The 144,179-nt window shown below is 46.0% G+C and overlaps 1 protein-coding gene, 1 long non-coding RNA gene and 1 pseudogene across 2 annotated transcripts; 1 reads left to right on the forward strand and 2 right to left on the reverse strand.

The window, feature by feature from the left end:
- Window positions 1-2,584: 2,584 nt before the first annotated feature.
- Window positions 2,585-68,928, reverse strand: LOC137432435 (acetylcholinesterase). Its single transcript, XM_068124372.2, has 4 exons — window positions 68,787-68,928; window positions 59,983-61,549; window positions 8,101-8,264; window positions 2,585-4,190 (listed from the first exon to the last, which is right to left on the reverse strand). The coding sequence occupies exons 2-4, from the start codon at window positions 61,506-61,508 to the stop codon at window positions 4,066-4,068; spliced, it is 1,815 nt and encodes a 604-aa protein (XP_067980473.1). The 5' UTR covers window positions 61,509-61,549; window positions 68,787-68,928; the 3' UTR covers window positions 2,585-4,065.
- On the reverse strand, window positions 26,515-27,204 carry LOC144893189 (uncharacterized; annotated as a pseudogene).
- Window positions 53,385-54,900, forward strand: LOC137432436 (uncharacterized). The gene is made up of 3 exons (XR_010985498.2): window positions 53,385-53,610; window positions 54,042-54,139; window positions 54,299-54,900. It is a non-coding gene; the product is annotated as an uncharacterized LOC137432436 (long non-coding RNA).
- Window positions 68,929-144,179: the final 75,251 nt, after the last annotated feature.

Consider the following 144,179-nt stretch of genomic DNA (forward strand, 5'->3'; position numbering starts at 1 on the left):
GTTGCCCTTACCGTCACCGCCTCTGACGCGCTGCTTGACGCGGCCACACCTCGACCTCGCGCTCCTCCCTCTTTCCAGGCCTACCTCGTGGTTACCCGACTAGTTTGAGCGAGCAAAGGGCAGCTAATGCTGCTGGCAGCCAAAGCACCACACACGGAAGGATCAGCCAAAATGGGGCGCGGGATCGAGTTTGCCCATTGATGAAAATGAAGGGTGGCCGCAAAATGAAAAGGACCTAAGCTCAATTCTTTACACAACGCAGATGTCACTAGGGAATGGCCTACTCTTACACATACTATGACATAACTAATTCTAATGGGCCTACGTGTTGCTTGTGGACTAACTATGGGGGGCAAACCTTTAGCCTTTAATGATGTTATATGTACAATCTCAAAACCTCAACAATATATATATTCTGTCTTCTGTCTGTCTTTCTGTTCTGTTAGGCAGGATTCTGTGGTCTTTCTGTCTTCTACCGACTCCTCTCCGGCCTTGCACACCCAGCTCTCTCTGTGCTCTGTCCCCCAAATATTCCTACAGGTCGCACAAGATCTGCCAGCAACCCTCTGATGGTTAAACTGCCGAAATCTCGGCTCTCTGCTCACCTTCACTCTTTCATTCCTCTTTTCTCCCGCCTCTGGAACAAACTCCCTCACTCCCTTCAATCCCACTCCTCCCTCCAGGTCTTTAAAACAGCTGTTCACCACCATCTCTTATCTTCCCCCATCCAAAACCTTGATCTTTTCTACCCCCGCTAATTCACCCCAGATCCACCTTGTTTGAAATTCCAACTTCTTTCCTGGAAGTCCTGGCAGTGTCCATATGTTTTATACCTCTCCCACCGCCCCCTTCCCACGCCCCCCCCCCCCCAAAGCCCTCGCCCTCTCTCAGATCTCTCGATGTCTCCATGTCTCTCGGTCCCTGCTCTCAAATGTTGTGTTTGTGTCCTTCCCCCTCTCTCCCCATCTTGTCTACCGCTCCCTATGTTATATGTTTTATGTGTCGGTTTGTCTTTCTGTGTGATTAATGTTCGCTCTATCACGAGCCTCGACCTTGTATACAAAAAAAAAAAAAAATTGCTACGGTTCTGAGATTTGTATATACTAGGGCATGCCCGTACTATATATATATCTAAAATTATATCCCCCCCCTCTATTTACATGAAATGGTTTGGTCCATGAAATGTTTTGGTTCATTCGCAACGCCAAAGCGAACGGCGAACGCTTTACATGAAATGGTTTGGTCCATGAAATGTTTTGGACCATTCGCAACGCCAAAGCGAACGGCGAACGGCTTGCGAGTACAGTGACAATCCCCCCCCCCCCCCCCCCCTCTATTTACATGAAATGGTTTTTATTAGTTTTAAAACATAGTTTAACGCCAACATAGCGCCAACATAGTTTGCAAACGTGAAATAAATGAATACGCTCTCAAATGTGCCATCCGAGGCAGAGTGTGTTCGCCACGTTCGGCACACGCGATAGCTCGCTGCTCTCTGATTGGTTGAATCGTTTTTTGGACATAGCTCGGTAAGTAATTGTCCGATTAATATGAAACCTTGAAAAGGCACATCCTCGGGTCCCCAGCAATATACCTGGCAAGTTTAAAGTATATCGGACCCGTGGTTGTCGAGAAACAGTGGTCACAGACAAACAAACAAACAAACACACAGAGATTACTGGAATTATAGATAGATATTGCTACGGACTGGGAGCACTCGTATGAAAAGGACTGGCGTGCACACGGCAGTACCGAGAGGACTTGGTCGAGGACTTGAAGAGCGCATTGTTAGCGCCTATTGAACTATTACATATGCAGCCACGCGAGTGATTAACCGCCAGAGCCAGACCTTACCGTTCGCCCCGTAATTATCCCGTACGCGCCAACAACAAGCGGACAGCTCCTGCCGTCTCGACTATTTCATCTACTTCGCGGTGCAAGCTGGGGACCGGAGGGAGAGCTGCCCGGACGCCATCCCTGGACGTGCTGACCTGTTCATCTGCAATCCCCGTGTGAGTGTGTCTGAGTGTGAACGGGCCCGTTTGTCCAGGGAATAAGTTAAGACTGTGATTAAGGACTGCACTGTGTCTTCTTCGTCTGATTATTGTACATCGTGTAAATAAATCTTGTTATTCCTTTTCTTCCAATTCGACCGTTTCTGTGATTTCCATCATTGGGTAAGCGTGGCACGAATAAGAACAGCTTGGATTGGATCGGGGTCTAGTCATTGCTAACAGCTCGGGTCACGGGTTCGCTACCGCTCGGCGTATCCACCAACACCCGTGATTCGGGCGAGGCTTATCTCCTCGTTTCAGGACAGCCTTAGTACTTAGGTAATAGCGAATCTGGTCCTACAACCCGATTTAACGCTGCCCGGAAAGGACGTCATAGGCCTCGGGTCGCGCCTGGTCAGTCAAAGACAAGGGGACTAATCCCCCCTTGGTAAGGGGAGAAGGCTGGCACTGAGATCCGCAACAATATATATATATATATATATATATATATATATATATATATATATATACTGTGTACGTAATATCACACGAGTGGCATGGTACGACAAGGCGAGATGCAGAGCCAAGGGTTCAATTGAAATGGTTTATTGTCTTCAGTATTCTTGATCTTAAATTATTCCTTTAATAAAATGCAGCTTTAAACAACGAGAGCAGCATACATACACCGGAACAATAAACATGGTCAACGGGATTACGCAGACACACAATATACAAGACAGCAATGAAGGCTTTTAGACAACTTCTCTGTACAAGTTTGCATTCACCTTGGGCTTTGTGAAAGTCAGAAATTGGATAATCCTGCAGTATTGCACCATGTATGGTATAAATCGTTTACAGGAATAGATGGAATAGATAGATATACCACCCCTGCACAATTCCTCAGAACCACCACCACCGTGCTGTAAGTAAAAGCCGTGCAAGCCAAGTTACCGGTATAATCAATAGTGTATTTTTTAAAATATCCAGGAGCGGGTGAGGTACACAGCAATGGACGATACATCAGTCCATAGTATAAGAATTATTCCATGCAGTTATCAAATCTGCTGCTCCATGTGGCACTGCCAATAGATCTCTACGCATAGATCTCTCTGTGTCATGAATGTGCACATAAATATTTGTGGCTCTCTCTATCTCTCTCTCACCGATGGCTTCAACAACTACAACAACAACAAATGTACTCACCAGTACCCGGATTGTTGTTAAGTTTTCACAAACACCTGTAAAAAAAACCATGATGCATGTTCGGCATCTGCCCCCTGCACCTGAGGCTCTTCCAATAAATATTAAACCACTTCTACCTCCTTCACATTCGACCCCTTGAATGAATGCACCATAACGTTTCCAAGTTCCAACAGGTAAATGGCTTGGATTGAAAGGGAAATGTTTACCTCGTTGTTCTCGAGTGAATGCCTCACTTGATGATGGTTCAACAACCTCCATGAATCAATCGGGCTTCTCCGTTCTATATATTTGAGCACCTTCTCAAGGTTCGAGTCTGAACAAAATAATATCCATAAATCACTCCAAAACTCAATCTTTTTTCTTGCATAATGTCATCAAGCAACGACACAGTGACAAATGTACTCCAGAGACAAACGTCTGACAAAGACGAAGGACAATAAGCCAACAGTACTCTACAGGCATGCAGGCGTTTAAGAACCTGCCTATAGCATCATTAAATTAGTTATTAATAACCACAGAGGTTTTGACTGTAGGGTTATTTTACAGTGGAAAGCCCCAAATGGGGATTTGAGGATGTGTCAGGTAAAGTGACAATCCCACCAGGTATGTTCGGTTGTAATTTTGTAGGCGGATAAAACGGTGTGTATAACCAGCCAGCTTTGCCCCCAAAAGGACGCCGGAATCCAGCCTTGCGTACGGACAAGGCTGCTGGTTGGAATCTCAACTGAACGGCTGGCTGCTTGATGACCCTGCATCCTGGAGACATTAAATGCACTCAAACCATCAAATCCTTATACTATTTTCAGATACAAGTATCACAGCATATTCCGCAATATTGCACAATCATTGTATATACGAGTTAGCGTTATTAGAGGCCGCTGCACTCTGCTCGTTTGGAGCTGAAGATCTCAAAATGCTGCTTCCAATCCACCATGTAGTCATTCCATCGGTGAAACTCTTCCTTCCATTGCCGTTCCTCCTCATCAAGAGTAGCTGCAGAACATGTGACATGCGTGTCTTTATTATATGTGATATAAACCTGTGGCATATTCGGTAGGCATGTTGTATTTACGGTTTTTCATTTTTCATGGTAGTGATGGAAGCCATATGTAAAAAGGCAAAGTGAGAACAAGAGATGAATAGCCTTGGATGGTGGATGATTAAGACTAGCAGATCAAACTGCGATATGAAGTTTGAGGTGGATCTAATGAACCACCTTTAGAGGCCATTTTTCCCCGCAGAGCAGGGGTTGGCCTTTTTCGGGCACCGTGGTCCCCTTTTTTGAAGCAATGTTTTATGGCCGGATGCCCTTCCTGCCGCCATCCCTGTTAGTCGCCTCTTGCGACACACAGGAAATTACCAGTGAACTGGTACTCAATTTACCGACCTCGGAAGGATGACAGGCTGAGTCAACCTCATCAGGCTGACATCAGGCTGATGACAGGCTGAAGTGGACCTAATGCAGGCATTATAATCATTTTATTTAAAAAACCAACCCACACAAGCCCCACGCGCCCTGAGCCCTGAGCCCGTCAGTTAACCATTTCCCTCCGATAATGACCCCTCTGTGTGAAACAAACCTGAAGTCAAAACCAAAGCTCACTCTATCTGGCCCAATCTAAGCCATGAAAAATCTGCACCATGGCAACAGCTAGCATCCGGTTAGGACTGGACCATTCTAATGGCTCGCATCAAGTGAAGACTGGAGCATAGCAACCAGTTAGGGTTAGGCAGGATAGGAGGATACCAACACTGTAGCACCCAGTTACGACTCAACTATGCCAAAGGCTAGCACCAGGTTAGGACTAGACCATGACAATGGCGGATATCCGGTGAGGATAATGCTGCTGGGAATTATGTCGCCTGACTGATATTGCACTACCAATCGCCCATCTGTAGTGCCTCCCACCCCCAGTGCACCATTATAAGTAGAACTCCAAATGTCTACCTTCCACCCATCCATAACTTACCAAAACCCAATCTTGACTGGGGTCTAGCCCACAACAATGGGCTATCCCTCGGTTAGCACAATACCGCAGGATCAGTGTCATGGTGCTTATCACCCTGTTGGCCGACAACAAGTGGTAGGTGTAAGACAGCATGACCTGAAAGTACTGCTCGACAATAGTCTGATGTCCCCTTGAGAATAGCCAACCCAGCCACACCCCAAGAGCCAAGAGTCGTAGTAATCTGCCGCAGGCTCCCCACAACTGACACAACCTGCTCCCCTCTCTTCTGTGCAGCACAAATCACCATAGCCCTCCTCCCATACCAGAACACGCCATACTCGCACATGGTCGGAGAGCCGCGCCACAGAGACCATGAAGACCAGAACATTACAAGATCCAATAAAAGTGGATTATGCTTCAACTTTTTATGACGAAAGGTAAAATATAATAATTCAGGAGATGATGCAGAGCTGTCAAAATGGTTATAATATCAAGAAGGATCATAATGAGGCAAAGGGGTAAACCATGTGTGTCATAAATATGGAATTTGAGTTCCATACCATTAAATTCTGGAGACATTAATTTCCCTACTGATTCAATGGCACATTCTTGCAAAGAATATTGTTGGATCCTTAAAGCCTGATTGCAGAAAGTGTTGCCAGTTAACCTTCACCAATAAAGGTTAACATGCTCCATGATGCAGTGCCCCCTGCTAGCATGCCACCATAAGGCAATTTTAGTCAAACAATTTTGCAAGACATCAGTTCCAGATGAGGAAGTTCAGAGGTGATCATATATATCATGCCAATGACGACAGATATACCAATCTGCCAGTCAGATATCCAATGCAGTAACTGCTTTCTGTTAACTCCTTTAATATCTCAAACTACAACTTTCACTCATGATTCCACTTCAAAGGAGGAATGTGTATCTACTCCAACATCAACACACCTGCTGTACGCCTTTTGGACATCGACTCTCCAAACCTTGATGTCATCTGGCTTAAGATTTGTCTCCCAAACATCATTATTTTTCTCTGTTTCACTTACTGCTCTCTCAATTCTACAAACTTTCCTTGACTATCTTAATTCCTGCCATGAGGCCATGCCATCCGAACACACTCAAGCAGAATTCCTCTATTTAGGAGACCTCAATGTACACCACAGGGAATGGTTGAAATCTCCTCACACAGATGTTGGGGGAGTTGAAGCTCTTACATTTTCCATTCTCAATGATTTGGAACTAATTATCACCCACCCTACCCATATCTCAGATCACCATGACCACTCTTCCAATACTTTGGATTTCTTCTTCACCTCCAATCCGTTGCATTACAGCTACATAATTTCACCTCCAATTGGTTCTTCTGATCACAATCTTGTGAACATCACTTTACTTACCACCACTCCTCCTCTGACTGCTCCTACTAACGCCAGTATTGACATTTCAATAGCGCAGACTGGACTGGTTTACGAAACATATTTTCTGATTTTCCCTGGAAAGACTATACTGCCTCTCCTTGGCCGATGCCTCTATCTCTGCTGAACGTATAGCTGAAGTTATTGTTGCATGAATGGAGGATTATATCCCCTTCTCTTTCAAGTCTATTAATCTACCAACTCTTGGTTCAATATTTCCTACTCTGCGGCCATTCGTGCAAGAGATGCGGCATATGAGACATGGAAAAAAACTCTTCTTCTAATGGCTAGCATCAAGTGGAGATGAGCAATTGTCTTACTGGAGCTGGTCCGACTCGCATTCAGCTTTCATATCTGCCAGAAATCATTGCAAACATGTTATTCGTGAGGTCAAGCATTCCTTTCCTTCAAAAATTCCTTTATCACAATGGTGAAGACTCATCTAAACCAAAATACTTATCCGGATCTTCTCCAAAATCTAGTCATTTCGTTCTTGTCACACACCGAAACTCTCCACCAAATTTCATCCGAATCCGTCCACAACCTTTTTAGATATCCTGTTCACAGACAAACAGACAGACAGACAAGTAAACAGACGTAGACAGGGTTGAATACATAACCTCAAACCACCTTGGGTGGCAGAGGTAATAAAGCAGAAATTATTTGACGTCATGAATTAATGGGACCGAAGATTCGATACTATTTCGTGAACCCAGGCTGACAGATGAAAGATTCGTTTACTGCCCACAAAATAATCGTTATTTATAACCAGAGATGTGCAAACCAATGAAGTCGTTCACATGGTTCTATGTGAATTACACTTCACATCTCACTCAGATGTGCAGTGTAGCAAACAATGGCTGCGTCTGTTAGAGGTAGTCATGAATGTTAATATGCAACTCAATTTGTTTGCTAGATCAAAAACCTCATAAAGTTGATGTAGTTTGGTGTTCACCCTACAAAGGAAAGCAGGTAACATATGATGTCACTTGGCACAGATATGACTCTTTCTATCTCTCCCTCCATAAAATCTTGATATTGACCAATGCTGAAGAAAACAAAAGTGAAAATCCAACATTTGGCTGAAGTGACTTCCAGTTCTGGGTTCTGCCCATTGTCAGACACCAGCTTCTCTGCTATGAAAAGCTGTTTTCTAAAGAATCTGTGGATAGAGCTGTTCCAGAATTGTCTTATTTGAGTTTTTATTAATTGTTAGTGTTAAGTTGTTGATGTGGTGTATTTGCACATCTTGTTGAGTGCCTCTGTGTGCACTTTTGTACTGAGTTTGTGTGCCTTTGTCCAGGCTCTCATGGACCTCATTCGGGTCTGTTGCCTTGCTCGGGCATATCCTTCACTTCCTCGTTTTCTTTTCATTCCCTCCCATGCTTGTTGCACTGCTGCCAAACTGCCGATGTGTTGATTTTTTCACTCTGTTGCCTTGCTCTTCCATGAGCCTCGACTTCATAGAAAACACAAAGTGATGCATACACTATGATCTGAGTGATGTAATGAAGCGAGGTAGGAATCTTTACTAACCTGTACTTTTAACAAGTTTGGGCATGAAGTCGTTCCAGAAAACACATTGCTGGGTACGATGACCCTGTAGGAGTTGTGATGCTCTTGAACTCAGGTTACGGATATGCGGGTGCTCCCTGCTGTACAGTGGCCATGGCTCATGCTTCCCTCTGCTTCCCGGCTTCCTGTTCACGAAGAAGCAGAAACGAATGTTGGAATCTTTGAATTAATTCAGATGGACATCAATCAAAACGTAAACTTGTGAATGTAAGTATGCATCATTTTCAAAAATAAAGAGAGGTTCTATGTCTAAAGACCCATAATGTATTAAAAGATCATTTCATTGAGATGCTGAGTGCTATGAAAAGGAATGACAGAAATTATTTGAGCAGCTCACCATCTTCATATGTCCCATTCCAGGTAGCCAATGACACCAGCCTCGATATAGCTAACTATTAGGAGAACTGGCAAGGTGTTTAGTCAGATTCGGTTCAGCATCGTTGGTTATCTGGGATTAGTATGAGGTTGACAGTTCTAGAAGTATGTAAAAAGATGTAACACTGTTAACTATAAGTCTTTCATGAACAGGCTTGTCAGACCTCACGTTTGACTGGAGCTGGTTAAAGCAAAAACTTGAAATTTGCTCAGGATACTGGCAATAACTTTCCTATTCATTGGGAACGACACTGTATAATCTTTCACATCTACCAGCAATCAATGCAGGCAGATGGATCACCAGTTTAACATGCGATTGGCAGTCTAACGTTGTCACAGACATGTGGAGGAGAACCTCCTTCGTGTTTCCCAACACAAATATAAACATTTACCCTGGTGCCTGCGTAGCACCAGGGTGAGCGTTTATAGTCGTGTCGAGAAATAAAGCTAGACTGACTATACAGCTCAAAAGAGAATGCACCTCCTAAAAGCTATTCTGTCGGCCCAGAAAAACGAGTCAAACAATACATGTCTCAAAATTGTAACAGAAAATAAATTCACAGGGTAGTCTCAAAGTAATATAAAAAAACAAGAACACATTTGTAGATCAAATTTGTGCAGCCTCTTTCTAATGGTAGACTCGTGCACTTTGACATTAACAGTGGCAAGAGCTACCTGTAGGTCCCATGATGACATTCTGGGGTTCTTAGAGAATTATTTCAGCATCTTGCGGTCTGCTCTCGGGCTGAACTTGCTGGGGCGGCCTGGCCTGGACAAGTTGGCAGTTGTTTGGAATCTTCTCCACTTGTAGATGATCTTCCGGACAGTCGAATGATTGATTTCAAATTGTTTGGAGATCTTTTTAAATCCCTTCCCAGACTCGTAGGCATCTCTAACCTTCTTTCTGAAGGCCTCAGAGAGCTCTTTTGATCTAGGCATGGTGACGCTGCACACTTCAACAACACAGAGCAAACCAAACTAAATGTCTGAGGTTTAAATAAGACAGGTTCCTCCAAGATCCTCTCTAACGATGTTCTAATCATTTGCACCTGAGCTGGTCCACCTGATTCTAATTTTAGGTATTTGAAGTAGTGATAAATGTAGGGGTGTACTTACTTTTTCCACATGCGAAATTTGCATTTATGTTTATTTAAATTATACAATGGACTACAAAATGTAAATGTTTCATGATATTTGTTATATTATATCACCTTTATCTATCAATATTGTTGAAATGAAGATCAAATATCTCGCGCTCGGTCTCGCGAGATCTCGGAGACGGTGGGAGGGATTTTCGAAGCTCCACACGGTCTCCACGTTTTTCGAAGTTAAGTCTGTTCACAATTGTATTTTGTCGAAACTGTATTTATCTTTCGGTGTGTGAAGTTATTGTGTGCAACTTTGGTTGTTTCTCGGTGTTTATCTTTCATAAATTGATCGTCTGTTTGCCGTGTCACGAGCAAGGCCTTTGCCGCGCCGCGAACGATTTGAAATCGAAGTTAAGTGATTGTTCCCATTTGTATTTTCGTTAAAACTGTATTTATTTATGGTGTTGTACGTATATTGTGTCCCGACGAAGATTTTTCGGTGCAAATCTCTCATACCTGTATTGAAAATCGTGTTAATTCGTGTCGTGTCTTGAGGCCTTGTACAGTGTGCACTGTACAACCTTGAGGCTTTGTTTTTCTCTCAGCGGTCCGTCGTTTGTGATCCAATAACTTTCGTTCTCTGTATTCCCAGTCTTTTCACCCATAGCCTACTTCCTTGTGTAAATCTCAACTCAAAAAAAAAAAAAACCAAAAAAAAAAACACATTTCCTTCTCTGTTCTCATTCGTTTATTCATTCTTATTCGTTCGTTCGTTCTTCGACCACGTGTTTCTCCCCCATTTCCCCAGATAGTTTTCACTCATTAACCTTCAATGTTTACACTTTCCCCTCAAGTTATGTATTCCGCCATATTTTATAACACCTTTTTCTTCTTCTTCTTTAAAAGGCTGCTTTCGACTTGCTCACCAAATCAATTCATCCCAAAAAAAATATCCATCTCCTATAGTGCCTTTTTTCTACATTCCCTAAACTCTCCTGCACTCCATCCTCCATCCAGCGTCCTTAAACGTATTTTTAACTCGAAGGTCACAAGAAACTCATTTTGCAATAAATGTTCGTTTCCCATAAATCGTACACTTTCAAAAATCCAATCTCACCCCTCCCCTCCAAATCTTCCCCATAACCCCTCCCCTCCAAATCTTCCCCATCACCCCTCCCCTCCAAATCTTCCCCATCACCCATCCCTTTCAAATCTCCCCCCTTGCCCCCTCCCTCCTAAACTACCCCCTCACCCCTCCCCGCCAAGACGCCCCCTCGCCCCTCCCCTCCTAGACTCCTGCCTCACCCCTCCCCTCCAAATCTCCCCCATATCCCATCCCTTTCAAATCCCTCCCCTTGTCCCTTCCCTCCCAAACTCCCCCCTCACCCCTCCCCCCTCCCCTTCAAATCTCCCCACCCTCATTGCTTCTCAATTTCCCCCCTCTCACTCCCCCTCCTCAAAGCGTCCTCCCCGCTTCTTCCCCCTTCAAACTCTCACCTCCATCTCCCCCAACCTTCTGCCTCGCTCTTCCCCCTCCTCAAATAACACCTCATTGTGGCTCACCCAATCACCATCAAACCTTTTGTCTGCCCCATCCTTCCCTTTCTCCGAGCTATTCTGAAATCTCTGACACACCTTCAACAGCTCTCCCTACCTCTTCCACCTCTTCCACATCTTACCCTACCCCTCCTCCCCCCTGTTCTGTATCTGATGCTCCCCCTTCCTCTTCATTAACGGTATGGACCTCAAACATCCGGGGCCTTCGTTCAAACATAACTGATCTCTCCATACAGGTTGCTTCTGTCAAACCAGACGTGATCTGCTTAACAGAAACTTTCCTCCTTTATGATGTCTCTGATTCCATAGTATCTCTCCCGGGCTACTCCCTCCTCCGGTATGATAGACCTGAGCCTCGTCCTGGAGGCGGGGTTGCTATCTTTATCAAAAACTCTCTTCCTCACTCGCCCTGCACTGCACTCTCTCCACCTCACCCCCAGGAATACCTCTGGCTACGGCTTCCCCTTCGCTCCCACCTCTTGTTCATATGTGTGTTGTACCGTCCACCAAACAGTGATGACTCCATCTACATCTCGCTGTCTGATGATATGGACCAACTTCTATCTACTCATCCCAACTCTCTCTTCCTCATATGTGGTGATTTCAACTGTCATCATGCCAGTTGGCTGGGTGTGGGTACCTCTCTCACCAGCCATGGCTCCTCAGCAAAGGACTTCTGCGACTCACTGGGACTGACACAATCTGTCAATTTCCCGACCCGGATCTCAGTCAACGGAACATCTTCTCTTCTGGACTTGGTTATGACTAACTTCCCTGAAAATGTCTGCTGCTCTTCTTCTGCTCCGATCGGATCATCTGATCATGTCCTTGTTAAAGTGGACATCTCTCTGACCATCCTCAGGGAGCCTACTCAGCGTCGACGAGTCTGGCATTTCACTCAGGCCAACTGGCACGGTCTTCAAGCAGCCATCAATCATCTGGACTGGTCTCCCATCTCTACCACCTCTGACATCAACTCATCCTGGGAATTCTTCCAAAGTAAATTGCTCTCTCTCATGCACAGATTTATCCCATCTCGTCTTCAGTTGTCATACCCTTCCTCCCGTCCATGGTACACGGAATCTTGTGGTGAGGCTGTTGCCCAGAAACAACTTGCCTTCGTCTCCTGGAAAGCAAATCCAACGGAAGGAAATCTCATTTCCTTTCACAAAGCCCGAAACAAGTGTGTGTCCACCCTCAGGAGAGCCAGGAAACAATATCTCTCCATTCTCAAGACCGAACTCTCTTATCTGTCTCCCTCTTCCAAATCCTGGTGGCGTCTGGTCAAATCCGTTTCTGGTGTTTGTTCCCCCTCCATCCCCTCCCTTACCTCAAATGGCTACACAGCTGACTCCGCACGTGAAAAAGCTGAATGCCTCAACTCTGTGTTTGCCTCTAAATCTTGTGTCCCAAACCCATCCCTCTCTGTACCCACCATACCCAGTCGTACCCTGCTGCTCCTGGACTCCGTGTCCTTTCCTCCTGACAAGGTGGAAAAGTTTCTGTCAACCCTCGTCTCTGATTCTGCAACTGGACCCGATGGCATCAGCCCACGGGTCCTAAAATCCTGCTCTGCTGCTCTATCTCACCCTCTCTCTGTTCTCTTCACCCTCTCTTTTGCTCAAGGTCAACTGCCATCTGCTTGGAAATCAGCCAACATCACCGCTTTGCACAAAAAAGGTGCAAAAACAGATCCTAGCAACTACAGACCAATCAGCCTTCTCCCAATTATCAGCAAAGTCATGGAATCCATCATTGCTTCGGATATGAAATCTTTCCTCTTCTCCAATGGCTTGATCTCTGATCATCAATTTGGTTTCAGACCAGGTCACTCTACTCTGGACATGCTGCTTCTGCTGTCTCAACAATGGATGGAGGTCCTCAATGCCAAACAGGAAATTAGAGCTGTCTCCCTCGACATATCACGTGCCTTCGACACGGTCTGGCACCCCGCTCTGCTCACCAAACTCTCCTCCTTTGGTATCCATGGAAATCTCCACGCATGGCTGGCGGACTTCCTCTCTAGTCGTCGTCAACGTGTGGCCCTGAATGGGTTTCTCTCATCTCCTCTTCCTGTTCAGGCTGGAGTTCCCCAAGGCAGTGTTCTGGGCCCCGTGCTTTTTCTGGTCTTCATCAATGATCTCTCTGACTCTCTCGAAAATCCTCTCTATCTCTTTGCTGATGACTCCACTCTCTGCCGCTCCATTCCTCTTCCCTCAGATCGGCAGTCTGCTGCCTCCTCACTCTCTGAAGACCTGGACAAAATCACAGACTGGTCAAACAAGTGGAACATGTCTTTCAATCCTGACAAATCTCACACTCTTACTATGTCTCTCCGAAAAGATCGACTGGACAACCCTCCCATCTACTTTCTCAACAATCCTCTCCAAGAAGTTCTGTCGCTCAAGATTTTGGGTCTCACTATCTGCCATGATCTTTCTTGGGAAAACCACATTTCCAAGCTGGCCTCCAAAGCCAGTCGCCGACTGGGCATCCTCCGTCGTGCGAAGTCCTTCCTCGGCACACCTGAGCTCCTCACCACATACAAGGCTTTCATCCGCAGCTCAATGGAATACTGTTCTCCCCTATGGGCCGGTGCTCCTGCCTCACACCTAGCTCGGCTTCACGCTGTTGAAACCAAAGCTTTCAGAATTATTGGAATCTCCCGCGATGAAGCTATCTCTGAGGGCCTTTCACTCACTCACCGCAGGCAGGTAGGTGGTCTTTCTGTCTTCTACCGACTCCTCTCCGGCCTTGCACCCCCAGCTCTCTCTGTGCTCTGTCCCCCAAATATTCCTACAGGTCGCACAAGATCTGCCAGCAACCCTCTGATGGTTAAACTGCCGAAATCTCGGCTCTCTGCTCACCTTCACTCTTTCATTCCTCTTTTCTCCCGCCTCTGGAACAAACTCCCTCACTCCCTTCAATCCCACTCCTCCCTCCAGGTCTTTAAAACAGCTGTTCACCACCATCTCTTATCTTCCCCCATCCAAAACCTTGATCTTTTCTACCCCCGCTAATTCACCCCAGATCCACCTTGTTTGAAATTCCAACTTCTTTCCTGGAAGTCCTGGCAGTGTCCATATGTTTTATACCTCTCCCACCGCCCCCTTCCCATGCCCCCCCCCCCCCCCAAAGCCCTCGCCCTCTCTCAGATCTCTCCATGTCTCTCGGTCCCTGCTCTCAAATGTTGTGTTTGTGTCCTTCCCCCTCTCTCCCCATCTTGTCTACCGCTCCCGATGTTACAGGAGGGGTGATTAATGTTCGCTCTTTCACGAGCCTCGATCTTGTATACAAAAAATAAAAATAAAAATAAAAATAAAAATAGCTGTATGTTGAAATATGTTGAAAAAGTCAAAACTTTACATGGGGTGTACTTACTTTTTCACGTGACTGTATAAATATATTATTATCTATATTATAATAGCTGTAGATGATTCTGTCTGTCTGTTGGGCGTCTGTCCGGGGTGTGGCTTACTCGGTTTGCAGAGTAGCTCCACCCATTCTGGGAGAGACTTCGCTTCATATAAACAAATATCCACCATTTTATTAACTCGCATAGCTTTGAGGCCTGTTTTGTAGGCCCGTGGTGTCTCGCTCTCTCTCCCAGTTTTATTTCAAATCAAATTCGATATATCATTTCATTTTTCACAGTCGCTAACATAGTTTTAGACTCGGTTGAAAAAAAACGGGAAGAAAATCCGATGAAAGTTGCCGCTTATAGAACGAAATGAATTCTCAAAGGCCTGTAACTTCAAGGCCATTGAGTCTCTCTCACGCCTTTATCTCCAATCTAACTCACCATATGATTTCATTTTTATCGATGGTTTTGGACTCGGTGTCAGCAATAATTGAGAACATTCCACACACGCGGGAAAATGCAGAGGTATATTTTTTAAAATCGCGTCATGATGTATCATACACCGCCCAACATGACACCGACGGCAACGTGTCGACATATATTAAAAATTCGCTTTTGCTTTTCCGTTAAGATATATTACTTTTTCGTTTGATGACAGTCGTCATAAAAACGTCAACAATGATGCCGACATATATTTCTTCATTTTTATTTCATTCAACATTATTATCCGAAAGTAAAATATGTTTCAGGAAATTACCGAGAGATACTTCTTCGTTTTTTAAAATTAGTTATGTGCGCAAACACTTTAAATAGGTTTATTTGAAATCTTTAATTTTCCACAATATAATTTACTTGCCATTTATCATTTGATGATTACGAGACACTTCCTCTTGAGGATCGTGACAATTCATGCGCTGCGTGGAAACTTCTATTTCCAAAATGAATGAGACGATCGATGAAGAACGCAGACTTGAACAGGATGTAGCAAGAAAACGAATGAGACGGGCGAACGAGTCCATCGACGAACGTCAATGCAAACTTGCAGGGTCACCCGTGGGGATCCCACGGGCATGGATGTGTGTGACATTTCGACATATTGAGCTAGATGCTGCACATTCATTTTTACAAAATGGTTACTGGCAAGTCATCAGATCCAGAAATGGTGTAATGAACACAATTTATTTACGCGCAAGCACGAAAGCAAGACGGGCCGATTTCCGATTCCGACGGGCGAGACGGGCCGATTTGGAGCAAGAAAAAGAACGAGACGGGAGAAAAACGAGAGAAACGAGACGGGGAAAGCCGATTGGAGAGGCGAGTGAGGAGCGATTGGAGAGGCGAGTGAGGAGCGATTGGAGAGGAGAGTGAGGATTGATTGGAGGGGAGTGTGAGGTGCGATTGGAGAGGAGTGTGAGGCGCGATTGGAGAGGAGTGTGAGGCACGATTGGAGAGGAGAGTGAGGATTGATTGGAGGGGAGTGTGAGGCGCGATTGGAGAGGAGTGTGAGGTGCGATTGGAGAGGAGTGTGAGGCGCGATTGGAGAGGAGTGTGAGGAACGATTGGAGAGGAGTGTGAGCGGCGATTGGAGAGGAGTGTGAGGCGCGATTGGAGAGGAGTGTGAGGCGCGATTGGATAGGAGTGTGAGGCGCGATTGGAGAGGAGTGTGAGGGGAGATTTGGAGAGGAGTGTGAGGATCGATTGGAGAGGAGTGTGAGGAGTGATTGGAGGGGAGTGTGAGGCGCGATTGGAGAGGAGTGTGAGGCGCAATTGGAGAGGAGTGTGAGGCGCGATTGGAGAGGAGTGTGAGGCGCGATTGGAGATGAGTGTGAGGCGCGATTGGAGAGGAGTGTGGGGCGTGATTGGAGATGAGTGTGAGGCGCGATTGGAGGCGTGTGAGGCACGATTGGAGAGGAGTGTGAGGCGCATTTGGAGAGGAGTGTGAGGCGCGATTGGAGAGGAGTGTGAGGCGCGATTGGAGAGGCGTGTGAGGGATTGGAGAGGAGTGTGAGGGATTGGAGAGGTGAGGGATTGGAGAGGAGAGGAATGTGAGGGATTAGAGAGGAGAGGAGTGCTAGGTGGAGAGAGGAGAGTGTCAGGTGGAGAGAGGGGAGTGTCAGGTGGAGAGGAGTGAGGGGTCACATATTATGTGAAATAAATAAATTGTGTTCATTACACCATTTCTGGATCTGATGACTTGCCAGTAACCATTTTGTAAAAATGAATGTGCAGCATCTAACTCAATATGTCGAAATGTCACACACATCCATGCCCGTGGGATTCCCACGGGTGACCCCGCTAGTATATATATACTTTACCAAAAAAGCACACTGACCCTGTGACATGACACTGACCTCATGTGCATAAATTATTCCAACAAATCACCTCCAAACTGGGAGCCATCCGTGTGGTACTCAAGTGTTTGCAGACTGAGATTAAAGCTCTATGCTCACAAATAGATGAAGGCAGATATGTCGATCTTGATTTCGCCCTTGTTGTGGGCTCATCAGGACAACATATACTGCTGACCGTTTGTTTGTGACCAAACCAAGCCCCTAATAAACACAGATCGAACCCCCTTGACTAACTTGGGAATGCATTGGGGGCAAATATGGAACATTAGGCAGAGGACAGCAAACGTACACCATTTTGTATTTATGGATAGTGCATTGAAAAATGTCACAATTCTATCTATGATATAATCCCTTCCCTTCCTTATAACTAGAACAGCACTCGGTAGAGCACATACCTCCACCAGGCTGAACAGTTTACGTTTTGTATCACATTGATAGGCCAGATCTGCATCCAGACCTGAATAAAAAAAAATATTCGGCTTGTTCTTATCACCTACCCAACTCATCCACCAAGTTTTCTCATAACCCATCCACAACGTTTTGAAATATCGTGGTATATATCGTTTTTGGTTCTATCTCTCAATTGTGAGGAATCACTAAAAATATTATTGTATCCGGGTCTGTATTTTCACCAAAATCTAATCGATTCTTCCTGGTCATACACCCAACCTGTCCACCAAGTTTCGTCCAACTCTGTCCATAACATTTTGAGATATCCTGCTCAAAGACAAACAGACAGACAAACAAACAGTGGTCCACCCTCAGTGGTGAAGGTAATAATCTACATTGCTTTCCACTACCAACTGCAGAATTTTTGGTTATTCTCATGATTCACAAGTGCCTTTTCTTGTCATGTCAACAACCATGAATATGGTGGTGTTAATAAAATTGTTAAAGAACCATTATTTTAAGAAATAAAGCTTCCATTGTGAAGTGCTTAAGAAAGGAATAACATGTAAACTGAATCGGTTTATATTTTTATCTTTTTTGCTCTGCTAATGTTGTGCCAGCTTGAATACCAGACATCCAGGGGTCATGCCAGCTTGCAGCGCCACCGTGCGGCTCCATTCTAGTAGCACGTAACGTTTATCAAAGGTGAGGCGCTGCTGATCGGCACTAGAGATCACTCGGTGTTACTCACTACACTCTGTTCATAAGGTGGTTCTCACTTTCCTGGGAGTCACACTATTTGTGAAAACGTATTGTAGAACTCATATCAATGGTTACAGTTCAAAAAAAAAAGTGTTCTGACTGTTACACAGTGACTGTATTAAACAGTGTGACAAACTCCGAAATAAAGCAACAAATTATGCACCATGATGACAGGTGTATTGGTAGAGACAATGGTAGAGATTGAAATTTGCCTGTTTGACCTTCTTATCTGAGCACACAGCACCTGATGCTGAGATCCCAGATTGAAGTACCGAATAATATGTTAATTTTTCCATTGTCAATTCATGACCTTGTAATTCACAAGTACTTCCTGGTCCTAATGTCTTCGTACTAAATGTGAAACACGAACAAGCTCCTCCACAAGATCACAAAAATGTTCATGTTCCTGACCTTAATAACTAGTGATTGTGATGTATTAAACTTCATCGATCATCATGCTGCGGTTAAGGAATATTTCCCTAACGTTTCACGGAGGAGCGTGCTTATGGCAAAGACAAAATGAAACAGGTTCCTATGCATACAATAGCCTGACTACGGTGTTGGTGCTATTGTGGGTGTTGAGCATGGTTTAACCAAGTGTGCAATCACACAAGAGAAAGCAGTGCCATGTATTGTATCAATCAAACTGAGACAATTGAGGCCAAATGGCATTCCTGTGGATCAGCGCATTGGGACCAAGTGTGTGCTTGCCAGTGTTTATCCATGTTACTTATTTTATCATTACAAGAGTGTTGATGCATGTTGGCCTCCTTCCTGTGATGTGACAGGAAGTAGTCCATTGGGAGAACAGAATACCACTGTTGTCAAATGTGAATATTCGTAGGATGACCTGATTGGGGCAGTAGTACACGTGCTTCCCTTAGGGGCTGGGGTGGTATGTACTAGTGTGATCAAAGCACAAAACATGAATAGAACAGAGAAGAGAGGAGGTAAAAGAAGACAGGGTTTGGAGAAGAAGGTGAGAAAAGGAAAATAAAACGAAAAATATGTTAACAGGGAAAGGAAGTGATGTGAGGAATAGATAGTGGATCCCCATAGCCGAAATATGCACAACTATTGTGCATTTTGCGATATAAAATAATATGAATGATCGCTTTAAGGCCATTTTCCCCGCTAGAGCAGGGGTTAACCTTGCAGGCCCCATGACAATCATGGTTCCCTGTTTGAGGCAATGTTTTTATGGCCGGATGCCCTTCCTGGCGCCAACCCTTAGTCGCCTCTTACGATGCGCAGGGATACGGTGTACCTATTCTAAACCGGGGTACACACCGGGAGACACCGATATGTGATATGTGATAAAAGCACCAGATTTGGCACAGAGATAGACTAATATATTATGAACAAATGTGGATATTGGGGCATCGCAGGTTTGGCTTCTGACGGCTGTGGCAACCATCTTACGAAATGGCCGCCAGTGGTTGCAATGACCACAGACCAGCTGGGGATGGACCAAGACTGCCAACTGTCTGTTCAAGCTGCACGGGACCAAACTACCAAATTGCAGCCCAGACCTGCTACGAGCTCGTGTCCTGAAAATGCAAGGAGGATTTTGTGAAGTGCTGCAAGTACATAAAGGTTACACTTCAATGCACAGCGCTGTGTATGTGTGTGAGAGAGCGAGTGGTCACATAATTGACATCCGGGCCTCGAGTGAGACCTAATTAAAACCATGACTGTGACAATGGTGAGGCCTAATGTGCTTAACAGAATTAACTGTGATATATATATATATATTGAGGAATGCACTCAATATTCAATGCCATAGTGACATTGGTTAACTGATCTATCGAATGATGCTTTTAAGGATCTTGTACTTTTGTTCTGTGCCAACCATTCCACAGTAACATATATATTTTCTGGTAGATGAACATGATAGATAGCTCCACCTGGATTTGGAGTTTCCGCTCAAGATTTAGGCCGACACTTCAACATGGGTGAATAGAAATGTAAACACAAAATTCATTTTCCTTTGCTTTGATAATTTTCATACACCTCATCTGAGTATGCTCTTCATGGTAATCAGAACAGGTCAGTTGACTGGCTTGCTGGTCTTACAAAGTTATTAATTTTAAAAAAAGACGTAAAATGTCATAGCCCCCTTGGTTTTAGTAAATTTGCTGTTACAGTTACAGTTAGAGGTACATCGTTAAAGGCCACCATTACCCATTATGCCATCTTTGGTCTAATTACAAAACAAAATCTTCCGCATAAGTATACTCTCATGTATTGTCTTTGTGCTAAGTGTGAACAAAATCAGCCCATGTATGTCCGAGAAATGTTTGGAGACACGTTTAAGTAACAAAATGGCCGCCAGTCGGCCATCTTGGATATGATCTCGAAAAAAATGAAATACATATGTAAACCATCATTCATTATCTGTGTGCCAACTTTGAACAAGATCGGTAAATGCATGTCCGAGAAATGATTGAGGATGTGCTCAATATTGGGTTATTTTTGCAACTAAAATTGCCGCCAGGCCAGCCATCTTTGATCACATCCCGAAACAAATGGAATTGCATATGTACAATTCCTTCAGAAAGTATTAACACCCCTTGATTTTTTTCACATTTTGTTATATTACAGCCTGAATTTAAAATAGATTAAAATGAGATTTCTTGTCACTGATCCACACATGATATCCTTTTAGTCAGGGAATATTGCAAAAATCTGGGAACAAATTCCTTACCAAGAAATTTCTTCACCAATGTGTTTGTAAGGGTGTCCACGAACACATTTCAAAAAGTTTAAATTCAAGTCCCCTAGGGGAACCCGTGACAGGGGTCAACAGGGGTCAATTACCTTTTTTAAGATCAAATTTTTCTTATATTTACATTCTGGGTCACAGTATCCGACAGGAAGCATCAAAATTATTCAAAGTAGGCTCATTTTAAAGCTAAGAACATATCTGACATGGTGATACCGAAAACAAATCAATATGTTAAAAAGTTTACACAATTTTGAGCAAAACATAATAATTTTTTGTCATTTTTTGGGTAAAAATTAACTTTTCTGGTCTACAATTCGTCTTCTAGGTAGATACCCCTTCGTTTCATTTTTCTGAAAGTTTCCAGCAAACTGCCCAAGCTTTGCAGCCTTAATGTATTATAAGTAAAACATTCTGGTATTTATAAAATTGAAACTATGAAAGGTCACTGACCTTTATTGTTTTCCCTTATTGTAACATAAATTGTAATAACCGTTACAGGTATGTTTCTTTTGTTACCCTAATTTTTTAACCCTAGCTTTTTCCTTTGTAGGACAGTACAGGCTAGCAGTATTACTACATGGTCGATGTCATCAAGATCTTCATTAAAACTGAACGACTTGCAGACCACGACGGGCACCTGTCCTGCATTGTTACCAGGATGCTGGACACCTTTTCAGCTGCGGGGCATCATCAATACGCCAAGGGCGCACGGCTGTATTGTCAGCTGATGAAGCAACTCGAAACTTCGCCTCGATACAAGGAGACCTTCGAAAATTTCACTGCTCACGGGAATCACGTTGTCCGTTACTCTTGCCATGATTGGTCTGGCACCTGGTGTGACATCTGTATCGAGCAGAAACTGATGAAGGGGGCCAAGTCAGAAGGTGGTTTGAGCAGAGGGAGGATGAGGAATAGTGATTCTGGCCACATGTGCTGGGTACAAACCCTCAACCACTTCTCCGATGTCAACCAGCGCATGGAGGAAGGTGCCAAGAAACATGGTCCACTCCACAAAGACCTTGCCAAAACTCGGATGAAGCGAGACGCTGAAGCGATTGGACTTGCCCTGAAGTGGTTGGAGGAGAACAATCCCTTCGACCATGATCGAGACAAGCATTTGCTTGTATCCTTCTCAACAGGATTCACGAGCACTGCAGATGACACAGTCAATGCTGAGAGAGCGGCTGAAGTAGGGAGGGAGATGCAGATAAAGCTGGACGGAAAGTCAGTGACATCGACCATGCAGGTGAAGTTCAAGGTACAGGCCCTGTCATCGCTCAGAAAGATTCCCAAGGTCAATGAGAAGAAGATTCACCTAAACTCACTCAAGTTGTTCAACCGATTGATAATTTTCGCCCAACGGCATATGACAGTCGAGACAAGCTTAAAGTATGAGCTGACTCCCTTCCCCTTGTCCTTGTTCAGCAACAAAGATCAGAAAATGAACAAGGCGAACAAGGCAGGCTTTTCCAAGACTAGCCTGAAGGAGTTGACCGATCCGCTTGACCTCACTGACCAAGCCTGCTCCAGTCTGGTGGTTGATGGCGGATGGCTTCTCTACATGGTGAAGTGGGAACAAGGTCAGACTTGGCAGGAGATTGCCGACAGTTACCTGAGCTACGTGCAGTGTCTCGACCGTCGGTCTCAGAAGATCACTGTTGTCTTTGATGGCTATAACAGCTCGCCAAAAGATCACGACCACATCCGGCGTACCAAGAACTCCTGCTGTGATCTACAGATTCGACCGGATATGATACATTTGACACCAAAGGCAAAGTTCATGGACAACACTCATAACAAGAGTGAGCTCATCCATCTCCTCTCTTCAACATTCCGGAAATGTCAGATCACCGTGGAGCAGTGTGACAATGATGCTGACACTTCGATTGTGAGAGCGGCACTGGCTGCTGCTACAGATGACTCTGTTGAGGTCAGTAAAATTTTGTGTAGGTATTTTACTTACATCAACTACGATTACTTTTGATTTGTTTCTGTGTTGATAAAACAAAACAAAAAAACCTTGACATTGGCACATATAAAACTAATTAACTGAGTTAAATAAAAAAAGAAGAGGCAATGTTATTTTTTTTTAAATTTGGCAAATGCAAATGTTGTGCTGCACTTGGCATCAGTAAACACATGATCGTCATTTTTGTAACGTCAATTGTATTTTGATGTGCCACATTGTTATGAAAGTGCATTTATCCTCAGAAAAGAAGAGTAGCATAGTTAAATAACTTTTCAATTGTTAAGTTCACCGTGTTTGCAAAATTCAAGACGCTTTGCTCATATCTTATTCTATTTTCAGGTGCGGGCGGAAGACGCGGACGTGCTGATAATGCTGGTACACCATAGCTCAAGCACCAACCATCCACTCTTCTTAACCACATCGAAGGGCTCTTACGATGTCAGGAGGATCCGAGAAGCTCTCTCTGAAAGACAGAGGCGGTCCCTGCTCTTTACTCACGCCTTCACCGGTTGTGATACGGTTTCTGCAATCGGGGGCCACGGGAAAACGCCTCTATTTGACAGGTTTTGTGCAGGGGACATTGATGAACATATGGACATCTTCCTTGATGTACGGGCTACTAAGGACGTGGTGATCGGGGCAGGTATTGCGATTTTCCAGCACATTTACCATGAACCAGGTACTACTTTGGGTGCAATTCGATACAACATGTTCTCGCGGAAGGCGGCGGCCGGGCTGATCAAACCAGAGACTCTACCTCCAACGGAGGGTGCAGCTGCACAGCATTCTCTCCGTGCCTATCTCCAAACCCGGGACTGGATGCTGCTGCAGAGCATGTCTTTGGACCCCGGTGACTATGGATGGACGGTAGGGGTTCGTGGTTATGAGCCAGTTCCAACAGTAGACCCCATGGCTCCTGAGGAGCTGCTCCGGTTCACGACCTGCAATTGTGCTGGAGATTGCAGCAACCGGCGGTGCAACTGCAAGAAGAATGGTGTCAAGTGTATCTCAGCATGCGGAAGTTGTACAGGCATTACATGTATGAACTGTATCCCTGATGATGTAGAGTCTGGAGAAGACTCAGACCTCGACTACTGAGGTATTTGACATTGTGGAGCAGTATCGATTTAAACCCTTACACGAAAGCGGACAAACCGATGGTAAACCGATTCCGGATTCCCAGTAACGGTTATTACAATTTATGTTACAATAAGGGAAAACAATAAAGGTCAGTGACCTTTCATAGTTTCAATTTTATAAATACCAGAATGTTTTACTTATGATACATTAAGGCTGCATATCTTGGGCAGTTTGCTGGAAACTTTCAGAAAAATGAAACGAAGGGGTATCTACCTAGAAGACGAATTGTAGACCAGAAAAGTTAATTTTTACCCAAAAAATGACAAAAAATTATTTCTTTTTGCTCAAAATTGTGTAAACTTTTAAACATATTGATTTGTTTTAGGTATCACCATGTCAGATATGTTCTTAGCTTTAAAATGAGCCTACTTTGAATAATGTTGATGCTTCCTGTCAGATACTGTGACCCAGAATGTAAATATAAGAAAAATTTGATCTTAAAAAAGGTAATTGACCCCTGTTGACCCCTGTCACGGGTTCCCCTAGGGGACTTGAATTTAAACTTTTTGAAATGTGTTAGTGGACACCCTTACAAACACATTGGTGAAGAAATTTCTTGGTAAGGAATTTGTTCCCAGATTTCCCAGATTTCTGATAATATTCCCTGACTATTTATGTCAAAGTGGATTTTTTTTATGTTGACAAAAAAAAAAAAAAATGAAATACAGAAATATATAATTTACATAAGTATTCAACCACCTGAGTCAATACTATGTAGAAGCGCCTTTGGCAGCTATTACAGCTTCGAGTCTTCTTCGGGATGTCTGTATCAGCTTTGCACATCTGGATTTGGGGCATTTCTCCCACTCTTCCTTGCAGATTTGCTGAAGCTCTGTCAAATTGGATGAGCGTCAGTGAACAGCAATCTTCAAGTCTTTCAACAGATTATCAATGAGATTCAAAGTCTGGGCTTTGGCTGGGCCACTCGAGGACTTTCACATTCTTGTTCTGAAAATATTCCAGTGTTGATTTGGCTGTATGCTTGGGGTGATTGTACTGTTGGAACGTAAATCTTTGCCACAGTCTCAGGTCTTTTGCACTGTGAATCAAGTTCTCCTCAAGTATTTGCATGTACAGTCACGTGAAAAAGTAAGTACACCCCATGTAAAGTTTTGACTTTTTCAACATATTTCAACATACAGCTATTTGATCTTCATTTCAACAATATTGATAGATAAAGGTGATATAATATAACAAATATCATGAAACATTTACATTTTGTAGTCGATTGTATAATTTAAATAAACATAAATGCAAATTTCGCATGTGGAAAAAGTAAGTACACCCCGACATTTATCACTACTTCAAATACCTGAAATTAGAATCAGGTGCACCAGCTCAGGTGCAAATGATTAGAACATCGTTAGAGAGGATCTTGGAGGAACCTGTCTTATTTAAACCTCAGACATTTAGTTTGGTTTGCTCTTTGTTGTTGAAGTGTGCGGCGTCACCATGCCTAAATCAAAAGAGCTCTCTGAGGCCTTCAGAAAGAAGGTTATAGATGCCTACGAGTCTGGGAAGGGATTTAAAAAGACCTCCAAACAATTTGAAATCACTCATTCGACTGTCCGGAAGATAATCTACAAGTGGAGAAGATTCCAAACAACTGCCAACTTGTTCAGGCCAGGCCGCCCCAGCAAGTTCAGCCCGAAAGCAGGCCGCAAGATGCTGAAAGAAATCACTAAGAACCCCATAATGTCATCACGGGACCTACAGGTAGCTCTTGCCACTGTTGATGTCAAAGTGCATGAGTCTACCATTAGAAAGAGGCTGCACAAATTTGATCTACATGGGAGGTGCGCCAGGAGGAAACCTTTGCTGTCCAGAAAGAACATCAGGGCAAGACGAAAGTTTGCCAATGAACACCAAGGCAAAGACTAGTACTTCTGGAGCAATGTGCTCTGGACAGATGAGTCAAAGGTAGAGCTATTTGGCCACAGTACCAGAAGACATGTTTGGCGAAAACCAAAGACAGCATTTGACCACAAGAACCTGATACCAACTGTAAAACATGGTGGTGGAAATATGGTTTGGGGCAGCTTTGCTGCATCAGGGCCTGGGCAGCTCACCATCATAGAATCCACTATGAATTCTTCATTGTACCAGAGGGTGCTTGAGGATAATGTGAGGCCATCTGTCGGAAAGTTGAAGCTCAACCGAAGGTGGACCTTGCAACATGACAATGACCCTAAACATACCAGTAAATCCACCAAGGAATGGCTAAAAAGAAAGAAATGGAGGGTTCTGGAATGGCCAAGTCAAAGCCCGGATCTAAATCCCATCGAGATGTTGTGGGGGGATTTGAAACGAGCTGTGCATGCAAGAAACCCCTCAAACATCGCACAGCTGAAAGAATTCTGCATGGAGGAGTGGGCAAAAAATTCTCCCAGTCGATGTCAGAGACTGGTAGACAGTTATAAGAAATGCCTAATTGAGGTTGTTTCCGCCTAAGGGTGTACCTATTAGAAGCAACCTATTAGAGCCAAGGGTGTACTTACTTTTTCCACATGCGAAATTTGCAATTATGTTTATTTGAATTATACAATGGACTGCAAATTGTAAATGTTTCATATTTGTTATATTATATCACCTTTATCTATCAATATTGTTGAAATGAAGATCAAATAGCTGTATGTTGAAATATGTTGAAAAAGTCAAAACTTTACATGGGTTGTACTTACTTTTTCACGTGACTGTATTTGGCTCCATTCGTTGTTCCCCCTATCCTTACAAGTCTCCCAAGCCCTGCCGCTGAAAATCATCCCCATAGCGTGATGCTGCCACCACCATGCTTCACGGTAGGGATGGTGTTAGATGGTTGATGAGCTGTGCTCAGTTTCAACCAGATGTATCACTTTGCATTCAGTCCAAAGAGTTCAATTTTCGTCTCATCAGACCACTAAATCTTTTCCCTCATGTTCTCAGTCTTTCACGTGCCTTTTTGCAAACTGCAGGCATGCAATCATGTGCCTTTTTCTCAGGAGTGGCTTCCGACTGGCCACTCGCCCATAAAGCCTAGATTTGTGAGGTCCTGCAGAAACGATTGTCCTTCTGGTAGGTTCTCCCATTTCAGCCGAGGACCTCTGTATTTCCGTTAGAGTGGTCATTGGGTACTTGGTCACCTGCCTGACCAAGGTCCTTCTTGCCCAGTTGCTCAGTTTGATCAGATGGCCAGCTCTAGGAAGAGTCTGCGTACTTCCATATTCTTTCCTTTTCCTAATGATGGAGCTTACTGTGCTCTTGGGAACTTTCAACAATCTAGAAATTGTTTTATACCTTTCCCCATATCTATGCCTCCTCACAATTCTATCTTGGAGTTCCACAGACAGTTTCTTGAACTTCATGGTTGAGTTTCTCCTCTGACATGCATTGCCAACTGCAGAAACCTTATATAGAAGGTGTGTTTCTTTCTAAATCATGTCCAATCAATTGACAGGTGGAGTCGATCAAGTTGTAGAGACATCTCAAGGATGATCAAAGGAAATTGGACGCACCTGGCTCAATTGGGAGTGTCATTGCAAAGGGGTGGAATACTTATTGACTCAAAACATTTCAGCTTTTCACTTTAAATTATGTTATAAAATCCAGGCTGTAATCTATCTATAATTCCAGTAATCTCTGTGTGTGTGTGTGTGTGTATGTCTGTGTGTGTGTTTGTTTGTCTGTGACCGCTGTTTCTCGACAACCACGGGTCCGATATACTTGCAACTTGCCAGGTATATTGCTGGGGACCCGAGGATGTGCCTTTTCAAGGTTTGAAATTAATCGGACAAGTAGTTACCGAGCTATGTCCAAAAAACGATTCAACCAATCAGAGAGCAGCGAGCTATCACGTGTGCCGAACGTGGCGAACAGACTCTGCCTCGGACGGCACATTTGAGAGCGTATTCATTTATTTCACGTTGGCAAACTATGTTGGCGTTAAACTATGTTTTAAAACTAATTAAAACTAATTTGCGATTCATCGTAACTGCGATTTGCGACCTTCCGGACAGTGAAGACTTCACTTCCGGCAGCCAATCACAGAACGAGCCGAGCCGAGCGCGTGCGCCATTACGGTTCGTAATTCGATTTCTTCCGGAGAAAATAATAATTTCTCGATTTCTTATGCGCATTATTTCTCCCAATTCAGTCAGAGCGAAGGGCGGAAGCGAAGAGCGTTGTTTTTTTTGTTTACGGGCGTACGGGCGTACGGGCGGGGTAGAGCGTACGGGTAGCGTTTTTTTTTTTTTTTGGCAAGGAACGGGCACCCACGTACGGGCATGCCCTAGTCTATCTATAATTCCAGTAATCTCTGTGTGTCTGTGTGTGTGTATGCGACCGCTGTTTCTCGACAACCACGGGTCCGATATACTTGAAACTTGCCAGGTATATTGCTGGGGACCCGAGGATGTGCCTTTTCAAGGTTTCATATTAATCGGAGAAGTAGTTACCGAGCTATGGCGATTTCTTTACCAAACTCCGCAAGCCGTTCGCTTTGGACCAAACCATTTCATGTAAATAGAGGGGGGGGGGGGGATTGTCACCGTACTCGCAAGCCGTTCGCTTTGGACCAAACCATTTCATGTAAATAGAGGGGGGGGATTGTCACCGTACTCGCAAGCCGTCCGCTTTGGCTTTGCGAATGGACCAAACCATTTCATGTAAATAGAGGGGGGGGATATAATTTTGTACGGGCATGCCCTAGTACAACAAAATGTGAAAAGGTCAATGGGTATAAATACAGACTTGGCATTTAATATGGATTTTTTTTTTCGTGAGGGTGAACTTACTTTTCAATATGTCTTAGAACCAAAAGTTCATTGGAATTATGTTGAAATTATTCTAGATTTTGTTAATGTGACCTTTAAAAGAAACAAAAACCACATTTGACATTTCAAAACAAATAAATTGATCCTTGAAAGTGATGTGAACTGATATCGAACTCAATTCATGGACAGTACTGTGTTAAACTTCTGTACGTTTTCCAGAAGTATCTCTTTATTTTGCACATTAGCCAAATTTTTTTTTAACAAAAACAAAGGTTAAATTACGACTGGGATTACAGACAGTAAAATTACAGTTCAGTACTTTGTGTAACCCCCACGAGCATTCAGGAGAGCACGTACACGTCGAGGCATGCTGTTCACGAGATTTGCCAAGGTTTGGACAGGAATCGCTTGCCATGCAGTGACAATAGCCTGCTGCAATTCACGCACAGAGGTCGGCTGCTGTTCAAAGTGGTCGATTTGACGCGTTAATTCTGCCCACAAGTTCTCTATCGGATTCATATCCGGAGACATGGCAGGCCACTCCATATGCTCTACACCATGGTCAGCAAGAAAGTGTTGGATCATGCGAGCACGATGAGGCCGTGCATTGTCATCTTGGAAGACAAAGTTTCCTCGAAAGGCTGCACGAGCAAATGGAAGCAATGTTTCTTCCAGAATGGCCCTGGACTTGAACTGGTTGAGGTTTCCATTCAGAACAACCAGGTCAGTTTTGCCCCCTGCATGAAAAGCAGCCCAAACGGTCACCCCACCACCTCAAGCTTGGACTCTTGGCACTATACAATCGTTGTTGTAGGCTTCATGCACTTGTCTGCGCACTCGGACGCGGCCATCTTGACGATAGACCAGAAATCTAGACTAGTCACTGAAGATCACGTGATTCCAGTGTCCTGGCTGCCATTGACGGTGCTCTCTGGCCCACTGCATTCAGCGCTGGCGGTGTTGTCTGGTCAGGCGTGGCTTTCTTAGGGGACGCCTGGCACGATAGCCTGCTTGACCCAGTCGTTGGTTGACTAGCCTTCTGGATACAGGCACATTTGTCAGTTGCTGCCAGTCAGCCCTAAGCCGATTAGCTGACTTGGTACGGCCATTGCGGACTAACCGGTGCAGCTGGCGATCATCCCTCCTTGTGGTTCTGCGGGGACGTCCTGGCCTCGGTATTGGAGTAGGGACAAATCTCTGAGCATTTCGTTTCAGGATCTTTGACACCTGACCTTAAGTGATGCCATACTGCTGAGCAATAGCACGCTGTTTCATGCCGTAATTTCGTAAAGCCACCACTCCATGACAAACAGCATTGTCGAGTTGACGGACCATATCCAGAGGAAGCGACAATAACTTTTGGAGACGTGCAGCAGTTGTTTTCCACTAATACAGAATGCAACAACCCTTGTATACCTGACTGTGAAGCCAATCATCAAATGCACCTGTCCGTACATTTTGCCACGCCACCTGTGATATAATCCTGTTGTTGACTTCTTGCTGCGACAGACAATCAGTGACATGGTTCTTTTAACAAATAAATCACCAAAGTGTAAAAGAAACTCACCAGATTGATATACTGAGTTAAGAAAGTAAACCCAAGTCAAGAAAAAAATATATATTCCATATTAAATGCCAAGTCTGTACTTTCTGAAGGCAATGTATATCATCATGTATTGTCTTTGTGACAAGTATGAACAAAATTGCTCCATACGTATCTGAAATATGGTTGCGAACGGATGCCCTGACGCGTGGGTGCACAGACTGGACGGGCTAAAAATGTTATTTAATCACAGAAAAAGATATTTCTGCACCACCGTGTCACCAAAATATCTATTTCAAAACCCCATATAGTGCAATGGCTGAGTGGGTCAGAGGAGATTAAATATCAATCTCCTCTGACCCATCATTGGCTAATAGCCCCAATTAAACCATCTACTTCTTCTGAATAAAGCAGTTCGTCATAGTTCCCATATTCGCTTGGCAGCCATTTTGTAAGATGGCTGCCAAGGTCATCAGGGGCAAAATCTGCAATGCCACAATATCCAGATCTGATCCATACATATTATCTGAGCCAAGTTTTGGGCTTTTATCGCAAAATGCACAATGGGTTTGCGGTGGTGCTCCACAAAGAGGAGGGAAGATCAAAATTCTGCATTCTTGCATACTTAATATTTGAATGAACCATTACAGCATTGAGGGCATGTTTGGATGATAATGTATACACCATTGTCATATAAAGGCTCTTTATTTTTCCTGCACAAACAATGTACAGTCAACCCTCATTAATCTGGAATACTTTGTTCCCAGCACCCAATGTCGGATTAGCGAGATTGTCAGATAAACGATTTTGCAGATTGGAGGGATAAAATGAATGTGGAAATCGGTTTCTGGATGTTTTGGTCTGGATAGCTGAGATTTCCCGATTAAACGGGGTCGGATTGACAATAAAAGGTCCACATCAACCTATCGAACCCTTATTTTGTCACATGAAAAAAAGACGCTCCTGACCTTTATAACAACAAAGGGACAGTTAGTCCATTGGACAAAATTTACATTGGTCGTCATGGCCTTGTAGCATACCTCCCTGCCATACTGCTTGAGCATTAGCTTGCCTTGCATCATTCCTGGTGGAACATTTGGTCATCTTTCCACTTTGGTTTAGGTGGGAAGCATGGGGATTTACGACAGCGCACCATCGATTTCACTCTAGTTTTTAACTGTTTTTGTCATGGATTTTCACCGGATGCGATGTGAGCCCACATAACATTCCTACATTAGGGAGGCACTGCTGTGTGACTCGGACAATAACTAAACAAGCACAAGTGTACCTGGTCATCAGTCATCACACATGTGAGAAAATACTGGAACACAGCCACACATTCTGAGCATATCATATTTGAAAAGGAATTTTAATCTTTTTTCTGCACAGCATTACACTACAACCTAGATGGTATTCGTATAATACTTACCCTGCGCAGTCAACTTGTTGCGAGCCAACTCTTCTGTTTTTTTAACATTTTTTTCTTTGATCCAATATGGCTGCCACACCACGTGAGCGATGACATCATAAATTTATATTCTCTAATATAATTGTTGCATAGATCACGCTCAATACATTCAAACTGATCAGACTAAGCGTTGTCCCTGAAGAATTATGACGTTGTAGCGGTTACCGCTGGATGCACACAATCGCCTTGCACCGGCCAGAACACGGCCAGACGCACCTCTCCCGGGCATGCCCGGACTCACTGTTCCCGGGCACGCCCGAACCTCCCGGGCACGCCCGGTCTCGTCTTTCCCGGGCATGCCCGCTCTCGCCTTTCCAGGGCTCGCCCAGAGCGTCCGGGCATGCCCGCTATCGCCTTTCCAGGGCTCGCCCAGAGCGTCCGGGCATGCCCGCTATCGCCTTTCCAGGGCTGGCCCAGAGCGTCCGGGCATGCCCGCTATCGCCTTTCCAGGGCTCGCCCAGAGCGTCCGGGCATGCCCGCTCTCGCCTTTCCAGTGCTCGTCCAGAGCGCCCGGGCACGCCCAGCCTCGACTTGCCAGGCCGCAGCCAAACACGCCCGGGCAGGTCCAGACTCGCCTTTCCAAGGCTCGCCCTTGACACCCGGGCATGCCCGGTATAGCTTTTGCCGGGCAAACTTCCCGACATAAATGTGTATATATATATTGCTGCCCGATAGACGGGCTTTTGTCAGAATACCTGAGCTGTTTTGTTTCAATAAAGCAACTCGGACGAATTCCGTCTTTGGTCGCGTCAATTCTTTCGACTCGCGTTGGAGCGCAGCTCCTTCAACGTCATAATTATGGCACCAATGACCATCGTTAACAACACCTATTCCCCATATGGAGTTATTTACAATGAGCCATGCTTCAATTTTTTTCCATGCAACATTTTTCGGTTTTTCCAAGATGGCGCCTGTACCACATGACATATGATGTCATGATTATCATTGAAATATTCTAAAGGAGGAGGTGCTCTTATGGTAAAAACTTCCTGAATTTCCAGACCAACCGTTGCTGAAATTTTTAAAATAATGATCGGATGGATAAGTGTTGTATTTGTCGAATTATGACGTCATAACGAAGGCACCGATGACATCATCATTAACATATCTTATTCCCCATGGGGAGTCGTTGATAATGAGCCAGGTCTCAATTAATTCCATGGAGTAGTTTCAGAGATATAGAGGTGCGATGTTTTTCCAAGATGGCGCCTGTACCACGTGACCTATTACGTCATAATAATCATTAAAACATTCTAAAGGGGGAGGCCCTCCTAACGTGAAAACGTACGTACGTGAATGCTTAACCCCGCTTTTCGCTTCGCAAGCGCAGGGTAATAACGATTCAAATAATGAGCATGAAAACGTTTGATGAAATAAATCCTGAATTCATGAATTATTTAATATGTGATGTGTACACGAAGCTTGAAAAATATTCTCATGTAATAAGTATCCTTTATGAAACAGCTAAAGATTGACAACTAATATAACCAGCTGTGCCTAAACAAATTAATTGTCAAAATAAATTTTGATTTCATTTTCCTAATGAAGCAATTTTCTATCTCATTATTCTTTAACTTGGCAGACATACCCAATTGTAATTTTTCTCATCTCTGGTAATGTGAAAAGAACAGACATCTTAAAATAAAAAAGTTTTACATTGGTATGAAAATAAAGCTTCTTAATTACCTGTTGCAAATAGGTTACCTTGTAAGATAGTATATGGGAGTTTATGAGAGTTTGCTTCTGTATCCATCTTGTCCAACCTTCTGTCTTCTTCTAACTTTCATTCTTCCCCACACCTATTTATTAGTCCAGATCTTCCTCGATTTTGTCCCTCAACCCCACTATTGGTGTGATTCCCCCTCTTTGTACTGTTTATTACCTCCACCACTGAAGGTGTACAGAAGTTTTTTTTTCACCCCAATTTGTTTGTTACTTGCGTAATTGAAGATTCGCAAGTGTATTGGTTGGTCTGGTCTGTTATTCTGTTTGTCGGTTAATTGCCTGCAGATCACTCCAATCTTCAAAAAACTTAACCAACTGGAAGAGGTAGTCACAAGCTGGAAGCCTATTGTTTTTGAAGTCAAAGGTCATGGTCACGTTAATCGTAAATTTTCAACCGATTCATCACACACACGCACACACACACACACACAAACACACATGCACATGCACACACACAAACACACACTGTATAAGTGTATATAAAAACGAAAAAGATGGGTAGATGGTGAATCCTCGTTAAGGTGAACCCTCGGTCGACCTGCGTGATGCTTTCAAATCAAACTTAATACAGTATATAGTCTTCACAAACTACTCCAAAGTGATAAAGCTAAAAAAGGCAGATAAAATGTGCATAAGTTAGATTAACAGAGAAAATCAAATGCATTGTCAATTGCATAACTATTCAAACCGTTTGCCTAATTAATCCTAAATCACTTCAGGAGCAAATTATTTGTCTGAAACGTTACAAAATAAATGTAAGATGGTTCACCTGGATGTAATCTGTGGGTTAACTTAGAAATGAAGCTCACCCACTTATTGAAGGAGTTCAAAGGTGCAACTGACTTAATAAACCAACAAGGGAAACATGAAAACCAAGTAGCTTTACAATTAAGTCAGACATAAAGTGGTGGAGAAGCACCATTCAGGAGGGGGTTATAACAAGATTTCAAACTCACTCCTTATCCCTTTGAGTCGGTGAAATCCATCATTAAGAACTGGAAGACGTACCACACCACCCAGACTCTATCCAGATTAGGTCGCCCATTCAAACTCAGCAGCCAGGCAAGCAGGAAACTGGTTTGGGATGTCACTGTAAATCCAACAATGACGTTGAAAGATCGGTGAGGCTCTATGTCTGAGGGATAAAGCTGGCCTTGATGGACAGGTGGCAAAAAATAAACCATTACTGAAAAAGACTCATCTAAAAGCTCGCATGGAGTTTGTGTAAAATCATCTTAATGATACTGCAGGCATGTGGAAAAATGTTTTGTGGTCAGATAAGACCAAAATTGAACTTTTTGATCTAAATTCAAAGCGTTATGTCTGGCGCAAGCCTAACACTATACATCACCCAGTCAACACAATCCCTATTGTCAAGCATGGTGGTGGCAGCATCATGTTATGGGGCTTCTTTTCATCAGCAGGGACTGGCAAGCGTGTCAGGATAGAAGGGAGAATGGACAGTGCAGAGTACATGAGAATCTTTGATGAAAACCTGCTTGGGTCAGCCATGAATCTGAAACTGGGAAGGAGATTCTCATTTCAGCAGGACAATGATCCGAAGTACAAAGCTAAAGCCATACTGGAGTGGCTAAATAAGAATAAAATAGATGTTCTTGACTGGTCCAGTCAAAGTTTTGACTTGAACCCAATTGAACATTTATGGCAAGACTTGAAGATTGCAGTCCATCAACAATTCCCATCAAACTTAACAGAACTAGAGCAATTTTCACATGAAGAATCGGCAAAGATTTCACCATCTCACAAAGACCGCCTTTGTTGTCCCCCGTCGCACAGAGTAGCGAAAGGGGGACTATGGCTTTCCCCTCCGTTCGTGTGTCTGTGCGTGCGTGCGTGCGTGTGTGCGTGTGGGCGTGCGTGTTTGCGTGCGGGCGTGCGTGCGTAAGCGAAGGACCGCATTCGAATTTGGTGTGTGGGTGCAACCCACGTCAAAATCCAAGATGGCCGCCGCCATGTATGTCTGATGCCATGTATGTCTTAACCTTGTGAGATGAATATCTTGAAAAATAAGCAAAGTACCAACTTCTAATCTGGTGTGTGGGTGTATCTAGGCACAAGCAAGAACGCTGTTTAAAATTGGGTCGCCACGTCAAAATCCAATATGGCCGCCGCCATGTATGTCTGAACCTTGTGAGATGAATATCTTGAAAAATAAGCGATGTACCAACTTCTAATTTTGTGTGTGGGTGAACCTCGGCATAAGGAAGAACGCTATTGAAAATTGGGTCGCCACGTCAAAATCCAAGATGGCCGCCACCATATATATATCTGAACATTGTGAGCGGAATATCTTGAAAAATAAGCGAAGTACCAACTTCTAATCTGGTGTGTGGGTGTATCTAGGCATAAGGAAGAACGCTATTGAAAATTGGGTCGCCACGTCAAAATCCAAGATGGCCGCCTCCATGTATGTCTGAACCTTGTGAGCGAAATATCATATCATCGCATGTTTTCTGCGTCTTCCACTTTGTCAACTCACATCACTTCCCCGACGGGGGACCTAGGCGTAACGCTTGTTGTTATTATATACTGTTCGGATTTTTAGTTTCAGGTAATATTGTTGTTAAGATTTTTGTGTGATATGGAGATGACTTTAGGAAAAGGTAAAAATAACAAGCGTTACGCCTCGGTCCCCTGTCGGTGAAGTGATGTGAGTTGACAAAGTGGAAGATGCAGAAAACATGCTATGATATGATATTTTGCTCACAAGGTTCAGACATACATTGAGGCGGCCATCTTGGATTTTGACGTGGCGACCCAATTTTCAATAGCGTTCTTCCTTATGCCTAGATACACCCACAGACCAGATTAGAAGTTGGTACTTCGCTTATTTTTCACCGAGTACATTTCACCGAGTACCGAGTACCGAGTACATCTAAAGGTGGTTTTTTGTTACTTCGCTTATTTTTCAATATATTCCGCTCACAAGGTTCAGACATACATGGCGGTGGCCATCTTGGATTTTGACGTGGCGACCCAATTTTCAATGCGGTTCTTCCTTGTGCCTAGATACACCCAAACACCAGATTAGAAGTTAGTACTTTGCTTATTTTCCAAGATATTTCACTCACAAGGTTCAGACATATATATGGTGGCGGCCATCTTGGAGTTTGACGTGGCGACCCAATTTACAATTGCGGTCTTCCTTATGCCGAGATACACCCACACACCAAATTAGAAGTTGGTACTTCGCTTATATTTCAAGATATTCATCTCACAAGGTTCAGACATACATGGCGGTGGCCATCTTGGATTTTGACGTGAGGACCCAATTTTAAACAGCGTTCTTCCTTGTGCCTAGATACACCCACACACCAGATTAGAAGTTGGTACTCCGCTTATTTTTCAAGATATTCATCTCACAAGGTTCAGACATACGTGGCGGCGGCCATCTTGGATTTTGACGTGGCGACCCAATGTTCAATAGCGTTCTTCCTTATGCCTAGATACACCCACACACCAGATTAGAAGTTGGTACTTCGCTTATTTTTCAAGATATTCATCTCACAAGGTTCAGACATACATGGCATCAGACATACATGGCGGCGGCCATCTTGGATTTTGACGTGGGTTGCACCCACACACCAAATTTGAATGCGGTCCTTCGCTTACGCACGCACGCCCGCACGCACGCATGCAAACACGCACACCCGCACGCACGGACGGACGGACACACGGACGGAGGGGAAAACCATAGTCCCCCTTTCGCTCCGCTGTGCGACGGGGGACAAATATTTGTGAAGGAGAATGGAAGACGTGGCAAAGAGGCCGGAAGAGGAGAGAGGAGGAGCTTGGCAGAGGAGGAGACGGCCATGAGAGAGATACAGCCGTGAATCGCATCAAGGCTGTGAGTGGACTTTTTTGATATTGGTCGCGAATGAGTTGAGGCTTCCCGTGAAAGGGATTGCCCGCGACATCGTCCTATATCGTGATTGCAATTAAACCTGCGTCTCAGGTTTTATCACCAAGTGTGAGTTATTGTTGGGGGGAGCAAGAGCCTCCATTACAGGCTGATACGCCATTTTGTCCTCGAAGAGACTGTCCGCTTGGTGCATCTTGTTTTGTCGTTGGGATTTCCATATCGACCTCATCATGCTGATTGCCGTTGGTGTACATATCGGCTCAATTCCCATATCGACCTCTCACCTCGTAACTCCTTCTCCACCGTCATGACGATACCTGCCAGTTCTCGTCGTTCTGCACAGCTTCAACCAGCGTGGGGATCCGTGCACGGACTTTGGGGAATGTTACATTCCACTCATGTTTGGCGTATTGCGAGTTTATTGCTTTGAGAGCATTGGGGAATGATGGTACCATCATATGTATTGTTCATTTGATGCAAGTGATATTTTCATTGTATTTTCTTTAAGAGGGTTATTATAGTGTATGTGAGAGTTCTTAATACAATTACTTGTTCTGTTATACAATTGCATTGGTGTGGTTTTACTATGGTTTATTAGAACACTCAAAATAACAAATCTTTCTGCCGTGTTCCCACTCGAGACTCTGAGGTGCACCGTAACCGGGGTTTGGGGAGGTAATACGTAACACCATCGACAATTCCCATCAAACTTAGCAGAACTAGAGCCATTTTCATATGAAGAATAGGCATAGATTTCACCATCTCACTGTGCAAAGCTGGTAAAGACCTACCCAGAAATACTCATAGCTGTCATTGCTACAAAAGGTGCTTCCACCAAGTACTGACCTCAGTGTGTGAATACTTTTGCAACCAGTGAATTTTAATTTGTACATGCTTTTTGCAGTTATGAATCTAAAAAAATTACATTTGAAAAAATTGTTTCTACATAATTCGTAATTCATCTCAATGTGGCATTATTGGTAGGGGGTGAATACTTTTGCAGGCCACTGTATATCTATTAATTACATACTGTTTGAGTTGGACCATGAGTACGCCTATTAATAACGTATTATTGCATTTGACCATAACTACATCGATTAATTGCGGACTATTGGAACGTACCTTTTAGACATTTAGACATTTATACCCCTTAGACCAGTGGTTCTCAACAGGGACCTGCAAAGGTCAACGATAAATGACCATGGGCCGCCAATTGGGAACCAGTAATTAATGATCTTTACTGTCTATACTTCAGCACATCATACATCTATATAATAAAGCAGGAGTGTCTGTCTGTCCCTGAACTACTTCCTCAGTCTTGGTGCTAGCACCACCAAACTTTCTGTGGACCTTTTGGGGTCTCAGTGGATGTCCTAAGCTCGGTGGAAGGCTTCATAAATTTCTCAATACAATTATCATTTTGAGTTCTCACGAGTATGAAGCTGCTCTCCCTCTCTCCACATGTAAACACATTCAGGGGTGTGCAGATTTTGGGGTCCCCACATACACGTTTCCTAAAGTGGGTGGGAGTTTTCAAAAATATCTCAAAACATTTTTTTTTGAGATATTGGCCTCCCAACCGTGCTATGCACGGGTACCTCACTTGTCACCCACCTTTGATTACACTTAAAGTGCCTGATGGAATAACTTGAAAAACTTGTCGTTGTACTCATTGCCGGTAAAAGAAAAACACTGCCCATTGCACTGCCACACCATGTGCCATCATGGCGCCTAAGATCAGATGAAACATTAGGCTTGGTCAGAGGCTTGGAGCGGGTTCTTCGCTAGTGTATAAAAATATGTACTGTACATGGAAAATGTAACTAGAACCGCACGTCGTACATTCACAAACATACACCGTATGAAGGGGAACTGTTCCCGATTGCTACATAGGTTCTAGTACTCATGAGTATCCATGAACAATCCAGCCGTGGAGTTCCTGAACAAATTCAGAAACTAAAATTTAATTACTACTCTAAACATGGTTTGTTTCGGGACATATTACAAAAGGATTGTTGAGTAAGTGATGTCACTTGAAGTTGACAAAGCTGAAGGTTCCATCTCGATCACATAAAAATTGTGGTCAGCAGATGACCGCCCCCCCCCCCCCCCCACCCCTCCCAACATGTAGTCAATGTGGTCAACAGATGCTCAGAGTGCACCTGAGAGCATCTAATAACCAAAATCTTCCAAGCCCCTTGATTGCGTGCCGGACCCTATGCCTTGATGGCTTCGCGCTCACAGCATCTAGGTGAGTATGCACCCTGTTCCCTTCATTTCTGGACTCCCTTCCTCCCGCCCCTTTCAAAAAATTATGGATCTGCCCTGGAGTGGATGACATATGTACACATGCTCCATTATATATAGATTCGTCAGATGTCGCTAGTGAGTGAGTGGCAGCAATTTTTGTTTTTCTGGCATTATTCCACGGGCCGGTAGCTTTCCTGCTGCAGACAGGCAGTGGTCCCCGGACCAGTGGTTAATAATCTGTGACCTTTTGATGATTTATACTGTTACGGTCCGTGGATTAGGATGTTATTTTTACCGAGCGGAGGTATAACCGCGGCCGAACTGTTCTTCCCCGATTCACCTGATTTACCCAAACGTTGGCCGTATCGCGCCACAGCTACTCAATCTGGAAAACTCTAAAGCGACCGAATGCAAAGAGGAAGAAGGCGTACAGAAGAGTAACTGGATTTATTACTATTTACACACATAAGCAAAAAGAGCAGTCACGATTATTTACAGGGGACATGAGACGCAGGTGACAGTGAAAATTACTAGCTTATACAGACTTAGTTACTACCCAAGACAGAACAAACAGACGACTCACACGGGGAATTGCAGAGTGGATTGGCTGGAAGGAGGTGTGTGGCTGGAGGGGGAGGACGGCACGGAGCTGGCTGGAGCTTGGTCCCGCACGGGACGTCGGGCTGGACCTCGACGGCCGCTGATGCCACCGATCCTGGTGCGCGGGATCACGGGTCGGATCACGGGTCGGATCACGGGTCGGATCACGGTTGGAGCCGACGCGCTGGTGGGGGGGTCTGGCGTGACGGGTTCTCTCCTCTCTCCTTCTTGGTCCAACCACTCTTTCTCCACCGACAACTCAACGCAACCACTCAACGCAACCACTGACCACCCCTGACGACCAACTCAGCTCTTGTCATGGACCTCTCTTTTCAGACTCATCTCCTTGTCTCAGTAAAAGCGCATCTCTCTTGGGGGCATCTCTCATGGGTTATATATAGCCCCACCCTTGAACCTTTGCGAACCTCCCCGATCGCTCTTCCTCCGCCCTCTCAAACCAAACCCCTCGTGCTCGGTTGGTTGTTCGGGGCTGGCTCACTCCTCCCCTCTATGACGAGGTGGAGACACGCCTTTCTTCCCCAACCCTGCCTCGTGGCCAATGGTGGTTGAAGAAAACCGCCCAAAATGCAGTTGGCCATTGAAATGAAATGAAAGGGGATCTACTCTTATTTCACTTGGTGCAATGGAGTATTTAAATTAATGGGAGACACAGCCTTACCCTAAGACACATAATAAGATATAAGCTACTGAACAAGGGTTTTATCGGGTCCTGCAATGTGGTGTTTATGGAATAACTACCGAGACGCCCTTTTTATCTTTACACTACGGAGGTATTTACAAGGAATCATTACATTTTACAGAGGGTGATATTTACAACAATTTACTATACAATAAAAAAAAAACAACCATTCTCATATCCACAACAATACCCTTTGGAACTTTTAAGACATTTTATACACCCTTAGACCCTATAGACTTTTACACCCTTTAGACTGCTTTGAGCCCTTCAGCCTTTAGACTCATTTAGACCTCTTAAGACTCCTTAGACTCTAGAAAACCTTTACACATTTTAGACCCATAAGACTACTGAGACCTTAGACCTGTAACTACTGTCGGAACATACCCTTTAGACCCCATTGAACACTTTAGATCCTTAAGACCCCAAATACTTTGTAGACCCTATAGACCCCATTAGACCCTTTAGAACCCTAATACCCTGTTAGACAGTTTATAACTAGGTATAGACCATGTTACACCCGTTAGACACCCAAGAACCTATATTGACTCAATTAGATGCTTTAGACCTATCGCTACTGTTGGAACACACCCTTTAGACCTTTGAACCACTGAGATCCCTTGACCCTTTAAGACCCTTTTAGACTCATTAAGACATTTACACTAGGCCTGGGCGATAATGGAAAAACCTGTATCACGATAATGGACCTTATTATCACGATTATCGCGATAATATCATGATAACATACAAAAGAAGAAAGACATAAAATGTCATAGCCCCCGCCGTGGATTTAGTAAATTGGTGTAAAGAGTTAAAGGCCATCGTTCAGCCATCTTTGATCGAATTATAAAATACAATCTTCTGCAGATGGGCAGAGGAGGTCGTGCACACGTGCACTGAGAGGGAGTCCGGCAGCCAACAGAGGGCAATGAACACATGCTCAATGAACAAAGTCCAAAGCGAAGAGAAGTCCAACAAAACGTGTTCAGCCACAAGGTCCAGTGTGAAAAAGTAATGCAGGCACGTGCTAGGTCCACAATGCAGGCCGAAGAGTAGGGCACACGAGCTCAGTGAACCCAGCAGAGAGACAGGCCCAGAGTCGACAAAGAGACAGGCCCAGAGTGGAGCAATCTTGCAGACATGTGGTGAGTGCACAAGAGACAGGCCCATAGTAGACTAATGCAGGTGTAGAGGCCTGCGAGAGGGAGACGAGCAAAGAGCAAAATGTCCACGTACTCAGTGGGCCGAGAGAGAGAGCGGCCAGAGAACAAAGTGTCCACGTGCTGAGTCGGCCGAGAGAGAGCGACCAGAGACCAAATCAATGTCTTGAAAAAAATCCCTTTGTTCACCCTCGCTGAGGGTGGAGGGAGGGGGGGGGATCTTGGAGGTCTCCTGGCTCCTGATTGGTGGAGCCTGTTACTCTGCCACACAAGCTCCCCCAAAATGATTCAGGACCTGATTGGTGGGTTTCTGAACCTGGACACCATGGTGTGCCTTGGAGCCTGGTGCATTGCCTGGTAAATTATCCCTTACTAGTGAGCTACCCGTGCTATGCACGGGTGGGAGGCCAGAAGCAAACAGACAATGCAGAAACGGCGAATACTAAAGCATGAAACCAATAAATTCCACATTACTGTAGCACCTTCAGTCACACGTCGTACAAGGACAGCAAGTTCGTGATGGACTTCCATGAAAAACGTACCCGTTCGCAAACAAACAGGTACGTCACGTATAGAAACATCGATCGTGGGTCCGTGGCGAATCTGCATCTGGCGATCCGCGAATTTCACGTTTAGAAAGTAGAAACCATCATGGCATTTTGTTATTCACTTGAACTCGATATCTCTTTTTTCATTCCAAACAGCATAACTCCAATCACAAATTAAATAGCATTAATATAAAAAATAAACTTTTAACAACATTCGTGACATAAACAAATATTTAAATCCTGATGTGAAGTTCCGTACGGTTGGGTGAATACAATTGAATGAATGAATGAATGATCGTTTTAAGGCCATTTTTCCCCGCTGGAGTGGGGGTTGGCCTTGCAGGCCCCATGACAATCATGGTTCCCTGTTTGAGGCAATGTTTTTATGGCCGGATGCCCTTCCTGACGCCAACCCTTAGTCGCCTCTTACGATGCACAGGGATACAGTGTACCTATTCTAAATCTGGGTACACACCGGGATCATTCATCCCAGCTAGCTGGTACTCAATTTGCCGACCTCAGAGGATGACAGGCTGAGTCAACCGCCCTGGTATTAATTCAGCGATCGACCGGGATTCGAACTCAGGATCCTAGGATCCCAAGCCAGCGCCCTAACCGCTAAGCCAACACCAGGCTTGGGTGAATACAATTACGAATTCAAAATCGTAATTGTATTCACTCAATTCCAATCATCAATTGATACTTTAACAAAACGATTAACACGATTAACGTTTAACGATTTAACATTACGATTGAATGACGGTTGTATTGGGATATTATCAAACCCGAGCATTGTCGTCATCTGTCCGCTTCCGTATTCGCGACAGGTTCATAATTCTCATCAAAATCTAAACAGTGTTTGTAGAATTTCAATAAAAGCCACATCACTGTTCGTATCAGTAAATATTATTCCATCGTGTATAGAAAAACTGGAAAATTGGAAAAATTGGAAAAACAATATAGCCTATTTTACTCCAGGCGGTCCCAAGATTACCCACCCAAAATATTGTTGCGAATGGATCAGCCGTTTTTTCGGTACCTTCAAACGGACGGACGGACAGACATTTGGTGAATTATCGTACGATGAGAGGAAGACCTGTCATTCCCTTTCCCCAACGCATAAAGACATAATAAACCGAAATAAGGGAAAAGGACGGAGATAATGGTCTGCTATGAAATAACTATTCGAAGGGACCTGTATGGTGGTTGCCATTACTTTTTAGTGGTTTCCCAAAACAGAAACACTATTCACAACTAGCACTACTCTGCATTAATGAGGCCAAAAATACATTCAAGCTTGTTAATATAGATAATGGAGACCCAGGAAGGAGCAAAACAACAGGTGATTTAAAGGATTACAAAAATACATGAGGTTTACAAAAAATGGCAGATTGAAGGTCAGAATAGAAGACAATGAGAGATGGTGGTGAGCTCAAACTTTGAAGTACAATGGAAAAAGATAGTCACGTGAAAAAGTAAGTACACCCCATGTAAAGTTTTGACTTTTTCAACATATTTCAACATACAGCTATTTGATCTTCATTTCAACAATATTGATAGATAAAGGTGATATAATATAACAAATATCATGAAACATTTACATTTTGTTGTCCATTGTATAACTTAAATAAACATAAATGCAAATTTTGCATGTGGAAAAAGTAAGTACAACCTTGGCTCTAATAGGTGGTATTGCCCCCTTTGGCAGAAACAACCTCAAGTAGGCGTTTCTTAGAACTGTCTACCAGTCTCTGACATCGACTGGGAGAAATTTTTTCCCACTCCTCCATGCAGAATTCTTTCAGTTGTGCGATGTTTGAGGGGTTTCTTGCATGCACAGCTCGTTTCAAATCCCCCCACAACATCTCGATGGGATTTAGATCCGGGCTTTGACTTGGCCATTCCAGAACCCTCCATTTCTTTCTTTTCAGCCATTCCTTGGTGGATTTACTGGTATGTTTAGGGTCATTGTCATGATGCAAGGGCGACCTTTGGTTGAGCTTCAACTTTCCGACAGATGGCCTCACATTATCCTCAAGCACCCTCTGGTACAATGAAGAATTCATAGTGGATTCTATGATGGTGAGCTGCCCAGGCCCTGATGCAGCAAAGCTGCCCCAAACCATAATATTTCCACCACCATGCTTTACAGTTGGTATCAGGTTCTTGTGGTCAAATGCTGTCTTTGGTTTTCGCCAAACATGTCTTCTGGTACTGTGGCCAAATAGCTCTACCTTTGACTCATCTGTCCAGAGCACATTGTTCCAGAAGTGCTGGTCTTTGCCTAGGTGTTCACTGGCAAACTTTAGTCTTGCCCTGATGTTCTTTCTGGACAGCAAAGGTTTCCTCCTGGCACACCTCCAATGCAGATCAAATTTGTGCAGCCTCTTTCTCATGGTAGACTTGTGCACTTTGACATCAACAGTGGCAAGAGGTATCTGTAGATCCCATGATGACATTCTGGGGTTCTTAGAGACTTATTTCAGCATCTTCCGTTCTGCTCTCAGGCTGAACTTGCTGGGGCGGCCTGGCCTGAACAAGTTGGCAGTTGTTTGGAATCTTCTCCACTTGTAGATGACCTTCCGGACAGTCGAATGATTGATTTCAAATTGTTTGGAGATATTTTTAAATCCCTTCCCAGACTCGTAGGCATCTATAACCTTCTTTCTGAAGGCCTCAGATAGCTCTTTTGATCTAGGCATGGTGACGCCGCACACTTCAACAACAAAGAGCAAACCAAACTAAATTCTGAGGTTTAAATAAGACAGGTTCCTCCAAGATCCTCTCTAACGATGTTCTAATCATTTGCACCTGAGCTGGTGCACCTGAGTCTAATTTTAGGTATTTGAAGTAGTGATAAATGTAGGGGTGTACTTACTTTTTCCACATGCAAAATTTGCATTTATGTTTATTTAAATTATACAATGGACTACAAAATGTAAATGTTTCATGATATTTGTTATATTATATCACCTTTATCTATCAATATTGTTGAAATGAAGATCAAATCGCTGTATGCTGAAATATGTTGAAAAAGTCAAAACTTTACATGGGGTGTGCTTACTTTTTCACGTGACTGTATGTGATTAGACAGAAATAGGAAGGCAATTTTTTTGGGTGGGAGAAAAGAGGGTCAAAATGTAGGTCCTGCCCATTGGAAAGGCTATATGACAATCAAGGCATTTGTTCGAGGCAGGAGGCTATAAGTGAAGAGAGTGCATTAGGAGATGAGATGCTTATACAGCTATAGCAAATTGAGAGGCTACTGACCTGATTAAGCCTCTTGAATTGTGATGCCAATGATTTTCAGTGCTTTGTACTCTACAGTATCTAGAATTGACGTGAAAAACCAGGCATTGGCCGACAAACATCGTGCAATGCTCAATTGTCATGCATATGGATGCTCTATAGGCTGCAAGGAGGTCTGGGGCATTGAATAACTTGACCTGATAGAATGCCTAGTCTGGAGCAACTGTCTTTGGTGGTCAATTTGAATATGTGGTCTGCCCTGAAGAGATTGTGGTTGATGATGAGACCTAAAAGTTCAAAAGACCTAACCTCTTCTAGTCGTTGAGGATGAAAATAGAGAGGTGGGTTCGTTTGACAATCCTTCCGGAGCGATATGGTGAGACCGTGAGATTTTCCAGGATTGAAAGACGTGGTCCATTCATCAAACCAGCATCTAATCAATTCCAGATCAGCAGAAAGCAACGCAGCTGCCAACTGCTTATCAGTGGGTTGGGGGGTACTGTACTACGTAGTGTCGAGCCATCTGAAAAAAATCATTTTGATGCAAAAACAGAATTTTAACATTTAACTTTACCATGGCCATAATTTTGTGTTGTGATTGGTATTTCTTTCATTTCATAGCATTTTATCAGTGTGTTTCAAAGAAGACATTTCAGTAGTAGATCTTACAAGAAATCATCTGTACATTGACAACTAAAGTATATTGTAATCAAAGACGTATTTGTAGTTTATGGTTATGTTTTAACCTTTACATATTGTATTGTTCTTAAAGCTTTTTAAATAGTGGCTTTATTAGTGTTCCCACAGGAGTCCAGAGTTCATGATATTGAGATGTCAGATTCATGCACACATTCATTAATTTGTTAAATATAAGCCTGGTGTTGGCTTAATGGTTAAGAAGGCTGGCTTAAAATCTTAGGGTCTTGAGTTTGAACCAGTCTTGTGCCGTTGAAATAACACCAGGTGGGTTGACTCAGCCCATCACCCTTCTGGGGTCAGCAAAATGAGTTCCAGCTTACTGGTAACAAGGGCATCAGCGGCGATTTATTTTGCCATTTCTATTTTGCCATTGCCTTCACAGCAGTAGTTATGGCAGGACTTTGGAATTTGTTCATGGTGACGGCAATAGCTCGCCTACTCCTAGCGAAGGACATCGTGGGATCTTTAACGCCCGCCAACTAATACCAGCAGACGGGAGGCCCAGTTTAACGTCCATCCGAGGGACGGCACACACATTGATGAATCACACTGCCTGATAAACATCAGGATGATAGGTTGTAGCTGGTTCAGGATTCAAATCTAGGCTAACAAGTGTGCAAACCTCTAAGTCTAGGCCAACCTGCCAGCCCTGAAGTCTTACTTTGAAAAAGTTTTGGTTTTGTTTTTTATGAAAAGAAGAAGAACATTTCTATTCGCACTCCCTTGAAAAGTAGCCTTCTTGCATGGAAGGGAGAAAGGGAGAAGGAAATGCTAATGCACTGATCAGTTACACAAATGGCAATATAACGTGCTTTAAGCAGACCAGGTATTCATTATAAGAGGTTTGATTGAGCGATTTCCAAGAAAGACAATTCAAAGCATCCACTCAAGTAGGATGGCAGAGACTCCTGGTACAGGAAAAAACTAGAAAAAAACTGAACATGTAGTCCATGCATTACAAAAACACGTTGGCCATTTTATCGTAAATTTGCTGATCTGAATGCGAAGGTACCGTCATCTTTATCAAAGATTCCCTGCGAGTGGCATGTGGTGGAATGCAGACAGCCCATGAGACATGATGATTCTGCCATTCAAAAAGCAGCTGACACCTCTTCATTTCTTGACAGGTTCATTTTTTTCATTTTTCTCCTTGCTTGTTACGTCCATTTGTGGCCTATGTTGTCCCCTCACTCTTCCATAAGCATAGATTGTGTTTGCAAAAAAAACAAAAACGATTTCTTTCTTCCTTTAAGGGTGTAGTACTGGTGAAAAATTGAGAAAACTACATAGGTACCTTTGAGAGGCCTTTACACAAAAACAAAGTCAAGTTAATATCTAATTTTCAGTTTTTCTTGAAAGATATAATCTTGGCTTTAACTCAGACCAGTTTCAACGCTTCTTTGTCATATTACATGCATATACAACAACAACAACATGCATTTTAAAGGCCATTTTCCCTGCTAGAGCGGGGGTTAGCCTTGCGGTCCCCATGACAATCTTCTCCATTTTGCCCGATTTTCTGTATCTCTCCTTGTTAACCCCCTTGCCCACATTTCTTCTTCCACCATCTTTAGCCAAGTCTTTCTCGGTCTTCCCCGTCTTCTACTTCCTTCTACATTCATTTCCATCACTCTTCTCAACCAGTCACTTTCATCCTTCCTCAACACATGACCAAACCATCTCAACCTGTTCCTCTTCACAGCATCAATCACAGGCTCTATTCCCATCATCTTTCGCAATTCATCATTTGTCTTCCTCTCTCTCAACGATACTCCGCACATCCGTTGAACCATTCGCATTTCCACCCTTTCCAACCTTCGTTGCTGCTCTACGTTCATTACCCATGTCTCGCTCCCATAAATCATAACACTTCTCACACATGCAGCATACACCTTTCCCTTCAGCTTCAACGACACTCCCCTCATCATCAGCACGCCACTCAATTCCCGAAACTTCTTCCATGCACATCTCACTCGAGCAACCTTTGCCGAGTCTGATCCACCTTCTCCATTCAGCATGTCTCCGAGGTAGCAAAATGTTTTCACACCTTCCAGCTTCACGCCGTCTCCAAGATCCAACTCAACATTTCCTCCATCTGCAGCTCCCTCTGTGCACACCTTACATTTGAATGTAGCTGCCACACTGGTTAATGACCCTCTCAGACCATTACATTTTTGATGAACCCACTCAGCGCACATTGTACACTGAATGGAGTTCACTCCGACACCCTTCCTACACACAGCACAGGGCCACTTCCCAGTTCTTTCGACCTCAGCACATGCTTTACCACTTGCCATCACCTTCGTCTTTCCGATATTCACCTTCAGACCTTTTGTCTCCATACATTCCCTCCACGTGTTCATCTTTTCCTTCAGTCCATCCATACTTTCCGCAATCAACACCAGATCATCTGCATACAACAACTCCCATGGTAAACCCTCCTTTACGTTCTGAGCCAGCACCTCCATCACAGCTACAAATAGTAGTGGACTTAGTACCGACCCCTGATGCACTCCCACCTTCACCTCAAACTCACCACTGTTCCCGTCCTTCGTCCTTACAGCTGTGCGCGCTCTTTTGTACATTGCCATCACTACTCTGATCAACCATTCCTCCACTCCTAACTTCCTCAATGCCCATGTCAATACTTTGCGTGGAACCCGATCGGATGCTTTCTCCAGATCAACAAACCCAAGAAACAACTTCTTCCTCTTCTCCATGTACTTCTCCTGCAACTGCCTCACAATGAAAAGCACGTCTGTCGTTCCTCTTCCTGGCATAAATCCAAACTGCATTTCGTCGATCTTCACTTTCTTCCTTATCCTCCTCTCCAACACCCTTTCCAATACCTTCATTCCATGCTCCAATAACTTTATCGCTCGGTACGAGCCACACTCCAGAGGGTCACCTTTCCCCTTGTATAGAGGGACGAGGGTACTCAGTTCCCAATCCACTGGAATGCGGCCTTCTTTCACCACCAGATTACAGATCTCTGTCATTCTCTTCACACCCCAACTTCCTGCTGCCTTCAACATATCTCCCACAACTCCCGTCGGCCCTCCCGCTTTTCTACCCTTCATTGCTTTTATCGCTTCCTCAACTTCCTTCTCAGTTATCTTCTCTGCCGGTCCTAAAACTGGGTTACTCTCTATGTTGCCATCCCATTCATTCTCTGTATTCAACAGCATTTCCATATATCTTTTCCATCTTCCTTTAATTCCATCTGGGTCGACAACGATTTGTCCCACTTCATCCTTCAAGCAACTCACCCCCATCACATCACACCTCTCTTTCGCTATCTGCTTTGCAATCCTGAATACTGCTTTCTGACCCTCTTCCGAATCCAAGCGTTCTCCGAACATTTTCCTACATGCCTCCTGCGCCTTTGCTACCTCTTTCTTTGCAGCCTTCCTGGCTGCCTTATAACTTTCATGCTCTGCTGTTTCTGCTCCCGTACCCTTCGCCTTCTGCCACTCCTTGAACTTCTTCCTCTTCTCGTCAATCCTCTTTCCAACTTCATCATCCCACCACCATGTTTCCGAGTGCCTCGGTGGTCCTTTTGTCCATCCACATACCTCACCAACGGCTCCCAACAGACCAGCTTTCATTGACATCCAACCACTTTCAAGCTCAACCACATCATCCTCAACCCTACTCAGCCTCTCTTTTAATGCCTCCCTTACTGTCACCTCTTTCAACCTCCACACCTTCATTCTCGGTTGGTACTTCACCCGCCGAGCTCTCCTCGCACCTTTCACCCTTACGTCGCAGACAACCAAGTGGTGCTGTGAAACAGCCTCCTCCCCCAGGATCACCTTTGTGTCTCGGAGGTGCCCCCTATCTCACCTACGCACCATCAGGTAGTCAACGGTTGTCGTCGACCCACCTGACGTGTATGTAACAAGCTTATTATCCTCTTTCTGGAACTGAGTATTACAAATCAGCAAATCAGCTCCATCAGCAAACTCCAAAATCCTTTCACCTTCTCCATTTCTCACACCATATCCGTAACCCCCATGAACTCCGTCAAAACCATCCATACTCCTTCCCACATGTCCATTTAGGTCTCCTCCTACCACAACAACTTCCTCATCTTTCACGTTTTCCATCAGCTTCTCTATCGCACACCAGAACTTGTCCTTCTCTTCATCGCTTCGACCAACCTGCGGAGCATATCCCGAGATGACGTTCACCAAGAGCTTTCCAATCATCATTTTCACCATCTTCAACCTATCACTCACTCTAGTCACACTCACCACACTGTCTACAAACTCCTCAGAAAACAGGACACCAACACCATTCACGCCCTCCAGGCACCCTTGCCACACAAACTTGTATTTTTGTCCCTGCCTACCCTTCACCATTCTCACACCACTTCCCTTCCATCTCGTCTCTTGCTCACAACATATGTCCACTCTTCTTCTGACCAATACTTCCACCACTTCTCCTGATCTCCCTGTCATTGTCCCTACATTCCATGTGCCAAACCTCAGAAACCGATCTCCACTTCGGGCTGTACCCTACCCACATATAGTTGTAATTGTCATGGTTCTCTTTTTGAGGCAGTGTTTTTTTTTTATGGCCGGATGCCCTTCCTGACGCCAACCCTCTTAGTCGCCTCTTACGACACGCAGGGATACGGCGTACCTATTCTTATCCAGGGTACACACTGGGACCTAAAATAACTAAAGACTAAGGACTAAAAGAAAGCTAAAAACCGAAAGCCAGCTTTCGTGGCGCCACATTTCCAAATGGTGTGGGTTTGCTGAGCTGAATCAATATGGAGAAAGCCTTGGAATAAAATCAAGAAAAATCTGGAGCCATTTAGAGCCTAATTTAATTGGAAATTTTAACCATCTTAGCAGGCCATGGAATAAAGCATGAAAATATTTGACTTCCATCATGGATGCCATCTTTCTCTGATGTCTAAATGGCCAGAATTGTGGCCATTGAAATTATTATTATTTTTAAACAGTAGCATACTCTGTTGCTAGCAGATGGGACATATATAAACGAGAGTCCCAGTTTAACGACCATCCGATGGACGACACAGACATTAATGAATCACACTACCCAAGTACCCGTGAAACACCAGGATGACAGTTTATAGCTGGGTCGGGATTCAAATGCAGGTTACACTGGTGAAGGGCGAGTGTGCGTACCTCTAGGCCGTCCTGTCAGTCCTTGTCCGTGATTTATCCTTTTTAAATGCTGAGTGTCATGAAAGGAGGCAGCACATACCATTTGATACGAATTAGCCAGGATTTGAACCACTGACCTATCAGACTCAGAGCAGACGATCTAACCATTAGGCCACAGAATGTTGTTATTTAAATTATACAAGATAAAGAAAGAGCATCATAAATACCATTCAATTGTCATTTGGGGAATAAGAAATTTTTTTTTAATGCAGAGCCAAAGAAGGTTGTCCATTGTAAATAGCATGCAGCAAGTAATGTCAATTTATTTTTATGGAAATCGACTAACATTCACATTATTACACCATTCACATTGAATTCAGGAGAAAAGTACAAGACATAAAGCCAGAGACTACATTTTCTCTCTGTCAACAGACTTTCAGAAAAACGCCAGTGAGCAAAGATGATGAATTTAAGTCATTCTAAATGTGTGTTCTTGACACTTATATGTCTGAATATTAGTGCTAGTCAAGTTATTTTATTCGTTTTGAGTTATTCATGTAAATTTGATTTGTAAGAGATGCCAAAATATTTTGGTGTTCAACTCTGAGCAAACTGCTATCAAAGGGGACATACCGTACACAAGCTCCCAGAGGACACTGATCCATAAAAGGTAATGGTGTAGTTTGTTTAAGCAAAACTAGTAGCAGTACCATTTTTATTACCCTACGACAGCAGGAACCCATTAGAATAAAGCATGACACACACCCACAAACACACACCGCCGCTGCTTCTTTCAGTAATAGATGAGCAAACTTCATAACAACAATACTAGTGTCTTGAGTGACATATTCATAGCATTTCATTCAAACTGCTATTGACATAGTCTGGTGCTTCCATTGAAGAGAATATTGAAAGACAGATTAGTGCCAACCCTGAAATCCAGCATTCCTACCAAGCCCATGCCACTAGAAATGAAGAAAGGAATACTACGTGTCACAAGTCAGTTAGCCAAAGGCAGTGACTGTTTGACGGCTAGTTTGTCAGGTAACATCGACTAATTTGAAATACAGGTATCCCCTGCTTAATGAAGGGGGTTACATACCTTGATACCCCTTTGTTATGTGAACCTCAGTTAAGTGATGAATAGTCCTAAATCAAACCATTCGTTTTGGCTAACCTTCACTATGCTAACCTTCGTTAAGCGTACCTGCATATCAATGGGTTAGCATGATAGATTTTGAGGTTTGCACACTCGCCTTAAATCAATTTATCCTCGGTTTGAATTGATTTGATTTCATTGATTTATCAATGTGTGTGCCGCTGCTCGGATGGACATTAACCTGGGTGTCCTATAGCATGATACCCGGAGGATGTTAAGATATCCCGTTTGTTGTCATCTCCATATGCGGGTTTCAGAAGGTGGAAGGGAGCCCTCCCAGGTCTCAAAGTACCCACTTCCGTGTGTGGGTGTGTGTGTGTGTTTGTGTGTTTGTGTGTGTGTGTGTGTGTGTGTGTGTGTGTGTGTGTGTGTGTGTGTGTAAGTTGTTGTTGGCTGCTATCTCCACACGTGGGTGGGTTTCAGGAGATGGAATGGAGACTAACCAGGTCTCAAAGTATCCACCTCCGTTGTGTGTGTGTGTGTGTGTGTGTGTGTATCTAATATGTAACAAGCGTTACGCCTAGGTCCCCCATTGGTGAAGTGATGCGAGTCGACAAAGTGGAAGACGCAAGGCGGCCATCTTGGATTTTGACGTGGTGACCCAATTTTCAATAGCGTTCTCCCTTATGCCTAGATACACCCACACACAAGATTAGAAGTTGGTACTTTGCTTATTTTTCAAGATATTCCGCTCACAAGGTTCAGACCATAGATATATATATATAGATTGGCAGTGGGTCACGACAGGGCGAGATTTCCGGCCGCCATCTTGCCACAGGAAAGCTTTCAAGTTGCCATCTGTGGAATGCACTCGCGTCATCGTCATTTGCAAGTTATTGTTGATTAAATTGACTACAACTGGCGAACAAAGTATCAGGTTAGTGTCGTACATTGGATTAAAACACATTCAGTTGCCAGACTCTGATAATGTTGTAACTTTGGTGATATTTAACGCATCGTCTGCCTGTCTACACTAACACTGGTTCATCGTAGAATGTTAATTCTCTTAAATGTTCTGTCCATGAGGTACATGTACCTCCAAAATGCAGCTCTCATAAATCATTGAATAAAGATAGGAGATCCTGGGGCACATTTGGGACTATCCATGACTCATGAGGAAACTTGGCCATGTTCAGGAATTCTCATGGGGTTAGAATTCTCGACCGAGATCTTCAACACCAAGGGGTTGACTTATCCTGTATTCAATATTATTGCCAAGCAGTCAAAGGTAGGCCTATTATATTTATATAAGCATTATAAATATAAGCATTAACTTTTACATTGTGCTTGTTCTTTCTTCAAATATAGGAGGGAGTAGCCTAGGCTACAGTTAAGATGCCCAGGCAGTGTGCACATGCAAGATGCCGAAATATACAGAGGAAGGGGAATGGTCTGACATTTCATCTGTAAGTTGAATACCACAATATCTCTTCTAAATATATGACATGTATATCTCTTATTTGTGTTTACAGGGTAGTAGACCTAATAAAATCTGCAGGTTTGAGGTCTGCTTTCCATGCAGCTCAATCAGATTGAATTTAAACAATTAGCTATCTTATTTTCAGCTTCCCCACCAGTGAAGGGCATGAAGAAAGAAGAAGGAAATGGTGTATTCAGATGAAACGGGTAGAGGGGTGGAAGCCAAAGCCCTGGGATGTCGTGTGCAGCCAACACTTTTTACCTGTGGACTTCGATCTTACAGGCCAAACCAAAAGACTACGTCATGATGCAGTCCCATCAAAGTTTGACTTACCAGAGCACTTGCAAAAAGTATGTTTGTGTTGTTTGTGATCTTTTCTAAACGAACTAAAACCTTCATACTTTAATATTTGGACAGTGTGTAAAATGTGTGGGAACTATATGTAATAGTACGCGGCGGCGGACTCTTTTTTGACTAACTTTAAGACAGATAAAGTAACTGCATGTTTTATTCTGTGGTATACTTTACATTGACAATATGTGGCTGATGAAGCTTCAGATATGTGATATGTGATATGTGATAAGCTGATGAATATGTGAAGGAAATGACAGCTTCAGAAGAACTCTTTGATATGGGCAATCATATCATTGAAACCCAATATGGCATAGATAATCACCTGTACGACCTGATAGGTATTCTCACCAATGCTTATTATGACCTGAGGCAGCACCACATTGCAAAGACCTACAATGTTAGGCGAAAGGGGATGTCAATAAGACACGAGTCAACCAAGCTGGTGCTGTTCAAAGGCCAGTGATTGACAGGCATACCCAGTGTACAGTTACTGTACACACACTCAGTGTACATATGTACATGTGTGATATCACTAACCCGTGTATTTGTGTTTTATTAAAATGTTGTTAACGTGTGATGTGGTTTTATTTCTTAGCTCTGTGTATATCCATGAATATATTACATGTAACAATATTTGATTCTTTTTATTAAAATTGCGCAATGATAGTGGCATCTTTAATTCAAACAAATATTTCTCCGTTAATATTTGCACAGGAAACCAACAAATGCTTGGCAGAGATTTGGCCACAGCTGCTGGTATTTAGTGTGGGTGTCTGCGTAAGTTTTCTGTTCATATCCCTTCAACTTTGCTTGGGAGAGCAGTTTTCGTTGGTGTTGCGAAGATTGCACCGTCGTTAACTAGTGTGATGTGCTGGTCTGCTGTTGCTGTGAGGCAGAGTTCAAACCGCAAGGAAAGTGTGGTGCATATAATGTAAGCCTATATATTTATTGCTATTTTCAACGCAAAAGTGGACAAGTACAAATGTTAAAGAAAGCAGTTAAATTCAATGATGACAGATCCACATTGTGCTTGTGAGTGACAACCTTCAACTCCTGCAAATAGCAAGTCAAACAATGAACGCCTTGACACTGTTACAATAATTAATATGTGAACATATTGTTCTCACACTGGGGCAAATAGTCCCAGACCCCTCGCTCAGTATAAGGTACTGTATTGTACAATATGATGAATTAATCCTTGTCCATGTATTTAAATGGTCTGTTTATTAATCCCAAAATGGCTTCAGCTGCGGCTTTGGAGCATTGCAGTCTGGGTTTGAGATCATTATATTAATCCGTACACCAAGATTCATTTTCTGGTGATGTTTCGCTCAATTCTTTATCTACCATGTTGTCGATATGTTTGTTGCCAGGACCAATATGCATGACTTTGCATTTATCCTTGTTGAATGGTCAACAAATCGCTGAACAAACAACAGGCCATATCCACAGGCTGATATAGAGTACCATCGCGAATCCTGAAACAAGAGCTGTCAGTGCCAGTCACGTCTTCCTTTTCCTCTCTTGAGCCCGTTACAAGAGTCTCCAAACATCTTCTGACTTCCCACTCCTTTCAAAATATAATTACAGCAAAGGCCTAAAGCACATTGTGATATTTGAAGCCTGGCCGACGTCAGACTTCATTAAGACGTGGCACCTACCGCTGGCTACCAGCAGCGCAGATTGATGACAACGCCCAGTTATCCTGTGGCAAGATGGCGGACGCAAATCTCGCTCGGCCGCTTGCGCTTGGCCGGCAACTGCCAATCTATATATATATATCTATGGTTCAGACATACATGGCGGCGGCCATCTTGGATTTTGACGTGGCGACCCAATTTTCAATAGCGTTCTCCCTTGTGCCTAGATACACCCACACACCAGATTAGAAGTTAGCAGTTCGTTTATTTTTCAAGATATTTTGCTCACAAGGTTCAGACATATATATATGGTGGCGGCCATCTTGGATTTTGACGTGGCGACCCAATTTTCAATAGCGTTCTTACTTATGCCTAGATACACCCACACACCAGATTAGAAGTTGGTACTTCGCTTATTTTTCAAGCTATTCTGCTCACAAGGTTCAGACATGCATGGCGTCAGACATACATGGCGGCGGCCATCTTGGACTTTGACGTGGGTTGCACCCACACACCAAATTAGAATTCGGTCCTTCGCTTACGCATGCACGCACGCACGTACGCACGCACGCACGCCCGGACGGACGAACACACGGACGGAGGGGAAAACCATCGTTCCCCTTTCGCTCCGCGGTGCGAAGGGGGACAAAAATAAATAAAGAAATATACTACTAACCCCATCCCCACCTTTAAGGCTAGTGGTATCCCACTTTCTAAACTAGTGCTTTACCCTAGGGCTGATGCTCCTGTGCCACAGTCCTTTATATCCCCATTGCCCCAATATCAATACACTCCAATGCAATACCAATACAATATCAACAAGAAAAAGAGCAATCAAAGATTGCAAACCCTCGCCAAGATGTATTTTCAGTGGTTTTTAAGGCTTTTGTGTTAAAACAAATATGGCGGCCGAACCGCGTGACCGATTACGTCATCATTTTTTTTTCTCCACCAGTTTATGCCTACATGACGCTCAAGAAATTTCATCTTGATAGGATGAAGTTTTGTACTTGTCGAATTATGATGTCATAATGGAGGCACCTAGGACATCATCATTAACATATTTTATTCCCCATGGAGAGTTCTTTACAATGAGCCATGCCTCAATTTTTTCTATTCAGCGCTTTCGGAGATATGGAGGTGCAAAGTTTTTCGGTTTTTCCAAGATAGCGGCCGAACCACGTGACCTATGACGTTATACTTATCATTAAAACATTCTACAGGTGGAGATGCACCTGTGGTGAAAATATCCTGTCGATCGGACCAACGGTTGCAGAGAAAATCAAATTTATTCTGTGCGGAAAGACAAACAAACAGACAAACAAACAGACAGACAGACAAACAGACAAACAAACAGACTCAAATGCAATACCCTCTCCTCTGGCGAGGGTAATAAACCAATACCAATAAATACCAATACCAATAGCAATAAAATAAACCAAATAGAAAAACAATACAATACCAATAGAAATACAATAATATACAGTCCCGGTATCCCCATTGTGTGTTTTGTGAAGAGTAGGCAAGTCATCACTGATACCCTGATCAAATTACAAATTATTACTCAAATCAGCAATTGTTGAACATCATGTCTGACCAATTGGTTCGTAGACCTGGCCCAAAAATATAGCCTGGACATTGGACAACCCCACAAGAAGGTGTGAATAATTGGGGCAATTATAGATCTACTGTTGTACAAATAGTAAACTATATATACTCATCGTGAGGGTTGTCAGTAATGCAGCTATTTAGGTAGTTCGTCATATGACATAATTCTTTCTGGAAGGAAAAACAACATTTTAAATTAAATTGCATTAGAGAAGCTAATCAGTTTATATGATCAACAACTTTGAATAAATGCCTCCTACCATGCAAACAGGCATTTTAATGGAAGTAATACAGCAGTACAAATGGGTATTGTGAAAACTAATCTCAAAAAAACAAAAACAAATCAATAGCTAGAACGGCACTCAGTAGAGCCCATACCTCCGCCAGGCTGAACAGTTGACGTCTTGTATCCATCCCACTGACAAGCCAGATCTGGATTCGGACCTGAACCAGAATCGAATCGGCTTATTCTTGTCACCTAACCATCTCGTCCACCTAGTTTTGTTACAACTCCTCCGCAACGTTTTGAAATATCATGCTATATATCGCTTTTAGCCCTATCTCTCAATGGCGAAGAATCACTTAAAAAATTAAAAGTTATTGCCAAAAAACACCAAAATCGAATCAATTCTTCCTTGTCCACCAAGTTTCGTCTGAGTCCTATATATATCATGTGTTTCCACAAACTTTTGAGATATTGTCCTATATGTCATTTTTGGCCTTATCTCTCAATGGTGAAGAATCACTAAAAATTATATTATCCGTTTCCGGATCTTCACCAAAATCTAATCATTTTGTCCTTGTCACATACCCAACCTCTCCACCAAATGTTGTCAGAATCAGTCCACAACCTTTTGAGATATCCTGTTCACAGACAGACAGACGAGGTAAAAACATAACCTCCATCCACCAAAGGTGGTGAACGTAATAACATTTTTATGGGATATTGCCTGTCACAAAGCCAGAAGGCCACTCAAGGTGGGGGCTACACAAAGAAAACAAAAGCAGAACAATCAGCCCCTTGGATTGAAACAAGACAAATGCAAAAAGTCGTCTCTTCACAGAACAAAAATGGCTGGGACGGGGTTATCTAGTCTGCTTCGAGACAACAGTCCCTCTACCCCCATTTAAAATAAATTTACAATAATAAAATATCACTGTATAAGGTGGTTCGTGTGCGGCCACGTGGCAGCTGGCTGCATCATTTTTCTGTGGCGTGTGCCTCTCTATAACCAGTGATGCAATGCCGCCTCTCTATAACCAGTTATCTGCTACTCATTTTGCCAAACTCGGAAGGATGACAGGCTGAGTCAACCTACCTGGTGTTAATTCAACGGATTTTCAAACTCATGACCTTAGGAACCCCAAGCCCTCCGCCCTAACCATTATGCCAACACAAGGTGATACTGTATAAGGTGATAACATGATCAGTCTGTATTGTAAGTTCTGATAACCTCTGTCTATGGATTCACGTTAAAGTACAATGTCTCTTCAAGTCCTTTTTCGACAATGAACATGTATAGAAGCTCAACTATGTATAGAACTTAGACTGGAAGACAGACCATCAACAAAATTCCAAATTTCTAAAGCTGCTGAAATCACTAACATTTTAAAAAGGCCTTGTAAATTGATTGCATGAAAATAACTGCTTTATATTAATTCATTTAGTGATACAGCAGGAAAAAATCCTTAATTTTCGTTGTGTGTGGGTATGGGGTGGGGCGGGGATCGGGGGTGTAACGCGAGGAAATACAAATTGCCTTTTCGGAAGGCCAAGTAGATTAATCTAGAAATCTATAAATCTCATCCCTGAAACACATTTTACAAGACAAAATAAAAGAAGCACTGCATCAAAATGCATATCGCAAGAGATGGCTAGACGTTGGTATAGACAGCAGCAAACGAAAGTGCAACAGTATTGAGAGAGGAAGGAAAAACTCAGGGTCATTGTTTCACAGACTTTTGTTTCTCAGAGGTTTGTTACTGCCATGGCTATGCATTGTGGGATAATTATAACTGGGGGTTTCATTGCGAGTTTTGGTGTGCTGTCCCAATACTTTTGGTAATACAATGAACAGTATATATTTGAGATGTACAATTCAAAACAAACTTTATACCGATAACACATTACCTCATACAATCCTAAGTGCCCTCAACCAAAACCACAGGAAATGGGACACATTCCGATGTAAAACAGATAATAAAGAACTCTCTCTCTCTCTCTCACCCTGTCTTGGCAAACGTCGCCCAGCTGTGCACGAGCTCCCGGCTAAATGCACGTTCTTCGCTTGTATAACGGAGACTCCGGTTGAGTGGAAGGCCGAAAACGAACTCGATCTCATAGCCATGGATAACGCCCATCCATTGTGGCCAGGGTAAGTTCGAAGCGCGCTGGTTGAAGAAGTAAAAGTAAACATTGTTGCCAAATTCGGCATACCTTGTAGCCATCTCTACCACCGGACATATTACGTTGTAGTCTCCAACAATGTCCTCGATGGCATCCCGATTTTTCAGAGCGTCATTCTGAGCCAGCCAGTCGGTGTACTGTAACACGATTGCATCCACGCTAACCTCGTTTCCTTGTGGCACAATCATGGGAATATTCTCCAGGAAATCTTCCCTGCTAATGAGGCTCTCATGGTCTTTGCTGAAACCAGGAGCTCCATAAATCAAGAAGAACGAACCCTCATTACGATTTACTCCTAACAAGAGATCCGTTTTCTTGAATATTCCCTGTTGTAGGAGAACAATTGGAGAATCAATGATGAAATGTCCATCAACTACAGGCACAAATGGGAATCTAAAGATGCTTGGTTCAATGACAACATCTCCTTCCTTGCTGACAATCTCTTGAGGTGGTCTGGCGTATAGACAGTTCAGTAGCTCGTTATCGTCATCTGTTGGGCACCCCAGTGCCTGGGCCAAGGCCTCGGCCCGTCGTCGTGCCTCTGTATCTTCCACTGTTGCCCATGGAGCATTGAGTGTCCCACTCTGAAGGATGGCACGCTGAAAAAACTGCTGGCTGTGTCGTGATAGCAGGTGTGATGCCACTGAAGCACCTCCCGCACTTTCACCAAAGAGTGTCACACTTTGGGGATTACCCCCAAACCTGTGAATGTTTCCATGCACCCAGCGGAGAGCCAGCTGTTGATCGAACAGACCAGCATTTCCAGGCACCGGACTACCTGGCAAAGAAAGAAATCCGAGTGCACCGACACGGTAGTTCATGGACACAACAATGACACCCTCTGCTTGAGCTAAGTACCTCCCGTCATACACATTCAGTGAGGATGTGCCATATGCAAATCCTCCCCCAAAGATCCACACCATGACGGTGGCATTCTGTGGCCGAGGAGACGGTACCCAGATGTTTAAGAAGAGGCAGTCCTCGCTCTGTGGTGTGTTGGCATTCCACATCTCAGTGCCCCAGAATCCTGGGAATGCTCTGTCCTCAAATTGGTAACACGAGTTAGGGAACTGTGTAGCATGAAGAAGCCCTTTCCATGGCTGTCGCGGTTCAGGCTTCTTAAAACGTCGTTCTCTGATGGGAGCTTCACCATAGGGAATTCCAAGGAATGCTGTTACTGAGCCCAAGGGTGCCTCAACTCGCTTGCCCAAAACTTGGCCATCCTTCGTCCATACAATAACCTCTGGGTCTTCAGCCATGATTTTCAAGACAAGAGAAACCAAGAGCCATAGCAGAGATACCATCCACATGTTCCCGTCTCCGTTTCCGATGGCGCGATCATGCATGTCTTAATGTATCCTGCATCTATTTCTCTCACCTTTAATGCCTGCAAAAAAGCACAACGTAATGACATCATTCCAAAGCAACATGTTAGCATGTTAAAGCCATATATATTCATGAGATATGATCTATATCAATAACATAAAATATCAATAACAATACCATCAAAGTCAAATATTAAATTTATTTTCCAAAAAAACATTTTCCTGAAACACAAAATTATGTGGCTAAATGCAAGTTAAACCACAAGGTGGTTGAAAAGTTTGAATTACTAATGAAGAACTAGTCCTTATGGACAGGTTATTCCCACTGGAAATAAAGACGGGTTAATTCCCCCAGAATTACCGCTGGGTTTATAAGCAAGAATTGGCCTATTTAAATATGACTTGTAATATTCCCTTCGACCGAGAGCGGCGCAATATGATAATATTTACATCGAGAGACATAGGATGCTCCCACCACCCTGAAACCCTCAGACTACAAGTATTTATTTTTAGCACCTAAAACCTTCCCACCAAACCGCCTCTTCCTAGCCCCTACTCCCCGAGTACAACCGACAGTGCCGGTCTTCAACTCATTTCAACTCTGGTGGTTCAGGAGAGCATTGAGTATAAAAAAAGAAACACACAAACAAAAAGACATTTTTTGAATGTTAGTACGGTTACTTTAAAAGAAGAAAGAGTTTTTCGCAGAACACTCAAATGTTCCTGGTGTTGGTGGCTAGCGGCCCTGGTGTTGGCCCTGGTGTTGGGCTCGCGGCTAGGGTGCCGGCTTAGGATCCTAGGATCCTGGGTTCGAATCCCGGTCGATCGCTGAATTAACGCCAGGGGGGTTGACTCAGCCTGTCATCCTTCCGAGGTCGGCTAATTGAGTACCAGTTCACTGGTAATTCCCTGTTTGTCGTTAAAGGCGGCAAAAAGGGTTGGCGTCAGGAAGGGCATCCGGCCGTAACACACTGCTTCAAAAAGGGGACCAAAAAACAACAACAACCACGGTTCCCGAAAAGGGCCAACCCCCGCTTCGCGGGGAAAAATGGCCACTAAATGTGGTTATTATTTTTTATTACTCAAATGTTCCACCAGGGAGATAAGGGAAGATACGGAGAGGGAAAGAGAAAGAGAGTGAGATGAGTGAGGGGATGAGATTGAGGGAATGAGGCTGAGGGAAAGTGAGTGAGGGAATGAGAGTAAAGGAAAGAGAGTAAAGGAAAGAGAGTGAAAGAAAGTGAAGGAATGATTTTTTTTATACAGGTGATGAAACTCAAGAAAGAGAAAACAAAATAACTGAGGGGAAAGGTTCAGCAGACACAGATTATGGCAAAAGGAAAACAGGAGGAGAAGAAGTAGAAAAATGGATTACCATAGCAACATGGTCTTTGCAGGCTCCATTGAGCTCAAATGTACAAAAACAAGATGAAAATGTTTATTTTTCCACTGCGAAAGGTAAAAAGGTGCATTGACGTTTCAGGCTTTTCCATTTGTCGAATGTCGAAAGGATGTACAAATATGAGAGAGGCCATGATGTGGCAGTGGGCAACAGACTTGAAATTATGGGGAGGAGCACAAAATAAACAGCCTCAGCAAGACAGCTCCATAGCCAAGAGAGGAGGGGAATGAATGGAAATGAGTCTTAAGTTTAGTTTGAGGAGGGGAACAAGAAAATAACTTCTGATAGGATGTGTGTGACCTGGAGCGACCAGGTTTCGGCAAAGAGGCGAGAGGGCATAAATGGAAAGACCAGAATTGGAACGGTTAAATACTGTAAGACCATAAACCTGGCTGCAGTGAACAAGAAGCATACCCTGAGAATAACCTTTCTGTCAAAAGATGCTCATGATACACAGGAGTTACCACTGCCTGAATATGGGGAGGTGATAAGATGGAAAGAAGGAGCAGTCCCAGTCCACAGGTGCATACTGAGACACTTTGGAATAAGGCCTTGCACAAACTTCCCAGCAATGCTGTGACTGAGCCCAAGGGTGCCTCAATTCACTTGCCCAAAACCTGACCATCCTGCGTCCCGTCCATACAATAACATCTGAGTTTTCTGCAATGATTCTCAAGCAAGAATAAACAAGAGCCATAGCAGATATACCAATAACATGTTCCTGTCTCCGTTTTTCCTATGGCACGATCGTGCATGTTTTAATGCATTATACGTCTATCTCACCTTTATTGCCTGGAAAAAAGCACAACTTAATGACATAATTCCAAAGCACCATTTTAGTGTTTCATTTCCATATATATCCAAGAGATATGATATACAGGCATATCAATCCCAGGCAAAAAGAGCGTACCTTTACTTTAGTTATTCTCTGCCACCAAAGGTGGATGGGGGTTATGTTTTCACCCTTGTCTGTCTGTCTGTCTGTCTGTCTGTGAGTAGAATATCTCAAAATGTTGTGAATGGATTCGGACGAAATTTGGTGGATAGGTTGAGTTATGTGACAAGGACAAATTGATTCAATTTTGGTGAAGACCCAGAACCGGTTCTGGATGCTATCAGTATATTTTTATATTTTTTGTTTTTTAAAACCAGAACCAGTTTTTACCTCCACCACCAAAGGTGGATGGAGGTTATGTTTTCACCCCTGTCTGTTTGTCTGTCCGTTTGTTTGTGAACAAGATATCTCCAAAAGTTGAGTACAGAAATCCAACGGAAAGCAAATCTGGAAATCTGGAAAATCTGGAAAGATCATCTGGAAAAAGCATCTGGAAAGCAAATCCAACGGAAGGAAATCTCATTTCCTTTCACAAAGCCCGAAACAAGTGTGTGTCCACCCTCAGGAGAGCCAGGAAACAATATCTCTCCGTTCTCAAGCCCGAACTCTCTTTTCTGTCTCCCTCTTCCAAATCCTGGTGGCGTCTGGTCAAATCTGTTCCTGGTGTTTGTTCTCCCTCCATCCCCTCCCTTACCTCAAACAGCTACACAGCTGACTGCGCACGTGAAAAAGCTGAATGTCTCAACTCTGTGTTTGCCTCTAAATCTTGTGTCCCAAACCCATCCCTCTCTGTACCCACCGTACCCAGTCGTACCCAGGTGCTCCTGGACTCTGTGTCCTTTCCTCCTGACAAGGTGGAAAAGTTTCTGTCAACCCTCGACTCTGATTCTGCAACTGGACCTGACGGCATCAGCCCACGGGTCCTAAAATCCTGTTCTTCTGCTCTTTCACTCCCTCTCTCTGTTCCCTTCACCCTCTCTTTTGCTCAAGGTCATCTGCCATCTGCCATCTGCTTGGAAATCAGCCAACATCACCGCTTTGCACATAAAATGTGCAAAAACAGATCCTAGCAACTACAGACCAATCAGCCTTCTCCCAATTATCAGCAATGTCATGGAATCCATCATTGCTTCGGATATGAAATCTTTCCTCTTCTCCAATGGCTTGATCTCTGATCATCAATTTGGTTTCAGACCAGGTCACTCTACTCTGAACATGCTGCTTCTGCTGTCTCAACAATGGATGGAGGTCCTCAATGCCAAACAGGAAATTAGAGCTGTCTCCCTCGACATATCACGTGCCTTCGATACGGTCTGGCACCCCGCTCTGCTCACCAAACTCTCCTCCTTTGGTATCCATGGAAATCTCCACGCATGGCTGGCGGACTTCTTCTCTAGTCGTAGTCAACGTGTGGCCCTGAATGGGTTTCTCTCATCTCCTCTTCCTGTTCAGGCTGGAGTTCCCCAAGGCAGTGTTCTGGGCCCTGTGCTTTTTCTGTTCTTCATCAATGATCTCTCAGACTCTCTTGAAAATCCTCTCTATCGCTTTGCTGATGACTCCACTCTCTGCCGCTCTATTCCTCATCCCTCAAATCGGCAGTCTGCAGCCTCCTCACTCTCTGCAGACCTGGACAAAATCACAGACTGGGCAAACAAGTGGAACATGTCTTTCAATCCTGACAAATCTCACACTCTTACGATGTCTCTCCGAAAAGACCGACTGGACAACCCTCCCATCCACTTTCTGAATAGTCCTCTCCAAGAAGTTCTGTCACTCAAGCTTTTGGGTCTCACTATCTGCCATGATCTTTCCTGGGAAAACCACATTTCAAATCTGGCCTCCAAAGCCAGTCGCCGACTGGGCATCCTCCGTCGTGCGAAGTCCTTCCTTGGCACACGTGAGCTCCTCACCACATACAAGGCTTTCATCCGCAGCTCAATGGAATACTGCTCTCCCCTCTGGGCTGGTGCTCCTGCCTCAGACCTAGCTCGTCTTCACTCTGTTGAAACCAAAGCGTTCAGAATCATTGGAATCTCCCGTGATGAAGCTACCTCCGAGGGCCTTTCACTTACTCACCGCAGGCAGGTTGGTGGTCTTTCTGTCTTCTACCGACTCCTCTCCGGCCTTGCTCCTCCAGCTCTCTCTGGGCTCTGTCCCCCAAATATTCATACAGGTCGCACAAGATCTGCCTGCAACCCTCTTATGGTTAAACTGCGAAAATCAAGACTCTCTGCTCATCTTTACTCCTTCATTCCTCTTTTCTCCCGCCTCTGGAACAAACTCCCTCACTCTCTTCAATCCCACTCCTCCCTCCAGGTCTTTAAAATCACCACCATCTCTTATCTTCCCCCATCCAACACCTTGATCTTTTCTACCCCCGCTAATTTCACCCCAAATCCACTTTTTTGAAATACCAACTTCTTTCCTGGAAGTCCTTGGTGTCCTTGTATTTTATACTTCTCGCCCCCCCAAGCCCTCTCCCTCCCACACATTCCTGATGTCCCTGCTCTCAAATGTTGTGTTTGTGTGCTTCCCCTTCTCTCCCCATCTTGTCTCCCGCTCCCTTTTTTATATACTTTGTTTGTTTGTCTGTTTGATTTGTTTGTGTGATAAATGTTAGCTTTCACGAGCCTCGATTATGTATTTTTTTTTTTTTTTTTTAAACCGATTCGGACGAAATTTGGCAAGAGGTAGTGTATGTGACAAGGACGAAATGATGAGATTTTGGTGAAGATCCGGATTCGGATCCGGCTAGTAGAATTTTTAAAGTGATTCTTCACCATTGGAAGATAGAGCCAAAAACGATAAATAGCACAATATCTCAAAAGGTTATGGAACGGATTTGGACGAAACTTGTTGGACAGGTTGAGTGTGTGACAAGGACGAATCGATTCAATTTTGGTGACGATCCTAATCCGGATCCGGCTAGTAGAATTTTTGAAGTGATTCTTCACCATTGGGAGAATGAATGAATGAATGATCGTTTTAAGGCCATTTTTCCCCACTAGAGCATGAGCCTTGCGGGCCCCATGGCAATCCTGGTTCCCTGTTTGAGGCAATGTTTTAATGGCCGGATGCCTTTCCTGACGCCAACCCTTGGTCACGCTCTTACGATGCGCAGGGATACGGCGTACCTATTCTAAATCGGGGTATACACCGGGATCATTCATCCCAGCAAGCTGGTACTCAATTTGCCGACCTCGGAAGGATGACAGGCTGAGTCAACCCCCCTGGTGTTAATTCAGCGATCGACCGGGATCAGGATCCTAGGATCCCAAGCCGCACCCTAACCGCTATGGAGATAGGGCCAAAAACTATACAAAGCAGATCTCAAAAAGTTGTGGACAGATGATTTTGATTAAATTTGATTCTGTATTGCGATTTTCTGGTCTACTCTGGGATACAAAACGTAAACTGTTCACCGGCGGAGGTATGCTCTCTACTGAGTGCTGTTCTCGTTTAACAAGTGATTCTTCACCATTGAGAGATGGGGCAAAAAATTATACATATCACGATATCGCAAAAAGATACGGACGGATTCGGAATGAAACTTGGTGGAAAGGTTGGGTGTTTAACAAGCACGAATTGATTCGATTTTGATGAAGATCTGAATCCAAATCCAGACATGAGAATTTTAAAATTGTTATAAGTGATTCTTCACCATTGAGAGATTTGGCAAAACCGATAAATAGCACGATATCTCAAAAAGTTGTAGATTAATTATGACAAAACTCGGTGGATGAATTGGTTTGATGACAAGAACAAGCCGATTAGATTTTGGTTCAGGTGCAGATCGAGATCCGGCCAATCAGTGGGATACAAAACATGAACCGTTCAGCCTGGCGGAGGTACGTGCTCTACCGGGTGCTGTTCTAGTTTGAACTAAAGTTGTAAAAACTAAACTTGTTGGCAGAATGAGTACTATAGCTTACTGGTAACAGAGTACTCGCAGTGGCCCAACTTTCTAGTAATCTGGTACTCATTTTGCTGACCTCAGAAGGATGACAGGCTGAGTGAACCCACCTGGTGTTGTTTAGCGGCACGACAGGGGCTCAAACTCAAGACCCTAAGATCTTAAGGCAGCCACCTTAACCGTTAGGCCAAAACCAGGCTCATGTGCAACAGTTGCACAGATTTTACCGAACTAAAGCTTTCATCTTGGGCAGTGCATGTTCCAAATAATGTCCTCATCGCCCAAGTGTAAACGGCTGAGAAAGGCGAGGCTTCTCTGCTCAGGATTAACCAAAAGGACAACACCTGGGGGGTAAGCGAAAGAAAAGACACACGCGAAGACAATCGAATCAAGGAGATCGACGTGACAGATAGACAGCTGCGTGCTCGATTGCATCCCGCGGGTACAGCTAATCCTAATCGATCAAGCTCGCCCAACGTAGGACGAATGTGAAGGAAAATAACGGGGCACGTTTGGGTGACGTTCAGGAAACGAAACGCGCTCAAAAAGCACAACAAACATGGTGGAAATGGTCCATTCGCACCTTTTTAAATTTTTTTCCTCAGTTCAGTACCGCGTGACGGAGAGTGCCCGGGCCGCGCAAAAACGGAGAACATTCCAGGTCATTAGCGATCTTCGTTGAGGAAAATAAATATATAAAAATAAAGTAACGCAACTCACTGACAGTGACACTCGGGGTATCCAATGATCGCGCTATAAAACTAAAAGGTACGCAGGTGGCTTTATTCGCCCATTTCGAGTGCCTCGAAAATTCCCTTCGGCATCCGAAGCCTGAACGATAAAGCCGGTCGTGGGTTTTCCGAATCGCAATGATTTAAAAGGAAATAAAAATTTCATATCGTGAGGTAATTGTCGAAACGAATGCAAGAACGCGGATTCCAGGATTTCCGTGCATCCTCGGCGGGAAGCGCGGGAGGGTCATCCCCGGGATCGTCCCTCAAGGAAATCTGCGACTTATCACGCGTTTCCCGAGGCAAAACGCCAGAAAATGGCAGCTTGGAGGAAATCTCCACATTGCGACCGAGCAAAGGCGGTAATCTGAGATGAATTTACAAAGGGTTATCTGCGGGAGCTGAAGCGACAACTCACCTCAGGCTCCGCGACGCTCGGGAACTCTCCCGGAATGCTCCCTCCCTCGCACGCCGCGCTCTGCACTCCGGGCGGAAATGCGGGCTTGTTATGTTAGCTCTATGCCGGGCTGGCGGGTGGATAAGGGAGAGGGAGGGGAGAGGTTGTGGGGCTCGAATGGAGAGCGATTCTCGCGAGACTTAACCACAGAGGGGATGATTGAACGAAGCGAATTCTCGCGAGAGTTCTAAGAGGACTGGCAGCGCGATGGGAATCTGGTGAACACAATATGATGTGCGCGAGAGTTCTTTTAGTGTTTAAAATCCATGTCGATGAAACCTCCGAACTTTCACACCCAGATTCTCATAATGTACACAATTAATGATAGAAATGAGGCAAGTTATGTACACCTCTGAAAAAAAAGTACCCATTCAATTCACCTCACACTTTATATATCTTTTTGTTTAATATATATATGCCTGTTGTTGTTGTTGGTGTTGTATTTTTGTATCTATATAATTAAATACTGTATTATACTGTATATCTATCTATAATTCCAGTAATCTCTGTGTGTGTGTGTGTGTATGTCTGTGTGTTTGTCTGTGACCGCTGTTTCTCGACAACCACGGGTCCGATATACTTTAAACTTGCCAGGTATATTGCTGGGGACCCGAGGATGTGCCTTTTCAAGGTTTCATATTAATCGGAGAAGTAGTTACCGAGCTATGTCCAAAAAACGATTCAACCAATCAGAGAGCAGCGAGCTATCACGTGTGCCGAACGTGGCGAACAGACTCTGCCTCGGACGGCACATTTGAGAGCGTATTCATTTATTTCACGTTGGCAAACTATGTTGCCGCTATGTTGGCGTTAAACTATGTTTTAAAACTAATTAAAACTAATTTGCGATTCTTTCGCTTTCCTGCGCGTTTGTGCATGCTATGGCGATTTCTTTACCAAACTCCGCAAGCCGTTCGCTTTGGACCAAACCATTTCATGTAAATAGAGGGGGGGGATTGTCACCGTACTCGCAAGCCGTTCGCTTTGGACCAAACCATTTCATGTAAATAGAGGGGGGGGATATAATTTTAGATATATATATAGTACGGGCATGCCCTAGTCTATCTATAATTCCAGTAATCTGTGTGTGTGTGTGTGTGTGTGTGTGTGTGTGTGTGTGTGTGTGTGTGTGTGTGTGTGTGTGTGTGTATGTGTGTATGTCTGTGTGTTTGTCTGTGACCGCTGTTTCTCGACAACCACGGGTCCGATATACTTGAAACTTGCCAGGTATATTGCTGGGGACCCGAGGATGTGCCTTTTCAAGGTTTCATATTAATCGGACAAGTAGTTACCGAGCTATGTCCAAAAAACGATTCAACCAATCAGAGAGCAGCGAGTTATCACGTGTGCCGAACGTGGCGAACAGACTCTGCCTCGGACGGCACATTTGAGAGCGTATTCATTTATTTCACGTTGGCAAACTATGTTGCCGCTATGTTGGCGTTAAACTATGTTTTAAAACTAATTAAAACTAATTTGCGATTCTTTCGCTTTCCTGCGCGTTTGTGCACGCTATGGCGATTTCTTTACCAAACTCCGCAAGCCGTTCGCTTTGGACCAAACCATTTCATGTAAATAGAGGGGGGGGATTGTCACCGTACTCGCAAGCCGTTCGCTTTGGACCAAACCATTTCATGTAAATAGAGGGGGGGGATATAATTTTAGATATAGATATAGTACGGGCATGCCCTAGTTAAATTAAATTTGAATACTGTATATATATATATATATATATATATATATATATATATATATATATATAAAATATTGAAATACTGAAACAATTAAATACTGTATATATATATATATATATATATATATATATATATATATATATATATATATATATGTATGTATGTATGTATGTATACATATATATATATATGTATGTATATACAGACTTGGCATTTAATATGGAATATTTTTTTTGTGGGGGTGAACTTACTTTTCAAGATGTCTTAGAACCAAAAGTTCATTGGAATTATGTTGAAATTAATCTAGATTTTGTTAATGTGACCTTTAAAAGAAACAAACACCCACATTTGACATTTCGAAACAAATAAATTGATCCTTGAAAGTGATGTAAACTGATATCGAACTCAATTCATGGACAGTACTGTGTTAAACATCTGTACGTTTTCCAGAAGTATCTCTATATTTTGCACATTAGCCAATTTTTTTTTTAACAAAAACAAAAGTTAAATTACGACTGGGATTACGGACAGTAAAATTACAGTTCAGTACTTCGTGTAACCCCCACGAGCATTCAGGAGAGCACGTACACGTTGAGGCATGCTGTTCACGAGATTTGCCAAGGTTTGGACAGGAATCGCTTGCCATGCAGTGACAATAGCCTGCTGCAATTCACGCACAGAGGTGGGCTGCTGGTCCAAGTGGTCGATTTGACACGTTAATTCTGCCCACAAGTTCTCTATCGGATTCATATCCGGGGACATGGCAGGCCACTCCATATGCTCTACACCACGGTCAGCAAGAAAGTGTTGGATCATGCGAGCAAGGTGAGGCCGTGCATTGTCATCCTGGAAGACAAAGTTTCCTCGAAAGGCTGCACGAGCAAATGGAAGCAATGTTTCTTCCAGAATGGCCCTGTGCTTGAACTGGTTCAGGTTTCCATTCAGAACAACCAGGTCAGTTTTGCCCCCTGCATGAAAAGCAGCCCAAACGGTCACCCCACCACCTCCAGCTTGGACTCTTGGCACTATACAATCTTTGTTGTAGGCTTGATGCACTTGTCTGCGCACTCGGACGTGGCCATCTTGAAGATAGACCAGAAATCTAGACTCGTCACTGAAGATCACGTGATTCCAGTGTCCTGGCTGCCATTGACGGTGCTCTCTGGCCCACTGCAATCAGCGCTGGCGGTGTTGTTTGGTCAGGCGTGGCTTTCTCAGGGGACGCCTGGCACGATAGCTTGCTTGAACCAGTCGTTGGTTGACTAGTCTTCTGGATACAGGCACATTTGTCAGTTGCTGCCACTCAGCCCTAAGCCGATTAGCTGACTTGGTACGGCCATTGCGGACTAACCGGTGCAGCTGGCGATCATCCCTCCTTGTGGTTCTGCGGGGACGTCCTGGCCTCAGTATTGGAGTAGGGACACCTCTCTGAGCATTTCGTTTCAGGATCTTTGACACCTGACCTTGAGTGATGCCATACTGCCGAGCAATAGCACGCTGTTTCATGCCGTAATTTCGTAAAGCCACCACTCCATGACAAACAGCATTGTCGAGTTGACGGACCATCTCCAGAGGAAGCGGCAATAACTTTTGGAGACGTGCAGCAGTTGTTTTCCACTAATACAGAACGCAACAACCCTTGTATACCCGACTGTGAAGCCAATCATCAAATGCACCTGTCCGTACATTTTGCCACGCCACCTGTGATATAATCCTGTTGTTAACTTCTTGCTGCGACAGACAATCAGTGACATGGTTCTTTTAACAAATAAATCACCAAAGTGTAAAAGAAACTCACCAGATTGATATACTGAGTTAAGAAAGTAAACCCAAGTCAAGAAAAAAAAAAGATTCCATATTAAATGCCAAGTCTGTATATATGACTATATATATATGACTATATTATATATATGACTATATTATATATATGACTATATATGACTATATATATGACTATATATATATATATGACGATATATATGACTACATATATATATATATGACTTTGTGACACAAAGGATTTTCCTATCACACGAACCCGGGTTACACTCCCCTAAAATAGATTAATTAATTATGTAAAATGATTAAAAACCACGGGGCATATAAACATGCCTATATATAAACAGATTAAATCTGTTATTTTTAAATATATATATATATATATAATATATATATATATCTATATATATGTATATATATATATATATATATATATATATATATATAGATAGATATAATATATAAACTAGACACACGTCACCTGTGCGGCCGTATTGCAACCTGCGCGCGAAATCCTCGCGCGTTTCGTGATCATTTGCGTCAGTCTTAACTGTTGCGTGTTCTCAGAGCCAATATAACAAGTATCCATGTTGTGGAATATGCTATTCATTGTGATTTTCTCAGCCTTTAAATTGTTTTTGGATGTTTGCTGTGGTGCCGTTCATAGAATAATGACGTAACCCTGATTAAGGCGTTGTTCGTCTTTAATTCCTCTTTTGGGGTCAATGTGTCACTTCAGATTATATGTGTCATGTACACAAATAGGCACAGAGAGTCCTATATGTGCACCTATATGTGCATCTATACTATAATGTGTCTGAATCATAACTGAAGATTTGAAATTCATTTCTGGAACTTCATTGGTGACGATGTCTGAGTGCGTCTCTTCGTGTGTGTGTGTGTGTGTGTGTGTTTTTGTTTGTGTGTGTTTGCGTGTGTGTGTGTGTGTGTGTGTGTGTGTGTGTGTGTGTGTGTGTATATATTTGTGTGTGTGTGTGTGTGTGTATGTGTTTTTGTTTGTGTGTGTGTGTGTGTGTGTGTATATATATTTGTGTGTGTGTGTGTGTGTGTGTATTTGTTTGTGTGTGTGTGTGTGTATGTGTGTGTTGTGTGTGTTGTGTGTTGATAGTAAAGTATGTGTATGCAGCATATTTTATACGTTCATTAATTCAGCAAAGAGCTCTCCCATGAACGCGGCAGTCTCGCCTCTGGATTCCACATGCGTTGTTTCCTCGACGGCTGTCGCTCGACTGGACAGGCAAACGGAATAACATTTGAATACATTTGGGGTGCTGGAAAATCTATGGACAGCTACACGATGAGATTGAGCCTTTACACCATAACGCCCGGATGGATGGATGGATGGAAGGAAGGATTCAATCCATGATGGTATTAATGCAGTGGAGTCTCTATATCAAAATTGCTCACGTCTATTGGATTGCTCCGTTTGACCTATTACTATTACTATTAGTGCTCCCATCTACACTATTGGCTTTCTGTAATATTTAAGTATATATATACCCTTTGATTGCATCAACAATCTTTTGAAAAATCGAGCACACACATCTCGCTTATATATATAAATATATCGCAATATATATATATATATATCTGTGCAGCGTCTGTCCTGTCCTGTTGTCTTGTGTTGTCTTGTCACTGAACTACTTTCTCAAACTTTTGAGAAATCGTACCAAACTTCTGGTATGCACATATCTCTCCCGTCGGTACGTCCTAAGGGTATTTTGTTTGAAAATTTTTCCAATTTAATATATATTGGGCATTGTGGCATTGTGGGCATTGTGGGCATTGTGGGCCCACATTGTGTGGCCACATTGTATGGCCACATTGTATGGCCACATTGTGTGGCATTGTGTGGCATTTAATATACGAGGACGTGCCCGTACGTGGCGTACCCGTAACCGTACCGTACCCGGAACCGTACCCGTACCGTACCCGTACCATACCCGTACCCGTGACGTGCCCGTAATGAATATGTACAAAATATAAATATGTATGTACTACAATCGATCGTACCTTACAACAATCAACACAGATTGCAACGTCAAATAAATGAATACGCTCTCAAATGTGCCGTCCGAGGCAGCGTCTGCTCGCCACGTTCAGCGTCACTATGACTATCCGTAAGTCCGGAAGTGACGTCCTCATTTGACTGTCCGGAAGGTCGCATATCGCAGTTACGATGAATCGCAAATTAGTTTTAATTAGTTTTAAAACATAGTTTAACGCCAACATAGTTTGCCAACGTGAAATAAATGAATACGCTCTCAAATGTGCCGTCCGAGGCAGAGTCTGTTCGCCACGTTCGGCACACGTGATAGCTCGCTGCTCTCTGATTGGTTGAATCGTTTTTTGGACATAGCTCGGTAACTACTTGTCCGATTAATATGAAACCTTGAAAAGGCACATCCTCAGGTCCCCAGCAATATACCTGGCAAGTTTCAAGTATATCGGACCCGTGGTCGTCGAGAAACAGCGGTCACAGACAAACACACAGACATACACACATACATACACACACACACACACACACACACACACACACACACACACACACACACACAGAGATTACTGGAATTATAGATAGATATTGGGCATTGTGGTGTTGGTCCTGGGTTCCTGGGTTCGAATCTCGGTCGATCGCCGAATTAATGCCAGGGGGGTTGACTCAGCCTGTCATCCTTCCGAGGTCGGCTAATTGAGTACCAGTTCACTGGTAATTCCCTGTTTGTCGTTGAAGGCGGCAAAAAGGGTTGGCGTCAGGAAGGGCATCCGGCCGTAAAACATTGCTTCAAAAAGGGGACCAAAAAACAACAACTACCACGGTCCCCGAAAAGGCCAACCCCTGCTTTGCAGGGAAAAATGGCCTCTAAACGGTGGTTTATTGTGGTGTTGGTGTTGGTGTTGGGCGAGCCTGGTGTTGGGCGAGCGGCTAGGGTGCCGGCTTAGGATCCTAGGATCCTGGGTTCGAATCCCGGTCGATCGCTGAATTAACGCCAGGGGGGTTGACTCAGCCTGTCATCCTTCCGAGGTCGGCTAATTGAGTACCAGTTCACTGGTAATTCCCTGTTTGTCGTTAAAGGCGGCAAAAAGGGTTGGCGTCAGGAAGGGCATCCGGCCGTAAAACATTGCTTCAAAAAGGGGACCAAAAAACAACAACAACCACGGTTCCTGAAAAAGGCCAACCCCCGCTTTGCGGGGAAAAAATGGCCTCTAAAGGTGGTTTATTGTGGGCTAATTTCAGAGCCTTCACCAATATCAGATCTTAAATCCGAAGGGGCCCTTCCCCAAGCTGTGTCATAGACTATCTGGTCTAGGGCAGCCACCTCCCTATGCCGTGGCTGGTGGTCAAAAGCCGCATAATCAAAGGGAAGACTAAAATAGCCCTCACAGGTATTTTGTTTGAAAAAATTTCCAATTTATTTATTTTCTTTTCTTTTGGAATTTTTTGGGGAATTTTTTTTTTTCAACTTCAATTGTTTATAAAATGTGATATCACGTATATTACAAATACATTTGTGCAAAATAATTGTTTGAATTATGATTGGTTTCAACCATGACAAAACGGCAACTCGGGTACAGTCATTTATCTATACTAGGGCATGCCCGTACTATATATATATCTAAAATTATATCCCCCCCCTCTATTTACATGAAATGGTTTGGTCCATTCGCAAAGCCAAAGCGAACGGCTTGCGAGTACGGTGACAATCCCCCCCCCCTCTATTTACATGAAATGGTTTGGTCCATTCGCAAAGCCAAAGCGAACGGCTTGCGAGTACGGTGACAATCCCCCCCCCCCCCTCTATTTACATGAAATGGTTTGGTCCAAAGCGAACGGCTTGCGGAGTTTGGTAAAGAAATCGCCATAGCTCGGTAACTACTTCTCCGATTAATATGAAACCTTGAAAAGGCACATCCTCGGGTCCCCAGCAATATACCTGGCAAGTTTCAAGTATATCGGACCCGTGGTTGTCGAGAAACAGCGGTCACAGACAAACAAACAAACACACAGACACACAGACACACAGAGATTACTGGAATTATAGATAGATATCGACACATCTGGGCAGTGTCTGTGTTGACACTTAACGACTCCCTCAAACTTTTGTTTCCGTGGTTGTGAAGTGTTTTTAATAACGTTGTGATGGTTTTGAATCACGTGGTGGTGAGGTATTTTGAATTATGTGGTGGTGAGGTGTTTTGAATTATGTGGTGGTGAGGTGTTTTTAAATGACATGGTGGTGAGGTGTTTTTAAATCACATGGTGGTGAGGTGTTTTGATTTACGTGGTGGTGAGGTGTTTTTAAATCACATGGTGGTGACATGTTTTTAAATCACATGGTGGTGACGTGTTTTTAAATCACATGGTAGTGACGTGTTTTTAAATCACATGGTGGTGATGTGTTTTGAGTTACGTGGTGGTGACGTGTTTTTAATTATGTGGTGGTGAGGTGTTTTGAATTACGTGGTGGTGAGGTGTTTTGAATTACTTGGTGGTGAGGTGTTTTTAAATGACGTGGTGGTGAGGTGTTTTTATTAACTGTTTTATGGCTGTGAGGTGATTTTTTAACTTGTTTTATGGCTGTGAGGTGTTTTATTGCGTGTTTTATGGCTGTGAGGTGTTTTAAATTACTTGGTGGTGAGGTTTTGAATTACTTGGTGGTGAGGTGTTTTGAATTACTTGGTGGTGAGGTGTTTTGAATTACTTGGTGGTGAGGTGTTTTGAATTACTTGGTGGTGAGGTGTTTTGAATTACTTGGTGGTGAGGTGTTTTGAATTACTTGGTGGTGAGGTGTTTTGAATTACTTGGTGGTGAGGTGTTTTGAATTACTTGGTGGTGAGGTGTTTTAAATTACTTGGTGGTGAGGTGTTTTGAATTACTTGGTGGTATGGTGTTTTAAATTACTTGGTGGTGAGGTGTTTTCAATTTCGTGGTGGTGAGGTGTTTTTATTACGTGTTTTATGGCTTTGAGGTGTTTTAAATTACTTGGTGGTGAGGTGTTTTCAATTACTTGGTGGTGAGGTGTTTTAAATTACTTGGTGGTGAGGTGTTTTTAATTTCGTGGTGGTGAGGTGTTTTATTACGTGTGATTTATGGCTGTGAGGTGTTTTGAATTACTTGGTGGTGAGGTGTTTTTAATTACTTGGTGGTGAGGTGTTTTGAATTACTTGGTGGTGAGGTGTAATCGTCCAAAATTTCCAGTCTGCACCTACCCCTCCCCTATGTATGTGCTGAGGGGTTCTTTCTTGAAACAAACACATTCAACCTAAATCTTCAACCTAAATTGCCTATAAAAATGTAATATCACAAACACAACAAATAAATTTGTGCAACATAATTGTTTGTATTATGATTGGTGTAAATCATGACAACACAGCAACTCAGGTACAGTTTTTGGTTTTCCGCCGCCCTGCCTACCCTTACACCAAGGGGAGATTAAGCCCCTTGTTCTTTCTGGGCCGGCGTAACCGAGACTTGAAACGCCCCTTCCGTGCAAACGCAAGGTAGGGTTTCGGGACAAGTCTCGCACGTACATAAATACCTGCGCCGCCGCAGAAGCGGGGAATCAAGCCTCGCACGAGCCACGTGTAATTTGGGTACACCGAGCGGATTGCGTACCACGTGGTCCGTGCAGTTACCGTTAGTATTGGAACCCGATTTGAGCGGTTCTACTCGTACCACGCTTAGTCAATGATGGAAAACACGAGACGGTCGAATAAAGGAAGAACACTAATTAATTATTATTTACACTTATATGTACAAGTCGGTAGAAAGCAGACACAGAGCAGAACTTAATCAGTCTTATATTAACCCGACCCGACGTCGAGCCCGACCACACTCACAAAGGGGAAATGTAGGTGGGATGGTGTTCACGCGCGGCCTTGGTCGTCCAGGAACGGCTTCACCCAGAGTGGCTCTCCACGGTCACAGCACGTCCCGCGATGAAGGCAAGCAGGCGATGGAAAGGATCCTCGTAGCGCGTCTCTCGAAACAAAGGGGCAGATGAGGCAGGTGGTCTTGCACAGCGCGTTGAGTTACCGGCGCGCTATCACTCACGTAACCCAATAGAGGATCAGCCTCAAGCTCAACTGAGCGTCACTTTGGTACGAGCGCTTATACTTAGTTCACGCGCGTCTTTTCTCCAAACTCGTAACTCTCATCAATACTCAGTCAAGCGCCTCCCTTCGCAGAACTGCAAGCTCACCTCTCCACAGAAGGACTCCTCGTGGGGGCTTCGCGCAACGGGTTTTATTGCCACGCCCTGAGCCCTCTCGAACGTTCCAACCACGCCCTGTGACGCATTGCCGCAGCCACTCCCTTTGAGCCCTGAGTGGCGGCTCGCGCTTACCGTCAGCTTCTCTGCCGGCCTCATTCGGTCCCTGCTCGATTTGCCAGGCCTGCCTCGTGTTAATTCACGCCAAAAAGCTAAAGGCAGCACAAGGAGGCATAAGGCAATGGAGGCGGCATAAGGCATTGAAACAATGAAAGGACCTACTCTCATTATTCTACTCAACGCAAAACTAACACAGGAAAAAGACTATGCTCACAAATACTAAGAAATAACTGAACTATCGCGAGGCTACATGTTGTAGTGTGACTAAACTATGAGGGGGAAATTTAACCTTTATTGTGCAAACTCAAATCCGCAACACTACCCCTCTCCCTCGTCAGACTCGTCCCCGAGTCGAACCCAACAAAAATGGAACGACCGGTTTTGAGAATGATCTGGAAAATTACTTTGACTTTTACATGTGACATATAGATGTGGTTCCCTCTAACATTTACTCTAACCCGTGGGTGCGACAGTTTTAAAACACTAAATATGTCCCTCCTATTGCATTGAGTAGCTACTCCAACAGAATCACGCCCACAACCAACCGAATCCGGAATCCGTCAAACCAAACACATAGCCGGTGGGCAGCATTCCCATACACAAGCACAGAAAACCCATTCCCATCCACAGCTCTACGACCCAGGACCTGTCCCCTCTGAAAAGAAGATTGGAGGGGAGAGAAAGCACAGCAAGAACACAAAAACACACTCACAAATTCATTACACTTGCTGCTTGCTTCCCGCATCCTGCCTCCTGCCTCCTCCGTGTGCATATATCAAACCAGCTAGCCCTCGGACCGGCACACAGGCCACTCCTGCTCTTCAGGGCTAACCAAACTTACAAATCTTCTCGTCCCCAGCACATCACAACAAAAATGCACAACAAAATGCTTGCATTTCTTTCTCTGCCAGGCAGGGCCAACCCCATGCGGTCCGACTGCGCGACATTAACGCCACTCAAAACAAGTGGTCCGAAGATGCAAGGCGATGCCGCAGCAATGCGCCACACATCAGAGGTGCAATGCCACAAAACTTGCGGTCCATAAGTGTATAATGTGCAGCAAAGTGTCCATGGCAGCAAAGTGCCGCAAAGGTGCAGCAAAGCTACAACACAAGGATATGGCAGCAAATGCTGCGCAGCTCGGCCGCACAGATGCAGCAAGGTGCAACAGGAATGCTGCACAGGTCGATGGCGCCACACAGCTCCACCTCCAAAATGGTCCTGGAGCGGGGGGAGAGACAAAGCACGACCAGCAAAGCGGAAAGGGCGCAAAGGCACACAGCAAACACAAGGTAATGCAGCACAAGGGGCGCAGAAGAGCGAGCAGAGCAGGCTCATCCCTAACCGTCCGTACACCCCATCGTCGGCTTACACTACCCTAGCCCTTCCTTGTATTTACAATTCGTCTCTACGTCTTGTCTCCCATATCCCCCTCTATTCCAAATTCGTCTCCCAATCCCTCCCAGGAAGGAAGGAATGGAACAAACACAATGTCTCATTACGTCATGATGCGTCTCACTTACTCAATCAGTGTCACAGCGTCCTGGTGTGGAGCTTCGTCCTCCTCGGTGCATGGCTGTGGATGGCGCGAAGGAATTTCTCTCATCCCAACTACACTACTGATATTACTTTTAAACTACCTGGGGTCATACCCTGCCAATCGGCCTCTTTAAGCTATGTGGTTCTAAAAACCGAATTCCCATTGCCCACTCTGTGATGCCATCCGAATTTGGGTCTCAATCCCCAATTTTTCTGTCTGTGCCCTTGCACAATTTAGGGGCTGGGTCCTGTGGCTCCACTAGTAGGTCCAACTACCTGCGCACCTCCGCCACTGAAGTCACCACCCGAGCTTACCTGCTCCTGCGACTACCTAAACTGGGGAAGGCCCCTCCTGGCACTTTACCCCCTGATGCCCACCTTGGCATTGGGCAACCCGTGTCCTTCCCTTGGATCCTCGGGCCCCACTGAACAACTCACAACTACCCTAACTGGCTCCCAGAGCCTATCTGCGGCCTCACCTGGCCGACAAACTACCAGTGGCGGAGTGCCCCAATAACCATATGCACCAATTAAACCACACGCCCAGCCATTCCACAGTCTCACGCACCCTCCAAAGCACTACCTTGCCACTACCTGCACCACAGGTGTCAATATCCAAACAATTTACCTAAGCCCTCTACCTGACTATACACTACCCACCCCAGGCGTCCGTGAATGGGTTCCATCTCCCCCCCCATTCACTCCTCCGCACCATGCATTCCACACCTTTTATTCCACACCAAGCATTCCACACCACATATTTGCACACCATTTATCTCACACACCTTTCGTCTCGCACACCTTTTATCTCGCACACCTCTTTCCATACACCTCAACACAATTCCTTTTGTCTCATCACAATTCCTCACACACACAGCATCATCTAGCTAACTGGTTTTCCCCTAAAACTCGTGCTTCCCCGTCATCCCTTTTAAACTATGCACTCCCTTCGTCATTATCATCCATCTAATCTAACTACGTCCCCACTATAGTTCAGATGTCACTACTTAAATCTTGTCTCTAAGGTCTTCTAAATCCCTAACATTATCCTAGCCCTCCCTCGGCTAGCTTCGGTGCCCCATGGAGGTAACCATCGCTGGCCCCTCCATGTGCCTGTCACTGCCATCCCCCTAATATAATGCTCATGGGCCCTGGTGTGAGGAATGGTAACACTACCATTCCTCCACGTAGGGTACACTCCTTTCACAGTCCGCTGCACTATGAGCCTCTTCAAGTGGATATACGTCGTCACAGCTCGGCTTCGAAAGGCCGAGTGATCCATTCGGGTGGTTTGTCTCCTGTAGGTTGGGTCCGTCCGGCATTTTCGATTCAGGGGAGGAGGCATGGATGGGCCGAGGCCCGAGGTGCAGGGGCCCATCTCTGCGTGGGGCCTCATGTTCCCATGCACGATGGCCCAACCGACCACGATCAGAGCACCGCACCCGCGAGGGTGCGCGGCTCCGAAATCTCCTACCTCCCCCTTGACCCTTGCCGATTGCCTTTGCCGCCACGGTGCGGCACCAACCATACAGGGTGGGGGCCGGCACGGGTCGTGCACGGCGGTCCTTGTGAAACCGCCGCAGCATCGATCCCCGCCGGTCCCCGCTGCACACAACTCACCGAGGGCTCACATCGGCTATCCGTCGCGCTAAATGCTACCCCGGTCGGTGTCGATGCTTGAGCCGCGTTCTCACCACTCGCAACCCACTCCGCACTCGCACACCCAGGCATCCCTGCGCCTCCCATACATTCTGTTACACACTCTCCTTCCACATCCTCTGGTGTGCATTCTCCCTTGCACACCGTACTCGCACCTGCACACCTATGAGGAGAATAGAACCATGTTCCACACCTTGAGTTCCTGGGATAACAAGATTTAATGATGAACCAATATCACAGCGCTGTGGAGGGTGTAAGAGTCATACCATTCACAATTGAACAGCATGGCCACATACACTCCTAGAAAATTGGCAACCCAGAGTTTCTTTATATACACAAAATTATACAAAAAATCTCCGCTGAAAAATGAGCACGGACAAAGGAAAACTGGCTCGACATCTCCCACCGAAACCCTATCTTCTTTGGCATGAGCAAAGGGAAAGATGCGGGAGAAAGAGCACCGTGACATTCTCAAAACTTATCTTCCATGCTGGCTTTTGGTCAAGGACAGACAGACGCGTTTTCACGAGGGGGTCTAACAGAGCAAGCGGTTTCACTATCTTCTACATTTTTTGGCACAGTTGGACAATAAAACATAGTTCAAAACAAGAGGGAACATAGTAAGCTTAATCCTTTTCACAAAGCAACCACTATTAAATACAAACCACAATTACATGAGGCACAACCAATGGCATGATCTCGACACCTAGGCGCACTCACACCTTTCACAAACTCCGTTACACACTCTTCCCGCACACAGTCTGTAACACCCACGGGTGTGCACTCTCCTGTTGCACACCAAATCATCGCACACTTTTTCTCCCCACACTTGGGTGTGCACTCCTTCGCACACTCTGTAACACACTCTCCCATTACCGCATACTCTGGCACACACTTTTCTCTCTCGCATCCGTGCTCCGGTGCACACTTTTCTCTCACACGTGCACCAGTCGCCCTCGTACACTGCACAATGGACCTTCCATGACCGCCCGGGTTTCGTTTCTTTCCCAAGCGCACCAAAAACCCATTCGCGCCAAACACCTTCGCGCCATTAATTCTACTCACCTTGGGGACCTCCTTTCCCGCCAGCACCTGCAAACGTTCCATTTGGTTAGCAAGCCCGACATCACGATGCAAATACAAACTTTGGGCGGGTTCCATTTTTACCTCCCGTGATATAATTTCTGTTTCTTCTGTCTCTTCGGCCCCAATTATTTCTTTAATTTCAATTATTTCTTCGACGACCGCCGGCGCGCATGAAATTTTTTCCAATTCGACGATCATCAGTTGCTCTACACTCCGTGTTGCTATTTCATTATCCCCGGTCAACTTGGCTGTGCCTCGCTCAAGCTCGCTCCCCACGCGTTCCTCACATCTCGTCACCTCGTCGCGTACCAAGGCGACCTCCTCGCTCAACCTGCGCCCAATGTCCTCCCCCAATTTTTCAATATCACACCTGGATTCCTCCTTCATTTTTTTTAATGTCTCCCCTCGGGTGTCCATTTTTTCATTTATTTTATTTATGTCATTGTTTTGGGCGTCCATTTTCGCATTCAGTTCGCCCTTCATTTCTTTCATTTGACCACCCATTTTTTTCATGTCCCGGGTGGATTTGTCACTTTGGGCGTCCATTTTTGCATTCATCTCCTTCATTTGGGTCAGGAATAGCTGCATGTACCTTGGCATCGCGGGCTCGGCTCTCGCCGCCACGTGCGAAGCGTTGCCATTTTCTTCGCCAGCTACCGCCCCCTCATCAATTTCCTCCTCTTCTACCAACTCTTCCTGTGGGTCCTGGGTCATGAATTTCTCCTCTTCATCTACCCCCACCGGCATTCGACCGCCTTGGCTAGCCATGGTACGAATACAACTTTGGCTTTTATACTAAATTTCGTCCGCTCGTAATTTTCGAGTATGTGAAGCGCACTCCCGGTCCAATCCCACTCCTGACACCAATTGTTATGGTTTTCCGCCGCCCTGCCTACCCTTACCAAGGGGAGATTAAGCCCCTTGTTCTTTCAGGGCCGGCGTAACCGAGACTTGAAACGCCCCTTCCAGGCAAACGCAAGGTAGGGTTTCGGGACAAGTCTCGCATGTACCTAAATACCTGCGCCGCCGCGGAAGCGGGGAATCAAGCCTCGCACGAGCCACGTGTAATTTGGGTACACCAAGCGGATTGCATACCACGTGGTCTGTGCAGTTACCGTTAGTATTGGAACCCGATTCGAGCGGTTCTACTCGTACCACGCTTAGTCAATGATGGAAAACACGAGATGGTCGAATAAAGGAAGAACAATATTTAATTATTATTTACACTTATATGTACAAGTCGGTAGAAAGCAGACACAGAGCAGAACTTAATCAGTCTTATATTAACCCAGACACAGGCCCGATCACACTCACAAAGGGGAAATGCAGGTGGGATGGTGTTCACGCGCTGCCTTGGTTGTCCAGGAACGGCTTCGCCCGGCGTGCCTCTCCACGGTCACAGCACGTCCCACGATAAAGGCAAGCAGGTGATGGAAAGGATCCACGTAGCGCATCTCTCGAACAAAGGGGCAGATGACGCAGGCGGTCTTCCACAGCGCGTTGAGTTACCGGCGCGCTATCACTCGCGTAACCCAATAGAGGCTCGGCCTCAAGCTCAACTGAGCGTCACTTTGATACGTGCGCTTATACTTAGTTCATGCACGTCTTTTCTCCGAACTCGTAACTCTCATCAATACTCAGTCAAGCGCCTCCCTTCGCAGAACTGCAAGCTCACCTCTCCACAGAAGGACTCCTCGTGGGGGCTTCGCGCAACGGGTTTTATTACCACGCCCTGAGCCCTCTCGAACGTTCCAACTACGCCCCGTGACGCATTTCCGCAGCCACTCCCTTTGAGCCCTGATTGGCGGCTCGCGCTTACCGTCAGCTTCTCTGCCGCCCTCATTCGGTCCCTGCTCGATTTGCCAGGCCTGCCTCGTGTTAATTCGCGCCAAAAAGCCAAAGGCAGCACATGGATGCGTAAGGCAATGGAGGCGGCATAAGGCAATGAAACAATGAAAGGACCTACTCTCATTATTCTACTCAACGCAAAACTAACACAGGAAAAGGACTATGCTCACAAATACTAAGAAATAACTGAACTATCGTGAGGCTACATGTTGTCGTGTGACTAAACTATGAGGGGGAAATTTAACCTTTATTGTACAAACTCAAAACCGCAACAATATATATATATATATATATATATATATATATATGTGTGTATGTATGTATGTATGTATGTATATATATATATATATATATATATATATATATATATATAATATTGTTACGGTTTTGTGCGAAGCCCGTTCCCTTACCAAGGGGAGATTAAGCCCCGTGTTCTCCTTGGGTCTTCGAAACCGCGAGACTGAGTCGCCACTTCCGGTCAGACGTGGAACAGGGTTTCGGGACAATTTTTGCACGTACCTAAGTACCCACGCCACCGCGGAAGCGGGGATCAAGTCTCACACGAACCACGCGTAATGGAGTACACCCGAGCGGATGGCGTACCATGTGGTCCGTGCAGTTACCTTGCTATTGGAACCCGATCAGAGCGATATAATTCATACCATGCTAAGTCAATGATGGAAAACACGAGACGGTCGAATCAAAGGAATAGCAGGTTTAATTATTATGTACAATGATTGGTACAAGAAGCAGAGACACAGGGCAGTCTTAAACTGTCTTACATAACCCAGACAATGGGCCCATTCACACTCACAGGGGGATGAAGGAAGAATTGTTCATGCGCTGAACGTGTGGGCTTTGGTCGTCCAGGAACAGCTCAAAACCAGACAGGCAGGCAGGCGGGAGAATCTCCTGCGAAAAGAGAAAAGACAAAAAAAAAAGTTGGAAAAAAAAGTTGAAAAAAGTTGGAAAAAAAGTTGGAAAAATGAGAAAAAAGTTGGAATCTCCCGTGATGAAGCTACCTCCGAGGGCCTTTCACTTACTCACCGCAGGCAGGTTGGTGGTCTTCTGTTTTCTACTGACTCCTCTCCGGCCTTGCTCCTCCAGCTCTCTCTGGGCTCTGTCCCCCAAATATTCCTACAGGTCGCACAAGATCTGCCTGCAACCCTCTTATTGTTAAACTGCCAAAATAAAGACTCTCTGCTCACCTTCTGAGCAGAGACTTCATTCCTGCCTTCATTCCTCTTTTATCCCGCCTCTGGAACAAATTCCCTCACTCTCTTCAATCCCACTCCTCCCTCCAGGTCTTTAAAACAGCTGTTCACCACCATCTCTTATCTTCCCCCATCCAAAACCTTGATCGTTTCTACCCCCGTTAATTTCACCCAAAATCCACTTTTTTGAAATACCAACTTCTTTCCTGGAAGTCCTTGGTGTACTGTGTTTATACTTCTCCCACCCCCCACCCCCCCTTCCCACGCCGCCTTCCCCCAATCCCTCTCCCTCCCACACATTCCCAATGTCCCTGCTCTCAAATGTTGTGTTTATGTGCTTCCCCTTCGCTCCCCATCTTGTCTACCGCTCCCCTTTTTATATACTTTGTTTGTTTGTCTCTTTGATTTCTTTTTGTGATAAATCTTAGCTCTTTCACGAGCCTCGATTATGTATACAAAAAAAAAAAAAAAATATCCTCGCGGCGCATATCTCGAACAAAGGCAGGCAGGCAGGAAAATATATGCGCGCGTCTGTGGTCCGGCACGACTGTCTTTCACAGCGCGATTAATACAACTGCGCCCTTTCACTTTCGTAACTCAACGGAGGAGCTGGCTCATGGGCTTGTCTCATAGGTCGTCTGCCTCCCTTCTCATAACTTGACGCTCCGAACCGGCTCTCATAACTGAGGTGGGGGCTTCGGGCACAGGGTTATATTGGCCCCGCCCTAGCCCGCATCGAATGTTCCAAACCACGCCTTTTGCCGCAGTGGTAAGCCACTCCCCTCGAGCCCTGATTGGCGGCTCGTGCTTACCGGTCACTCCCACTCCTCCTTTCCCACCTTCCTTCGGCCTTGATCGACTTGTTTCGGCCAGCCTCGTGGTATTTCGCGCCAATTCCAAAAGCATCGAGGCAGCATAAGCATCGTAAAGGACCTAACTCTCATTATTCTACTCAACGCAAAACTAAACACAGGAAAGGTCTATGCTTACATTTACTATGAAATAACTGAGCTTAAACGAGGCTACATGTTGTAGTGTAAATAAACTATGAGGGGAAATTAACCTTTTATTGTAAAAACACAAAACCGCAACAATATGCATACTAGCGAGGTACACGGGTGGAGAGCCGAAAGCAAACAAACAATGAGGAAACGATGAATGCTAAATCATGGAACCAATAAATTCTACATTTCTGTGGAACATTCAGTCACATGTCAGACATGGACAGCAGGTTCGAGAAAGACTTCGGTAAAAAAAAAACAGCGAATGGGAAGCCATGGAACCAATAAATCCCACATTCCTGTGCCACCTGTAGTCGAACATCAAGCATGGTGGACAGCAGGTTCGTGAAGGACTTCCACCAAAAATGTACCTGTTTGAATGGTTCTATACCCAGAAGTGGCGAATCTGCATATGGCAATCCGCGAATGTCATGCTTAGAAAGTAGAAATCCTCACGTCATTTCGTCATTCATTTGAACTCAATATCTCCATTTTCATTCCAAAAAGCATAACTCCAATTACAAATTAAATAGCATTAATATAAAAAATAAACTTTTACCAACACTCGTGACATAAACAAATATTTAATTCCGTGCTGATGTTATATCCGGATGTGGAGTAGTTCCGTACGGTTGGAAATTCAAAATCACAATAATTGTATTCACTCAAATCCAAACGTCATTCCAATCATAAATTGATACTTTAACAAAATACTGTGTTAAATGATGATTGTATTGAGATATTGTAGCGGCTACCGCTGGGTTTTCACAATCGCCTTGCACCTATCAAGGACGCGGAGCGATCACCGTGCCAGGCTCGTCCAGGACGCCCGGGCAGGCCCGCGCTCAACTTGCCAGGCCTCGGTCGGGACGCCCGGGCATGCCCGGGCATGCCCGGGCAGGCTCGCCCTCAACTTGCCAGGCCGCAGCCAGGACGCTGGGCCACGCCCCCTCTCGCCTTTCCTGGGCAAACGCTCCGGGATAATATGTATATATATTGCTGCCCGATAAACGGGCTTTTCAGAGTGCCTGAGTGTTTGGTTTGATTAAAGCAACTCGGATGAATTCCAGCTTTTTGTCGCGTCCATTCTTCCGATCGACGTGGGAGCCCCGGCTCCTTCATTGGTGACCTACCGACATGGACACGGCAGTCGCCCTTAAACTGCCTACCTTCTGGGAGGCTCACGCGGCGGTTTGGTTCGCACAGGCGGATTCCCTGTTCGCCCTGCGAGGCATCACGGCCGACGACACCTGCTTCCACCATGTGGTAGCAGCGCTCAGTTCGGCCACCGAGGCCCATGCCCTGAGCCTCCTCGAGAGCCCGCCAGCCGCTGACAAATACGGCGCGATTAAGAAGCTTCTCCTCGACGCTTTCGCCCTCCCATCGGCGGAACGCGCACGGCGCCTGCTCGACCTGCCCGAGCTCGGCGACACGCGCCCTTCCGAGCGAATGGACTACATGCTTTCACTGCTCGGCGAGCACTCTCCGGCATTCCTGTTCCGGGAGCTGTTCCTCCGTCAGCTGCCTAACCCGGTACGCCTCGCCCTGGCAAGCACGACGATCACAGATCCCCGGGCCCTTGCCAGAGAAGCCGACAAGATCTCCGCCGCAGGACAGCGCATCGCAGCGGCGACATGGGACCCACCGCCGTCCGACGCAACACCCATGGCGCCCGAGCACCCGGCACGGTCGACGACCGAACTGCCGACGCAATTGGCGGCCGCTACACCGAGCCGACCACCTCCAGCACGACGACCGGAGCCTCCACCTGACCAAGCGTGGTGTTACTATCATGCCAGGTTCGGACAGAAGGCCCGGACATGCCGACCCCCGTGCACCTTCGGCAGGCCGGGAAACGGCCGGGCCGGCGTTCATTACCAGCCATGAGCGCCGGCCACACGGGCAACTTACTGTTCATCACGGATAAAGCGTCCGGACGGCGCTTCCTGTGCGACACCGGCGCCCAACTGAGCATCATACCCGCCTCTGACCAGGACAGGCAATCCGCGGTTTGTGGCCCCTCCATGGTTGCGGCCAACGGATCGACCATCCTCACCTTCGGCCCGCGCAACGTCACCCTCTGCTTCGGCGGCCAACGCTTTGCTTGGACGTTTGTAACCGCAAACGTGCCCATGGCTCTGCTAGGTGCCGACTTCCTCTGCGCACACGGACTGCTGGTGGACGTCCAACGGCGTCGTTTAATCAACGCCGAAACCTTCAGCTCCCTGGTATGCACATTGAACAGCTCCGCGCCGACCGAGCTGGCATGCGCCGTCCCGGCGGCGAACGAGTTTGCTCGCCTGCTCACGGAGTTCCCGGCCCTCACGCGGCCGACGTTTTCGGCCGTCGCAGTACGGCATGGGATCGAGCACCACATACCAACCACGGGCCCGCCGGTCTACGCCAGGGCCCGCCGCCTCGACCCAGCCAAGCTCGCCGTGGCGAAGGCCGAATTCGACGCGTTGGAGCACCTCGGCATCGTGCGGCGCTCCGATAGCGCGTGGGCCTCGCCACTGCACATCGTGCCAAAGCCGGGGGGTGGATGGCGCCCGTGCGGCGACTACCGCCGTCTCAATGACGCTACCACCCCCGACAGGTACCCGATCCCGCATATCCAAGACTTCTCCGCCCGTCTGGCGGGACGGGTCATTTTTTCGAAAATTGATCTCATACGGGGATATCACCAGGTACCTGTCAGGGCAGCCGACGTCCCTAAAACGGCAGTCATCACGCCGTTCGGCTTATTCGAATTCTTGCGGATGCCGTTTGGTCTCAAGAACGCGGCTCAGGCGTTCCAGCGCTTGATGGACGGCGTGCTGCGTGACCTGCCGTTCCTTTTCGTTTACCTGGACGACATCCTCGTCGCCAGCACGTCCCGGGCCGAGCACCTCCTCCACCTCCGAACACTGTTCGGGCGCCTCAGCGAGCACGGCCTCATCGTCAACCCGGCCAAATGCCACTTCGGCACGACGGCCGTTGATTTTTTGGGCCACCACATCACCAAGAACGGGGCCGTGCCGCTGCCAACCAAGGTCGAGGCCATCACCACGTTCCCGCGTCCCCGCACCATAAAGGCCCTGCAGGAATTCCTGGGAATGGTGAATTTTTATCACCGCTTCGTGCCCCGCGCTGCTCAACTCATGCGGCCCCTCTACGAAGCCCTCCGGGGCAAGCCGGCCAAGCACGACATCGCCTGGTCCGCAGCAATGGATGCGGCCTTCCAAAGCTCAAAGCGGGCCCTCGCCGACGCAACACTGCTCGCTCACCCGGTGCTCAACGCTCCCATCGCTATGAATGCCAAATGCCAAAAATGAGCTATGAATGCCAAAATGGACTGCGTTGAGGTTTGGCGGCACATGTAAAAATTGAATCAACTCACAATGACTGAGGGTGTAGGTTCGCAGTGCTCCTTCATAGCTGCCACAAGCTCGGCGTGTGTTAAATCCATCGTGGTCCTGGGCATGGCGAGATTCTTCAGAATAGTAAACGTCTCGCTGCCGCATACCGACATCAGGATTGCTTTCTTCCTGGCATCATCCTCAATGCCGTTAGCTTGGTAGTAATACTGTAGTGTAGACGCTCAATGTACGCCTCCCAGCTTCGTTTGCGCGGGTTGAACTCGTCAATCCGGCCGTAGGACATGGTGCTCAAGTAGCATATGCTATGAAATAACGAGTTGGTAGGCCAACAGCTAACTGCAATAGCTCAGCTTTCTTTGCACGTGCTCACCAGAATCGCATCCTCATCGCCATGTAATGTATCAGGCTGGGAAGACAGTTTGAGTGCACCATCGGTCGTTTATTGCGCAGCCGGGAAAACCACAAGCCCCCAGGCCCAGCGTAGGCCCAGCTTCCTCTGCCAAGCCGTATGCCCCGCCTCCTTTATATCCGCCTTCCGGTTTAATCCCATGCAATACATAACAGTATCAACTATCAAACGTTAGAGTCATCCACTGTGGAATTAGAGGAGAAAAGATAACCAAAAAGAGTTGCTTTATCAGTCGGAGAGACAGTGATAGTTTCATCGGACTGGAAAAGTGAAGGAAAGGTACGGTAGAGAGAAAGAAGTTGTTGGAGATACTTTTAGCTAAGGCCCAGAAATATATATATTAGTGGAAGATGAGAGGTTGGCACATTTATTTTGGATAAAGGAATGCTTGGCCTCACGAATAACATGTTTGCCATGATTTCTAGCAGATATGAAAGCTGAATGTGAGTCGGAGGAAGAAGAGTTTTTCCATGTCCCATATGCCGCATTTCTTGCACGAATGGCTGCAGAGCAGGAATTATTGAACAAAGAGTTGGTAGATTGAGACTTATAAGAGAAGAGGATATAAGCCTCCATTCCTGCAACAATAACTTCAGCTATACGTTCAGCAGAGATAGAGGCATCGGCCAAGGAGAGGCAGTATTGTAGCGGCTGCCGCTGAGTTTTCACAATCGCCTTGCACCTATCAAGGACGCGGAGCGATCACCATGCCGGGCTCGTCCAGGACGCCCGGGCAGGCCCGCGCTCAACTTGCCAGGCCTCGGTCGGGACGCCCGGGCAGGCTCGCCCTCAACTTGCCAGGCCGCAGCCAGGACGCTGGGCCACGCCCCCTGGCGCCGGGCCTGGGCAAACCCCCTGGCGGAATAGATATATATTGCTGAGAGATAAACGGTTTTTCAGAGTGCCTGAGTGTTTGATTTCAATAAAGCAACTCAGATGAATTCCAGCTTTTTGTCGCGTCCATTCTTCTGATCGACGTGGGAGCCCCAGCTCCTTCATTGGTGACCTATCGACATGGACACGGCAGTCGCCCTTAAACTGCCTACCTTCTGGGAGGCTCACGCGGCGGTTTGGTTCGCACAGGCGGAGTCCCTGTTCGCCCTGCGAAGCATAACGGCCGACGACACCCGCTTCCACCATGTGGTAGCTGCGCTCGGGTCGGTTACTGCGGCCCGCGCCCTGAGCCTCCTCGAAAGCCCGCCAGCCGCTGACAAATACGGCGCGATTAAGAAGCTGCTCCTCGATGCTTTCGCCCTCCCATCGGCGGAACGCGCACGGCGCCTGCTCGATCTGCCTGAGCTCGGCGACACGCGCCCTTCCGAGCGCATGGACTACATGCTTTCACTGCTCGGCGAGCACTCTCCGGCATTCCTGTTCCGGGAGCTGTTCTTCCGTCAGCTGCCTAACCCGGTACGCCTCGCCCTGGCAAGCACGACGATCACAGATCCCCGGGCCCTTGCCAGAGAAGCCGACAAGATCTCCGCCGCAGGACAGCGCATCGTAGCGGCGACATGGGACCCACCGCCGTCCGACGCAACACCCAGGGCGCCCGAGCACCCGGCACGGTCGACGGCCGAACTGCCGACGCCATTGGCGGCCGCTCTACCGAGCCGACCACCTCCGGCACGACGACCGAGGCCTCCACCTGACCAAGCGTGGTGTTACTATCATGCCAGGTTCGGACAGAAGGCCCGGACATGCCGACCCCCGTGCACCTTCGGCAGGCCGGGAAACGGCCGGGCCGGCGTTCATTACCAGCCATGAGCGCCGGCCACACGGGCAACTTACTGTTCATCACGGATACAGCGTCCGGACGGCGCTTCCTGTGCGACACCGGCGCCCAACTGAGCGTCATACCCGCCTCTGACCAGGACAGGCAATCCGCGGTTTGCGGCCCCTCCTTAGTTGCGGCCAACGGATCGACTATCCGCACCTTCGGCCCGCGCAACGTCACCCTCTGCTTCGGCGGCCAACGCTTTGCTTGGACGTTTGTAACCGCCAACGTGCCCGTGGCTCTGCTAGGCGCCGACTTCCTCTGCGCACACGGACTGCTGGTGGACGTCCAACGGCGTCGTTTAATCAACGCTGAAACCTTCAGCTCCCTGGTATGCACATTGAGCAGCTCCGCGCCGACCGAGCTGGCATGCACCGTCCCGGCGGCGAACGAGTTTGCTCGCCTGCTCACGGAGTTCCCGGCCCTCACGCGGCCGACGTTTTCGGCCGTCGCAGTACGGCATGGGATCGAGCACCACATACCAACCACGGGCCCGCCGGTCTACGCCAGGGCCCGCCGCCTCGACCCAGCCAAGCTCGCCGTAGCGAAGGCTGAATTCGACGCATTGGAGCACCTCGGCATCGTGCGGCGCTCCGATAGCGCGTGGGCCTCGCCACTGCACATCGTGCCAAAGCCGGGGGGTGGATGGCGCCCGTGTGGCGACTACCGCCGTCTGAATGACGCTACCACCCCCGACAGGTACCCGATCCCGCATATCCAAGACTTCTCCGCCCGTCTGGCGGGACGGGTCATTTTTTCAAAAATTGACCTCATACGGGGATATCACCAGGTACCTGTCAGGGCGGCCGACATCCCTAAAACGGCAGTCATCACGCCGTTCGGCTTATTCGAATTCTTGCGGATGCCGTTTGGTCTCAAGAACGCGGCTCAGGCGTTCCAGCGCTTGATGGACGGCGTGCTGCGTGACCTGCCGTTCCTTTTCGTTTACCTGGACGACATCCTCGTCGCCAGCACGTCCCGGGCCGAGCACCTCCTCCACCTCCGAACACTGTTCGAGCGCCTCAGCGAGCACGGTCTCATCGTCAACCCGGCCAAATGCCACTTCGGCACGACGGCCGTTGATTTTTTGGGCCATCACATCACCAAGAACGGGGCCGTGCCGCTGCCAACCAAGGTCGAGGCCATCACCACGTTCCCGCGTCCCCGCACCATAAAGGCCCTGCAGGAATTCCTGGGAATGGTGAATTTTTATCACCGCTTCGTGCCCCGCGCTGCTCAGCTCATGTGGCCCCACTACGAAGCCCTCCGGGGCAAGCCGGCCAAGCACGACATCGCCTGGTCCGCAGCAATGGACGCGGCCTTCCAAGGCTCAAAGCGGGCCCTCGCCGACGCAACACTGCTCGCTCACCCGGTGCTCAACGCTCCCATCGCCCTCACCACGGATGCCTCCGACTACGCGGTGGGCGCCGTACATGAGCAATGGGTGAACGGGGTTTGGCAGCCACTCGCTTTTTTCAGCCGGCAGCTCCGGCCGAACGAGCTCAAATACAGCACGTTTGACCGGGAGCTCCTCGGTCTACACCTGGCCGTCCGCCATTTCCGCCACCTCCTGGAGGGCCGTCCTTTCACGGCGTTCGTCGACCACAAGCCGTTGGTTTACGCCATGGCCAAGGTCACGGAGCCATGGTCGGCCCGCCAACAGCGCCACCTCTCCGCCGTGTCGGAGTTTACCACGGACATCCGGCACGTCGCCGGCAAAAACAACGCCGTGGCCGACTGTCTTTCCCGGGCCAGCGCGAACGCGGTCCACCTGGGCGTGGATTTTGCACTTATGGCGGCGGACCAAACCACCGACACCACGGTGCAAGCCCTCCGGGCGGCGGACACGGGCCTCCGCCTGGCCGACATCCCCTGCGCGGACACTGTCCTGCTCTGCGACGTCTCCCAAGGCCAGCCTCGCCCCATCGTGCCCGTCGCCTGGCAACGCCGCATCTTCGCCTCCCTCCACGGCCTTTCCCACCCGGGCCGGAAAGCTTCCCAGAAGCTGGTGTCGGCGCGTTTCGTCTGGCACGGCCTTCGTCGGGACGTCCGCGATTGGACCAGCGCCTGCACAGCCTGCCAACGGGCCAAGGTCCACCGACACACCCAGGCCCCGCTGGCACCTTTCACCGTGCCCGAACGACGTTTCGACCACGTCAACGTGGATCTGGTGGGCCCCCTCCACCCGTCACGGGGGTTCACACACCTGCTCACCATGGTGGACAGGACCACCAGGTGGCCGGAGGCCGTGCCCCTCGTCTCCACCACCACCGCCGACGTGGCGCAGGCTTTCATCGCCTCCTGGGTCGCCCGCTTCGGCGCACCGGCGGACATCTCGTCAGACCGCGGTCCACAGTTCACCTCCGAGCTGTGGGGCGCGGTCGCCCGCAACCTGGGGGTCAAGCTCCACCGTACTACGGCCTACCACCCCCAAGCAAACGGGTTGTGCGAGCGATTCCACCGCTCCATGAAGGCCGCGCTCATGGCCGGCCTTCAAGACGTCGGGTGGGCCGACCGGCTGCCGTGGGTCCTTTTGGGCCTTCGCACGGCCCCCAAGGAAGACCTCCAGGCATCCACCGCCGAGCTTGTCTATGGCCAGGTGCTACGCGTCCCGGGCGAATTTGTGCCCGACGCTACCAGTCCCTGGTCCGCAGCTCACCAGCGCTCGGACCTCCAGGAGGCCGCCCGACGGTTTGCCCCCGTGCCAACATCCCGCCACGGTGACCCCCAGTCCTACGTCCCCCCAGCACTCCGCACAGCGGAGTATGTTTTTGTGCGTCACGACGCACATCGGTGGCCACTCCAGCCGCCGTACGACGGGCCCTTCCGGGTGCTGCGACGGGACGACAAGTCGTTCGTCATCTACATCGGCGGCAGGTCGGACCGGATTGCTGTGGACCGCCTCAAGCCGGCACACGTGGACGTCGACCACCCACCACGGGTGGCCCTTCCGCCGCGGCGAGGCCGCCCCCCGTCCACGGTGCCCCCCACTCGACCGCCCACCACCTCACCGGACCCCCTCCCACGACCCGCCAGGGGTCGCTTCGGCCGGGTCGTCAGGACCCCCCTCAAATTGACCCTGCCGGTGCAAGTCGATTCTGGGGGGACGTGTGTAGCGGCTGCCGCTGAGTTTTCACAATCGCCTTGCACCTATCAAGGACGCGGAGCGATCACCATGCCGGGCTCGTCCAGGACGCCCGGGCAGGCCCGCGCTCAACTTGCCAGGCCTCGGTCGGGACGCCCGGGCAGGCTCGCCCTCAACTTGCCAGGCCGCAGCCAGGACGCTGGGCCACGCCCCCTGGCGCCGGGCCTGGGCAAACCCCCTGGCGGAATAGATATATATTGCTGAGAGATAAACGGTTTTTCAGAGTGCCTGAGTGTTTGATTTCAATAAAGCAACTCAGATGAATTCCAGCTTTTTGTCGCGTCCATTCTTCTGATCGACGTGGGAGCCCCAGCTCCTTCAGTATAGTCTTTCCAGGGAAAATCAGAAAATATGTTTCGTAAACCAATCCAGTCTGCGCTATTGTAATGTCAATACTGCGCCAGTATTGGTTGTTGTTGGTTTAGTACATAGGACGTGACGTCGTCTGGCATACTCGGTTGTGCCTTTTTGTCGCATTGATGATCTTCTTCCTCTTTGCTCTCTGATTTCCTTGAGGTTGATGTGTTTTGCGTGAGCTCCCAATAAAGTTCGATCTATTCACAGAAACCGCGTGCTGTGTGTGTTCCGATGGAGTGAGAACACGATAAGGTCTATCTTAGCTAACTGGCGTGGTGGCAGCGATTTCGACCCTACGTTCCAGCCTTTCAGCCGACGAAACGTGCTGCAGCCGAAGGCCCTCGTGATGCCTCTTCTTCACAATCTGGGACGGACCACCCGGGCTCTTACGACCTGAGAAATACAGCCGTCGACACGGTTTCTGTGAGTAACGTTTGTATCTATACTTACAACGATGGCAAACTCACATCGGGCTCCCAAACAATGGTGCCTTACTAAATCAGAGACGATTAATTATTTTGAAAACTGGAAACAAAATCTCCATTACACGTTATCGCTGGACCCGAGTTTCGCCCCGTTTCTTGTGACTGGCTGACAATGGCTCACGAAAACAAGGACAACACCTCTTCGGGGCTTCACCGACGATGGTGAAGATATTGTTCAAGCATCAAGGCAATCGTCGCACAGCTCATAGTCAGGCTCACTATGTAGTATGTTTTTTTTCATTCAAAAATTTTGGAGATTAGCAAAACTATACATTTTTGGAATATTCAGAGCATGAGGAATCCAAAAATTAATGTTGGCATTTGCGTAGACACCTTTGCGAAAATGACACTCAGGACAGTGATGAAGATCTGTAAAAGCATATTCCTGAACGGTATAGACCTAGTAGATCCTGTCTATAGGACTTATAGTTCAATCTGATACTAACAAGGCTGCTTTCTTGCTTTATAAACCCATACCTATAACTTCAAAGGACCTGCAATATCATGTATTATGTAATGCAGTTATATCACAAATATAAAGACAATGGTTTTCAATTACCTTTGTTTGTTGCTTTTCTATAACCCTGAGCACTATTTTGAGGCCTTTATTGGATTCCTTGACCCAGAAAACATAGGATTAGCATATTTAATTAAGTTTCTAGGTTGACTAGAAGTCAAGATAGCGCAAAATATGTATTTTATGGCGGCCATTTTGAAAATCCAAAATCTGTGTCTGTGCAAATGCCAACATTTATTTTCGGATTCTCCATGCTCTGATGATTCCATAAATGTACAGGTTTGCTAATCTCCCAAAATTTTGAATGAAATTATATTTGTTAACATAGTGAACCTGACTATCAGCTAAAAGTCAACGCATTGGAGATGATGCTTGGTCAAATAGCCAATTAGTGCCCAGTCATTGCACGCAACACAATCGTCCGTGATTCTATGTCCTTAGATCATATATGGCAAGTCATCCACCTGCATTTCGGTTTTCAGTCGTCCGGCGCATATTTCGGTTTTCAGTTGTCCGGCGCACATTTCCTAGATTTGTCTGATATCCGTTTAGAACCAGAAGAATGCACAGGAGACCTGTATCAGCGCTTGGCAGCTTTTATCGACGACAATCTGTTACGCCATGACGGAGGTATCTCGCACCATGTTGAAGTTCCTGCAGATGACGAGGAGCTAACTCCATCCCTCGAAAATGTCGTCGTCCTCAGCTGGCTTCAACTATTCCACCTGAAGCTACTGAAAATAGTCAAACAACGTTATGGTACTGAACTACGTTATCGTACATTGGCTTCCATTAAACCGGAAATCTCGCTGGCCCTACCATCCTCGTTAGATGAAATACGGTCCGGTGAAGATACAACAGTCATGTGGGCCCGTCTTTCTAAAAGTCAAAAGAGACCTGTCTTTCCACCTATAACATCTACTCCTAAATCAAGATACAAACCTTCTCAGCGCTCCCAAAGATCCTGCCCATCATGTCACCAAGCCGGGCGTTCGGACTGCCATTTTCTCAGCGACTGCAGCTACCTCCCTGAACAAGATCGTAAATATATGGCCAAGGCGAGGCAGATATCCAACATCTTGGACCCCTCTGATGATTATGAGGAAGTGGCAGACCCCACCATCGACTCTCCAGATGACTCTGACAAGTCCTCCACCCATGCTAATAGAATTCAAGTACGCCAGTCACCTTACTTGGACACATTTTACCATCACCACACTATCTGTGCCATAATTGACAGTGGAGCCACTGGAAACATGATGAGCCTACCGACTGCCAAACGTCTCGGTCTACCCATGAGAAAGAGTTCTCAGTCAGATCACCAGGCTGATGGCTCCTCTCCACTCACAGTGCTTGGTGAAGTCAGTTTTATCATGACCCGTGACGACCGACAGTTTACCTTCAAAGGCCTTGTTGTTGAAAACCTGGACGTTGATGTCCTGGCAGGAACACCTTTCATGGAGCTGAATGACATTTCTGTTCGCCCGACTAAACGCTGCATCTTCCTCAATGATAGGTCCATATACCGATATGGTTCATCTGATTTCTCGCCCACTCACCATGCAGTCCGTCGTGCCCATTTGTTACGTGCCCCTCCACGAAGTACAACTGTATGGCCTGGCGAGTACATTGAGCTAAACCTCCCTGACAATTTGTCTGATTCTACATATGCCCTTGAACCTCGCAGTGACTATCGGGCTCATCATCCTTCAACCAAAATATGGCCTTCCCCAAGTCTCATATCGAGCGTATCTGGCAAGATCCGCATTGCCAACTTGACCGGTGATCCTCAAATTGTTCTATCACATGAACACTTTTGTCAAATCCACCCCATCTTCATGCCTTCAAGCCTCACCTCACCGAGACTTGTACTCCCCCCCACCCCCCACGAAGATTCAACCCAAACCAAAAAAAACTGCCCCAAGCCTTTACTCTGCAAGTGTCACACTCGACCCGGACAATTCCCTCCCCCTTAATATTAGACGTAAATTTCAGACCCTTCTCCAAGAGTATGATGATGTCTTTGACCCCAGGCCCAAAGGGTACAATGGTGCATCTGGTCCAATCAAATCGGTAGTTAACATGGGTCCTGTCCCTCCCCCTCAACGTAAGGGTCGCCTACCTTTATATTCTCACAGCAACCTTGCAAAACTACAATGCAAGTTTGATGAACTAGAAGATATGGGTGTCTTTGTCAAACCAGAAGATGCAGGAGTCAACGTCGAGTACCTAAACCCATCTTTCTTGGTGAAAAAGTCCAGTGGCGGGTTCTGACTGGTCACGGCATTTGCCGATGTTGGCCGGTATAGCAAACCCCAGCCTTCCTTGATGCCCAACGTTGATTCCACTCTTCGACAAATCGGGAGATGGAAGCACATTATCACTACTGACTTGACTAATGCCTTTTATCAAATCCCACTATCTAAAGAGTCAATGAAGTACTGCAGTGTTGCGACTCAATTTCGTGGTGTTGGAGTCTATGCCCGATCCGCCATGGGTATGCCTGGCTCTGAAACAGCACTAGAAGAACTAACTTGTCGTATACTTGGAGACCTAGTGGAGGAGGGTGTTGTGGCCAAACTCGCCGATGATCTCTCTTACGGTGGAGCAAGCATAGACGAACTGTTAGTCAACTGGAAACGACTGCTTGACGCACTTCAAGCCAACCACTTAAATCTGTCAGCATCCAAGACTGTCATTGGCCCATCTTCCATCACTATCCTAGGGTGGGTGTGGCATCAAGGCACTATAACAGCCAGCCCCCATCGCATCTCCACATTATCTATGTGTGCCCACCCGAAAAGGTCTCTGGCCTTCAATCCTTTATTGGCGCTTGCAAAGTCCTAGCTCGCGTTATCTCTGGCTGTCCGAGCTTACTCTCGCCATTAGACGATGCGGTGGCTGGCCACCTATCCCAAGAGAAAATCGCTTGGACCTCCGACCTCATTGAAGCATTCCACTCTGCCCAAAAAGCCCTTTCTTCAAACAGAACCATTATCCTTCCACGCCCTGAAGACCAATTGTGGACTATCACTGTTGGGTCAGTGAAGAAAAATGGCATAGGAGCTACAATGTATGTTACTCGCAATGGGACCCAATGACTTGCGGGTTTTTTTTAGTGCCAAGTTGCGAGGGCACCAGGTCATCTGGCTTCCCTGCGAAATTGAAGCACTCTCAATCGCTATGGCTACTAAACACTTTGGACCATTCCTCATTCAATCCAATCATAAAGCTTGCATTCTAACCGATAGTAAGCCATGTGTACAAGCCTTTGAAAAGCTATGCCGAGGAGAATTTTCGGCTAATCCCCGCATTTCAACCTTTCTGTCGACGGTCAGTCAGTTCCAGGCTTCAATCCGTCATCCCGCGGGCTCTGCTAATGTACCCTCAGATTTTGCCAGCCACAATGCCCTTGATTGTGACAATCCCCATTGCCAAATTTGCTCATTTGTAGAGCGGACAGAAAACTGTGTTGTACATCATTCCTCCATCCAAGACATCATCACCGGTTACTCCAAATTACCGTTTACAAACCGTTCTGCCTGGCTAGCCCTACAGTCTGAGTGCGCAGATTTACGCAGAACACATGCCCATCTCAAACAAGGTACCTGACCATTGAAAAAGCTGACCAATATTAAAGACGTGAAAAGGTACTTGAATTCAGTCACTATTTCAAAAGACGGGTTATTGGTTGTCCGATATCACGACCCATTCCAACCTTCCCGTGAACGCATTGTTATTCCTCACCTGGTCCTGGACGGCCTTGTCACGGCTCTCCACATCAAGCTTGATCACCCATCTTGCCACCAACTTAAGCAAGTGATGCATCGCCACTTCTTTGCCCTTGACATGGATAGGTCCATCAACCATGTAACTACCAGTTGCCACCACTGTGCTTCCCTGCTAAAAATCATTCCGCGTGCCATTCCTCAATCATCCGATGATCCTCCCGATACAGTTGGTGTGACCTTTACAGCAGATGTCCTAAAGCGTGGGCGTCAACTGATCTTGGTCTTGCGTGAGTGCATCACTTCCTACACCCGTTCCTCTCTCATTTATGCCGAACGCCATGACACCCTACGTGACGGCCTGCTAGAACTCATCAGTGAACTTCATCCGATGGAGGGGCCACCTGCTGTCATCCGGACTGATCAAGCCTCTGCATTCAAGACTCTCACTAAAGACAAGCTCTTGCAAGATCACCGCGTCTCCCTCGAGCTTGGTCGCGTCAAAAACCCCAACAAAAACCCTGTCGCTGAGAAAGCCATTCAGGAATTAGAAGCTGAATTATTACACCAAGACCCGTTAGGAGGTCCAGTGTCGCCTCATCAGCTTTCCATGGCTACTACCCGATTAAACTCACATATCAGATCTCGCGGTATGTCTGCATGGGAAATGTGGACGCAACGTGACCAATTCACTAACCACCAGATTCCAATCTTGGACCAGAACCTTATCCGAGAGCAGCACGCCCAACGCTCCAGGAACCATACTTATAGTGAGAAATCCAAGTCCCCATCAAAAAAACGCTCTGCTACTCCAACAGTTCATGTTGGAGACCTGGTGTACTTACACTCAGATGGATCTAAGTATCGAGCACGGGATCGTTACCTGGTTGTGTCTGTGGATGGGAACTGGTGCGACATCCGCAAGTTTGCTGGCTCTCAACAACGCCGCTCGTCGTATCGGGTACTACAATCGGAATGTTACATGGTGCCCACGTGAACAACACATACCATCCCGCATCCGCACAGAGGTTCCTGTGATGATTCTCTCGGTGATGAAGACGACTCGGATGGGCCACCTATTGCTCCCCCCGATCCACCTCACATACCCTCCATTCTCTCGACTCCAGCTGAACGTGTTCTGCCCCCAAGTCCTCCTCCTGCGGTTCTACCCTCTATGCTTGACCATCCCTGTGATTCCCAGGTCCAACGACGTGGTGTTGACAGCACGGAAACCGCGTCACCTCCTATCAGGAGGTCAGGACGTCTACGTTCACGCCCCAAACACTTGGATGACTACGTTCTTGATGGATGAGTGGTTGCATATGTGTCAATGGGGCAGTATAAACCCTAGGCAACTGAGGACAGCCAATCCAGTGATGGCGCTTTTCCTCTTAACCTGACATCGGTCGACTGTCTTCAGGCACATGTGCAAATACTGTTGTGGTTTTCAGTTTTGTGACGTCCTGGCAATGCAGTATTTAATGGTTTGACTGATTTTGCTGGTGTGTATTCCCATTATTGTACATTTCATCTGCATCTTGATATATCACATGTGCATGCTGACTTGTACTAGGTAACAAGAAATATTAGTTTGTAAATTAACGTGTTTTTTTCAAGGAAAGAAAGTGGCCACGCCAGTATTGGTTGTTGTTGGTTTAGTGCATAGGACGTGACGTCGTCTGGCGCCATCCCGCGCATGCTCGGTCATGCCTTTTTGTCCCAATGATGATCTTCTTCCTCTTCGCTCTCTGATTTCCTTGAGCTTGATGTGTTTTGCGTGACCTCCCAATAAAGCTCGATCTATTCACAGAAACGGCGTGCTGTGTGTGATCCGATGGAGTGAGAACAGGATGAGGTCTATCTCAGCTAACTATCGCTGTCGTTAGTAGGTGCAGTCAGAGGAGAAGGAGTTGTGGTAAGTAAAGTGATGTTCACAAGATTGTGATCAGAAGAACCAATTGGAGGTGAAATTGTGTAGCTGTAATGCAACGGATTGCAGGTGAAGAACAAATCATAAGTATTGGAAGAGTGGTCATGATGATCTGGGATATGGGTACTATTGGGTATGGTGGGTGATAATTAGTTCCAAATCATTGAAAATGGAAAATGTAAGAGCTTTAACTCCGCCAACATCTGTGTGGGAAGATTTCAACCACTCCCTGTGGTGGACATTGAAGTCTCCTAAATAAGGAATCTTTCATATCTAATTGGACGTTCTGAGGATATGAGAGGAAAGAGAAGTAAAGAAGAGGGAATGTAAAGGTGAGGAGTGAAAATGAGTAAGAAAAGTTTATGATGAAAAGTGTATGATGTTTGTTTGTAAGAAAGAGAGACTAAAGCTAGCCCGGTGGTGATAGTATGAGTGAGACAGAAAGAAAGTTCAGCAATCCTGACATGGAGAGTGTAAGATGGTTCCAGGCACCACTTTAATGCTCCTAAGTTAGAACGGCAGTACTACCCTGAGCGGTTGTTTTCTACAACCGACTACCTAAAAAAAACCTCTCCGTCTCCCTCCCCTGCCCCAGCCCTCTCCCTTCCACAGATCTCTCGATGTCCATGTTCTCTACTGTCGTTGTGCTTGTGTGCTTCCCTCTCCCCCCCCCCCCCCCCCCCTCTTGTCTCCCGCTCCCTTTATGATATGTTTTTTTTTTCGTGTTTAAGTGTTAGGTCATAAACGAGCCTCGACTTCTGCATACAAAAAACAAACCGGATGGGTGTTTTCTTAGGAGACACCATCTCTGTACTGGATGGCCGTTGGCTCTCAAAGGGAGCTCATCCGACTTGTTGTCGGCAACTAAACCGGCTTCCTCACCTGGGCTCGCCTGGGTGAGGAGCGTGTGTGACACACCCAGCAAGATAAAAAAACAAGACTTGTTCAAGGTGGAGGAACTCCTCATGATACCGCAACCCAACTTTCCCTCCAGTCTTCTTGCATTGCTTTCCACTGGGTGCAGGGAAAATTGGGTGAAGTTCCATCAAAAGGTACGTGGCCATTATAGTCAGTGGGGTGACTGCTGAACTCATAAACAAATGTGACGCTGTCGGATTGCTCCTATCGACCTGACCAGTCATGATGCAAAAAGGGATGATGTCGCAGATTCAAGGCTCATGGGCAATGTATAGGAACGTAAACGAGACCTTCGGACGAGTGGAATGAGTATCTAACAGACTGATGCAAATTGAGTCCAAACCAATCGAGGTTCGATGTCGTGGGTCAATCTCAGCCCTCAGTGGTTTGTCATCTCAAACTACAGCGACCACCAATTATCTCAAACCCTTGAGGAGCTCGGATTTGTGACGCGAATAGAATGTGTGCATTGTTGAATGAAAATAAATAAATGAATGTAGCTGTAAGGAAAGAGTGTCAAACGGTAGTCGCATTATACATAAATATACCTGCTGATCTGCCGAGGTGATCTATTAGCATAATTTATGTGCATGACGTCAGCATCATGTCAGAGGGTCGGTGTTCTTCTTGTTTGATTTTTTTTATATACCTGGCTACAAATATCCTGGCTGGTGATCAACAATCTGCTCCGGTGGCAGGCTACACTTGTTGCCAGCAGGTTGTGCAGCTAGCGCTGCGATGGCACTCAACTTGTGCCCTGCAGCCTCCTCAAGTTTAGGGTTCGATGTGGTTTATTAATGAGCCTAACATGGCTCATTCATGGGATCAGGACATGTCGTCCTGATGAGCCTACAACAAGGGTGAAATCTAGATCAACATCTCTGCCTTCATCTATTCGTGACCAGAGGCTTTAAATCTCAGTCTGCAAAGGCTTGAGTGCCACACGGATGCCTCCTAATTTGGAGGTAAAGTGTTGCCATCATTTATGTGTATGACGTCAGCATCATGTCATGGTGTCACTATTCTTCTTGGTTGATATATATATATATATATATATATATACATACATACATATCAACACACAAGCTAGGTCACCTGATCAAGATTGCGCTACTTAGATATTAGTAAATAATCAAGAGGATTGATATTTAAGCTGCAGCAAAAGTTAACCCAAAAGTCCACCACGGCAATGATGGGTCAAATGGCCTCAATTCCTAGTTTGAGGTCAGATTCTTCTTTTTAAGATGTACAAACACATATATACATACATACATACATACATACATACATACATACATAGAATTGCCTTGTGGGGTGGGGTTGGGGGGTCAAATGGCCTCAATTCCTAGTTTGAGGTCAGATTCTTCATTTTAAGATGTACAAACACATATATACATACATACATAATACATATACATACATACATACATACATACATACATACATACATACATACATAGAATTGCCTTGTGGGTTGGGGGTTGGGGGTTGGGCCCCTTGACGTTGCCCTGGGTACCCCCAGCAAGTATGCAAATGTTGGTGGAGATTGGTCAAGGGGTGTGGAATTATATACGAATACACAATTATATACATATATATACACACACATACATAACATCACAATGTTTGAGACGCTCTTTGACGGTAAACATTGAACGTATTTGGACGGTGCATCGAATCTGAGTCTCAGAGCACGTTACCTTAAAGCGACATGGACACGCGATGGTGTACTGGCTGTGCCTTTCCAAGAAAAGGAAACTATGCCCAGCCGGCAAGTTTGCAAAGCCATGTGTTATCGGCTCGAGAGAGTACGGAGATAGGTGCAAGCAGGGGGTGGGTGGAGTGTCCGGGTGGAGCGGCAGCGTGGCGTATCGGGGAGGAGGGAAAGTGGTCGAGAATAGACGTGGTGACCAACACGGAAATAGCCTCAAAGCGTTTTTAGGAGCTAGTCCTTACGAGCACATGACGATCACTCCTAAATTTGAGCTTGGGTAGGGGAAAGCGCGCGAGTGTCGCATAGCAACGCGGTGTTGGCACGAGACGCGAGGGTCCCGAGGGCGGAGCCTGATGGGCACGAGGCACTCCGAACGAAGTTGTCAGCTCCGTGCGTACAACCAAGGGCTTTTTCTAGTCGCTCAGGAAACAGCAGTCAGCGAAGCCAAACAGAACCTTCATCTATTTATTACGTACAATGCGGAATTTGAACTCTCTCCCTCCAGCCTCCACATATGCTTCAACAACATGGCTTGTCCCACCTTTTACTTCTATATCTCCCCAAACCTCCCCTTCTTTCACCACTATACTCCCATATCATACTTCTTCAACCTCTTTTGTCCCTTCTCTCCTTCCTCAACCGCCATTTTCTTTTCTACATCCCTCAACGTCCTTACTCTCTGTAGTCTATCATCCTCACTTCTCTCTTCTATAATATTTTATCATCTTTCAACCCCCTTGCTTTCTTCTATAATACGTTGTCAACCTTTTTTCTCTCTTTCTCTTTCTCTTTCTCTTTCTCTTTCTCTTTCTCTTTCTCTTTCTCTTTCTCTCTCTCTCTCTCTCTCTCTCTCTCTCTCTCTCTCTCTCTCTCTCTCTCTCTCTCTCTCTCTCTCTCTCTCTCTCTCTCTCTCTCTCTCTCTCTCTCTCTCATCCTTTTTTCCTCAATACTGTATTTTCATGTTCTCATTTCAGCACGTACGTAATAAATAGATGGCCACGAAAGGGTGTATTTATAAAGAAATGACAGAAAATGAGAACGTCACTCTGTAGAGCGCATACCTCCACCAGGCTGAACGGTTTACGTTTTCTACCCACTGATGGGCCGGATCTGGATTCGAACCTGAACCAAAATCGAATCGGCCGGTTCTTGTCACTACCCAACTCATCCACCAATTTTGTCATAACCCATTCACAACTTTTTGAAATGCATATCATGCCATACATCTTTACCAAGTTCTAATCAATTCGGCCTCGACGAGTCATTTAATGACAAAAAATGGGTCAACCCGCCACAAATTGCAAAATAATTCATTTTACCACCATATCTCTCAGAAATGTCCCAAGAAGGGTATCTAAAAAGTGCTCGTAAATCCAAGTGGTGGAAAGGTGCCTAATTTGCATAAATCCAAGTTGGCCACCAAAATATTTGGATTCCACCCTTTTGATCCCATATTGTCTTCTAATGAATCATTTTACATTCTTTCAAGATGCTACGTAGTGTCAAATATAAACAAGAGAAAAAGACAATGTCAACCTCCTCTCTTGTGCTGTACATAGTTAAAGGCCACCTGTCGGCCATCTTTGCTTGATTACAAAACGAAAACTTCTGCATATGTACACTCTCATGTATTGTCTTTGTGCCAGGTTTGAACAAAATCAGTCCATGCATGTCGAGAAATGGTTGGGGACACTTTTAGTTTAGAAAATGGCTGTCAGGGGGCCATCTTGGACCTGGTCTCGATAGAAAATGACATGCATATGTAAGCCATCATTCATTATCTGTGTGCCAAGTTTGAATAAGATCAGTAAATGAATGTCCGATAAACGGTTGAGGGCGTGTTCAATATCGGGTTTTTTTTTACAACTAAGATGGCCGCCAGTCTACCAGTCGGCCATCTTTGATCAGATCGCAAAATAATGTGAGGTGCAAGTGTATGCCATCTTGTACGGTGCTTGTGCCACTTGTGCCACGGACAGACGGACCAGACCCAATCCATAAGCCCCTGTTTCGGACTAAATCCAATGAGGACTAATAATATACAAAGAACTTTCAGTGCAAATACAGTTATTTTATTAGCAAAAAAATCAAAATGGCTGCCAAAATATGTCGATTTTATCAATTTATTGTTACATTTTACTTTTAACTTTGAATGCTTGACTATATTTTCATAATTGCAAACAAATATTGTATTGCCCTGTCAGCCCGGTGGTTAACACCGCTGCGTGACGAATAGCCGTAACAGTCCTTAATTCTGAGGCGTGTAGCTGAAACACTCAGCATTCAAAATGGCGTCAGCTGTGACACCAGTCACAATATTGTGCAGTGTTGGATTCTCATGGAAGGGACTTCTTGGGATTAGGAAGGCAAGGAGCTCCTGTGTATGTACCACAGCCCTCTCCTGCCTTGCCTCTGACGCATCTTTGTGTTGCTCACCCGTAACTCATCAGGAATCTCACTGACGTCAGCTAGTGTCCTCGTGTTACCTGTAGTGCCATCCGTAGCCCACCTGTAGTTTTAATGTTCCTCATCAATACCTGCTCCATAACCAATTCATGTGACAACCCTGCCCAGTATCTATCAGATATTCTGACCACATGCAGGCCATTTTGAAAGTGTCGATGCACTTCTGGATGTTGTTCCTGTTTGCTATTCATGTTCTGCAAATATAGGTGAACAGATTTGCTATAATTATTGTGGTCTGCAGCTGCCAGATACTGTATGGCAACATTTCATGCATCACCTTTAGATGCAGCTTCCGGTTGCCAGTACGTTCTGCTTTGATGAATGTTTGTAAAATGGTCACCATTTCCACATACTGCCGCCATGACTTGGCTATGAGTTGGTTCTCCATGGCATCTTTACCTCCCAATAGTTTCTGGTTTATGTCTTGCAGGACCTGAGATATCTGTACACTCTCTAATGTGATGGACCAAGCCATTAAGTCATCATGGAGTGTTTCTGCAGTAATGAGGACTTCAGGAATTGGTGGGCATTTGCCTTTTCAATAGTAGTTTGGTCAGATTCTGATGATGTAGATTCATCAGTTACTGATTAATTACAATAAAATCAGGCAAAACTTTGTATTTTGGCAATCATTTTTAGTTTATGGAAATTCTAGGATACATGTTAAGACTTGGTATTTCTAATCTATTCCAAGTAATACAGAACATGTACTAATTCCATCTAATATATTCCATGTACTAATTCCTGGTACTTCCATGTACTTTAAACATTGAAAATAGCTGAAATAGTTGAAACACTCAGCATTCACAATGGCATCAGCCGTGACACCAGTCACAATATCCTCATTGACGTCAGCTGGTGTCCTCGTCAGGCATCTGGCAGAAAATACAAGTAAAACTACGTAATGGCAAAGATTGTGGTGGCCATCTTGGATTTATGCAAAGTAGGGACTGTTCCACCATTTGGATATTGTTTTTCTGCCAGTTTCCTGTCTTTTCCTGAGATCAATTGTGATAAAATAAAGTATTTTTCAATTTGTGGTGGGTCATTCGATATATTGACTACACTAACCTTGTCACACACCAAACCTGTCCATCAAATTTCATCCAAACCTGTCAACAAACTTTTGGGATATCGTGCTCACAGACAGATAAACAAACAGGCAGGGATGAAAACAGAACCTCCGTCCACCTTTGGTGTCAGAGGTAATAACAAGAGCAGGAATTGCTTTGCAATAAATGTCCCCTACCTAGTTTTAATTCAATATCAGTAACACATGCCTTCATTTGGGCGGTGTATAATGCTGCAATTGGTGCCGAACATAATAAAAATAACCCTATGTACATACATGGAGTAAAAACATGTGTACGGCTTATATAATACATCGTGATTATATACTTGGAATTATTCCAATTGCACTGGGCCAATGGGCCATGGACTACACCCAGACCTAATAGTCAGGTCCACTATGTTTTTTCGTTCAAAAATTTTGGAGACTAGCAAAACTATACATTTTTGGAATATTCAGAGCATGAGGAATCCAAAAATTAATGTTGGCATTTGCGTAGACACCTTTGCGAAAATGACACTCAGGACAGTGATGAAGATCTGTAAAAGCAAATTCCTGAACGATATAGACCTAGTAGATCCTGTGTATAGGACTTGTAGTTCAATCTGATACTAACAAGGCTGCTTTCTTGCTTTATAAACCCATACCTATAACTTCAAAGGACTTGCAATATCATGTATTATGTAATACAGTTATATTAAAGCGCGGCGTTACGCGCGCTGCTTGTGAGCAAGGAGGAAGCGGACAAGCGGTAACATATAAACGTCTTTATTGTAAGACTACACTGTAACACTGAACTCTTCCGGGCTGGTCGCCCGGTGTATATCCTGAGGCCACGCCTACCCCTCGGGCGTGGCCACCGCCCACTTGGTGCGTGGAATGATGTCACCACGCCAGTGGGCTTTTGTGTCCGCCACACGCGCCCCCCCAGAATTCCCGTGCACCTGGAGGGCCAGTTTGCGGGGCAGACGAATGACCCGGCCGAAGCGCCCCCTGGCGATCGGCGGCGTCCGGGGTGCAGGGATACCAGGTGGGATGCCCCTGGCTGCCCCTGGGATGGGTGCAGGACCGGGGGGCGCCGTGGCGGCGGGGCTGGGCGGTGCCGGGGGTCCGCCCGCAGGAGGGCTGCCCCGACGTGGGGGTCGGGCCACTGGCGGTGGATGGTCCACATCGAGGTGGGCCGGCTTGAGGCGGTCTACCGAAACGCGGTCAGGAGTACCGCCGATGTCCAGGGTGAAGTGCTTCGCCCCGGTCTCCAGCACGCGGAAAGGCCCGTCATACGGGGGCCGCAGTGGTGTCCGATGGGCATCGTGGCGGACGAAGACGTACTCCGCCGTGCGAAGCTCCGGGGCGACGTGCGTCGGTGGGTGCCCGTGGCATGCCGTTGGCACCGGGGCGAACCTCTGGGCGGTCTCTTGCAGAGCGGAGCGCTGCTGTGCCGTGGACCATGGTGCCGTGGAGTCGGGGAGGAACTCGCCCGGCACCCGCAGCGGTTGCCCGAAGACCAACTCCGCCGCGGATGCGCGCAGGTCCTCCTTGGGCGCCGTCCGGAGGCCCAGCAGGACCCAGGGGAGCCTGTCGACCCAGCCGCCGTCGCGGAGGGTGGCCCGGAGCGCGGCCTTCAATGAGCGGTGAAATCGCTCACACAGGCCGTTAGCCTGGGGGTGGTAGGCCGTGGTTCGGTGCAGCCGGACCCCGAGCCCCTGCGCAACCGCCCCCCAGAGCTCCGAGGTGAACTGGGGGCCGCGGTCGGATGAGATGTCTGAGGGGGCGCCGAACCGGGCGACCCAGGTGGCGATGAAAGCCTGCGCGACATCGGCCGCCGTTGTCGACGCCAAGGGCACGGCCTCCGGCCACCGGGTGGTGCGGTCCACCATGGTGAGGACATGGGTGAAACCCCGCGAGGGGGGCAGAGGTCCCACCAGGTCCACGTGGACGTGGTCAAACCGGCATTCCGGCACCGTGAACGGGGCCAACGGGGCCTGGGTGTGCCGGTGCACCTTGGCGCGCTGGCACGCGAGGCATGTCCTGGCCCAGCCGCGGACGGCCTTCCGGAGGCCATGCCAGACGAACTTGTCGGCGATCAGCCTGTGGGAGGCCCTCACGCCCGGGTGGGACAGGCCGTGGATGGCGTCAAACACCTGGCGCTGCCAGCCCGCGGGCACAATGGGGCGAGGACGCCCGAGGGAGACGTCGCACCTGAGGGCCGCGCCCGCGCCGTCGAACGGCACCTCGGTGACGCGGAGGCCCGTGACGGCGGTCCGCAAGGCCTGGACGTCGGGGTCAGCGGCCTGGTCCGCTGCCATCCGGGCATAGTCGATGCCGAGGTGGACTGCGTGGGCGACGGTCCGGGAAAGGCAATCCGCCACCGGGTTGTCCTTCCCCGCGATGTGCTGGATGTCCGTCGTGTACTCGGACACGGCCGAGAGGTGACGCTGCTGCCGGGCCGACCACGGCTCGGTGACCTTGCCCATCGCGAAGATCAGCGGCTTGTGGTCGACGAAGGCAGTGAACGCCCGGCCCTCGAGCAGATGGCGGAAGTGCCTGACCGCCAAGTGAAGTCCGAGCAACTCGCGGTCGAAGGTACTGTAACGGCGTTCGGGCGGGCGAAGCTGCCGGCTAAAGAACGCCAGCGGTTGCCAAGCTCCACGCACCCATTGCTCGTGCACCGCGCCCACCGCGTAGTCCGAGGCATCGGTGGTGAGGGCGATCGGGGCATCGGGCGCCGGGTGCGCGAGCATGGTGGCATTAGCCAAGGCGAGCTTCGCGCCCGTGAACGCCGTGTCCATCTGCTCGGTCCAGGTAACGTCGCCTTTGCCCGGCTTACCTCGGAGAGCTTCGTGCAGGGGGCGCAGGAGCTGGGCGATACGGGGCAGGAACCGATGGTAAAAGTTCACCATGCCCAGGAACTCCTGCAGCCCTCTGATCGTGCGGGGGCGCGGAAACCCCTTCACCGCCTCCACCTTGGCCGGCAGGGGGACGGCTCCGTGCCTGGTGACACGGTGCCCCAGAAAATCGATTGTGGCGGCGCCGAACTGGCACTTTGCGGGGTTCACAATCAGGCCATGCTGGCCCAGGCGTTCGAAGAGCGTGCGGAGGTGGCGTAGGTGCTCTTCGCGGGACGCGCTGGCGACGAGGATATCGTCCAGGTAGACGTAGACAAAATCCAAGTCGCGCAGGACGCTGTCCATCAGTCGCTGGAACGCCTGAGCCGCATTCTTCAGACCGAAGGGCATGCGCAGGAACTCGAAGAGTCCGAATGGCGTGATGACCGCCGTCTTCGGGACGTCCTCCGGCCTGACGGGGACCTGATGGTAGCCGCGTATGAGGTCCACCTTCGAGAAGAAGGACCTGCCCGCCAAACGGGCGGAAAAGTCCTGAATGTGGGGGACGGGGTAGCGGTCGGGAGTCGTGGCGTCATTGAGACGGCGATAGTCCCCGCACGGTCGCCATCCCCCGCCGGGCTTCGGCACGATGTGCAGCGGCGACGCCCAAGCGCTCTCTGAGCGCCGAACGATGCCGAGTCGCTCCAGGGTAGCGAACACCGCTTTTGCCACCGCCAGCTTCGTCGGCTCGAGGCGGCGTGCCCGGGCGTAGACCGGTGGCCCGACGGTGGGGATGTGATGGGCCACCCCGTGCTTGACGGCCCCCGCCGAGAAGGTGGGCCGCGTGAGGGCCGGGAAGCCGGCGAGGAGGCGGGTGAATGCGTCCGCTGCCGGAAGCGTACAGACCAACGTGGCCGGAACCGAATCGTTCGGCAAGCCGCTTGGCAAGCCGCTCGTTGAGCTGGGCAACGCACATGCGAGCGAGCTGAACGTCTCGGCCTGGACAAGCCGTCTGCGCTTGACGTCGACCAGGAGCCCATTAGCGCACAGGAAGTCCGCGCCAAGCAGTGCCATGGGCACGTCGGCGGTGACGAACGTCCATCGGAAAACCTGCCCTCCAAACCGCAGAGAGAGGCAGCGTTTTCCGTATGTACGGATGGGCGTCCCGTTCGCGGCAAGCAGCGCGGGGCCCCCACCCGCGGCGTGCTTGTCTGATGTGCCGGCGGGAATGACACTCACCTGTGCTCCCGTGTCGCACAGGTAACGGCGCCCGGAGAAGGTGTCCGTTATGAACAGCAGGCTGCTCGAACGGCCGGCGCTCATCGCCACAATTGAGCGCCGGCCCGGGCGTTTCCCGACCCGTTGAAGGAGCACGGCGGATGACACCGCCGAGCTTCGTGGCCGAACTTGGCGTGGAACCAGCACCAGGTGGTGGAGCTGGAGGAGCGCGGCTGGCTCCGCCAGGCCGGTGGAGTCGACGGGTTTCCCCGCGGTGGCGGTTTTCGCCGCGGCGGTGGGCGGGGCGTGGCGGCGTTCACGAGGTGCGTATCAGCATGCTGCTGAACCTCCGCGTGCTGTAGAAGATGATGCTGTGGAACAGCAGCGTCGAAGGCCGTGACGGCCACGCCAACGCTCGCCCGCGTGTCCGAAGCGGCGAAGTACTTGTCCGCCTCGGCCGCCAATGCTCGGGGTTCCGTTAGCCCGGTCCCGGCGAACGCGAGGCGAACCTGCGCTGGAAGTTGGCGACGGAAAAGCGCCCGGAATAGCGAGCCGGGGGCTTCGTCGCCCAACAGTGACAGCATATGGTCCATTCGGACCGACGGGCGCGTCTCACCGAGCTCGGGGAGATCCAGGAGGCGGTCGGCCCGTGCGTGGTCCGTGAGGCTGAACGTGGCTAGGAGTAGCCGCTTGAGTGCCTCGTACTTGTGGCCGTCCGGTGGGTGGCGAAGGACGGACACAACTCGAGCGGCCGTGCCGGGCCCGAGGGAGGCGACGACGTGGCAGTAGCGCGTGTCATCGCCGGTGAGGTGCCGAAGCTGAAATTGGGCTTCGGCCTGGACGAACCAGACTTCGGCCTGAGCCTCCCAAAATTCCGGAAGTTTGACGAAGTCGGCCCTGGCGATGGCGTCGCGTGTGGAAGGATCGCTCCGGCAGATCCAACGTCGAGGGTCACCAGTAAAGCACGGCGTTACGCGCGCTGCTTGTGAGCAAGGAGGAAGCGGACAAGCGGTAACATATAAACGTCTTTATTGTAAGACTACACTGTAACACTGAACTCTTCCGGGCTGGTCGCCCGGTGTATATCCTGGGGCCACGCCTACCCCTCGGGCGTGGCCACCGCCCACTTGGTGCGTGGAATGATGTCACCACGCCAGTGGGCTTTTGTGTCCGCCACAATATCACAAATATAAAGACAATGGTTTTCAATTACCTTTGTTTGTTGCTTTTCTATAATCCTGAGCACTATTTTGAGGCCTTAATTGGATTCCTTGACCTAGAAAACATAGGATTAGCATATTTAATTAAGTTTCTAGGTTTACTAGAAGCCGAGATAGCGCAAAATATGTATTTCATGGCGGCCATTTTGAAAATCCAAAATCTGTGTCTGTGCAAATGCCAACATTGATTTTCGGATTCTCCATGCTCTGATGATTCCAAAAATGTACAGGTTTGCTAATCTCCCAAAATTTTGAACAAAATTATATTTGTTAACATAGTGAACCTGACTATAAGGCCTGAGGCCTGCTGATCTGTGTTGCTTAATTTGAGGTGGAGTCAGGCCAGCTGTCCAGCCAATGGGTGTAAAGCAGTGGGGTTGAGTCAGGGCAGCTGTCCAGCCAATGGGTATAAAGCAGTGGGGTTGAGTCAGGGCAGCTGAAAACTGGCCCATGTATAACATGATATTTTCTAAGTTCAAAAAGGGCAAAACTCCATGGAAAATGTGCGAAGGCCCTGAAACTTAAACTTCTTGTGTGACCTATTATAATAAAGCCATGTACCAACTTTCAGTTGTATATGTTAAATGGTATGGAAAAAAGTGCAGAAAACCACAGGTAGGACAGACGTTGGACAGCCAGATGGAGAGCAAACCTACAGTCCTCCTCTCCCCTAAAACTCACACACACACACACACACACACACACACACACACACACACACACACATACTCATACACACACACACACACACACACACACACACACACACGCACACACACACACACACACACACACACGCACACACACATCCACACATACTCATACATACACACTCTCGTACACACACACTCTCATACACACTCTCGTACACACACACTCTCATACACACTCTCGTACACACACACTCACACATGCACACACACTCACACATGCACACACACTCACATATACACACATTCACACACGCACACACATACTCGCACACACAAACACACACACACACACACACAAACTCACACACGCTCGCACACACACGCACACATGCACACCCACATTTACACACAAATAATAACACGCGCACACACACATAACACACACACACACACGCACACACACTCACACGCACGCGCGCACACACACTCGCACGCACACACACAACACATGCACACACACATACACACACACACACACACACAACATAAACGCACACCCTACACGCCCCCAACTCTGCTCACTCTCAGAGCCGATGCCACTTTTAGAAACCCGCGCGTCTGGTCTCGGAAAATCGATTTATAAACCTACGGGAAGCATTGTGATCCACAGGCGTGACCTCTGCAGGGTGTAGATGCCACCTGCACCATATGCGTCACTAACCAGCTGTTATGTTATGACCATGATGATTGGGCAACACAAGCAAATGGCATTGTGTTACTGTTTATCTATGTCCATAGTTACATAGTAAAAGGTTGAATTAGAATTGCCTCCACATTTGACACCGCTTTAAATGTCTAAAGGGCTGCTGGGATGTCCTAGAGGTATGCACATTCTCCTGTAAGCTGTCCAGATTTGGGTGCAAACCTCCACCCAGTTATAAATGGTCGTCCTGGTGTTTCACAGGCAGGTTGATTCATCAATGTCATCCTCAGATAGAAGTGTGCCCTGATTTAGCTTTTTTGTGTATTCCTGGGTATCTTGCCTCCAATTCCTCAACACTATCTTATCCGATTCGCTATTTCTATTTCCTCTCCTCGCTTGAAAAAATCAGAACAAACTGACAAAAACAGATATTTATATTTCATTCCGTGACGTTTCTCATTTCTATTGAAGTTCTTTCTGGTCCTGGCTGGGCATTCCCTCGCCCACTTCCACCCCCCCCCCGTCTTTTTTCCAAAATGAATCTATATTAAATATAAACGCTTCTTCTTCTTAAAAAAAAACACTTTAAGAATGCATTTGAACCCTTATATCTCTTCCACAAATGCCACATAAATTCGTATTCTCCACCACGATATATGATTCTTCGTCCTCAAAAGGATCATTTTTCTGAGGCGTTTGGCTGCTCTGCACCTTCGGTAGACGAAGTAAAATTATGTAATAATATAATAATTAAATAAAATTCGTTGTCTGTCTGTATGTTGGCAATTTTTTCAAAGACCGCTAGCCCATATTTGCCTATGCACTATATGGTGGGTTTCACAGCCCTTGAAAAGGCCTTAGCACATAGAGGCCTCAGCCTTTAGGCCTTCAGCCCTCGAGTAAGGTCCATGCTCAAACACAGCCTGGGTTTTTTTTTTCCTAGTGGACCGTTTTCCCTTGACAGATTTCTCCCCCACCTCTGAACTACCGAGTCTTTATGCGCAAGTTCCGTAGCCTCAACTTTGGCGACCGAGAGTGATCAGTGGTGGTAAGAACAGAGATTTTTACTGGTGCGAACAATCGGAGATTTTTAACCATGAAGATATTTGGCGACGGGAACTGTTTATTTTTAAGTCTCGCTTTTTGGTGAATGGTGATGAGTACTTATGTCGAACTTGGACGGAAAGCTGTTAATTGCGTACGCAATTTTTATTATAACGGTCTCCGTGTTCACGCTCTGACCCTCCCCGTCTTGTGCGGCTGTTCCTACTAAGGTGATTATGAGTGATCTCTTTCCTTCGATCTTCATACCTTATTTTTGTCCCCCGTCGCACAGCGTAGCGAAAGGGGGACTATGGCTTTCCCCTCCGTCCGTGTGTCCGTGCATGCGTGTGTGCGTGCGTGTTTGCGTGCGTGCGTGCGGGCGTGCGTGCGTGCGTAAGCGAAGGGCCGCATTCGAATTTGGTGTGTGGGTGCAACCCACGTCAAAATCCAATATGGCCGCCGCCATGTATGTCTGATGCCATGTATGTCTTAACCTTGTGAGATGAATATCTTGAAACATAAGCGAAGTACCAACTTCTAATCTGGTGTGTGGGTGTATCTAGGCACAAGGAAGAACGCTGTTGAAAATTGGATCGCCACGTCAAACTCCAAGATGGCCGCCACCATGTATGTCTGAACCTTGTGAGATGAATATCTTGAAACATAAGCGAAGTACCAACTTCTAGTCTGGTGTGTGGGTGTATCTAGGCACAAGGAAGAACGCTATTGAAAATTGGATCGCCACGTCAAACTCCAAGATGGCCGCCACCATGTATGTCTGAACCTTGTGAGATGAATATCTTGAAACATAAGCGAAGTACCAACTTCTAATCTGGTGTGTGGGTGTATCTAGGCACAAGGAAGAACGCTATTGAAAATTGGATCGCCACGTCAAACTCCAAGATGGCCGCCACCATCTATGTCTGAACCTTGTGAGATGAATATCTTGAAACATAAGCGAAGTACCAACTTCTAATCTGGTGTGTGGGTGTATCTAGGCATAAGGAAGAACGCTATTGAAAATTGGGTCGGCACGTCAAAATCCAAGATGGCCGCCTCCATGTATGTCTGAACCTTGTGAGCGAAATATCATATCATAGCATGTTTTCTGCGTCTTCCACTTTGTCAACTCACATCACTTCCCCGACGGGGGACCTAGGCGTAACGCTTGTTAACCATGGTAAAAAGAGAAAGAAGCCGATATCCAGATCAAAAGCAGCTGCATAAGTGTGGCTGCTTCTAGGGAGGGAGACATTTGCGCAGCGTGAAAGGCGACGTCAAGGCAACCGGAGGCGCAGTGCTGCTGCCTGATCTAGGAAACATCACAACCCCTATTCCCCAACCACTCCACCTGCTACCCTTAGGTGGGAGCAGAAGCCAGCATTATTACATTTTATGAAATGTGATGAATACTGCTTACGATCTCCTATACTTTGAACAGAGCTCCCGATATTGAGACATCTATAGCCCTGTGTGCCGGGCCTCAAGTACAGTAAATAGAGATCTCAATTCAGTGGCACCGGTAATCTTCTTACATGTAAACATAATTCACAATTAAACTTGCCCTGGTAAAGCTACAAGTCATGAATTATGAATATTGTGGAGTGGTACAGTTTTGCAATGAAGAATGGCATCACTAGGCCGACCAACTAATTATTCCATTCGAAGAACAGGTATCGCCCAGCTAGTCAGAAATAAAAAAAATGAGGGGCTCACATACATGAATGTATTTTCATAAACAGTCGTGAAATTTGTACCTATTTTGTGTGCAAGGTAGATTTTGGGAAGGCCTTGTTGCCTTGCCCGTGCACTGGTGTGGGTTTGATTTCCACAGGTGTTCCGCTTGGCAGGTATTGGCGAACCACCAAGTGTATTCCTTGCCTTAAAACTACTTCGGGAGAACCGACACTTTCTGGAATAGTATGATAAATGAGGGGGTGAAGGGTTCTTTTTATTTCACTCCAATTGAAGGCTTACCCATGGGACTGCTGTGGTGTGGTTGGTTGCAAGAGACTGAACCCGACATTCAATCAAAGAGGAAAATCGGTCAGGCTACTGAGGTTTCATCCTATAATACCAAAGGAAACTACCTTTCTAACATCCACATGATATGGGTTACAAAGGTGAGCATCCGGTTACAAAATCAGTGGAGCCACATGTTAGGATCACAGCCGGTTCAATGCTGTCGAAGAAGCATTATGGGCTCAGGTATTATTCAACACTCAAGCATGTAGTGCCTATACAGTGGTCATACCCCATAAATAACGACTCAAAACGAGATTATAACCAGAGGTGAGTACACTATAACACTATGTATGCTATCACATGTAAGGGCAATGCTATCTGTGTCTCAGCAGTGACTAATACAGATCATGAATTTACAATTTCGGCAAAATCCTCCTTAATTATATTTGGGTTCTCATGCTGTGAAAAGTCCTGTAAATAAACAGCTTGGGCAGCAATGACGCTCTACAGTATGGCATAAAAGGTGTATAGGTATATACATACATCCGGGGTCTGCCTAGCAAGCACGTAAGACATCGGCCATTATAAAGTTCACAGTGTTAGTGTGAGAAATCTCTGAGGATATCCTGGAGACTCAATAGCCCAGTGGGCTGTCACTGTGTTAGTGATGAGGTCCGTGGGTTTGCGTCATGGGTTGTCAGAATTTTTTCACACTAGCCCCACGCAAAAATTTACTTCCTGTTTATTAAATTATATGTATATATGTGTGTATATATATATATATATAATCAAAGGGAGGTGCAAAGCACCCCGCCCTTTATATAAGGGATCGTTTCTCTGTATGCAGCTTTTACATGGGGACTGAAAATGTATTTCTCGGCTTCTACTGGATCGGCTGCTAATTTCAGAAGTAAATGCTTTGTACGTTGAGGTAATAGTCAGGTTCACTTTGTATTTTTGTTCAGATTTTATGGAGATTAGCAAACCAGAACATTTTTGAAAGCTTATGGCATCAGGAATATGAAAATCAATGTTAACATTTGCGCAGCTGCCTATGCGCAGATTGCCTAATAGGCAGAAAGGCAGATTGCCTTCGTGAAGATTGCCTAATATGAAAAGCCGCCATTTTGGATTTTCAATATTTAATTTTATACTGCAAAAGATTATGTTAACACAACTAATACACAATTATCTTGGTGTTGGTTAATGTAGTGGTGGCTCTCTTTATTTTCAGTGCCTGAGTCATGAGTGAAGACCGGGAACCAGCAAGTTGAGTTCAGTCAAGTCGTCCATGGACAAAGTAGACTGGAAGCAGTGCATTCTTTGTCAGGATTCCACTGCCAGCAAAGGAACACTTGTTCAATATCCCAGAACAGAATAATGCCAGAAACTACTCAATGTAGTGGAAGAAAGCCAGCTTACAAGATGGAAAATATGTTGACATCCAAAGACGCCTCAAATACTTTACCAAATAAATATTGATTGAAAGGAAACCCATGTGGCATCGGAATTGTTATTCTGATGCCACAAATCAAATATCCATACAGCGAGCGAGAGACCACTTGCAGCATCCCATGTCTACAGGAACCTATGCTATGAAAAAACGTGGGCATAAAAGAACAAGCTCTGAAATGGAGCACTCAGCAACCCCAGGCACCTCAGCACCTTTCACTAGATCCGCGACAGAAGCGTTGATCAGGGATCACTGCTTCTTATGTCAAGAAGATGATGACCAGCATCTCTTCACCATACGAACTGAAAACGTGGGGAAGGCACTTAGATGAGCTGTGTAAATTTCCCAAGATCCTGTATCGATGACAAGACTAAGCAATGCACTCTCACCAAGTGATGCCCATGCGATAGATGTAAGATACCACAAACCATGCTGGACACGACATGTGTTCCATCTCCTGAGGGATGATGCCAGCAACCAGGCCATGTCTACAAAGACAGACCTACCAATGCAAGTACCATGCTCGATTGAGCTGATCAATCTAATTGAATATCAAACCCAAAATGAGGCTCATCTAACCATGGATGCCATCGAAAAAACCTACATATCTATGCTTGGTGGTAGTGATGAGGCACAGAAGCACACTCCGACATTGACACGACAGCGGCTAAAGGACAAAATTCTTGCAGAGTTACCAAGTGTGAAGTCAGTGAGGCAGAAAGACAGAAGAAAACAATCTGTTCTTTGCTGTCCTGAAGCCTGCAAAGAAGATATGGTTTACACTTCCTTGATGCAAGATGTTACAAGTGAAATGGACAACACAATGATGACATACAAGACAGCTAAGCTAATACGCAACAGCATTGCCAATTTCGCTGAGGAGAAGAAAACACACACAATTACAGTATCCAGCACAAGAGAGGATGTCCTGACCGAGCTGGACAGCCTAATACGGTGGATTTTGGTGGGATCTGAGGAGGAGCTGCAAACGGAGATGAGGAGCAGGACAGTTGACAGGTCAGCATTGAACATAAGTCAGAATATCATGTATGCTTTCAAGACCAGGAGACAATCGCGAGATCTTGGAGATGGTGGCAGGGATTCTCGAAGCTCCACACGGTCTCCACGTTTTCAAAGTTAAGTCTGTTCACAATTGTATTTTGTCGAAACTGTATTTATCTTTCGGTGTGTGAAGTTATAGTGTGCGCCTTGGAAGTTTCTCGGTGTTTATCTTTCATAAATTAATCGTCTGTTTGCCGCGTCGCGAGCAAGGCCTTTGCCGCGTCGCGAGCGATTTTAAAATCGAAGTTAAGTAATTGTTCCCATTTGTATTTTCGTTATAAGTGTATTTATTTTATGGTGTTGTACGTATATTGTGTCCCGACGAAGATTTTCGGTGCAAATCTTTTCATACCTGTATTGAAAATCGTGTTAATTCGTGTCGTGTCTTGAGGCCTTGTAGTTGTACAGTGAACAACCTTGAGGCTTTGTTTTTCTCTCAGCGGTCCGTCGTTTGTGATCCAATAACTTTCGTTCTCTGTTTTCCCAGTCTTTTCACCCCATAGCCTACTTCCTTGTGTAAATCTCAACAAAAAAAAAAACAAAAAAAACATTTCCTTCTCTGTTCTCATTCGTTTATTCATTGTTATTCGTTCGTTCGTTCTTCGACCACGTGTTTCTCCCCCATTTCCCCAGATAGTTTTCACTGTTATTAACCTTCAATGTTTACACTTTCCCCTCACGTTATGTATTCCGTCATATATTATAACACCTTTTTCTTCTTCTTCTTTAAAAGGCTGCTTTCGACTTGCTCACCAAATCTATTCATCCCCAAAAAAAATTCCATCTCCTATAGTGCCTTTTTTCTACATTCCCTAAACTCTCCTGCACTCCATCCTCCATCCAGCGTCCTTAAAAACGTATTTTTAACTCGAAGGTCACAAGAAACTCATTTGGCAATAAATGTTCGTTTCCCATTAATCGTACACTTTCTAAAATCAAATCTCACCCCTCCCCTCCAAATCTTCCCCATAACCCCTCCCCTCCAAATCTTCCCCATCACCCATCCCTTTCAAATCTTCCCCCTTTCCCCTCCCCCCTAATCCTCCCCATCACTCATCCCTTTCAAATCTCCCCCCTTGCCCCCTCCCTCCTAAACTACCCCCTCACCCCTCCCCTCAAAGACTCCCCCTCGCGCCTCCCCTCCTAGACTCCTCCCTCACCCCTCCCCTCCAAATCTCCCCCATATCCCATCCCTTTCAAATCCCTCCCCTTGTCCCTTCCCTCCCAAACTCCCCCCTCGCCCCTCCCCTTCAAATCTCCCCACCCTCATTGCTTCTCAATTTCCCCCCTCTCACTCCCCCTCCTCAAAGCGTCCTCCCCGCTTCTTCCCCCTTCAAACTCTCACCTCCATCTCCCCCAACCTTCTGCCTCGCTCTTCCCCCTCCTCAAATAACACCTCATTGTGGCTCACCCAATCACCATCAAACCTTTTGTCTGCCCCATCCTTCCCTTTCTCCGAGCTATTCTGAAATCTCTGACACACCTTCAACAGCTCTCCCTACCTCTTCCACCTCTTCCACATCTTACCCTACCCCTCCTCCCCCCTGTTCTGTATCTGATGCCCCCCCTTCCTCTTCATTAACGGTATGGACCTCAAACATCCGGGGCCTTCGTTCAAACTTAACTGATCTCTCCATACAGGTTGCTTCTGTCAAACCAGACGTGATCTGCTTAACAGAAACTTTCCTCCTTCATGATGTCTCTGATTCCTTAGTATCTCTCCCGGGTTACTCCCTCCTCCGGTATGATAGATCTGAGCCTCGTCCTGGAGGTGGGGTTGCTATCTTTATCAAAAACTCTCTTCCTCACTCGCCCTGCACTGCACTCTCTCCACCTCACCCCCAGGAATACCTCTGGCTATGGCTTCCCCTTCGCTCCCACCTCTTGTTCATATGTGTGTTGTACCGTCCACCAAACAGTGATGACTCCATCTACATCTCGCTGTCTGATAATATGGACCAACTTCTATCTACTCATCCCAACTCTCTCTTCCTCATATGTGGTGATTTCAACTGTCATCATGCCAGTTGGCTGGGTGTGGGTACTTCTCTCACCAGCCATGGCTCCTCAGCAAAGGACTTCTGCGACTCACTGGGACTGACACAATCTGTCAATTTCCCGACCCGGATCTCAGTCAACGGAGCATCTTCTCTTCTGGACTTGGTTATGACTAACTTCCCTGAAAATGTCTGCTGCTCTTCTTCTGCTCCAATCGGATCATCTGATCATGTCCTTGTTAAAGTGGACATCTCTCTGACCATCCTCAGGGAGCCTGCTCAGCGTTGACGAGTCTGGCATTTCACTCAGGCCAACTGGCACGGTCTTCAAGCAGCCATCAATCATCTGGACTGGTCTCCCATCTCTACCACCTCTGACATCAACTCATCCTGGGAATTCTTCCAAAGTAAATTGCTCTCTCTCTCTCATGCACAGATTTATCCCATCTCGTCTTCAGTTGTCATACCCTTCCTCCCGTCCTTGGTACACGGATTCTTGTGGTGAGGCTGTTGCCCAGAAACAACTTGCCTTCGTCTCCTGGAAAGCAAATCCAATGGAAGGAAATCTCATTTCCTTTCACAAAGCCCGAAACAAGTGTGTGTCCACCCTCAGGAGAGCCAGGAAACATTATCTCTCCGTTCTCAAGACCGAACTCTCTTATCTGTCTCCTTCTTCCAAATCCTGGTGGCGTCTGGTCAAATCCGTTTCTGCTGTTTGTTCCCCCTCCATCCCCTCCCTTACCTCAAACGGCGACACAGCTGACTCCGCACGTGAAAAAGCTGAATGCATCAACTCTGTGTTTGCCTCTATATCTTGTGTCCCAAACCCATCCCTCTCTGTACCCACCATACCCCGTCGTACCCAGCTGCTCCTGGACTCCGTGTCCTTTCCTCCTGACAAGGTGGAAAAGTTTCTGTCAACCCTCGACTCTGATTCTGCAACTGGACCCGACGGCATCAGCCCACGGGTCCTAAAATCCTGCTCTGCCGCTCTATCTCACCCTCTCTCTGTTCTCTTCACCCTCGCTTTTGCTCAAGGTCAGCTGCCATCTGCTTGGAAATCAGCCAACATCACCGCTTTGCACAAAAAAGGTGCAAAAACAGATCCTAGCAACTACAGACCAATCAGCCTTCTCCCAATTATCAGCAAAGTCATGGAATCCATCATTGCTTCGGATATGAAATCTTTCCTCTTCTCCAATGGCTTGATCTCTGATCATCAATTTGGTTTCAGACCAGGTCACTCTACTCTGGACATGCTGCTTTTGCTGTCTCAACAATGGATGGAGGTCCTCAATGCCAAACAGGAAATTAGAGCTGTCTCCCTCGACATATCACTTGCCTTCGATACGGTCTGGCACCCCGCTCTGCTCACCAAACTCTCCTCCTTTGGTATCCATGGAAATCTCCACGCATGGCTGGCGGACTTCCTCTCTCGTCATCGTCAACGCTTTTGGCGCTGAATGGGTTTCTCTCATCTCCTCTTCCTGTTCAGGCTGGAGTTCCCCAAGGCAGTGTTCTGGGCCCTGTGCTTTTTCTGGTCTTCATCAATGATCTCTCTGACTCTCTTGAAAATCCTCTCTATCTCTTTGCTGATGACTCCACTCTCTGCCGCTCCATTCCTCATCCCTCAGATCGGCAGTCTGCAGCCTCCTCACTCTCTGCAGACCTGGACAAAATCACAGACTGGTCAAACAAGTGGAACATGTCTTTCAATCCTGACAAATCTCACACTCTTACTATGTCTCTCCGAAAAGACCGACTGGACAACCCTCCCATCTACTTTCTGAATAATACTCTCCAAGAAGTTCTGTCACTCAAGCTTTTGGGTCGCACTATCTGCAATGATCTATCCTGGGAAAACCACATTTCAAATCTGGCCGCCAAAGCCAGTTGCCGACTGGGCATCCTCCATTGTACGAAGTCCTTCCTTGGCACACCTGAGCTCCTCACCACATACAAGGCTTTCATCCGCATCTCAATGGAATACTGTTATCCCCTCTGGGCCGGTGCTCTTGCCTCACACCCAGCTCGGCTTCACGCTGTCGAAACCAAAGCTTTCAGAATCATTGGAATCTCCCGTGATGAAGCTAACTCCGAGGGCCTTTCACTTACTCACCGCAGGCAGGTTGGTGGTCTTTCTGTCTTCGACCGACTCCTCTCCAGCCTTGGTCCCCCAGCTCTCCCTGGGCTCTGTCCCCCAAATATTCCTACAGGTCGCACAAGATCTGCCTGCAACCCTCTTCTAGTTAAACTGCCAAAATCAAGACTCTCTGCTCACCTTCACTCCTTCATTCCTCTTTTCTCCCACCTCTAGAACAAACTCCCTCACTCTCTTCAATCCCGCTCCTCCCTCCAGGTCTTTAAAACAGCTGTTCACCACCATCTCTTATCTTCCCCCATCCAAAACCTTGATCTTTTCTACCCCCGCTAATTTCACTTCAGATTCACTTTTTTGAAATACTAACTTCCTTCCTGGAAGTCCTTGCAGTGTCCTTGTGTTTCATACCTCTCCCACCCTCCCCTCCCCCCTTCCCACGCCCCCCCCCCCAAGCCCTCTCCCTCCCACAGATCTCCCGTTGTCCCTGCTCTCAAATGTTGTGTTTTGTGTGCTTCCCCTTCTCTCCCCATCTTGTCTACCGCTACCCTTATTATATACTTTGTATCTGTTTGATTTTTTTGTGTGATAAATGTTAGCACTTTCATGAGCCTCTATCCTGTATACAATAAAAAATTTTTAAAAAAGACCTCGAGGACCCAAATAACCCAAATACCATTAAAGAATCAGGTGACCCAAAAGACCCAAAATACCCCAATGACCCAGTGGACCAAAAATAACAAAGATCCTAAAGACCCAAAATATCCAAAAGACCTCGAGGACCCTGAGGACCCAAAAGATCCAAAAGACCCAAAACACCTAAAAGATGCAAAGACCCCAAATACCATTAAAGACCCTTTAGACCCATTAGACCAGCTTGGACTCTTGACCATTTAGAACTTTACACCACATGGACCTTTTTTGATTACAAATAAATTACAAATGAATAATATCACCAATATTACAAATAAATTACAAATAAATAATATCACCATTATTACAAATAAATTACAAATAAATAATATCACCAATATTACAAATAAATAATATCGCCAATATTACAAATAAATTACAAATAAATAATATCACCGATATTACAAATAAATTACAAAGAAATAATATCACCAATATTACAAATAAATTACAAATAAATAATATCACCAATATTACAAATAAATTACAAATATATCATATCACCAATTTTACAAATAAATTACAAATATATCATATCACCAATTTTACAAATAAATTACAAATATATAATATCACCAATATTACAAATAAATTACAAATAAATAATATCACCAAAATTACAAATAAATTATAAATAAATATTATCACTAATATTACAAATAAATTACAAATAAATAATATCACCGATATTACAAATAAATTACAAATAAATAATATCACCAATATTACAAATAAATTACAAATGAATAATATCACCAATATTAGAAATAAATTACAAATATATCATATCACCAATATTACAAATAAATTACAAATAAATAATATCACTAATATTACAAATAAATTACAAATAAATAATATCACCAATATTACAAATACATTTGTACAAAAGCAATGGTTGTATTATGATTGGTGTAAATCTTGACAATACAGCAACTTAAATTCAGTCAGGACATTATCCTCAGTTAAAACAAGCCAATGCCTCTGTAGCGACATGTGGTGAGGCAAGAGTAGTGCTAGTTAATTGCTAGTTAATTACTATAATTAACTCTCTTGAAACGATTACTTACTATAATTAACTAGATCCATGCTAGTTAATTATAGTAATTGTATTTTTACATGGTAAAATTTTCATGCAGTATATTAAATTAATGGGCTGAGGCTACAACACAGACATGGCAAGCCAAATGGCTTCATCCTGTATCTTGTTTTGTTTGTACTTGTAGGGCCTATATGAACCTGTCACGTGACACCCTTTAACTCTCATTTTGGATGCCCCAGCAGTTGGAATCCACATTACATTCACCTGAGATCGAGACTGGTCTTGTGGCAATATTGCCACAAAATCCGATTGTGTCAATTAAGATCCAATAGCAATCGGACAATGTTTGGAAGAGATTCAGTGAGTGATGTTTAATGAAAGACAGCAAATTGCACCTGCAGATTTGGGGCTGAAGATATCATTCGCTTTCCCGGGTACATGTAAGATTAAGTTATGGTTTTTAAATGTATATACAGTATTTATTGTACACCGCCCCTCTGACAAGGTCGGAGACGTGGAAAATTAAAATGACCTCCGTCCGTCTGACCGATCATCCGTCCATGTAAGTTTGTGTGCGCGATATTTAAAAAAAAATCGTTGAACATTTAGCTTTCATATTGCAGATATCTATTCCTCATGACATTATCTCAACCTGATTGGATCACAGCTGTGATTGGCTGAATTATGTTACCATGGCAACCATCTCAGTAACTTGCCTTGTGTACGTGATATTTCAAAAACCGTTTAAGATTTAGCTTTCATATTATGCAGATCTATTCCTCATACCGCCCCAGAGGCGGCGGACCTATAATATCAGGTCCATGATGTTTTACATTTATGTGTCAATCTAAGATTTTTCTTTCACAATAAGTAGTACTGTATACCATACCTTTTTGACAATATATATCTCCGAGTGGGCTGACGGTCATCTCTTGAGGTTGGAGTTGAGACCTCTACTGATTTTTTTCAGGAACGCCTGCGCACCCCCCTGATTTCCTGGGAGGCCCCATGATACAAAATCGAAAAAGGTAAGACAGAGCGATCCTGCGGACCATTGAGTAGAAGGGCCGTATCGGGTGTCAGAGCAATCGTTTGGTAAATAAGGGACGAGTATGGATCCGAAATTTCATGGGGTAACACCCCTTGGGAGCTCCCATGATCCGGAATCGAAAAATCGAAGCCTGAGCGATTCTGCAGGCTACTGTCTTCTTGTATTCATATGTCAAGTTTCAGAACAATCAGCCGGGTGATAAGGGAGTAGCAAAAATAGCAAAACGTTAACGGATGGACGGACAGACAGCCGCTGACTCCATCCCCAATGACGTCATTAGTAGGAAGGCTGACTTCACCCACCGGAAATTTGATGTTCATGCAGTTCGGGTCGAACAAATCGTCGAACTTGCCATATTCACATTCACCATGCCCCTACATTTACATTGCTCAAACATAAACGTCTGGGAACATGCGAGGCAGCGCTTTATTGCCTACTAGCAGAGGTACCCGGCTTTGCACGGGGAGTGGGAGGAGGAGGGGAGGGGGAAGAGGAGGGGAGGGGAACGGGGGGGAGGGGGGAGGGGGAAGCGGGGGAGGAGGAGGGGAGGGGGAGAGAGGAGGGAGGGGGAATGGGGGGGAGGGGGAAGGGGGGGAGGGGGGGAGGGGAAGGGGGGAGGGAAGGGTGTGCGGGGGTGCCCAGGGGAGAAGAAGGGCCCCTCCCCTCCCCCTCCCACCCCTTTCCCCTCCCCCCCCCTCCCCTCCCCCTTCCCCCTCCCCCTCCCCCCTTCCCCCTCCCTCTCTCCCCTCCCCCCCTCCTCCCATCCCCTTCCCCCTCGTTCCCCTTCCCCTTCTCTTCCCCTCCCCTCCCCTCCTCCTCCCCTTCACACCAGGGGGGTTGACTCAGCCTGTCATCCCACCGAGGTCGGAAGTCGGAACTCATTGTCGTCAAATAAATGTAGCCTGTATGTTTCACTCTTTGTCACATGCCGTTGGTCCCATGTCAATCGGATGAAGTTGAAAAATTAACGTTACGAAGGTTCTCTGGGACGTACTGATTCCGAATAATGAAGTTGAAAAATTAACATTCCGAAATACGCTAATTACGCTAACAGAAGCGCTGGAGGGAGCACTGCGCTCCCTCCCTTAGATTCCCTCCCTCTTCTGCTAGCGCTAATTACGCGTAACACACTAATTTTAAAACCCGAAGTTTTTTTAATTTTAAGGTGTGCTGTAGTCAGAAGCGCTAGAAGCGCTGCGCTCCCTCCCTTCGAATCCCTCTCTCTTCTGCTAGCGCTAATTACGCGTAACACACTAATTTTAAAACCCGAAGTTTTTTTTAATTTTAAGGTGTGCTGTAGTCAGAAGCGCTAGAAGCGCTGCGCTCCCTCCCTTCGAATCCCTCTCTCTTCTGCTAGTGCTAATTATGCGTAATACGCTAATTTTAAAACCCGAAATTTTTTAAATGTTTATGTCTCCGTGACATTCCTGGGACCATCCCGAGGTCGAACAGTACTTTCCGCTCGCAAATCCGTCCCACGGGTTCTCGAGATCTTAGAGATCACACATAGATCAGGATACAGACACAGAGGCCAACTCTACTTTATATATATAGATACACTGCCCAAAAAATTGAGAAATCTGTGAATCCCACCTAGTAAATATTACATAGTAAGAAGTAAGAACAATTTTATGGGTATTAATTTATTCCCAAAAGAGGAGGAGGAATGCTTCCAAACAGCACATATTCCTTCCAAAAATATACAACAACTTGTCAGGGCATCTGATGGAAACCTGATGAACTCTTCACATGATGTATTGAGAAGTCTTTGGGAGTGTCAAGCAATGTTCACACCTGCATATCCGACGGTAACCCGCGAAACACTTGAAGCTGATAGAATATGATCCAGGCCTTTCCTGTTGTTGGTTGTGACACAAACAGTGAGGATCTTGTTTATAATTTTCTACTGCCTTGCGCCCGGCTAACTTTAGCACAGAACATCGTGGACAGGTAACCACCATTCCTGTGCCAAACTTGAATAGACAGGCCAAAAATATGCAGAAACACAATACCGTCTTCGAGCTCGAGTCTTACTTAATAAAGTGTCTTCCACTTGCAACCAAAGTGCCTCACTGCAATTCAACCGTTAAAAAAAAAAGTACCTCCCATCCTTTGCTTCTTCCTCCTCACATCCATAATATCTACAATGTAATTACAGAGCTTGTCGTCAAGAGGAAATTCCTAAGAGCAATTACAAAACGTTCCCAACCCTCCCAACACCTATTGATTTACACTTGTGTATATGTAGAAAACCGAAGGTTTGCTAAACGATTCTACAATAAACATGAGCACGTCGGGCTTGGCCGGAGGCATCGTGGATGGGAAGCGGGGGTTCAGTAGGGATGGTGCCAGGAGCGCCGGGGACGCCACGCGATGGAAAATAACCGTGTGGAATATTTACGGAGCCATGGCAGGGATGGCTGTGGGGTCACCTATAAATACCACGGCCCATTATAGTGGGCTGGATACCGGACACCTGCGCGGCTTGGACACCTGTCATGGCCACACTAGGTGTCTACCTGAAGACCTATACTTAACCCGCACAGTGAATATAAAGGAATACTCATGGATTCATGCACACTCGAGGTTGCCAAGTTTGGAATCATCTCGATGGCATCCTTGTGATCGTTTTAGATAAACGACTGGAAGATCTTACACATCTAATGCAAGTCCAGAATGTCCATTCCAACTGGGGTCGAACCCATGATTAGTTACGGATTGCAAAGAACACTGAAGGAGTTTAAAATAAACTCACATTTGATGCAATTAGGGAGGACAAGGCCACTGACATTGGTATTTTCTTCGAAAGCGAAAGTCACCAACTTATCCTTCCCGACCCTTCTGCGTCCTCCATGACCCACTGTCGTTTGGACAATGTGAGCTTTTCACCGGAGAAGATCAAAAAGTTTAAACATTACCTTGATGTATCCTTGGCTTCAGACCCCGATGGCATCAGTGCCCATTTTCTCAAAAACACACTCTGCCAAACACACATGCCCACAATCAGCCCCCTTCAGCAGGTCCTTCACTTTAAAGCTCTTGTCATCTGTTTGGAAGATGACAAACATCAGCCTCATCCAAAAAAAGTCTGAAAAATACAGATCCACTCACCTACAGACCTGTCATCCTACCTGCCATTATAAGGAAAGCAAGGAATTCACAATCGCTGCTGAATCCATATTTATTTATTTATTTTCAAATCACCTGTCACCGGTTTGGTTTCTGCCCTGTGACTCAAGTCTTGACATGCTCTTTCTCCTCCCATAACAATACATGGAGCCCCTGAATTAAAAATAAGAGGCCTCCCATTCTTTCCATAGTCTCTGGACATATCACATGCCTTCAACGCAGCTTGGCATTCAGCCATGGTTCCAAACCTTTTGCTTATGGTATTTGCCGGTCTTCGTGGTTGGCTGGCGAAAGCTTCCTCTATGTGCACAAATAGTGTGCAGAGCTCTTATTGATTACTTATCAACTTCTCTACCTGGGAATTTTGGATCGCACCCAATGGGAGCTACTTTCTTCTTTCGTATGCAGTTTCGATTCCCGATCCGGCTAATGAACTGTCTTCCCGGTGTTTCACAGGCAAGGTGATTGATCAATGTGTGTGCCATCCCTCGGATGGTCATGAAACGGGCGTCCTGTACCCACTCCATCTCATAATGTCCTTCGCAAAGAGTAGGTGAGCTATGGCCGGCACCGTAACAAGTTACAAATTCCTGCTCAAACCAGCAGAGGGCGTTGTATTGGTGGCACAGCTGCCATCAGCCAATGACGCTACCCCCACGGCCTTGTGCGGCATACGTACGAAGAACATGCGATTTATGTGACTTTTTGAGCTTGTTGATAAATCCATAATTTCAGTGTGATTTGCATTCAATTCTAATTAAGGTAAGTCCCACTTGTGACATTCAGAACAACCTGCATTATTAATTGCCTTAGATACAAATGACGGTGAGGCCTGTACGTCCACCAGCAAAACGGAAGTCTGAAGTGAAGCCTGAGGCCTATACTTGTTGTCTTCTTCACAAGGCCCATGACACCTATCAGTATCAGCTCCTATTGGCTTATAAGGGGAAGAAATGGCGATTGTAAAAATGACACTTCCGAATAGCACCAAAATGGCGGACGTCTGGTTTTTCTTTTAGGTTACAATGGTGGGTGGGGTCACGCCAGCTGTCCAACCAATGGGTATAGAGCAGACATACACTGTTGGCCATAAAGATGGAATAAAATATTTTTGACATGATTCCACAGTTTCTTTGGTATTTGACAGTCTGCGTGTAAACAAAAGGGTAATTGAGTGATTACATAACGTTTCCCCATTACACAGGTGATATGATAACATTGAAAAAATGTGTATTACATAATAATTTTTTTTGTTAGGGACTATAAAAGCCCATGCATGTGATATTCTGTCCCTTTCCCTGATTCAACACTGTGTTAAACGAGGCTGGTTTTTTTTCGAGTTCCTTGTACCGTTTGCAAGAAAAATCGGTAGAGACGTTCCCTGGGCTATGCCTGTTCCAACGGAACCAGCAATACGCGAGAGAGTGGTAGCACTGCGGCAGGAGGGCTACAAACAGAGTGATATCGCAGATGTCGTCGGGATATCACAGAGTACAGTCTGTAAGATCCTGAAACGTCAACGTGAGGCGGGGAATGTGCGGCCGCGGAAACCTCCAGGACGTCCAAGATTAACCACGAGACGAGATGATCGCCAACTGTTGAATCTCTGCCGCAGAAACCGGAAAATGCTGACGAGTCGTCTTCATCGCTTGTGGAGGAGACATCATGGGATCCACGTTTCCCGGTCAACCGTTAATCGGAGATTGCTCCAACATGGTTACCGAGCAGGACGGTTGACTAAATGTCCACGCCTGGCTGTTCGCCACTGAGTTGCTCGTCTTCGCCGGGCTAGGGAGCACAGAAGGCTTCATCCTGGACACTGGCGACATGTTGTCTTCACGGACGAGAGCCGCTACATCCTTGACCGTACAGATGGGAGACAACGAGTTTGTCGATTACCCGGGGAGAACCTTCGTGATGACTGCATCCACGAGACGACTCAAGGTGGTGGCGGCTCAGTGATGATATGGGCCGGCATCCATTATGGAGGGAAAACGCCACTGGTGATTCCGGACGGAAACATCAACGCCGTCGTGAACCGGGATATCTTGGAGTACCACTGCCTTCCACATGCAAGACGAGTGTATGGACACAATTTCCGACTGCAGGACGACAACGCTAGACCGCACAGGGCCGCTGCAGGAAGGGAATTCCTTGAGGCAGAGGGTGTGGAGCAGTTGCCATGGCCAGCTTGCTCGCCGGATATGAAGCCCATAGAGCATGCATGGGATGCCCTAGGCCGAGCCATCAACGACAGAGATGTTATTCCTCAAACTTTGCAGGAGTTGGCCGACGCTCTGAGGGAAGAATGGGATGCTATGCCTGTTGACGTCGTCAACAAGCTAGTGGACAGCATGCCACGACGTCTGCACGCCGTGATTCGTGCCAGGGGTGGACATACCCGCTATTAGTGACTGAGTAACAACAAGGACTCTACTGTGATGCAAATTGATCCATGAAATCACCCCAAAAAATGTTATCTGGAAAACTGACAGAGATTAAAAAGAAATGTGTCGTGATCCTTAATTTACTGTCTATTGTCGTCGTTGTCGTTTTACGCTCAGGACACCAACCGATTAGGACTGATAATAATTAATAAAAATCACTGTCAAATGTGCTTAAGAGACAGAATAATAAAGAAAAGTGGTTATATGCACCATAAATGCCAATGGTAATTTAGATTGAAATATTGATGCTATGAAAATTTGTTGAAAAAAAAAAATTCCATCTTTATGGCCAGTATATATCTATCTATAATTCCAGTAATCTCTGTCTGTCTGTCTGTACGTCTGTACGTTTGTTTGTTTGTCTGTGACCGCTGTTTCTCGACAACCACGGGTCCGATATACTTTTAACTTGCCAGGTATATTGCTGGGGACCCGAGGATGTGCCTTTTCAAGGTTTCATATTAATCGGACAATTACTTACCGAGCTATGTCCAAAAAACGATTCAACCAATCAGAGAGCAGCGAACGATCGCGTGTGCCGAACGTGGCGGGCACACTCTGCCTCGGATGGCACATTTGACAGCGTATTCATTTATTTCACGTTTGCAAACTATGTTGGCGTTAAACGATGTTTTACAACTAATAAAAACGAATTTGCGATTCATTCGCTTTCCTGCGCGTTTGTGCACGCGATGGCGATTTCTTTACCAAACTCCGGAAGCCGTTCGCTTTGGACCAAACCATTGCATGTAAATAGAGGGGGGGGGATTGTCACCACTCGCAAGCCGTTCGCTTTGGACCAAACCATTTCATGTAAATAGAGGGGGGGGGGATATAATTTTAGATATAGATATAGTACGGGCATGCCCTAGTCTATCTATAATTCCAGTAATCTCTGTACGTTTGTACGTCTGTACGTTTGTTTGTCTGTGACCGCTGTTTCTCGACAACCACGGGTCCGATATACTTGAAACTTGCCAGGTATATTGCTGGGGACCCGAGGATGTGCCTTTTCAAGGTTTCATATTAATCGGACAATTACTTACCGAGCTATGTCCAAAAACGATTCAACCAATCAGAGAGCAGCGAACGATCGCGTGTACCGAACGTGGAGGACACACTCTGCCTCGGATGGCACATTTGAGAGCGTATTCATTTATTTCACGTTTGCAAACTATGTTGGCGTTAAACTATGTTTTAAAACTAATAAAACCGAATTTGCGATTCATTCGCTTTCCTGCGCGTTTGTGCACGCGATGGCGATTTCTTTACCAAACTCCGGAAGCCGTTCGCTTTGGACCAAACCATTGCATGTAAATAGAGGGGGGGGATTGTCACCGTACTCGCAAGCCGTTCGCTTTGGACCAAACCATTTCATGTAAATAGAGGGGGGGGGATATAATTTTAGATATAGATATAGTACGGGCAATGCCCTAGTATATACAAGAACAGTATATATATGCTGGTCCATACTGTCTGTGAGCAGAATATCTCAAAACGTTATGGACGGATTCAGACGAAACTTGGTGGACAGGTTGGGTGTGGGACAAGGACGAATGTATTAGAATTTAGTGAAAATCCGGAAGTGAGAATTTTAACAAAAAGAGATTCTTCGCCATTGAGTGATATGGCCTAGATTGATACATAGCACGACATCTCAAAAAGTTGTGGACAGATTATGACAAAACTATAGGTGGATGAGTAGGTTCAGTGGAAAGAACAAGCCGATTGGATTTTGGGTAAGGTATGGATGCAGATTCGGCCTATCAGTGGGATACCAACCGTACACCGTTCAGTGTGACGGAGGTATGCTTGCGTTCTACCAAGTGCCGTTCACGTTACTGTAGTTTTTCATCCTAAAAGGATCAATGCAGCAGTTATAGACCAGTAAATTATTTAATTAGCCACGGTGTCAAACTTTACATTCAGCCAAGTAGAGATTTCAAATTGTCGTGAGCGTGCAGGCCAAAGGACAACTGTTGTGAAAGAATCCATGGGATATTTAAAGTATACCCCCGACCCTGGAGATGAACAAAAGCCACACGAACATCTCCAAGCTTCCAAGAATGGTGGATCCACAGTGAAACACCTTCTGCTAATCGTGAACCATACACTGCTTTTAGTTGCATCCGCTTTCACCAGAAATCATATCGACGTCCAGACAGACACAGCTCATCGGTGATCACACCCCGACCAAATTTTACTGCTGCTTTCAATAGTCTCCTGGTTTTCCAATTATGTCATCCTAGAGCACTTACTGTGATATTTTTTCAAAGGCATTCTGCATGAGGCTTCAAAACCGAGATCTCTGCATCTAAAGTGGGTGAAATCCATGAAGCAACCGCACCGCCGCGCCAAAATAAACCGCTCCAACATTTCTGGATTCCCTGTGGAATTCCTATTGGGTTTTTTTTTCATTTCGCCTGGAGTAAAGGAATATGGCAGCTCGGAACTGGACAGCTCAATGTGGGCCAGTCTTGCCTCTCAGCTTTGGCAGCTTTGGCACTGGTGTTTCAAATTCACATGGGTTAAAATTGACTTTAACTTTACCGTTTAAACATGGAGTGGCATACATGGCCTGGGTGCCTCACATAGGCACCTGGCCAAGTCTACCCAACAGCTCAAAGACTGTACCACGGCAGGATTCGAGGTTGTGTTGGAGGGAGAAGAACAAAAAAATGTCGTTCCATCTATCTATAATTCCAGTAATCTCTGTGTGTTTGTTTGTTTGTACGTTTGTACGTTTGTTTGTTTGTCTGTGACCGCTGTTTCTCGACAACCACGGGTCCGATATACTTGAAACTTGCCAGGTATATTGCTGGGGACCCGAGGATGTGCCTTTTCAAGGTTTCATATTAATCGGACAATTACTTACCGAGCTATGTCCAAAAAACGATTCAACCAATCAGAGAGCAGCGAGCTATCGCGTGTGCCGAACGTGGCGAACACACTCTGCCTCGGATGGCACATTTGAGAGCGTATTCATTTATTTCCCGTCGGCAAACTATGTTGGCGCTATGTTGGCGTTAAACGATGTTTTAAAACTAATTAAAACCCCGGGGGGATTGTCACTGTACTCGCAAGCCGTTCGCCGTTCGCTTTGGCGTTGCGAATGGACCAAAACATTTCATGAACCAAACCATTTCATGTAAAGCGTTCGCCGTTCGCTTTGGCGTTGCGAATGGACCAAAACATTTCATGAACCAAACCATTTCATGTAAATAGAGGGGGGGATATAATTTTAGATATAGATATAGTACGGGCATGCCCTAGTATGTACAAAGCACCACTATCGTGATATCCTCGTGTCTGAACCAAATAAAATTATCCTTGAATTCATCTGTTCCGGGTCTTAAAATCCAGGGAATTCAAATCCAACTGGAAAAGTTTCAACTTCACTATCAGGCGATGCATCCTGGATCACGCAGTTTGAGTTGTACATCAAGTCAGCCGTCAGGTGTGCATTTCCTTGGGGATCATCAAACACCACATCACTCATCAAGAGTTAACCTGAACCTCAATGATCCCTTGAGCCTCTTACATCGTAATGGAAAGCCAATATCATTGAATTGACTTTCAGATGCTTTTTATTATGAAAGAGGTGTGCAGAATATTGTAGTGCAATACTTTACAAAGAAAAACCCGAGCTACCTCGTGGGATTGGCCTCTTGCAACTTGCAAGAGAAGGTCTATCTAAGGCCTTGTCAATCAAAAAGGTATTTATAAAAGCTGGAGTTGAGTGACCACTACAGGTGTTCATCTGGGCCACGGTTCGATGGCGATGGCTTTATCGTTTATGCATTATAGGCAGAATAATTTCTCAAAATAATTTTTCATTACCTTGATGTTGTTGTTGTTGTTGTTGTTGTTGTTGTTGTTTTTATCCTCAGACAGAAAAATTAATGGAAAGGCAACTTGTATTTAATCATGCTATATAATTCGAGAAATGCCTGTTTTGGGGTTTGTTTGTTTGTTTGACTTCGATTAACCCCTGAACGGTTGGTCCGAATGAGTTGGAAACTGGTCGGTGTATTCGTGGGGTGCCAGGTGGGAATTTTAGGGGATGTAATAATATTCCTGGTGGTTCAGGGTTGGAGGAGGACCCATATTTATATGTAAACGTGAATTGTACAGCTCCTCGGGGGGTATTAAAAGTCATCCCGTGTATAATTGACTTCCATTTCCTGTCTCCTTGATGGTGGATCTGTCATTTCCACTCTTTTTATGGATGAGGGTGATGTTTGCCATTTTCCAAGCAGATGTTAAGGGGTTTAAAGTAAAGGACCTGCTGAAAAGGACATAGAGAGGAGATGCTTCTTTGGCAGAGCATGTTTTTGAGCGAATGCCAAGGAGATGTCAAGGTCATCTTCAAAGTGACCTTGACCTCCTCAGCCGTGGTTGCTTATCTTGGTCCTCTGAGAGATTAGTTTCCAAAAAGCTTAGTAATTGTTCCGGAATCGTCTGTGCTGCCATGTATGTTATTTTCTCTGGGTCGGTTGTTTTTTGGATTGCGTGCCCACTCCTGTGTATTCTTTCGTGCTCATTCTGAATTATTTCGATCCTGCGTCTCAAGCTCAGATCGTTTTAGGTCTACCCATCCTCCCCTCGCCCCCAAATGATTCCCATATACCCACTCGCCGTGTCTCCATAATAATATCTGTTCCATTATTCCCCATTCTCACTTTAATTCCTTCCTTATACTTTCTGTTTGATAATAAGTAATAAATAAAAACGACCAAAAAAATCCTTCTGCTTCCTCTTCTTCCCCGTGGTTTTTCTTCCTCTTCTTCTTGCCTTCTCTCACTCCATCAATTTAAACCTTTTTAAATGGCACTTTTGAAATGTTCAGTCTTCCCACACACTTGCTTCCAAACACCTTTCTCCCAGTCTGCTTTGCATTCTCCCCCTCTCTCCATCTCTGGATGACTCATAAACCTGTCGCTCATCCACCCTCGTGATCATATAGCATTAAATGTCTTTCTTCTTGCCTTTATTCAACATTGCCATCCCAATCCCAACATCTGTCTTCATCCCTGGCCTTGATATCCTTAAATCAAACCCTTTTTGTACTGTGTGTATGACTACGTTGATAAACTCCCCCAACTCAGTCCCCTCCCCCACGGCATCTTTACATGCGGCTTCCCCTACACCTGCTTAAGGCTCCCTCACCCTGACCCCTGCTCAGCATCCCGTGCTTACGTGCCCAACCGTCCCGTGCCTTTCCTCCTCCTTGCTTGCTCTACTCCCTACAATCTCCCTACTTCCTTCACACCCCACCCCCTTCTCGTTTTCTTAATGCCCCACCCCTCCTCACTTCCTTAACACTTCGCCTTATCTTCGCTACCTTCACTCCCCACCCGATCTTCACTTCCTTTATTTCTTGACCCTCTTCTTTTCCTTCACTTCCCACCCCCTGATTGCTTCCTTCACACCATACATCCTCCTTTCTTCCTCTGCACCCCACCCCCTCACCGCTTCTGCAGCGTCACGCGCCCGTGAGGATGGTTCTTCTCTCGTGGATGAAATTATTCTCATAACAACAAAAGGCAATCCATCCTTGAACAGCACATCCTTTCATATATATTTAGGGCGTAGCCCATAGGGCAAGGCCGTCTCCAACAGCATTTGTCTCTCCGTAGATTCTTCACTATAATGAAACTGGAATTTTTTATGAAACTGGAATATTGAGACTTTTGCAGATATGCCTGTGGATTACACGACATACTTTGTTGTGTCTTTTTTGTGTACAGCTGTTCTGACATGAGTTTTTTACATCCCAATAGGAGATGGCTCTGGTTTCTATTTCTACCTTGCAGAACCTACACCTATATGTTTTCATTTAGTCCCTTTAAAATTTGCTTTCTCTGCAACCGTTGGTCCAATTGCCACAAAAATTTCACATAGGAGCGCCTCCTCCTGTATATTTTTTAAATTATAATTATGACGTTTTAGGTCACGTGGTACGAGTGCCATCTTGGAAAAACGGAAAAAAATTGCACCTCTATATATCCAAAACCGCTTCATGGTTTTGGAATTTTTTGATGGAATTTTTTTTTAATGTTGCTCCTTGTAAAGTACTCCCCATGCCGAATAGCACATGTTAATGATGGTGTCACAGGTGCCTTCTTTATGACGTCATAAATCGACAAGTAGCTCGCTTGATCTGATCAGTATGAAATTTCTTGAGCGTGATCTGGACATAAATTGGTCAAGAAACCAAAAAATGATGTCACCAGTCACGTGGTTCAGCAGACATATTTTTTTACGGTATAGCCTGTAGGCGTAGGGCAATGCCATCTGGAACAGCATTTGTCTGTCCGTCCGGTGTATGCATGTATTTCCACCAATCAGAGCTGAGGATCTGATCACATGACAGTGGGACACCTGGTCCTCCATTCAGCAGATCCAAGCCTGGCTATGCCGTTGTTAGATTATCGGTCTTGTTTGTAATTTAATTCTGTAATAAATGTACCTTCCTTTTTATAGGTGGGAAACATTTTAGGGCTAACCCTGAGATGTGCATTTATTAGTCAAAGTGTTGTCAAAGTCAAAGTTGGTTGTTATCTCCATATGTGGGTTAAAGAAGATGGAATGGGGTCCTCCCAGGTCTTGAAGTATCCACCTCCATTTCAGTAAGGGATCACAATTCATGGAATAAGTTGTGAAGTTTTCTTGTTCTCAAAGATGTGTGCCGAAGGCTCCCTTTGGGATCGTCACTGAGCCGCGTACAGCTTCCAACTGCAGTGTGTGTGTGTAGTAATATCCCCATGGATGTTTTTTGTACGATATCGTGATGTTGTGTGGACTGTGCTTCCCCGCTGATGGACCTCTGGTAGTACTTGTTGCTGTGTTTGAGTCTGGGGAGTAACTGTTTAAATCTATCGATCCGGCTTCTTATCGACATCATTGTTCTTTTTCCTTTCGCACTTCTATTTACTTTTCACATTTCTCTTTTTTTCATTCTAATTCTTGCTGTTTCATTTATTTTATCTATTTTACTTTTATTTGTCTTTCTTTATCTATCTGTCTCGGGAGAAGTGAATTATTGCAGAAATTTTTCTGTAAGGCTCACTTGGCTGCATCTGGACGGGTTTGGGGGTAGAGGAGTAACAGCTGAATCCCAAATCCTATTCAGGTTCCTCCTGATAACATCTTTCTCTTTTATTATTTTCGTTCTTTCTGATTACTCCAATGCAGTATTTGGTATTTGGTTTGATTTTAATATCTCCGTAAGGTTCTTTTTATCATTCCTGTTGCTCCAATTATCACTGGTACAATTTCAGCGCTCTTCGGCTTTCAATATCTTTTCACTTCATTTATGAGGTATTTGCTCTTCTTGATTTCTGCATTGTTCAGGTCAAAATAGCTGGGTACTAGCTGACACCTCAATTAGCAATGCCTTCTTTTATTTTTATACCTAAGCACTATATCCGGTCGCAATGTTTTATTTTCTGTGTTCACGTTCCTTGTTTTCAGTGATTTGTTTTGGTTCATGTTTCCATGAGTTTTATGAAACTGGAATATTGAGACTTTTGCAGATATGCCGGTGGATTACTCGACATACTTTGTTGTGTCTTTTTGTGTACAGCTGTTCTGACATGAGTTTTTTACATCCCAATAGGAGATGACTCTGGTTTCTATTTCTACCTTGCATAACCTACACCTGTCTAATTGACTCAGTCTGATTTTCTTTGTGTGTTCTATCCGAAGGCAGGTTAGTAATGCCAAAACAGTTTTTGGCAAGGGTTATACTAGGTGATTTGCCATTGCCTTCCCATATATATGTGACTGGCTCTGACAAAAGCAGACACTTAGGGGCATTTCTCTTGGCGAGAAAGAGCCGAAGAGAGTCAAAATATGACCACAGGGACCAAATTGAGATTTTTATATGGATAGAAAGAGCACTAGATTATTAAAGCACTAGAATTAAAGAGCACTAGAATCTCTAGATTATTATGCACCAAAACATTTTTCCAAGAAACAACAGAAAAGTTGTGAAATTCGACGAAGAATCTAAAATGTCATTCCCAAAATGTACTGAGAAAGTCACGAAGATCGCGAAATTTCGATGTTTTATAGTAAGGGCATTTTATGAGATATTTCACAAATCTGTTAACTAAATTGTTACCAAAAAATTTCTTCACCAATATGTTTGTAAAGGTGTGTAATAACATGTGTTAAAATGTTGAAGTTCAACTCCCGTGGGAAACCCAGAAAAAAAGCTGTTGAATTCGGGTACCGAAAAATTATTTTCGAGAATTTTTATTTTTTTTAATCGGCCCTTAAGTAACTTATGAGGGGTCAAATAAGGGTTTTTCATGATTCTGAGTTGATTGTTAACATTTATATTTTCACTTTTACATTTACACACAAAGTAGCTTTTATTTCACATACTCATGTGAAAGTTTCTAGTTCCTTCATGAGTTGACAGTACAGCCGTGCGCCCTTGGCATACTGATGATGGCCTGCAGCGGCAAAGATGTGAAGCATCTTGGTAACAATGCAGGGCAGATGCCCATTGTGGTCTGCAAGTCGCTCGGTTCTGATAAAGACCTTGATCACATCTACCATGTGGTGGTACTCCACCCAGAGTGCAGGTGTTCTTCCTCCTTTTGCGAGTCGTTTGAAGGTTTCTTCAAACCTTTGCTCAAACACTGGCACTACTGGGTCTGAGTGTCTGGCTCCCATCTTCCCATCAGCCACCTTCTCCATGAAGGTCTTCATGTCACCACGCTCCTCCTCAGTGAAGGCAAGTTTCATGATGTGTTGATAGATGGCTGCATCGATGAGGAGGTGAACACGGATTGCCTTGTCAAAACATCCTCCATCCATGATGTGGTTGGCTGTCATACTTCCAGGATAGATCAACTGGATCACATCTAGTAGTCCAGAATCTTCCATGATGTTACCCATTGATCCAAGATAAGACTTCAGCAGGTGAAAACCACCCAACCTTGGAATGACGGGTAGATTTGCCTGCTTTATTATATTCACAGCCTTCAGCCAAATCGGAAGATCAAAGGTCACTATAGCGACCCCAGCGCGCCGTATGCACTCTTTCAGAGTGGTGAAGATGGTGTTGAGGTCATTAGGGTCTCCTTCAATAACTGGGAGGAACTCGATCTGTGTGCTCTGCTTTGCATCATTAGCATGGATTCTCTTCATCCAGCCATTCCAGTTGGAGTGTGGGAACTCAGGATCGTTGGCTTTGATCACCCACCCCGCTGCCCAGAGTGTGTCACCTGGAGTGAGGAGTGGCTGATCATGAGCCAGGGAGGAGGAAAGCTCAGCGAGGGGGAGAAACATGATCGCGTTCGTTCCTATCTGTTTCCTGTTCGTAAATGGAATAATCTTTACTTCAGTTCCTCTCAGGATCTTAGCTTTGTCGAGTGCCTTCAACTTCACCCGGGGGAAAGCTGCTGTTGTCTGTGGATCTGGCAAAGGTGGTGCCGGAGAGGTGACTTCGATCCAACCCATTGAGTGAAAGGGAGTGTTTCCGTGAATAGAGACAATGTTTAAATCTATATTGTCTCCAACAAACTGAGTGACTGCATTGTTTGTTTCCCCAACCTCCATAAAGACCACCTGATCATTACTTGACAATTCACTTTCACTGGCTGGCACTTTGGCTGTCATCACTGATTGATCCTCAAGCGCAGCATCAACCGCAACCTCATCATTGATCTGTTCATCGGTTTCCTCCACAATGGTGTCAAGAGTGCCAGAAGTATCTGGAACATCATCTCCACTCCTATTATTAAGGAAGCAGTATTTGTAGTTTTGTGTCTCCGTGTAAGACTCAGTGTATCCCAGCCGGTGGAACTTGTTGAGCATCCATTTTGACCCAAATCTATGATCAAGTTGTATGGCAAGCCCCATTTGGTGTGGCAATACTCCAGACCGAGGTCGACAGGCCTTAATAAAATTCTGCCCCCAAACGGCAACTCTTTCGTCTGTCTTGACAATCGGTCTCAAGAACATCTGAAGGCTTGCAGGAACAAGTGTCAGCTGACTATCGATGTCAGTCATACTGTGTGTGGTGGGGTATGACTTTGGACCTAAATCAATCAAGGCAATATCATTGGATATGAACTTGAGTGCCGTCTTTATGATCTGAGTCTTCTCATCTCCATGGTCAAGATTAGCATGATGCCCTCGCAGAATATTGTCGGTGCCATCTTTGAGACAGAGTACATCTGCCCTTCTTTCCTGTGTTGTGAAATACAAGGTGTCTTCGTATTTCTCTAGAAGTTTTATCTTTAGCCAATGCTTTGAATAAGAAAGGCTCTTCTCTGGTGACTGATCAAACTCCTGCAGCTTTTCATGGACTTGGTCCATGTTCATTACCCCATGCTCTAATTCTGAGTCTAACCATTCACAGAATTCAATAAAAACTGCCTCTCGCTCCTCATCAATACTCCTCTGTCCTCTCTTCCTTTTTCCTTCCTCATCAGTCTTGGACAAACTGTCACCTCTCGCAAACATAAGTTTGCATCGCAAATGGTACAGTGTTTCTTCTGCTACCAAGTCGTTGATCCCTTCCAGGCGTCCAGTGACTTCAGTGCCCCAGTCATCCCCGCGACTCCGTGCTGTCTTCAGCAAGCTTGCCTTCAGTGTATCTGCAGTCAAATTATCTGGCACTCTGTATTTCTTTCTAGCTTGTGCTGGATTATTTTTGTAGAGCTGGGCTGGTTGGTTGCAAAGAAT

This window comes from Myxine glutinosa, chromosome 8, assembly GCF_964187855.1.
Source record: "Myxine glutinosa chromosome 8, kmMyxGlut1.1, whole genome shotgun sequence".
Classification (NCBI taxonomy): Eukaryota; Metazoa; Chordata; class Myxini; order Myxiniformes; family Myxinidae; genus Myxine; species Myxine glutinosa.

Coding starts and splice junctions, on each gene's coding strand:
- LOC137432435 (XM_068124372.2), bottom strand. CDS start 61,508: ATGCATGATCGCGCCATCGGAAACGGAGACGGGAACATGTGGATGGTA. Junction 8,265..59,982: donor GCGACGTTTGCCAAGACAGG/GTGAGAGAGAGA, acceptor CTTCGTGAACAG/GAAGCCGGGAAGCAGAGGGA. Junction 4,191..8,100: donor CAAACTTGTTAAAAGTACAG/GTTAGTAAAGAT, acceptor CATGTTCTGCAG/CTACTCTTGATGAGGAGGAA.